Here is a 136,617-nt window from a genome sequence, read left to right as displayed (position 1 = left end):
AATGCAGGAATGAATGTGTCACATGGATTTATGTCTTTTTACATCAACTAATGAACTTGCCCATCAGACCATGTGGGGTCATCACAACAGAACCAGACCCTAATCACAGGACAATAACACACTCCTTATCTAAGAACTGGTCCAATATTTATGGACGTAACTGTTTATCACCCATGGTGATTCTGCTTCATGTCACCTGGCTTATCCATGTTTTTTTCCCCTCTCCCTTTTTTTTTTTTCTATACTATGTTGTGCATAAATATGTGATTCTTCAGAATTTGTTTTAGTCTTTGCCTGATGAAGAGACCTGTGTAGTCTCGAAAGCTTGCAATTTGTTACCATCTTTTCAGTTAGCCATTAAAAGATATCAACCACTGAGGACTCTCAATTCTACTGGCTAACACGGTACCAAGATATATATCTTTCCTGTATCATGATTTTTTTTTTGTTATCTTCCAAATGATCTATCGATCGATCTATCGACCTATCTACCACAGACAGAGAGATAGTGATATGGAAAAGACAAAAATAATATCATTATGCTTAATGTAATTTTTACTTTTTTAATAATTTTCTTTTTCTCCATACCACCATACAAAAAAACACAGGAAAAAGCATACCTAGAAATCTTGCCATTTTTTCACTGGCCACTAAAGCCTAATACTGGACTTCCTGTTCTGTACAGACATAGATGTGTGTATATATATATATATATATATATATATATATATGTGTGTATATGTATATATATATATATATATATATATATATATATATATATATATATATATATACAGGTCCTTCTCAAAAAGTTAGCATATAGTGTTAAATTTCATTATTTACCATAATGTAATGATTACAATTAAACTTTCATATATTATAGATTCATTATCCACCAACTGAAATTTGTCAGGTCTTTTATTGTTTTAATACTGATGATTTTGGCATACAACTCCTGATAATCCAAAAAACCTGTCTCAATAAATTAGCATATCAAGAAAAGGTTCTCTAAACGACCTATTACCCTAATCTTCTGAATCAACTAATTAACTATAAACACATGCAAAAGATACCTGAGGCTTTTAAAAACTCCCTGCCTGGTTCATTACTCAAAACCCCCATCATGGGTAAGACTAGCGACCTGACAGATGTCAAGAAGGCCATCATTGACACCCTCAAGCAAGAGGGTAAGACCCAAAAAGAAATTTCTCAACAAATAGGCTGTTCCCAGAGTGCTGTATCAAGGAACCTCAATGGTAAGTCTGTTGGAAGGAAACAATGTGGCAGAAAACGCTGTACAACGAGAAGAGGTGACCGGACCCTGAGGAAGATTGTGGAGAAGGACCGATTCCAGACCTTGGGGAACCTGAGGAAGCAGTGGACTGAGTCTGGTGTGGAAACATCCAGAGCCACCGTGCATTCCCCAGGTAAAGCCACTTTTGAACCATAAACAGCGGCAGAAGCGCCTGACCTGGGCTACAGAGAAGCAGCACTGGACTGTTGCTAAGTGGTCCCAAGTACTTTTTTCTGATGAAAGCAAATTTTGCATGTCATTCGGAAATCAAGGTGCCAGAGTCTGGAGGAAGACTGGGGAGAAGGAAATGCCAAAATGCCTGAAGTCCAGTGTCAAGTACCCACAGTCAGTGATGGTGTGGGGTGCCATGTCAGCTGCTGGTGTTGGTCCACTGTGTTTCATCAAGGGCAGGGTCAATGCAGCTAGCTATCAGGAGATTTTGGAGCACTTCATGCTTCCATCGGCTGAAATGCTTTATGGAGATGAAGATTTCATTTTTCAGCACGACCTGGCACCTGCTCACAGTGCCAAAACCACTGGTAAATGGTTTAATGACCATGGTATTACTGTGCTCAATTGGCCTGCCAACTCTCCTGACCTGAACCCCATAGAGAATCTGTGGGATATTGTGAAGAGAAAGTTGAGAGACGCAAGACCCAACACTCTGGATGAGCTTAAGGCCGCTATTGAAGCATCCTGGGCCTCCATAACATCTCAGCAGTGTCACAGGCTGATTGCCTCCATGCCACGCCGCATTGAAGCAGTCATTTCTGCCAAAGGATTCCCGACCAAGTATTGAGTGCATAACTGAACATTATTATTTGATGGTTTTTTTGTTTGTTATTAAAAAACACTTTTATTTGATTGGACGGGTGAAATATGCTAATTTATTGAGACAGGTTTTTTGGGTTATCAGGAGTTGTATGCCAAAATCATCAGTATTAAAACAATAAAAGACCTGACAAATTTCAGTTGGTGGATAATGAATCTATAATATATGAAAGTTTAAGTGTAATCATTACATTATGGTAAATAATGAAATTTAACACTATATGCTAATTTTTTGAGAAGGACCTGTATATATATATATATATATATATATATATATACGGACACTAGGTCTATTGGAAGGCACACACATCCTGTTTTGTGTAACGTTTGCCAGGTAAGCTCTGATTTGGGCAAGGGCCAATATGAAGGGAGGGGGAGAAGGTGGGCTGTGACATCGCCTATTGTGAAAGGTACCTCTTGTATTACCTATATAGCAATATTATCTGTAATTAGAATGATAATGAGACTGCTGAAAAGTGTCTGAACAGAACAGCGAGCATGAGTCCAGTATTAAGTTTAGTGGCCAGTGGAAAAAAAAAAAATGTCTGCGTTTGTTTGGTTTTATTATACTTGTGTTTTACTTTTCTTTTACAAACACAGTGGAACGGAAATAAAAAAAGAAATTGATCAAAAAGTAAAAAATACATTAAACATACAAGAGTAATTTAAACAAATGTGAACTTTCCCTTTGACAGTGCATTTGCATAGAAGAAGTAGGGAAACAAAATGGTTGGACTCGATGTCTCATTTGAAATCGAGTTTACATTTTCCTGCTGTGGAGCTCTGGTACTGCATGTCCGAGAGCCACGTGGTTTACAGCAAATTGCTGTGGTTTCGCGCCACTACAGGTGAAGCATATAAAATTATACTGTAGCAAAGCTAGGTAGGCTAGGGTTAAGTCCTAACTCTACAGGTTCTGATTAGATGACCTGGCTGGCCCTGCAAATAAACAGGCTAGGTGCTCTCCTTAGGTAGCTCAGGAAAACTGACCAGACTGGATGTGTATTGGAGCTGAAAAGAGACACAGGCCAGAATTCCTCTCCGAGAAGAATCTGCACAGGTCGTGTGCAGAGAACCTCAAGTATCAGTGGATGCTATGGACAACAGCTGTTTTGCTTAACCAAACTGGGGCTAGCTCAGCAGGATATGAGTAGCCAGGGCATGTTCTGGTTAGTTAGCTCCTGGATAAGGCTAGGGAATTATGTTTATGAGTTTGTTTTGGTGTTGTGAAAAACAATAAAAACTGCACATGTTTGGACCAAGACTGCATTGTCTGTGTGAACGCTACCTAAGCCCTAACGCCTACCCGAGAGAATGAACCCTTATAATATAATCAAACAATGGACACAAACAACACACGGTTTTGCCATGTGGTTCTCTGCTCAGGACTGTAATGTGTGACCCCAGCCTTGGGAATATAGGTGCTAGGGAATATCTAAGGGGTTGATAGATAATACATACATGAACTTGAATGGGCGTCTATAAGATACGGTAATAAAAAGTTATTCAATATTTTAAGTATTTTGTTTATCAAAATATTACAGATTTCTGCTTATTGTCAGCGAATAAAAACCTTTTTTGCAGATATTCATGTCATGCACACGTTTCCTAATCAAAGGCAAATATCCAAGCATGCAATAAGTAAGGGGACAACTTACTTGTTTTCTAAATGCCTCTACCACCCAAAAATAGCAAAAAAAAATCTACAGTCTGCGAGTCACAGTAATAAGCTCTAAAGCTACATCCCCACAATGGTTATTTGGCGAGTTGAGCTTTTTTGCATGCCTTTTTGATGTTTCGGCTTTTGTCTCTTTTTTTTGGTATATCATGCTTTAAATAAAGCGGCTTTGTTTTTGATATTTCCTGGTATTTGACAAAACTTTACAGTCATGTGTGGATTACATGCGGATTTTCTGCATATAATACAATTCAATGGGGAAATTCCGCACATAAAACGATGCATCTGAAGGAGAAATTGACATGTTGGGAATTTCAAACTCGCACTGCAGGTCAGTTTACGCTGCACAAAAAAAGCACAGTGGGCAGGAGATTTCTATAAATCCCATTCACTTGGGTGAAACTGTAAGACTCCAAGTTCTTTTGTACAGCGAAAATACACAGAAACAAAAACTCACCAAAAACTCATAGTGGGAACTTAACTTTAAAATTTCAATTCAGCCATTTTCTAAGTTACACCCATCCCAAGGAAAGCTGGGTCAGACCCAATATTACTAACGTTACAGAGCACACAGCTATCCTACATAAGGACCTTAATGGCGGATGTACTTGTTATCACCCAGCTTTCCCACAATAAGATATAACTAAGAAATGTGAAGGTTCAGCATAATGAGCCGGATCAGGATCAGTTGTTCCGTGCAGGGAGACTAGTCAGCCGGGGGGTCTTTCCTCAGTTTTCTTTTTGCATTTACAAGCATTTCTCGGGCAAACACCGGCTCCACCTATGAATATGAAAGTTCAGAAAATTCAGACTGGGGGCACATACGTGACCTGTCCCCATGTATACCCCATATTGTATACTCACATGAGCAGTTATTAACTTTTTGGAGCTCGGCGTTGACCCTGGATATTCCTCTCCAAAGCAGAGCTGAATCTGATACTGGGGTTCAGGACCTTTGTGATGGACGTACATCTGAATCTCTACGAGAGGTTAAACGGAGAAATCTCGTAAGCGAAAGACAGAACTCACATTATTCTAGTCCTGGGTAAGGAGGATCAGGGATTTGTTTTCGTCTCCTACTCCATGATAAATAAGGCAGAATGCATCTGGTATCCTGGTCTTCAGCCCTAGATTTCAGCTTCCATTGGGAAGTGTTGGTTAGGGGATATCCACATATGAGGACCCCTCTTTATCAGACCTAAAGCAGCTGTATCCGTGTTTCATCAGTGTGACACATACCGGCATCTGGGAAGCAGCGGTACTGTTCCAGCTATTCCCCGGCGCTGGGTGCTGAAGACCGCTCTCATCTCTGTCCCCTGCTCATGCTGCAATCAGCGCTGGCAGAGGACAATGTTGAGAGTTGTATTCAACTGGTAACAGCGAGAGCAAGCGGCGGATGGGACTACTACTGCTATCAGCCTACGCTTGCTGACGCTAATAGCAGAGAGAGAGACTATGCGGCATCTGATGGGAGTATTCGTCAGCTGGCGCCTTGCTGAAACCGATAGCTGTGGGTTGCAGCCTTCAGATGTTAGTTTGGCCTGGCTAGCTATTAAAAATACAGGGGAACCCATGTCATTTTTTTTTTTTTTAAATATTTATTTATTTATTTATAGCGCAGGCGGTGGCTGATGAATACTCCCATAAGCAGCCTCCTGCTCTCGCTGTTACCAGCTGAATACAACTCTCAACATTGTCCCTTGATAGCGCTGATGACAGCACGAGCAAGAGAGAATGATGAGAGCGGTCTTCAGCACCCGGTACCGGGGAACAGCGCGAACAGTACCACTGATTCCCAGGCACCGGTATGTGTGATACTGATGCGGTACACGGTTGTCACACTTATTAAACACACATATCTCCGGTACTGGTTTTTCCAGTACTGGAAATATCAGGAGGTGTGAGAGAGCCCCAAAGCAGCACGAAAAAGCAGCAAAAACACCACGTGTGAACAAGCCCTTACCATTCATGAAGTGTTCTATGTCCAACACTTTACAAGTCTTCTCTCTCTCCAGCTTGTTAGGCTGGTCAGTATTGGGAGCCAGGGGGCCACTCCAGTAGACGCGCACCTGGCATTGACGCTTTATGTAGACCCCATCAGGTGCCACCCACAGGAATACCCCTTTGTCCAGGTGCAGCAATAACTTCTTGGCGACTTTCTGCATTTCTGGGGATAGAATGTCAGGCAGTATCTGGGGTGGTGGAAGCAGAATATCCTCCAGATGGTGCGGCGAACCCATGTTATGTTCATGTTCGGGTGATGCCAGAGGGATAATGCGGCACCCCTCGACTGTCTGTGTGGTGACTTCAGTCACCAGTTTGCCCCGGTAGTAAAGGCGGACATGTAGCCAGTAATCTGCGGCAATAAAACAAGGTCAGTTTTAGGACGCCTCCTCCATCCATCCTGATCCTGACAAGGGGTCTATGTATAGAGGAGTAAACTAAATCTAGGCTGCATGAAGAATAGGTAACAAGTCTCTCACCTGCCATGTGCCATTTATATATTGGTGTCTTTTTATGTGACCATAGGTCCTTTGGGCTCTCAGGCAAAAAGGCTAAAGAAATTAGCTATTTCTGCAGCACCCATAGTTACACCCGTATCTATATATAGAAGGCGCATATGAAACCCATAAGATATATACTCCAATTATTGACATCAATGGCACATCTCACCTGATGAAGAAGGTGATGATGGGATGATAATGTCGTTTTCTGAAATATCTGCTACTTTATGATCAGTGTTTTGGGTCCTTAAGATGACTGGCGGAGGCAATCTCCCTGGGCAGGAAGGAAAGTAACGTACAAGTGACGACATTACTAATGGGTTAAAACCATTGTCATCTTTCAAGATGAACAGAAAACAGTTACCTTACTACCAAAACCTCTGTCCATATATCCTATAAAAGCATAAAGATGTTCAAGATTAGGGTCTCCCAGCTGCGAACCCTGCTCTATGAAGCAGAATGGGGTGCTGCTTTGGCAAAGCAAATCTGTCAGTGCCTTACATGGAAGGCCATTCATTTGGCTAATAAGGAGGATATGCATAATCAGATATGGTTTCCCTTGGCAATTTCAGGAAGTTGTTGATACCACAGCCTGATGGCTTCTATCTAAATGGGGGTTGTCTCACCTTCTTCCATTGGGGTGTTAAACGTTTCTAACGGCAGAACTTTGGAGGAACCATCAGGACCTTGCATCATTTGATTCTCCATCTATATATGAGACATATAAAAAAATAGATTTAAAAGAATGAAGAACAAGATCCAAAGCTAAAAACAGCAAAATGTAGGGAATAAACCCAAAATTGCAGAGAGTTAAAGGGCCGGTGTGATATATATTGCTTCTTTTAGTATTTTCGATATTTGGCCCTTAAGGTCCCAAGACATCCTTGTGCCCCCACCTCTTACCATCTCCACCCAAACCTCATATATTCTATTAGGCAGGGCAGTCAGTGATGAAGGTGAAGAACCTTGAAAGGTGGAGACTGGTGGTTATACATGATGGGTAGTAAGCTTTATTTACTTTGATAATGGGCATTCTTGGTGGTTCTTCTTTCAGTTTCTTGATGGCTTCTTTGGATCCCTCATCTGAAACACAATCAGTTCTACAAAGTTTAGATAACCAACTGTAATACCTGAATGACTACTTGTTATTTCAAGTTGACTAAACTTTAGAAATTGTTCAAGAGTTCCTAATCAAAAGCAGAGTCATCTCCGTAAAATATATGTCCAAAAAAGAAGACTTACAGTTTTTTTGTGGAGGATCTGACAGAATAGTATAGAGTTTGTAGGGTTCACCAAAGTCTTGGCCGCTATCCATGACTTCCTTAAAATCTGGGCTTTTGTTCAGGGCACATCGCAATCTTGTCTTCCAAACCGAAGGGTCTTCCTTGGCTCCTTCTCGAAACTTTCCCTTATGAATTGCCCAGGCCTGAAGAAGTAATGAAACCACTTTATATTATTTGGCACCAGAGATAATCAGGCAAGGTATTTAATTTACATACCTTCCGAATTATTCCAGACCATAATAGTATAGGAGCAAGCTCCTGAAGGTTGTACACTCCAGATTTGGTTCCTGTCTTACCCTGAATAAGGCTGCATCTTCTTCTTCTTTGTAGTTATGTTTGGCTGCGTGTTTCCATGGAATTTTGAACACTGTCTTCTCCTCATTTTCCCATCGAAGACCGGGATATTTTCCACTGTCTATCTGAAGTATGAGCCACTCTTTCAACCTCAAAGGAGTTCCTTTTTCACTCATCTCCTGGCCAAAATAATCAAAATCATCGAGTTCTCCTCTGTTCGGACCTAAGAACAAGTCAGCAAGAATTAAAATCATGGCTGTTTTCATCCAAGTACAGCATTAGCCCAGTCCATGGGTTGTGTGAGCTCTATAGAAGTGACTGTGTGTGACCTACAATGTCACACATAACCTGTGGACAGGGTGGGCACACTTTTTAGATGAAAGCAGTACCCCTGTTGTTTTTCTAATTTCTTATATACATTTTTATATGTAATAAATGACTGACAGATAATGGTTCCACCTTCAAGGACCAGCACCTATGCTCCAAACAGGGGTCTCCAGACCTATGTGCTGCCTGGTGAGACCGCTGGAGCGACTCCCCCCACACACATTCCTACCTAGACCTTTTATTGTGGAGGTTCATGATGAGTATGCATTACTACATTACTCCTAGCTCTCTTTTCTTAATTTCACATACTGATAATCTAGAACCAGGTGGACTTTTCTCTAGAAGCAAATAAAAACTGTATAGAAACCTTTCATTTTCTAAACTACCTCTTTTTTTAATTTCACTCAGCATTTCTATATATAACATCTCAACCTTTGCAAAAGAAGCTCCATCCAAGCTCTCCAGACTATAGTTTCCTCTTTCTAAACCTTCCTTGCATGACTTTCTTCTTTTCATGTCTTCCTTGCTTCCAGCAAGTTTCTTCCATACTCTCCTCATCTCATTATAACCTGTTTTTCCTCTCTAGAACTTTTATTGCCTGCTTTCTAATACCTTATATTTCTCCAAAGCCTTTCTTCACTTTACAACCTGCCTTCCATCTCCCCAAAATTTTCTATTATCTCCTTAAGTGTCTTGTGGATCCTCCCATTTATCTTCCCTGAACCTACTTATTTTTTTATCAATCATCCTCTTCTATTATCTAGAACATTTCTAACTTGTCTCAAGAACTTAATTTTCTTTATTGTCTCTTCGAAGCCTAAAGGTGACAATAATAATATTTATTATTATTAATAATAATAATAATAATACACATTAGCTAAAGATAGATTCATGGTTAACCAAGTTTTCCACTTTCCACAAAATGGACCCCTGGATCCTCTTCGTTTGTGGTTCGATACTGGGGAGGGAATTGCCTTGACCTGATCCGTTTGAGGCTTCCTGGATCTTCAGACTGATCATACCCGGATTGGTGAGATGACACACCCTATCTTTTGCACATTCCCAAGTTACTGCAATCGTGTAAAATAATAATGCCAGATATTGCTCACCTACCCTGGGTCCAGCGCTGACTTCCCATCACATTCTTTCAAACTGGCCAATTACACTGGGCATAATAAGAACAAACTTTCTGGCAATGTTCTTTCAGAAAGCTTTCTCATGAGCTAGGGTCAGAAAAAAATTCAAAACACAGTTAACTCAGTCCCAGACCATGATGGTCTTTCATCAGTTGGCTAAAAAACTCAATTTCTTTATCCATATCCTTCTTTTTACCATAGAACTGCCATTTCATTAACCATAAACTTTCCTTGACTCTTGAACCTGTTTTTTATCCTCGAGCTTTTAACCTTTTTTTTAAACATTCAAACTTCCATTAACAAAATTTCAACATCTTTATCCACAACCTTCCCATTTACCCTAGAGCCTTTATTTCTATTTTGCCAATTTTCGATTTACTATAGAACCCCCATGTCTTTATCCACCGCCTCCCATTTGCCCTAGAACACATTTCTTTATCCTCAACCTTCTATGTACCTTAATACTCCTTTATTCACAACCTTCCTTTACTCTAAAACCTCTGTGTCTTTATCCCCAACCTTCCCTTTGCCCTAGACACATTTATTTATCCCCAACCTTCTATTTAACCTAATACTCCTTTATCCACAACCTTCCCTTTACCCTAGAATCTCCATGTCTTCCTCCACAACCTTCCATTTTCCCCCAAACTTCCATTTCTTTAACAACAAGCTTCCATATAGCCTAGAACCTCCATTTCTACATCCACAAACGTTTCTTTACCATAGAACCTTCATTCCTTTACTCAAAACCTTCCCCTTGTCTTAGACCATGTTTCTTTATCCCCAACCTTCTTTTTACCCTAATATTCCTTTATCCACAACTGTTATTTTGCCCTAGAACATTTTTTTCTCCTTAACCTCCCATTGGCCCCAAACCTTCATTTCTTTATCAACAACCTTCCCTTTGCCCTAGAACTTATTTCTTCATCCCCAACCTTCTTTATATCTACTCCTTTTTTTCCACAATCTTCCCTTTACTTTACAACCTTTTCCTTCTCCACAACTTTCCATTTGCCCCCAAACCTCCATCTCTTTATCAACAACCTTCCCTTTCCCCTAGAACTTATTTCTTCATCCCCAACATTCTTTTTACCTACTCCTTTTTCCAGAATCTTTTCTTTACTCTACAACCTTTTCCTTCCCAACAACCTTCCATTTGCCTCCAAACCTCCATTTCTTTATCAACAACCTTCCCTTTGCCACGGAACATATTTCTTCATCCCCTTCTTTTTACCTTAATAATCCACAATATTCTCTTTACGACCTTTTCCTTCTCCTCAACCTCCCATTTGCCTCCAAATCTCCATTTCTTCATCAACAACCTTCTATGTAGCCTAGAACCTGAATTTCTACATCCACAAACTTCCCTTTGCCGTAGAACCTTCATGCCTTTATTCACAATTTTACTTTTACTCTAAAACCCCTATTTCTTTATCCACAATTTTCCTAACTTCTCTCCAGAACCTCATCTTCTCCATGCAATCTCACATTATGCTTCTCTAGAACAGCCCTCATTTTTGCTTAGAACTTCCTTTCCTTTTCTCTTGAACATCACCTGCTACTTTCTCTGTAGAAGCAATGTCCCCCCAGTATGACCATTACCCAGTATATTACCTACAGACCCCGTCTTCATGAGTTCCAGGAGATCTCACCTGCAGAGTGTCGTATTCTAACACGTTTCTTCCTTTTGTACCTTCACTCCAGATTCAGTTCTCACCAAATGAACGAAAAGTGAAACTGATGATCATTACTTTCAGTTTCCAACTTCGCAGTAGGTAGAACAAGAATCGCATCTGCCCTGACTTATTAATAGGAGACAGCCAGCAAATTGTAAACATGTTGCCCCCAAAGGAATTTTTTTACATACTGATTTAACCCTTCATACATTATCTATGACTATAGTAAAAAAAATAATTATATATCTGTATAGAATAAAGATTACAATAACAATAAATGCAAAAAAATGTCATGAAGGTGGAGTCTAAACAGGAAACAAGTCTGAGAACATGGGAAAAAAAAGAAGTGACTAACCCTCGGGGATTGGCCGCAGGAGACTTGTAGCTTTTGTGGTTTTGTGTAAACACGACTTGCCAAAAAGAATTTACAAGAAGCCACAAAGCTTATAATGTTTTATCTGAAGGATTGCAGAATCTAGAACAATATTTCTACTATGAAAGTTTATTGAGTAACTATAAATATACACTACTAAAATGTTACATAGCAGGGTTAATAAAATGCATTTTTAATTTTTTTTTTCCAGGACTAAGATTTTAATTATCTATTCTAAGATCAATGGGGGTCCGACAACTGACACCCACTTCGCTCTGCTGATACCTAGAACAATGGCAGCTGGAAATTCCCATTGGATGGACACCACAGCGCCATACCCTGTGTAGAGGACACTCCCAGTATTGCAACTCAGGTGGCATCCACGTCAATCATCGCTGAGCTGCAGTTCCCATGAATGGCCACTACACTGTGTATGGCGCTGTAGTGATTGGACGCTATATACTTGTAAACTTCTGGAATCAGCTGATTACGGGAGTTCTTGTGTTGGCTCAAAATCAACCCTAAGGATAGGTCATGAAAATCTTGGTCTCAGAAAAACCTTTGAATATTTAAAGGAATACTCTTTGTTTTCATAACATTGGGCATTTAACGGGTCAACTGACGAAAGGATGATCACAGAATGTCCCACTGCTTAGCCACCCATTCATCTCCAGGTAACCTGGCATGAAGAGTTTAACCCCTTAACCCCTGAAGCTTTTTTCAGTTTGCATTTTCGTTTTTCGCTCCCCTCCTTCCCAGAGCCATAACTTTTTTATTTTTCCGTCAATATGGCCATGTGAGGGCTTATTTTTTGCGGGACATGTTGTACTTTTGAACGACACCATTGGTTTTACCATGCTGTGTACTACAAAAAAAATTCCAAGTGCAGTGAAATTGCAAAAAAAGTGCAATCCCACACTTGTTTTTTGTTTGGCTTTTTTCCTAGGTTCACTACATGCTAAAACTGACCTGCCATTATGATTCTCCAGGTCACTACGAGTTCATAGACACCAAACATGTCTAGGTTACGTTTTATCTAACTGGTAAAAAAATTTCCAAACTTTGCTAGAAATTTTTTTTTTTTTAAATTGCGCAATTTTCCAATACCCGTAGCGTCTCCATTTTTCGTGATCTGGGGTCAGGTGAGGGCTTATTTTTTTGCGTGCTGAGCTGACGTTTTTAATGATACCATAATGGTGCAGATACGTTCTTTTGATCGCCCCCGTTATTACATTTTAATGCAATGTCACGGCGACCAAAAAAACGTAATTCTGGCGTTTCTAAGTTTTTTCTCGCTAGGCCATTTAGCGATCAGGGTAATCCTTTTTTTTATTGATAGATTGGGCTATTCTGAACGCGGCGATACCAAATATGTGTAGGTTTGATTTTTTTTTATTGTTTTATTTTGAATGGGGCGAAACTTTTGATTTCAACTTTTATTTATTTATTTATTTATTTTTTTATATTTTTTTAAACTTTTTTTTTTTTACTTTTGCCATGCTGGGAGGCTAGAAGCCTGATCGGCTCTGCTACATAGCAGCGATCATCAGTTCGCTCCTATGTAGCCGAATTGCAGGCTTGCTATGAGTGCCGACCACAGGGTGGCGCTCATAGCAATCCAGCATCAGCAACCATAGAGGTCTCAAGGAGACCTCTGGTTGCTATGCTGACTAGTGTTGAGCGATACTTTCCGATATCGGAAAGTATCGGTATCGGAAAGTATCGGCCGATACCGTCAAAATATCGGATCTAATCCGATACCGATACCCGATCCCAATGCAAGTCAATGGGACGAAAATATCGGAATTAAAATAAACCCTTTATAAACTTGTAGGTTCATTCTACATGAAGGAAAACAACTAAGAATAATGTAGGATGTATTGGGGGACGTGGCGGAGACATTAAAGGCACAGAGGTTTAGCCCAATGTAATAGAATAGCAGGATTTTGTTTTTTTTTATGACGTTCGGCGGTAGAAAGATTTTGACTATGTTAATTTTTTTTTTATTTTGTCAGATATTGATGTTTCACTACTTCCACGCCCTTCACCTTTTTTACTTCTCCCACACTTTCTTCTTCATTATCCTCATCATCAGCTTCTTTGACATCAACTTCTTCACCTTATTCATCTTCTTCTTCATCTTCTACCTATTATTTTTTTGGTTACATTGTTCATATTCTTTTTATTTTACTATTATCTTCATCATATTCTACTTCTTCATCATACTCTTATTTGTGACAGGCATTCCCGTAGTTGTTATCTATAAAAGTTTGAAGATTACACCTTCCGTTCTGCCTGTCACAAAAGAGTTACATTTGTCCGCGTTCAGTTTGGCCTGCATTATCAGGCTTTATCCAGGGGCACCACGAGGAGGAACGGACTCACCCCCATACACTGCTTAGTCTTCTTCTGCTTATAATTTAGATAATATTTTTTGCTCTGATATTTAGTGTTATGCTTAATGTTCTTCTGCTCTTTGTTCTGCAGCCTCTTGTTCTTCTGCTTCTCGGTCTTCCAGGTCGTCGTCGTCTCCAGGGTCGTCGTCTCCGGGGTCGTCGTAATCGGGGTGGTCTTCAGGGTCGTCGTCTCCGGGGTCGTCGTCATCGGGGTGGTCTTCAGGGTCATCGTCTCCAGGGTCGTCGTCATCACGGTGGTTGTCGTCTCTGGTGTCGTCGTCATCTTAGGGGTGGTCTTCCGGGTCATCGTGTTTAGTCTCTTGAACTTGGAAATGTAGCAGAAGGTACAAGAAGGCTGAGAAAATGCCGAGAACCAGCTGATGGAACTGGAACTCGGATGGCTACCCGAAGGTCCAAGAGCCAATGGAACTACCGAGGACCAGCTGACGTTACTGGAACCCGGTTACTAAGCAGGAGGTACCCGTGCCTGAAAGCACTACCAAGGACCACCTGACGTTGGTGGAACTCGGATACCCAGAGGGAGGCACCTAAGCCAAAGGCTCTGCCCGGAACCAGCTGACGGTACTAGAACCAGGATGGGGAGCAGAAGGTACAAGAGCAAAAGACACTGCCGAGAACCAGCTGACGGTGCTGGAACCCGGATGGGTAGCCGAAGGTCCAAGAGCCAATGGAACTACCGAAGACCAGCTGACGTTACTGGAACCCGGTTACTAAGCAGGAGGTACCCGTGCCTGAAAGCACTACCAAGGACCACCTGACGTTGGTGGAACTCGGATACCCAGAGGGAGGCACCTAAGCCAAAGGCTCTGCCCGGAACCAGCTGACGGTACTGGAACCAGGATGGGGAGCAGAAGGTACAAGAGCAAGTGTCTGCGTGGCTTTTGCAGGACACGATGCCGGCTGCACAGCAGGGGAACAGCTGGCGGTGCTGAACCCCACTGACACATTGGCTGGTGTTTTTCTCTGTGCAGCTAGCAGTACCGGGCCCCAACTGGCGGTGTTAGAGCCCGGGGTCAGCAGGAGGAGGAGATGGAGCAGAGTGTAGGCCGAAGCCTGCACTGGCGGCAGCTTTGGGTCTGTTGTGCCTGCGTGGCAGTTGCAGGACACGTTGCCGGCTGCACAGCAGGGGAACAGCTGGCGGTGCTGAACCCCACTGACACATTGGCTGGTGTTTGGCTCTGTGCAGCTAGCAGTACCGGGCCCCAACTGGCGGTGTTGGAGCCCGGGCTCTGCAGGGGGAGCAGAGTGTAGGCCGAAGCCTACTTGAACCAATTTCAAAGGTAACCTTTAACCCCCCCTCAGGGGTTACAAAGTAGAAGAGCCACAGCTTATGCAGCAGTAGTGCTGCACAAGTCAAAGGTTGCTCTTTTAATTTTGCTCCTTGCACACGCTGAATGAAACACGTATAACATTTAGCCCTTTATACAGTCAAACTGTGTTGGAGGCGCGAGTTCCCTTTGTAAAGAGACGCAGTACAGCTGGCAAAAATGCCACCTTGGTGCTTTGCGCGGCCTCCTGAGCATCGTTATTTGTTGCACAGGAGTCTGCGCTGTCGTGTTATCCCTTGGCCTTGCGCTGTTAGTGCTGCCCGTCCTCTGACATCATTTGATGTCGGCCGGTGCGGTTCGCGATGCCCATGAATCCCAGCCCCGCAATGTCTTGACATAGTTAAAACACTGCGGGGCTGGGATTCATGGCCTGTCGCAGTACATATGTTCGCCTCTCGCTTGGGTTCTTACACCTGCTTCAGACTATGTGGCGTCAGCTGATCCCTTATCGCATGCCGCGGCCATGAAGCCGCACAGTCTGAGGAAGGCGGAAGGAGATGAGGGACAGGCGAAGAAATGCACCGTTCATGCCCATCAATCACACCCTCGCAGTCCAAATAAATAAGACACCGAGGGGCGTTGTGTGGGGCAAGGCGGCCGCAGAGGCGCAGGCAGCCAAACAATGATATCAGAAGACGGGCAGCGCTACCAAGGAGCTTGTTGCGTGTCAATACAAAGGAAAATCACACCTGAGGGACGTTTTAATGGTCGCAGAGGACTTATTTTTAGACGTGTTCAATTCAACATGGGCAAGGAGATTAAGTTTCTGAGCCACCTTGCACACATGCAGCATTACTGTCGTACAAGGTGGCTGTAAAACGTAAAAACGCCTGGGGGAGGGGGGACAGGTTTCCTTCAATTTCAGTTCTTGTGTCTGCGTGGCAGTTGCAGGACACGTTGCCGGCTACACAGCAGGGGAACAGCTGGCGGTGCTGAACCCCACTGACACATTGGCTGGTGTTTGGCTCTGTGCAGCTAGCACATCTGGGCCCCAACTGGCGGTGTTAGAGCCCAGGGTCAGCAGGAGGAGGAGAGGGAGCAGAGTGTAGGCCGAAGCCTGCACTGGAGCAAGTTGAAAGGGAAACTTTAACCCCCCCCCCAGGCGTTTGTAGCTGATAGAGCCATCGTGTACAGCACTAATGCTGGAAAAGGTAAACTTAGCTCTTTTAATTATGGTCCTTGCACATGCTGAACCTAACACTTATAAAAAGTGTCCCCTCCTACCGTGATACCGTCCGGTAGGTGGAACTTTCCTTTGTGATGTGACGCAGCACAGCCGTCATTCTTACCCCCTTGGCGCCATGCGCCGCCTCCTCAGCGTTGTTTGAATCAGTCCCGGAGCCTGCGCTGTTAGGTTAGCCCTTGGCCATGCACACATTTTGCGCTGCCCGTCTTCTGACATCATTTGGTGTCAGGCTGGCTGCTCCTGTGCGGCCGCGCTGGCCGAGAGCCCGCCTCGTACTGTCTTCTGATTTAATCCCACTGGGGGCCTGAGATCCATGGACATGCGCAGTGCATATCTGAACCTCCACCTCTCACTCATCTCCCTACGGCTTCTTCTGACTGTGCGGTGTCACGGCCGTGGCATGCTATTAGGGACCAGCTGACACCGCACAGTTTGAAGAAGCCGTAGGGAGATGAGTGAGAGGTGGAGGTTCAGATATGCACTGCGCATGTCCATGGATCTCAGGCCCCCAGTGGGATTAAATCAGAAGACAGTACGAGGCGGGCTCTCGGCCAGCGCGGCCGCACAGGCGCAGCCAGCCTGACACCAAATGATGTCAGAAGACGGGCAGCGCAAAATGTGTGCATGGCCAAGGGCTAACCTAACAGCGCAGGCTCCGGGACTGATTCAAACAACGCTGAGGAGGCGGCGCACGGCGCCAAGGGGGTAAGAATGACGGCTGTGCTGCGTCACATCACAAAGGAAAGTTCCACCAACCGGACGGTATCACGGTAGGAGGGGACACTTTTCATAAGTGTTAGGATCAGCATGTGCAAGGAGCACCACGAAAAGAGGCACTTTTTCACTTTGCATCATTACTGCTGCACAAGGTGGCTCCTTCAGTAACAAACGCCTGGGGGGGGGGGGACAGGTTCCCTTAAATTTAACTTGTTGTGCCTGCGTGGCGGTCGCAGTACACGTTGCCGGCTGCACAGCAGGGGAACAGCTGGCGGTGCTGAACCCCACTAACACATTGGCGAGGTGTTTGGCTCTGTGCGGACAGCACTTCTGGACGGCAACTAGCGGTGTTGGAGCCCAGGGACAGGTGGAGGAGGAGGAGGTGGAGGAGGTAGGAGGGATTGCCACACACACAGCAGGGGAACAGCTGACGTTACTGAACCCCAATAACAGAGGAGCGACTGTTGGGACTGTGCGGACAGCACTTCTGGACGGCAACTAGCGGTGTTGGAGCCCAGGGACAGGTGGAGGAGGAGGAGGTAGGAGGAGGTAGGAGGGATTGCCACACACACAGCTGGGGAACAGCTGACGTTACTGAACCCCAATAACAGAGGAGGGACTGTTGGGACTGTGCGTACAGCACTACCAGGCAACAACTAGCGGTGTTGGAGCCCAGGGACAGGTGGAGGAGGAGGAGGTGGAGGAGGTAGGAGGGATTGCCACACACACAGCTGGGGAACAGCTGACGTTACTGAACCCCAATAACGGAGGAGGGACTGTTGGGACTGTGCGTACAGCACTACCAGGCAACAACTAGCGGTGTTGGAGCCCAGGGACAGGTGGAGGAGGAGGAGGTGGAGGAGGTAGGAGGGATTGCCACACACACAGCAGGGGAACAGCTGACGTTACTGAACCCCAATAACAGAGGAGGGACTGTTGGGACTGTGCGTACAGCACTACCACGCAACAACTAGCGGTGTTGGAGCCCAGGGACAGGTGGAGGAGGAGGAGGTGGAGGAGGTAGGAGGGATTGCCACACACACAGCTGGGGAACAGCTGACGTTACTGAACCCCAATAACAGAGGAGGGACTGTTGGGACTGTGCGTACAGCACTACCAGGCAACAACTAGCGGTGTTGGAGCCCAGGGACAGGTGGAGGAGGAGGAGGTGGAGGAGGTAGGAGGGATTGCCACACACACAGCTGGGGAACAGCTGACGTTACTGAACCCCAATAACAGAGGAGCGACTGTTGGGACTGTGCGGACAGCACTTCTGGACGGCAACTAGCGGTGTTGGAGCCCAGGGACAGGTGGAGGAGGAGGAGGTAGGAGGAGGTAGGAGGGATTGCCACACACACAGCTGGGGAACAGCTGACGTTACTGAACCCCAATAACAGAGGAGCGACTGTTGGGACTGTGCGGACAGCACTTCTGGACGGCAACTAGCGGTGTTGGAGCCCAGGGACAGGTGGAAAAGCAGAGGAACACAATGTAGGCCGAAGCCTGAGAAAGTCGAAAGGGAACCTTTAACCCCCCCCAAGGCGTTTGTAGCTGAAAGAGCCAGCTTGTGCAGCACAAAAGATGCAAAAGGAAAAGGTGGCTCTTTTCATCATGCTCCTTGCAAACACAGAACTAAACACTTATAAAATGTGTCCCCTGAAACCGTGAAACAGTCACGGAGGTGGGACTTTCCTTCGTAATATGACGCAGCACAGCCGTCATTCCTACCCCCCCGGCGCCGCGCCCCGGCTCCTCAGCGTAGTTTGATTCCGTCCCGGAGCCTGCGCTGTTATGTTATCCCTTGGCCAGGCACACTTAGCGCTGCCCATCTTCTGACATCATTTGGTGACAGGATGGCTGCGCCTGTGCGGCCGCGCTGGCCGAGAACCCGCCTCGCAGTGTCTTCTGATTTAATCCCACTGGGGGCCTGGGATCCATGGCCATGCGCAGTGCATATCCTCGCCTCTCACTCCCCTCCCTACGGCTTCTTAAGACTGTGCGGTGTCACAGCCGTGGCATGCTATTAGGGACCAGCTGACACCGAACAGTCTGAAGAAGCCATAGGGAGATGAGTGAGAGGTGGAGGTTCAGATATGCACTGCGCATCTCCATGGATCCCAGGCCCCCAGTGGGATTAAATCAGAAGACACTGCGAGGCGGGCTCTCGGCCAGCGCGGCCGCACAGGCGCAGCCATCCTGACACCAAATGATGCCAGAAGACGGGCAGCGCTAAGTGTGCCTGGCCACGGGATAAGATAACAGCGCAGGCTCCGTGACGGAATCAAACAACGCTGAGGAGCCGGGGCGCGGCGCTGGGGGGGGAGGAATGACGGCTGTGCTGCGTCATATTACGAAGGAAAGTCCCACCTCCGGGACGGTTTTACGGTATCAGTGGACACATTTTATAAGTGTTAAGTTCTGCGTGTGCAAGGAGCTAAACCAAAATAGCTACCTTTTCCTTGTGCAGCATTACTGCTGCACAAGGTGGCTCTTTCAGTAACAAACGCCTTGGGGGGGGGGGGGACAGATTCCCTTACATTTCAGTTGTTGTGTCAGCGTGGCGGTCGCATGACACATTGCCGGCTACACAGCTGGGGATCAGCTGATGTTACTGAAACCCAATAACACTGGGTCGTATGTTTTGACTGTGCAGACGGCACTTCTGAGCCTCAACTGGCGGTGTTGGAGCCCAGGAATTTAAGTTCAGGTGGTAGAAAGATGAACACAACAGGAGACCTGGATAACGTATACAGTGACCTAATTATTTAATCAGGAGGAGGAGTGGCAAATTCCTGCGAGATCCAGGCCTTGTTCATTTTCAGGAAAGTAAGCCGGTCAACGTTATCGGAGGATAGTCGCATGCGACGGTCAGTTAGTACACCACCTGCAGCACTAAAGACACGTTCCGATAATACACTGGCCGCAGGGCAAGACAGCACCTCCAATGCATACTGGCTTAGCTCTGGCCATGTATCCAGCTTTGAGACCCAAAACTTGAAAGGGGAAGAGCCGTCTGGGAGTACAGCAAGAGGGCAAGACATGTAGTCTGTCACCATCTGACGGAACCGTTGCCTCCTGCTGACTGGAGCCGTCTGTGATGGTGTAGACTTTTGTGGGGGGCACAGAAAACTGTGCCACAGTTGGGCCATACTGGTCTTGCCTTGGGCAGAGGCACTGCTTCTGCTCCCTCTTTGTGCAGAGCCTCCACCACTGCCTGGACGCACTGAGCTGCTTTGGAATGCACTAGCAGCACTTCTCTCAGTTGGAATGGAGAAGATGATGGAATTGACCAGTGTGTCTTGGTACTCCCGCATTTTTCGCTCCCGGTTCAACGGTGTGATGAGGCTTTCTACGTTGTCCCGGTAGCGAGGATCGAGGAGGGTGAACACCCAATAATCAGACATGTTGAGAATGTGGGCGATGCGGCGGTCGTTTCTCAGGCACTGCAGCATGTAATCCACCATGTGCTGCAGACTGCCAACTGCCCAAGAAACGCTGTCCCCTGCTGGAGGCGTCATCTCTGCCCGCTCGTCATCATCACCCCACCCTCGCTGTACACACTGAGTACTGGACAATTCGGTAACTCCCTCCTCTGGACGGATGTCTTCCTCCTCCATTGACTCCTCCTCATCCTCCTCACAAACTGTCCCCTGCCTACGCGTTTGTGAGGAACCACGTGGCGCTGACTGTCCAGAAGATGATGGAAATGGTGAATCCTCATCCTCCACCTCTTCCACAACATCATCCCTTAGCGCTTGCAGTGATTTTTCAAGCAGGCAGATAAGGGGGACAGTCATGCTGACTAGTGCATCATCTGCACTCGCCATCCGCGTGGAATAATCAAAGGGACGCAAAACCTGGCAGACGTCATTCATAGTGGCCCACTCTGTGGTTGTGAAGTCTGTACGGCGCTGAGTGCGACTTCTTTGCGCCTGAAGCAGCTGGTACTCCATTACAGCTTGCTGCTGCTCACACAACCGCTCCAACATATGTAACGTGGAATTCCACCTGGTAGGTAGGTCACATATGATGCGATGTTCCGGCAGGCGGTGTCGGCGCTGCAGAGCCGCAATGCGCGCTTTTGCCGTGCTGGAACGCCGCAAGTGAGCACACTCTAGGCGGACCTTGTGCAGCAGTGCATCAAGATCCGGATAGTCCCTCAAAAAGCTCTGCACGACCAAATTGAGCACATGTGCCAGACATGGGATGTGAGTGAGGTTGCCGAGGCCCAGAGCTGCCACCAGATTTCGGCCATTATCACACACTACCATGCCTGGCTGGAGATTCGCTGGCACAAACCACACATCGCTCTCCTGCTTGATGGCATTCCAGAGCTCCTGCGCTGTGTGGCTACGATTCCCCAAAAAAATTAATTTCAACACGGCCTGTTGACGTTTGGCCACGGCTGTGCTCATGTCGGTCGTAACAGGTAAACGTTCACGGGTCCATGTGGTGGTGGACTGTGACGGCTCCTGCAGCGATGATTCTGAGGAACTTGTGTATGAGGAGGAGTCAATGCGTACAGACTGGATTCCTGCAATCCTTGGAGTGGGCAGGACACGTCCTGCGCCACTCGCACGATCTGTACCTGGCTCAACAACATTAACCCAATGGGCAGTGAGGGAAAGTTATCGCCCCTGCCCATGGTGACTGGTCCACACATCGGTGGTGAGGTGGACCTTGCTACTGAGGGCGTTCAGTAGCGCGTGTTTTATGTGTCCCTCCACATGCTTGTGCAGGGCAGGGACGGCTTGCCTGCTGAAGTAAAAGCGGCTGGGCACATTGTACTGTGGGACTGCCAATGACATCAAGTCACGGAAGCTGTCAGTCTCCACCAGCCTGAATGACAGCATTTCCAGTGACAGAAGTTTGGCAATGCCTGCAGTCAGAGCCTGTGCTCGTGGGTGGTTTGACGAGAAAGGCCGCCTTTTCTCCCATGCCTGTACTACCGATGGCTGTAGACTGGGCTGGGAGTGTGTGGATGACTGGGAAAGTGGTGCTGCGGGTGGAATTACAGCGGGTCTCTGGACAACAGGGCCAGAGGTTCTTCCACGGCGATCCTGGGAGGAAGCCGAACCAGCTGCGTGTGAGCTAGAGGAAGAGGCAACACGAGCTGAAGAGGTGGTAGCTGCCGCTGTTGGTTGGCCTAGCTCTTCAGTGTGTTTTTCTAACTCCGCCGGGTGCCTGTTGCGCACATGTTTCCACATGTTGGAGGTATTGAGGTTGCTGACATTTCGACCTCTTTTGACTTTTTGATGACACACCTTGCATCTGACATAGCAAATGTCATCTGCAACTGTGTCAAAAAAGGACCAGGCACTGCAAGTCTTGGGAGCGCCCTTTTTGGCTTTTGGAAGAGACATGCTCCTAACGGGTGCCAAAGCGGAGGCTGCAGGATCCGCAGTCTTCCCCCTCCCTCTCCCTCTTTGGGCCGTACGGGGAATCTCTTCCTCAGAGCTGCTCCCACCACCTTCCTGTCCCTCACGCCAAGATGGGTCAAGGACCTCATCATCTACACTACCCTCTGCCCCCAACTGCTCCTCCTGGGTAGTCTCAGCAGCAGAGCACGCACCAGTAAGTGGCACCTGAGTGTCATCATCAGCTGATGCGGCCTGCGATGTGGTGACCGGAGCCACTGGCCCACCCGCCTCTTCAGAGGAAGAGAGAAAAAGCTGTTGGGCATCACTGCACCCTGCCTCTTCTTCCATTTCTCCAATGCTGCTTGGCTGGCCCCCTGTTTCCAAGCCAAGAGATTCAGAGAACAGAAGTAGAGACGGCTCCTGTCCTGGGCTCTCTGTCTGCCTGGGCAATTTGGCAGGTGGTGAAGAGACAGATGGCTGCTCTCCAGTGCTCTGTGTCTGAGAGGATGTGGCACTAATTGAAGTTGATGCATTAGCTGCCATCCATCCGACAACGGCTTCAATTTGTTCTTCACGCAGCAGCGGTGTACGGCGCTCTGACACAAAGCTGCGCATGAACGACTGTTGCCTGGTGAAAGTGGGTGCTGATGAGTCACCGGTGCCCGCAGCAGGCACAGAATCCCCACGTCCCCTCCCTGCTCCGCGCCCACGCCCACGTGCCTTACTCACTGCCTTCTTCATCTTGGTTGACGGATAAAGATAAGCAGAAAAGTACTAACGGCTTTGTGTGCTTATTCCTGAGCAACTCCTCCTAACAGGTATAAGAAACACTAATTTTCTAAAGTGTGGACTAGACTTTAATATGAGCTAATGTGGCCTACACAAATGTAAAGTGGTGTAACTGGTGTGTTTGGTGAACTTTATTATTTATTTATTTTTTGGGGGCTGAACTGACAACGGATAGAGCTGCAGTCACACAGAGACCGTGCAGACAGACGTAAACGGCGCTGCAAGGCCCAAAAACCCTCCTCTACGTTATCCTATGTAGTGTTTTTCCACAAATTAGCTGGAGACGGGTGGAAAGACACTAATAGGAATTTTTTGAAAAAATGTGCAGCAGCCTGCACTACTTAAAACAAAATGAAAATTGATTTGGCGGTATGACGCAGTGAACAACCCTGAGCTAGAGCCAACCAGGCTACGGCTGCTCACAGACTACAGGGCGAGCTGCAGTCACACGGAGACCGTGCAGACAGCCGTAAACGGCGCTGCAAGGCCCAAAAACCCTCCTCTACTTTATCCTATGTAGTGTTTTTCCACAAATTAGCTGGAGACGGGTGGAAAGACACTAATAGGATTTTTTTGAATAAATTAGCAGCAGACTACACTACTTGAAAAAAAAAAAAAAAAAGGAACAGTATGAGGCAATGAACCACCCTCCCTGAACTGAATACAACCAGCTATGGATGGCCTATGTGGCTGCACTCAGACTAGAGAGTGGGCTGCACTCACACACACACACACACACAGACCTTGCAGATCGCTGTGAAAACAGCGCTACAAGGCAAAAGCAAGGTGAATAGTAGGTGAACACAGCGGTTGCTAAATTAGCCTTTGGAAAGCACAAAGAAGCAAATCGCTATCTCTAAACTGTCCCTCAGTCAGCAAACAGCGTCCTGTCACTAACTGAATTCACAGCAGAGTGATCGCAAAATGGCGCCAGCGACTTTTAAACTGCATCATGACATCATTTCAGCAGCCAATCACAGCCTTGCCAGTAGTTTCATGCCCTCCATGCTAAACAGGATGTGCCCACACTTGGAATCATTCTCATTGGCTGAAGTTCTGCATTTTGAATCTTGGAACTTCCGATTCCGGTATCCGATACGCGGCAAGTATCGGAATCCCGGTATCGGAATTCCGATACCGCAAGTATCGGCCGATACCCGATACTTGCGGTATCGGAATGCTCAACACTAATGCTGACGCATCGCTGACCCCCGATCATGTGGCGGGGGTCGGCGATGCGATCATTTCCGGCCGCGCGGCCGAAAGCGCCGGTTAAATGTGCATTTGACAGCGGCATTTAACTAGTTAATAGCGGCGTGTGAATCGCGATTTCACCCGCCGCTATTGCGGGCTCTTCCCCGTTTATTGGCACAGCTCCGGTCCCGCGGTGCCATCTTGTGCCTGTAACCTCTGATTGGCTGGAAGTCAGAAGTTGCATCACAAGCTCTCAGTGCAAGTCTATGAGAGCCAGAATGAGGCCAGAACGAGGCCTTCATAGACTTGTATTGTAAAGTGACCTCCGCGCCACTCCATGAAGCACTGGAGCGGCCAGCAAGTAACTTTTCGCTGGAGACTGATGCTGTAAAACGATGAAGGCAGCGGCAGGCGAGTATGAGGCAGGGAATTTACATTTAAAGCACCACTCCAGCACTGCAAAAAAACAAACAAAAACCCCCCGATGTAGTGGTGACTTAATTTCCCTGCAGCACCCCCAGAGGTGAAATGGAGCATTGCAATGTTCCAATTGAAATCAATAGGGAGCCCATGTACTCTATGGTGTGCTGGGTCTAGAGATGAATTATTCAATCTGTTACAAATTCTCTCAAAAATTTGGATATGCCGGAATCTAAATATTAGGGGGGGAATTTGATTTTCAGGCTTTCAGCTGGCCGCCATTTTGCCAAATTCATTTGGAGATAGAAAGGGGTTAAAACTATTAACCGCCAAGAGCAAGCGACACTACTCTGTCCTCCTCCTCCTGGACCTATATTCTGCCTTCAACAATGTGGACCAGTCCCTCCTGTTACAGATTCTCTCATCCCTTGGCATCACAGACTTGGCCCTATCCTGGATCTCATCATATCTAACAGACCGGACATTCAGTGTCTCCCATTCACACACCACTTCCTCACCTCGACCCCTATCTGTTGGTGTTCACCAAGGCTCAGTTCTAGGACCCCTACTCTTCTCCATCTTCGGCCTGGGACAGCTCATAGAATCCCACGGTTTACAATATCATCTCTACGCTGATGACACACAGATCTATCTATCTGGACCCGACCTCACTTCCTTACTGACCAAAATCCCACAATGTCTGTCTGCTATTTCATCCTTTTCTGCTCGCTTTCTAAAACTGAACATGGACAAAACAGAATTCATCATCTTTCCCCCACCTCACTCTACCCCTCCACCAGACCTATCCATCAATGTCAATGGCTGCTCACTTTCCCCAGTCCCACACGCTCGGTGCCTCGGGGTGATCCTCAACTCTGCCCTCTCTTTCAGGCCACATATCCAATCCTTACCTCCTCCTGCCATCTCAAACTCAAAAATATTTTCCGGATCCGTGCATTCCTTGACCGTGACACCACAAAAATCCTAGTCCATGCCCTTATCATCTCCTGCCTCGACTACTGCAACCTACTCTCTGGCCTCCCCTCTTGCACTCTGGAACCTCTCCAATCCATCCTAAACTCTGCTGCCCGACTAATCTACCTGTCTCCCCGTTATTCCCCAGCCTCCCCTCTCTGTCAGGCCCTTCATTGGCTTCCTATTGTCCAGAGGCTACAGTTCAAAACCCTAAGGGTAAGTTCACACAGCGCGTTTTTGCTTTTTTTTCTGCAGCAAAACCTGATGTTCTTGGCAGGAAAGAAGCTGCGTCAAAAACGTTTTTGTTGCGTTTTTTTGGTGCTTTTTTTTTTTCTTTGTGCATGCTGATGTCCTTGAATTTTCAGCAGCAAAAACTCAGTAAATAATGATACCTGTGTTTTCGCAACACCCATTCAAGTCAATGGGTGAAAAATGCTGAAAGAAGTGACATGCTCTAGGTCCAAAAAAAGCAGCAAAGCACAAAATACTGATCACACAAAAAAAACAATGTGTGTGCATGAGATTTCTGAAATCTCATAGGCTTTGCTGGTACTGTAAAAAGCAGCTGAAAATTAGCATAAAAAAGCAGCAAAAAAAACGCAGCAGAAAAGTCCTGTGTGAACTTACCCTAAGGCCCCTTTCACAGATCAGTTTTTTGCTATCAGTCGCAATCCGTTGAATTTTGAAAAAAAACGGATCGGTGACTGATGCCGCTGGATCCGTTTTCTCATAGACTTGCACTAGCGCCGGATGACCTCACGTTTCATCCATCGTTCGCCGGATCCGTCTAAAAATTGTTTGTCCGGCGGCCGGAGACAACGGACATAGTAACGTTTTTTGTGTCCACTGAAAAAACGGACAGCGACGGATCTGTCGCCATCCATAGTTTGCTAGAATGGAAGCCTATGGGCGGCGGATCCGTCAAATTACGGAATCCGGCGGCAGATTCCGTTTTTTTTAACTGAGCATGCTCCAAATTTTTTAGGATCCAATTAGCTGGATCAGCTAGTCGGATCCAGCAAAAAAATGGATCCGTCGCATCAGTTTTTCGCAATCTGTGACCAATCTGTTTTTTTCAAAATTCGATGGATTGCGACTGATGGCAAAAAACTGATGTGTGAAAGGGGCCTAACCATGACATACAAAGCCATCTACAACCTGTCTCCTCCATGGAATAAATGGCGCTATAAAAATGTATAATAATAATAAAACGACGCTGAGGCCTGGGATCGACCCTCAAGTGGGAATTTGTGGGGTAAAGAGGGGAGACATCATGAGACATGTGCGGACCCCCGACGTGAGGCCAATCACAGGTTTCAGATGGACCTTAACATCAGAATGGAGGGAACTGAGTAATGGAGGAATGAGGAGCCGCAGCGGAGGCTTTGTAAGAACTTGTGCGTATAACGGGGGATTATTTAACCCTTCCGCTCCCCTCCCGGCATTTAGGGCAGCAGTGATTCCCGGCTGAATTGGAGCAGATCTGTCCGAATTGAACCTCAGGAGATTGTCTCCTCTCTGGTCGGGTCCTCCGGCTCCAGGGTCGTCCTGGTCGCTCTCTAATTGGGGGTCCCAGAGGGGAGGACCCCCTGTAATAACGGGTTTTCTGACCCAGACTGTCCCTGTAATAGCTAATAAATTATAAGTATTTGTGAAATGCCCCGATCACATCTGCGCCATAGCGGAGCCCCCAATGGTGCTCAGGGCCGGGGACCCCCCTTCCTGACTTATAAAGAGGTGCATGATGGGTAGAAAGGGGGTGGAGCCAAACTGCTGTTTCCACTGACAACCAGTAGAGTTCTGAAGAACCTAAAAACAAGTATAACTTTGTCTCAGTTATGGAGGGAACAGGATTACAACAATCACCACCATGGGCACATTATCATCATTTTATATAAACGACCCTCTGTCTATGAATACAAGTGCAGATGCTCCCAGCGTGTGCAGGGAGCGGTACGTGGTGTGTGCGGCCGCAGATGCTCCCAGTGTGCACAGGCGCGGACTACAGAACTACGCACTGCCCGCCACCAACACAATGTCTGCCACTGACGGGCGGCGACACATTTTCCGGGCAAAGCGCGCACTTCCTGTAGCGCAGGCACCTACACGTCACGTGTTCTTCTCCAGTCGTCATGGGAACAACTAAACCTCTGCTGCTGTGCTTTGCGTCTGTTTACAGTGTCGTGGTTGCGGTCAGCGCCAGCAGCCAGCAATGTCCAGAGGAAAGGTGAGTGCGGACAGGTGGGGCCTGCGGGGTCTCGGTGCTCCTACTATAGACGCTCCAGCACGATGTGTGTCCGCCGCTCCTGCTCACGTGACCATATGTTGGGTCTGGGGAGCGAATAATGGGATCAGCCATAGAATCCCCAGTAGTGGAGCGGATGTGATAGATAACAGTGTCACTGACAGTGCCCCCAAAACAGTGACATCCACAGTACCCACATAAGTGACAATCACAGCGCCCCACAACAATGACAGCTACAGAGCCCCCATAACAATGACAGCTACAGAGCCCCCATAACAATGACAGCTACAACGCCCCATAACAATGACAGCTACAGCGCCCCCATAACAATGACAGCTACAGAGCCCCCATAACAATGACAGCTACAGAGCCCCCATAACAATGACAGATACAACGCCCCATAACAATGACAGCTACAGAGCCCCCATAACAATGACAGCTACAGCGCCCCCATAACAATGACAGCTACAGCGCCCCCATAACAATGACAGCTACAGAGCCCCCATAACAATGACAGCTACTGCACCCCCATAACAATGACAGCTACAGCGCCCCATAACAATGACAGCTACTGCGCCCCCATAACAATGACAGCTACAGCGCCCCCATAACAATGACAGCTACTGCACCCCCATAACAATGACAGCTACTGCGCCCCCATAACAATGACAGCTACAGCGCCCCCATAACAATGACAGCTACAGCGCCCCCATAACATTGACAGCTACAGCGCCCCCATAACAATGACAGCTACAGCGCCCCCATAACAATGACAGCTACATCGCCCCCATAACAATGACAGCTACAGAGCCCCATAACAATGACAGCAACTGCACCCCATAACAATGACAGCTACAGCGCCCCATAACAATGACATACAGCGCCCCCATAACAATGACAGCTACAGTGCCCCATAACAATGACAGCTACTGCACCCCCATAACAATGACAGCTACAGCGCCCCCATAACAATGACAGCTACAGCGCCCCCATAACAATGACAGCTACATCGCCCCATAACAATGACAGCTACAGAGCCCCCATAACAATGACAGCTACAGCGTCCCATAACAATGACAGCTACATCGCCCCATAACAATGACAGCTACAGAGCCCCCATAACAATGACAGCTACAGCGCCCCATAACAATGACAGCTACATCGCCCCATAACAATGACAGCTACATCGCCCCATAACAATGACAGCTACAGAGCCCCCATAACAATGACAGCTACAGAGCCCCCATAACAATGACAGCTACAGCGCCCCATAACAATGACAGCTACAGCGCCCCCATAGCAATGACAGCTACTGCACCCCCATAACAATGACAGCTACAGCGCCCCCATAACAATGACAGCTACAGCGCCCCCATAACAATGACAGCTACAGCGCCCCCATAACAATGACAGCTACATCGCCCCATAACAATGACAGCTACAGTGCCCCATAACAATAACAGCTACTGCACCCCCATAACAATGACAGATACAGCGCCCCATAACAATGACAGATACAGCGCCCCCATAACAATGACAGCTACAGTGCCCCATAACCATGACAGCTACTGCACCCCCATAACAATGACAGCTACAGCGCCCCCATAACAATGACAGCTACAGCGCCCCCATAACAATGACAGCTACATCGCCCCATAACAATGACAGCTACAGAGCCCCCATAACAATGACAGCTACAGCGCCCCATAACAATGACAGCTACATCGCCCCATAACATTGACAGCTACAGTGCCCCATAACAATGACAGCTACTGCACCCCCATAACAATGACAGCTACAGCGCCCCCATAACAATGACAGCTACAGCGCCCCCATAACAATGACAGCTACATCGCCCCATAACAATGACAGCTACAGAGCCCCCATAACAAAACAATGACAGCTACTGCGCCCCCATAACAATGACAGCTACAGAGCCCCCATAACAATGACAGCTACAGCGCCCCCATAACAATGACAGCTACAGCGCCCCCATAACAATGACAGCTACAGAGCCCCCATAACAATGACAGCTACTGCACCCCCATAACAATGACAGCTACAGCGCCCCATAACAATGACAGCTACTGCGCCCCCATAACAATGACAGCTACAGCGCCCCCATAACAATGACAGCTACATCGCCCCCATAACAATGACAGCTACAGTGCCCCATAACAATGACAGCTACTGCACCCCCATAACAATGACAGCTACAGCGCCCCATAACAATGACAGATACAGCGCCCCCATAACAATGACAGCTACAGTGCCCCATAACAATGACAGCTACTGCACCCCCATAACAATGACAGCTACAGGGCCCCCATAACAATGACAGCTACAGCGCCCCATATCAATGACAGCTACATCGCCCCATAACAATGACAGCTACAGAGCCCCCATAACAATGACAGCTACAGCGCCCCATAACAATGACAGTTACATCGCCCCATAACAATGACAGCTACAGCGCCCCATAACAATGACAGCTACAGCGCCCCCATAACAATGACAGCTACAGCGCCCCCATAACAATGACAGCTACTGCACCCCTATAACAATGACAGCTACTGCCCCCCATACCAATGACAGCTACATCGCCCCATAACAATGACAGCCAAAGCGCCCCATAACAATGACAGCCACAGAGCCCCCATAACATTGATAACCACAGCGCTCCCACTTTCCTCCCTTCCCCCCACCATGTGCTACGGGTGGGAGGAGGAGCAAGCTACCTAGATGGGTCTATAAAATCTGTTTAGAATCCATGAGGCTCCAGGACCCGTTGAAGTGCTTGTACGCACGAAACGGCCGTTGTCCAGAGCTGCTTTCATCCCTCCCTGCAATCTGTTTTTAAGCATGTCCAAATAAAGTGAATTATTCTTGAACAGGGGTAAGTGCGTTCCCTTTTTTTCTTCTATTTTTTCTGGATGATCTGTAAATTTTTCTGGAATCGCACCCCCAGTTTCATTTAGGATACATGTGGCTTTTGTAACCAGTATAGTGTGAAGTGGTTGAACTGTTTATGGATCGCATCCGGCTGGCAGTGCGGATTTGTGGGTTTTTCCTCACCTTTGAACGCTCCCATAACAGTGACAGCCACTGAACCCATATAATGGTACTTGCAAAAGTGCCCCCATAACAGAATTATGTACACTACCCCATGACAAGCACAGCCCCATTACTCCCTTGACAGAGATAACCACAGTGCCCCCATAACAGAGCCCGAACAGAGAATGAAGGGCAGCAGCTTTCTTGTATATACTAATTCAGTTTTTCATCATTCTCAGATCTCTGCTTACTGTCAGTGAATAGGAACACACCTGTGAATAACTCTTCTGATCTAGTCCTTCCCTTACAGCTGATGGACTCGTTACAGTGTCTCAGGGTCCGGCGCAGCGTGGAGCCTGGCTTCCAGGAGAGGATTTGGGCTTGTGCTGCTGTGTTTAGCACAGACCTTTACCTTCTCTGATACACTGTATAAACCCCATCGCTCTGTTATCAGGACACCACAGAACGTCCTGCACACTGACAGCAAGCAGTGATCCTGACAATGGCGAAGAAATGATACAGAAAGTCTATGAAAAACCTTCTTTATACAATGGCTATGAGACCAAACCGGTTCTTTCTGACGTCCTTTTTCTGCTTTTCTTTTGCATCAGGTCACTACAAACAAGAATCAATATGGCTACCAGCGGCAGAAGGAGCGGTGAGGATGGAAAAATGCTGTAATCCTTCCATATCAGAGGGAGCACAACTCTCACCATCACATCAGTCCATATCAGAGGGAGCACAACTCTCACAATCACATCAGTCCATATCAGAGGGAGCACAACTCTCACCATCACATCAGTCCATATCAGAGGGAGCACAACTCTCACCATCACATCAGTCCATATCAGAGGGAGCACAACTCTCACCATCGCATCAGTCCATATCAGAGGGAGCACAACTCTCACCATCACATCAGTCCTTATCAGAGGGAGCACAACTCTCACCATCACATCAGTCCATATCAGAGGGAGCACAACTCTCACCATCACATCAGTCCTTATCAGAGGGAGCACAACTCTCACCATCACATCAGTCCATATCAGAGGGAGCACAACTCTCACCATCACGTCAGTCCATATCAGAGGGAGCACAACTCTCACCATCACATCAGTCCATATCAGAGGGAGTTCAACTCTCACCATCACATCAGTCCCTATCAGAGGGAGCACAACTCTCACCATCACATCAGTCCTTATCAGAGGGAGCACAACTCTCACCATCACATCAGTCCTTATCAGAGGGAGCACAACTCTCACCATCACATCAGTCCATATCAGAGGGAGCACAACTCTCACCATCACATCAGTCCATATCAGAGGGAGCACAACTCTCACCATCACATCAGTCCTTATCAGAGGGAGCACAACTCTCACCATCACATCAGTCCTTATCAGAGGGAGCACAACTCTCACCATCACATCAGTCCATATCAGAGGGAGCACAACTCTCACCATCACATCAGTCCATATCAGAGGGAGCACAACTCTCACCATCACATCAGTCCATATCAGAGGGAGCACAACTCTCACCATCACATCAGTCCATATCAGAGGGAGCACAACTCTCACCATCACATCAGCTTGCCCGTGTGACAACCTTGTAGGACGGCAGTTATATCTCTGTGATGCATCATGTAAAAGCTCCATATCTTCCCCTTCAGGCTGGAGCTGATGTACGAGGAAGACTGAATTCACACATCTATATTAAAGATCCGAGTTTCAGCCATAATTTCTGGCCCGGCTCAAGATTTCCTGGCCTATCAAGCTTTAGGCTACGGTCACACTATCAGTATATGATCAGTATTTTACCTCAGTACAGTATGTGTAAGCCAAAACCAGGAGTGGGTGATAAATACAGAAGTGGTGCATATGCTTCTATTATACTTTTCCTCTGGTTGTTCTCTCCTGGTTTTGGCTACAAATACTGAGGTAAAATACTGACCAAATACGGATAGTGTGAGCGTGGCATTAAGTTCAGCTTAGGAGACCAGCGATTGGGATGGAAACTGAGGCCCAAGCACCTGATAATACAGAGTTATGAATCTATAATAGGCGCCATTATAACTTCTTTAGTGGCGGAAACGGGACCCTCATCTCTTGGGCCCCTGGGTGGCTGCACCAATGATATGTCTGCCTCTTCCTAAGATGTATGGAGAGAACAGGTTACGGACTATAGGGGGAAAGGTGAATGAATCAGGCAGCAGATTGAAGGGGGTAAAAGTGTTAGGAGGTCGGCCACAGAGGAGGAAGTTGCAGTAATCTAGGCGGGAGATGATGAGGGCTTGCACAGGCAATTTTTGCAGAGTTGAGAAATGTTTTTAGGCAGCAGTAGGTGGTAAGGGTCTGGATGTGCATTCCCAGGTCACCCTGAACAACGGACTTGTGAAACTGGGAAAATGTGAAGCCATTTAAGGGGCTTTTCCCTTTTCAGAAAATCTCGATCCCAGTCAGTTAGCAGCTTATAACTAAGCTCAGCGACTCTGCCAGTGTACACAGAATGCCCCCATTATAGGCGATGGGCTCACTGATTGGCGGCCATGCTGTCTTCATGATGTCAGCACTGCAGCCAAATCCAGACATCAGGAGCAGTGGCAGAGACTCAGCGCAGAACATGGGGAGGGTGAGGAAGGCACTTTTTTATTTTTTTAGAACAAACTTCACACAGGGAACAAGATTTTTTCAAATTGTGATAGATAACTGGTGGAGTTTGAGTTAGATAGGGGAAAGATGCATTGTAACAAATCCTCAGCAGTGAGATAGAAGCAACACTGTTCCCTTTGAATGACAGCAAGCATAGATCTTGAAAAGTGTGAAGAATTGAGAAACATAGTGTAAATTTGCAGAACCTCCATTATACACCGATGACACTCTACAGAAAACTGGAACAACCCTTTAAGGTCCCAAAAATGTGTCTGTTTTTTCTGCAGAGAGCCCAGATCCTGCATCCGGTACAAGTGTGGCCTCATCAACACCATCGCGGATGTGCTGAGACAGAGGCCTGGATGGATGGAGGTGAAGGAGTAAGGTTTGGGTGTACTCTGCTGTAGTCTGTCATTGCTCACATTAGGCTTGTGTGAAGCCTTCAAAAAGCTCCATGTAGAGTGGCTAGTCTGGCATTGTCTTATGCTGAGTATGCTGGATTAACCCTTTACCAACATAGGACCAGTGCGGACTACTACTGCTGCTGGGTTTAGTACGAGATTGTCATTTTTACTTTGTGCAAAAATCCTGAAGTATTGTAGCACATAGAGCAAGCAATCGTAAGATCCCAGGCTCAAGTCCCCTAGGAGAACTAAAAAAAAAGCAACATAGAAATATCTGAATATATATGTGAAGAACATGGGGAATATAATTTCATGCCAATCGACTGCATCATATCTGGTCTGAGATTTTATAGACCTCCTTCAAAGTGTGAAGCTGAGACAAGACACCTGACTCAGCAAGTGGTCTAACTTCAAAAGCTCCAAGTGGAAAAGCTCACCCCCCCAGCAGACCAGCTGGTACTGAGGCCTTTCTGGCAGGACGAACCCCTGCTAGGAGCCCAAGCTGCTTAACTGCTTCAAAGACCCCCCATACATAAGGGAGCTGTAATTTCATAAGACATTATGGAGTTATCATACGTCCTAGTCATATACATGTTTTTTTTTAGCTCTCGGGAACAAGCCGAACGCCTGCCGGGGTCTCGACCCATTTTAGCACCCTGGGGTGGGGAGGTTTGTAGAACGGCTAGTAGAAGCCAGGTAGCAAAGTCATGTTTGGTGTCCAAACGTAAAGGGCGCCTGGATGGATCCTATGACCCGTTGAGAAGTTATGATCCATGATTGGTTTTGGAGTTTCAGCTACCAGACCTGAAGAGGAGGGAAACTAGGACCATCCAAGAGGCAGGAAAGGGAGTGACAGACCAAGGGGTTAATTGCGCATGGGAGGCTGTGGCCCTTGTCTCTTCTAAGGAAGGTCACGCCGTGTGTATCGTGTTGAAAGAAACCAGAAACCTTTGCCGCCCCACTCTTCCCAAGTGGCTGCTAGCACCAAGGCCTAACGTCCAACTGGTAACTGACCTTTGTATCATCTGCTTATACTTATTGTACTACCTCCTCTATTTGCTTTTCTTGACCACTGTATATCCGTAGTGTATATAGTGTATTGTCTCGTGTGCCCTTAAGGTGATTAAATATCCAATTTAACCTTGGGCTGCTCTTTTACATGGATTTACAAATCCACATGTCTGTGTTCTCGGTGTAACGCCACATGCTACCAGGGCGGGATTTTGGCCAGATATAATTCCGTTAACAGAGCAGGCTTATATCTAATGAGGAACTGGTGGCAGTCCTACCGGGTTGGCAAGGCTGTTTCACAGATGCTAGTGAAAGGGGTCTCTGAGCCTGTCAGGGTTGTGAACAAGTGTTGTGCCACATCGGTGGTTGCGTGGGCCACCTCCTCTCACTCCCCGTGCCTGTGTGGACAGGGTGTGTGTGTAAAACTGTGCCAAACTGACATTACATGTTCCCATGAAGTGCGGAACGTCATGTTGGTGAAAGTAGGGAGACCATACCGCATGACCCCCCGATGTATTAGTGACGCCAGGTGGAGCTGCGAGGTGTGGGTCTTCAATCAAAAATAAAGATATCTAAAGGGAACCTGTCAGCAGGATTGTGCACAGTATTCTACAGACAGTGGCAAGTCCGTTATACTGATTATAATGATAGCTTGGTGATTAAATCCATCTTGTGGTTGTTGTGTAATCTTTATTTTCAGTTTTGAGTTAATGATATGCTCGTGCTCCGGGGCGGCCTGTGGGGGGCTTTATGTGGTGATGAATATATGTACAGTGCCTACAAGTAGTATTCAACCCCCTGCAGATTTAGCAGGTTTACACATTTGGAATTAACTTGGCATTGTGACATTTGGACTGTTGATCAGCCTGGAAGTGTGAAATGCACTGCAGCAAAAAAGAATGTTATTTCTTTGTTTATTTTTCTTTAAAATTGTGAAAAGTTTTTTCAGAGGGTCATTTATTATTCAACCCCTCAACCCCCCAGAATTCTGTTTGGTTCCCCTAAAGTATTAAGAAGTAGTTCAGGCACAAAGAACAATGAGCTTCACATGTTTGGATTAATTATCTCTTTTTCCAGCCTTTTCTGACTATTTAAGACCCTCCCCAAACTTGTGAACAGCACTCATACATGGTCAACATGGGAAAGACAAAGGAGCATTCCAAGGCCATCAGAGACAAGATCGTGGAGGGTCTCAAGGCTGGCAAGGGGTACAAAACCCTTTCCAAGGAGTTGGGCCTACCTGTCTCCACTGTTGGGAGCATCATCTGGAAGTGGAAGGCTTATGGAACTACTGTTAGCCTTCCACGGCCTGGACAGCCTTTGAAAGTTTCCTCCCGTGCCGAGGCCAGGCTTGTCCGAAGAGTCAAGGCTAACCCAAGGACAACAAGGAAGGAGCTCCGGGAAGATCTCATGGCAGTGGGGACATTGGTTTCAGTCAATACCATAAGTAACGTACTCCACCGCAATGGTCTCCGTTCCAGACGAGCCCGTAAGGTACCTTTACTTTCAAAACGTCATGTCAAGGCTCGTCTACAGTTTGCTCATGATCACTTGGAGGACTCTGAGATTGACTGGTTCAAGGTTCTCTGGTCTGATGAGACCAAGATCGAGATCTTTGGTGCCAACCACACACGTGACGTTTGGAGACTGGATGGCACTGCATACGACCCCAAGAATACCATCCCTACAGTCAAGCATGGTGGTGGCAGCATCATGCTGTGGGGCTGTTTCTCAGCCAAGGGGCCTGGCCATCTGGTCCGCATCCATGGGAAGATGGATAGCATGGCCTACCTGGAGATTTTGGCCAAGAATCTCCACTCCTCCATCAAGGATCTTAAGATGGGTCGTCATTTCATCTTCCAACAAGACAACGACCCAAAGCACACAGCCAAGAAAACCAAGGCCTGGTTCAAGAGGCAAAAAATCAAGGTGTTGCAGTGGCCTAGTCAGTCTCCTGACCTTAACCCAATTGAAAACTTGTGGAAGGAGCTCAAGATTAAAGTCCACATGAGACACCCAAAGAACCTAGATAACTTGGAGAAGATCTGCATGGAGGAGTGGGCCAAGATAACTCCAGAGACCTGTGCCGGCCTGATCAGGTCTTATAAAAGACGATTATTAGCTGTAATTGCAAACAAAGGTTATTCCACAAAATATTAAACCTAGGGGTTGAATAATAATTGACCCACACTTTTATGTTTAAAATTTATAAAAATTTAACTGAGCAACAAAACGTTTTGGTTTGTAAGATTTATGCATCTGTTAATAAATCCTGATCTTGTTTGAAGTTTGAAGGCTCTAACTTATTTGCATCTTATTAAACCTGCTAAATCTGCAGGGGGTTGAATACTACTTGTAGGCACTATACACTAGCTGTTGCCAGCCAGCTAACGCTCGGCATGCTTATTGCTATCTAATTAACGCTGCTAGTGATTAAACTAAAGTAAATAATTACAACATTCAATAGCGCTTACGCAGGTGGTAAATTAACTTAAAATGAAGTTAATAACAATAATAATAATTAAAAATCAGAATAATACTAATACATTTTATTCACAGTGTAAAATCAAAGCAAAGTGGATTTGTGTGGTAATGTGTGGGGACAGAGCCTCGTGTGGGGACGCAGCCTCGTGTGGTAATGTGTGGGGACAGAGCCTCGTGTGGTAATGTGTGGGGACGCAGCCTCGTGTGGTAATGTGTGGGGACGCAGCCTCGTGTGGTAATGTGTGGGGACGCAGCCTCGTGTGGTAATGTGTGGGGATGCAGCCTCGTGTGGTAATGTGTGGGGACAGAGCCTCGTGTGGTAATGTGTGGGGACGCAGCCTCGTGTGGTAATGTGTGGGGACGCAGCCTCGTGTGGTAATGTGTGGGGACGCAACCTCGTGTGGTAATGTGTGGGGACGGAGCCTCGTGTGGTAATGTGGAGGGGCGCAGCCTCGTGTGGTAATGTGTGGGGACGGAGCCTCCTGTGGTAATGTGCGGGGACGGATCCTCGTGTGGTAATGTGGGGGGCGGGATAATGTGTGGTAATGTGGTGGGGGGCGAAATTATGTGTGGTAATGTGGTGGGGGGGTGGGATTATGTGTGGTAATGTGGTGGGGGGGCGGGATTGTGTGTGGTGATGGGGTGGGGGCGGAGCTACTGTGCAGGGGGCAGGATTATCTGTGGTAATGTAGTGGGGGGGCAGGATTGTGTGTGGTGATGTGGTGGGGGGTAGGATTATGTGTGGTGGGGGTGCGGGATTATGTGTGGTGATGTGGGATTATGTGTGGTGATGTGGGGGGCGGGATTATGTGTGGTGATGTGGGGGGCGAGATTATGTGGTGATGTGGTGGGGGGGCGGGATTATGTGGTAATGTGGTGGAGGGCGGGATTATGTGTAGTAATGTGGTGGGGGGCGGGATTGTGTGGTAATGTGGTGGGGGGGCGGGATTATCTGTGGTAATGTGGTTGGGGGGTGGGATTATGTGTGGTAATGTGGTGGGGGGCGGGATTAGGTGTGGTAATGTGGTGGGGGGGCGGGATTATGTGTGGTAATGTGGTGGGGGAGCAGGATTGTGTGGTAACGGGGTGGGGGGCGGAGCTACTGTGCAGGGGGCGGGATTATCTGTGGTAATGTGGTTGGGGGGTGGGATTGTGTGGTGATGTGGGGGGCAGGATTATGTGTGGTGGGATTATGTGTGGTGACGTGGTGGGGGGGCGGGATTATGTGTGGTGATGTGGTGGGGGGCGGGATTGTGTGTGGTGATGTGGTGGGGGGACGGGATTATGTGTGGTAATGTGGTGGGATTGTGTGGTAATGTGGTTAGGGGGCGGGATTATGTGTGGTAATGTGGTGGGGGGCGGGATTATGTGTGGTAATGTGGTGGGGGGATTATGGGTGGTAATGGGGTGGGGGGGCGGGATTGTGTGGTAATGGGGTGGGGGGGCGGGATTATGTGTGGTAATGTGGGGGGGCGGGATTATGTGTGGTAATGTGGTTAGGGGGCGGGATTATGTGTGGTAATGTGGTGGGGGGTGGCATTATGTGTGGTGATGTGGTGCGGATTGTGTGTGGTAATGTGGTGGGGGCGGGATTGGGTGTGGTGATGTGTGGGGGGCGGAGCTACTGTGCAGGGGGTGGGATTAGCGAGTAATCACGATGCTATATATATATATACTGCAAAAAATAAAACCCCTTCTGCAGGCAGGTGCCAGCCTTGGGACCTGCGCTGTAACAATCGCAGGTTTCATGTGCAGTTAATAAATGTGCTGGATGTTTTCCTGAGGAGTATATAATTTTTTTTTTTTTTTTTTAAATGGCGCCCGCCGCGCCTGCACACTAGCAGCTATCGGTGTGTAGAGGTGATCCGATAGCAATATCTCTGTATATCTCTCATTTTGCTGCACTTCACAATCCATTTTACAGCGATGGAGAGTGGGATTTCTACTGGTGTGATGTCGGTTGGCTGCGCGAGAACTTCGACCACATTTACATGGAGGAACACGTGCGCATCTGCCACTTCCGCAACCACTACGAGGTGACCGTTTGACTCTGCAGTGTCACAAATTTGCCCATGAGCACAACAGCCACCATATTCACATTCTGCCGTCTCTTCTATTAGCTGACCAGGAAGAACTTTATGGTGAAAAATCTCAAGCGCTTCCGGAAGCAGCTGGAGCGAGAATCCGGTCGCCTCGAGGCCTTAAAATGCGACTTCTTCCCCAAGACCTTTGAGCTTCCAGCAGAATATCATCTGTTTGTAGAAGAGTTTCGCAGAAACCCCGGAATCACGTGGATTATGAAGCCTGTAAGTGGGGCAGTAGAGTAAAGGGGTCCTCACACACAAACCCCACCCATTCAGATCCACAGGACAGTCTCAGAAATGTCTCCATAAACTGCTGCATGTAAATATTTCTTAAATGGAATCTCACCATCTTTTTGCCACCTAATCTGAGAGCAGCACAATACAGAGACCTTGATTCCAGCAATGTGTCGCTCACTGGGGTGCTTGCTGTAGTCTTGATAAAACGACAGAAGATTATTATTAGAAGACTAGTAAACCTGCTGCCATGTAGTCCAACCACACCCCCACCAGTGATTGGCAGTTTTCTGCCTATGCACAGTGTAAACAGAAAGCTGTTAATCAGTGGTTTGTGTTTTTTTTTAATCTTTTGCCCTGTGAGCATCCAGGTTTACATAGCTGAATGGGTGGTCCTATTCTTATCTGCTAAAACTACATTTCCCAGAAGCACCCTTCTTCTCCTCAGTGCTGCAGGCCCCTCCAAGTTTCCTGATAGAGATGGATCTCCACATGGGCATTTTTTTATTTATATGAATGAGGTGACCATTAAATAGATTAAGATCACCCTAAGTGGTAAGACTAGTGTTCGTGTCCTATCTGTGGACATATCTAAAGAGGTTCTCCACTTTGGACAATACCTACTGGTTAGAAAAGATTACCGGAGACCTTTAGTAATATACAGTATGTGGAAACCTGTGAATAAGTGGTAATTTCTGTACAGCTCCAGGGTATGAGGCTTTACACAGTGCCATTCAATCAGACTATCAGGGTAATGCGTGACAGACAAGGCTTCCAAGAGATGGACTGAACTGCTGACATTGGCCTACTGTCATATGAGACGCATGTATCATTGTCTTTTCCCATAGGTGGCCAGGTCACAGGGCAAGGGGATTTTCCTTTTCCGGAAGCTGAAGGACATCATAGACTGGAGGAAGGTGATTGTGGGATCCTGTAGACAGGGAATATGATAGATTTTTACTTAGTAAAATGAGATATCCGCTCATTTCTGTATTATTCAGGATGGCAGCCGCTCAGATGAGCAGAAGGACGAGCTTCCTGTAGAAAATTATGTGGCTCAGCGCTATATCGAGAATCCATATTTAATAGGAGGTGAGCTATGCTTCTGTTTGTAGCATGGACCCTTACTGCTCCCCACCATACCGGACGTGTGCCTACTTACCATTGGGGGCTTCCGCACATGCACGAGATCTTCTGCATACAGTCTACTGGAAAATACATAGGCTGTTGTACACACTACATATGTGTCTGCTTCATTTACAGGGAGAAAATTTGACCTGCGGGTATATGTCTTGGTGACATCGGTAAGATTTCTCCTAACTACTATCCAGAACATAGATGAAGAGCGATTTTCTGTAATATGGCGTCTCTTTCCCTGCAGTACATCCCCCTCCGGGCCTGGCTGTACCGTGACGGTTTCGCCCGATTCTCGAACACGCGCTTTACACTCAGCAGCATCGACGACCAGTGTATCCTTATACTGAGAGCGTCTTACCAGATTTATGTTCCATACCATGAGTTAGCTACTTGCCTTTATTAACTTTTTAACTACCTGATATAGATATTCACTTGACCAATGTGGCAATCCAGAAAACTGCTCCAGATTATGATCCAGAGAAGGTAAGAAAAGCTATTACCTACACACTTAAAGGGAATCGATCACCAGATTTGCCACCTAATCTGAGAGCATAATGTAGAAACAGACCCTGATTCCAGTGATGTATCACTTAATTGGCTGCTTAGTGTAGTTTTGATAAAATCACTGTTATCAGCAGGAAATCATTAGATGACTACTAAGCCTACTGCCAGGTAGTCGTCCATATTAATGAGCTCTGTATAGCACCGCCTCCAACACAGATTCTCAGCTTTCTGTGTACCCTGTACATAGGCAGTAAGCTGCCAATCAGTGGTGTGGGCAGGGTTATACAGAGTAAATTTAGATAAATGGTAGATAAGCAGCAGATAAAACAGGGATTTTATTAAAATGACAGCAAAAAGCCTAGTAAGTGATACAAGATATAAGAGCGTTCAGAGTTACATAAAGGAGTTTATTTTTTTTTTTTTTTTAAAAAAACCTTTCCAGACAGTTTAGTTTTTTTTTTTTAAGATTCTTTTTTTATTATTACTTTATTCACCCTCCCCGGGTCCAGTGCAGAGTCTCTGCTGCTATGCCCAGTGTCCGTTATTGACTGCCGCACTGATGTCACATTGATAGCGTTGCAGCCCATGTGGATGGCACAAGCCACTGAGATCACTGATTGGCTGCAGCGTTATCAGTGCCGCAGAGAATATCAGACATCAGGAGCAGCGCTGGACCCAGAGAGTGTTAGCATTTTTTTTTTTTAAAGAACAAACCAGGCCTGCGGACAGATGTTGCCCAGGCACGCCATACTCATAGGATAGGTTATCAATATCAGGCAGGGATTCCATGTGATCAGCTGTTATATACTGCCCGATGTAAACACTTTGGTGCAGGTCATGTTCAAAAGAAGAGAAACTGATCTGCAGTATGCGGCAGCTACTTTCAAAGTGTTTACATATGGAGCAAATAACAGCTGATCCGTGGGGTTGCCATATCACAGTATTCCTTTTAAGTTGCACTTTTTTGTTGCATGCTGAGACCTGTAGTTTCACAAGGAAGAGTGGGGTAATGATTGACGTATTACAGAAGCCATGACATATCCCTCTTAGGGCTGTAAATGGATGATACAGCAGCTGCGGCAGTACCTGACGGCCAAACACGGTCCTACAGCGGTGGAGACTCTCTTTCAGAGCATGGACAATATATTCATTAAGAGCCTACAGAGCGTCCAGAAAATCATCATCAACGACAAGCACTGCTTTGAATTGTATGGATACGACATTCTGCTGGACGAGGACCTGAAACCGTGAGTAACAGCTGCTTCTTCGGTGTGATGGTGTGTGTGCGTGATGGTGTGTGTGTGTAAAAAAAAAAAAAAATAAATTTATATAAAAAAAATATATCTCTATCAGTACAGACCAAAAGTTTGGACACACCTTCTCATTTAAAGATTTTTCTGTATTTTCATGACTATATATATATGGAGCTCGCTCTCCATACAGCGGATGCCAGCTGTATTATACCTGTATTATTCTCTAAGGCCACGCTCACACGTTCAGTATTTGGTCAGTATTTTACATCAGTATTTGTAGCCAAAACCAGGAGAGGAACAATCAGAGGAAAAGTGTAATAGAAACACGTCACCACTTCTGCATTTATCACCCACTCCTGGTTGTGGCTTACAAATACTGATGTAAAATACTGACCAAACTGATTGCTGCTTTTTAACCAATTAGATGCTACTGTCAATCTCTGAAGATTAAAAAAATAGGAATGGGTTCAAAACTAAGACACAGAAATGAAAAATAGCTGCATCCTTAAGGTGGAAGCAGCCATTATGTAAGGGAAGAAAAAGACAAGGCAGGACCCGCACGCCTACCCCAAATATAGTGCTGCGATAGGATACAAGGAGGGGCAGATCACTTTGTATGAGAAAACATATAGCTATATTGTCACATACATTATATTACATGTAAACATCCGTTCTGCGGTTCCCTTAGATGTAGTGACCGCACATACTGCTCTTGTATAGTGCTTCCTTCAGGTCCTGCTTCCCGCCATCTTCTCACGTTCTTCCTGTACTTTGCAGGTGGCTGCTGGAAGTTAATGCTTCTCCCTCTTTGACCGCCAGCAGTCAAGAAGATTATGACCTCAAATGTCGTCTCTTGGAAGACACCCTGCATGTGGTAGACATGGAAGGCAGGTAAAAAAGCAAGTCACAAAATATTCTGCACAGGAAAGATCTCTGCTTGCTGTCAGTGACTAAAAAAAACATTTTACAGGCTGAAAATCCATCTCTATGGCCTGCTCACACAGCAACTCTTTCTTACAATGTATCAGTAGAGAGCTGAACTTTAGCTGCAATGTTACACTGTAACAAACCCTGAGCTTGTGACAGCACTGGTTGTTCAAAAAGTTTTGGACAAGTTGAGAAATTCCCTACAACACTGTGGAAACTTATGAACTGACAAAATGAAAATAAATTATTTACTTCTGCGTTATTAACCCCTTAAGTGGGACCTATCAGAAGCTTCCACACACCCGAACCTATGTCTGTGTAGCCCTTTAAAAAGAAAAGCAAGTTGATCTCTTTATGGCCCCACAACGATGCTCCAGCATTGAGAAATCATTCTGAAGTTCTGTATATTCGTACATTCAAAACCATGATCCAGCAGTGAGAAATCATAAAGTAAAGTTCTGTGGTGTTATATCTGCCTGGAAGTGCACTGGGGCATGACGATGCACTTACAGCTCCTTGGCCTGCCTAGCGCCACTCTCCGGTGGCTAACTGACAGGTCGTTGGCTACGATCCTCTGCAAGAATACAGTATGAGGCCGAGGCGCTGTAAGTGCATCATCACACCCCAGTGCACTTCCAGGCAGATATAACACCACAGAACTTTACTTTGTGATTTCTCGCTGCTGGATCATGGTTTTGAGGTCATAAAGGGATCAACTTGCTTATCTTTTAAAAGGCTACACAATCATATGGTTTAGGGTACAGAAGTTTCCTTTGAAAAGAAAAAGTCTGCAGTGAATACTCTCTGGCCCCAAAAAGTCATGTGACTGCAAATATGCGATTTGCATACTTCCGACAAGACATGTGCAGCCTCGCTCGTCTAGTTGGCACATAACCGCACGTATGCAAATCGATTACTTGTGGTCACACACTCACCGCCAGCACCAGAGAATCCTCACAGCATGCAGGGTGCACACTGTGAGAATTCAGAAGTCTACAAATACAATGACTGCAGATTTGGAGCCTAACATTGGACAACCCTTTTAACGCCTTTCCGACACCAGGCATAATAATATGCCGATGTCGGACACCTTCCCTTTGATGTGGGCTCCAGTGTTGGGCCCACATCTTTCCGGCATATGTCAGCTGTTTCCAGTCGCCATCGCCAGAGCTGCCGCCTCACCAACCGCCAGAGCTGCCGCCTCACCAACCACCCGAGCTGCCGCACCCCCGACCTTCTGTCTCCTCCCCATTATCCCATAGAATGTAAGTCCGCAAGGACAGGGTCCTCTCCCCTCTGTACCAGTGTGTCATTGTAAATTTGTTTACTGTTAACGATATCTATAACTCTGTACATAACCCCTTTCTCATGTACAGCACCATGGAATTAATGGTGCTATATAAATATATAATAATAATAATAATAATAAACCAGCTGACATGTGCCGCAAGCAGCAGCGGGAGGAATTGCGATCCTCCCTCAGCTGTAAACTTGTTAAAAGATGCCGCCATCAAACTCTGACAGTAGCATTTAACACGCGCTTCCGGCAAGTGCGCCGGAAATCCGCCCATCGGTGAACCCAATCACGTGACCGCGGGTCACCGATGGGTTGGCATGACAACCAGAGGTCTCCTGCAGACCTCTATGGTTCTCACTGCCAGATTGCTATGTGTGCCGCCCGGTGGTCAGCACTCATAGCAAGTGAGGTATTCTGCTACATACAGGTGATCTGATCATTGCCTGTATGTAGCAGAGCCAATCGGGTTATGGCAGCTTCTAGTCTCCCATGGAGTCTATTGAAGCATGCCAAAAGTTTTTAAAAATCTAAAAATAAAAAATCTAAAAGTTCAAATCACCCCCTTTCGCCACATTAAAAAAAATAAAAATAAATAAAAAAATCAAACCTACACATATTTGGTATCACCGAGTTCAGAATCGCCCGATCTATCAGTAAAAAAAAGGATTAACCTGATCGCTAAACGGCGTAGCGAGAAAAAAAGTAAAAACAACAGAATGATGTTTTGTTTGGTCGCCACGCCATTGCATTAAAATGCAATACCAAAAGATCGTCTCTGCACCAAAATGGTATCATTAAAAAAATAAGCCCTCACCCAACCTGAGATCACGAAAAATGGCGGATTTTTTTTTTTTTTTTTACCACTCAGATAATAAAGAACCTAGACATGTTTTTCCATTTTCCAGTACATGATATGTTAAAACCAATGGGGTCGTTCCAAAGTACAACTCGTCCCACAAAAAACAAGCCCTCACATGGCCATATTGGGGGAAAAATAAAAAAAGTTATGGCTCTGGGAAGGAGAGCAAAAAAAAACTGCAAAACCGAAAATACCTGATCATGATGGGGTTAAGTATAAAAGTCCATTCCATACGAGGCAGATGCCAGCCAAAAAAATGATACCAATAAAAACTACAGCTCATGACACACAAAAAAAAAAACCAAGCCGTCATATAGAAATAGAAACTATACACGTTTAGCTGTAATTATACAGACCCGGAGAATCCAGATACGGCACAGCAAATTCCATATAAACAATACATAATGGTGGAATTGCATTATCTATTTATTTTTTTAACATTTCACCACACTTGGAATTTTTTCCCTGCTTGGCAGTACATTGTGGGGTCAAATAGGTTTAACATTACAACTCGTCTTACTAAAAACAAGCCCTCATATGGCGGTGTAGAAAATAAAATGGTTGCATTGTTAAAGGGAGATTCTCACGGTGTCTCTTGAGCAGTTCAATGCAATCTCAATACAAGTTCCTCATTTGATGGTTCCTAGCAGGATAGGCTCTCCTGCTCCTTGTGAATAGTAGAGCTGTAGTATAAGGCCGGAGACACACTGGTGCGAGAGACGGCCGAGTCTCGCTGGTTAAAAGCAAGCTGTGGCACCTGCATTCCGGAGCTGAGCGTGCAGCTCCATGTATTGCTATGGAGCCGCACGCTCCGCTCCGGAGTGCAGGTGCCACAGCTTGCTTTTAACCAGCGAGACTCGGCCGTCTCTCGCACCAGTGTGTCTCCGGCCTTAGTAGAACTATAAAGCTCAGCACAACCTGTGCAACCAGTGGTTCGTTTTAAGTCTACACTGTTTACACACAAGCATTTGAACAAGCACACCACTCAGACAGTGAGAGCAGTGATTAGGGGACCTGCTCTGAAAGCTGCCGACTGGTGATTTATAACTATATGTCTTCAGAAGAGGAGTAGATAACTGCTGCATAGAAATCGCCTGGAGAGAGGTGACTGGGAGACGTTAGTAGTTAACCTCTCTCCTTGACTACTGGGCACTCTTGGCCAGGGTCTGGAGGAGGTCGGGCTCCAAGGAAACGAGCTGTACAATATAAAAGCTCTCATTGCAGGAGAATGACGCTAGATAGAAAAAGCAAATCAATTGCAAACTTGCTGATTTTTATGCTAACTAAAGCAATTCAAGAACTTGAGAACACCCCTTGAAGGGGTTTATCACCTTTTAACTACGTCCCCCCCCCCCCATCCCTGGCATTCCACATCTTTTCATTCTGGTCTTCTGGCTTTGGGGCCAGTCCTACTAGCTGTGAGGTGTACCCACCCAACATACTTTGTAACACCCGGCATAACCCAATCACTCCATGACTAATAAACTTCCATGCAAAAATTCCCTAGCACAGCATGACTTTTCCGTATTCACACATGGATGACGTGTTCCCCTCTTGATGTCACGCACATGGCAGGTTCATTGTTTCGCTCAGATCTGGCGCCGGTTGTACGTCACATATATAGTGTCCCATTATCTCTTTTCTGTAGACTAACCGGGAAGGAGAAGCGGGTCGGCGGCTTCGACCTCATGTGGAACGACGGCCCTGTGTCCCGAGACGACAGCCAGCTAGACTGCATCAGCAATGGAAGCTTTATTGCAAACACACACTTAGGTAAGAGACTCCACTTGCTGCCATATATAAAAAGCCCACCACTCTGCTGCCCGCCCATGTTTAACTATTTATCTCCCCTTCAGGCTGCATCAACAACAGGAAGAAGAACTTGAGGCAGTTGATGAAAGTCTCCAGCAAGAAGTCTTCCACCACTCAATAAATTCCATAATTTACCTGCCCTGTGGTCTGTTGTATTTACAGAGCTGTGGCAAGTGGTGCTGCCCATGACGAGCAGATGCTATGGTCTGGTCGCCACGGGCAAGAGCCCTATATTTTTTTATATATACAAGAATTCAACCTATAATGACAGAATAACCCACGCTATAATTAGAAGCCATATGGCGCCATGATAACAAATGCGGCAAAGTAAGACTTTTATAAATCCTTATTCACTTACAAGACAGCTGCGTTCTTCTTTTACACTCATACATTCAATACTTTATTGATCGCCTTCATTTCATCCGGATCCAGAGGGGTCAGGTTAAAGCCTTTCAGCTCTGGTTTACCTGCGGGTACAAAAAAGGGACCACAAATGGCAGGTTGGAAAGCAGGGAAGACACAGATCCCCTGCGCCGTCGCCCTGTGTTTACCTTGCGCCTCATATAACTCGTTCACCTTAACTTTTAGCTGAGAGCGAAGATTTTGGATCTCTACGTCCAGCTGTTCCTGATCTGCAAGACAAGTAACACTCAGACGTTCCTGTAGGGACCGGCCGAGGGTCTCCAGACCCAAACTCAACAACCTTATAGGTATATCGGGAGACCAGCGGCCAGTCCGTACATCACACACCATGCACGGATGTCTGAACTAGGCCCTAGACTGGGATTATCATCCAATATTAGCCCTCTCAGCCCCCTCCCACTCACCTTTCTCGATCATCTGCTTGGTTTTATCTTTTGGAAGCTTAATAAACATGTTACCGAAACAAACGGTCACCGGCCCTGCGGGTACAGAACAAGGGAGAAGATGGCGGTGTCAGTTCACTTAGGAGCCGCGAGGCAGGTAATACCTCACTTATAGCAGCGCCACAAGATTTAAGGATCTGGCAACTGGAAGATTTGCTTATCTGCCTTGCTACAAAATTAGTTTCATGCTGGATTAGAAGTCATTTTCCCAGACCCTGGATTATCAGAGTTTTTACTTACAAAGTAACATTCACCGACCTGAATGAGAGGGGTCTCTGCCGAGCGCTCGAAGGGCCTCTCTATTCTGATTCCTTTTAAGATCGAGATCCACAATCTGAAAGATGAAGGATTAGACAATGTTCACCTTGTGCCCACCTCGGACCTCCTGGACAAGGGTCCTAACTGACAGAACACCAAGGATAAACCCTTAGAAGACTATTGGATCACTGATGAATCCATGAGGTTATCAAAGTGAATTGTTGGGTCACAACATGCGACTGCGACCCTGATGCTCAAGGCTTATGGATATGTCATCAAGAGCCATAATGAGGGAGCCTTACCAGCGATGGTCCCTGAATTCTGATCGTCTAAGGGATTCTGCAAACTTCTGTGGCTGCGCCTGTGAGACCATGGTGCCCAGCTCCTGACACCCTACGCTGTATCACAGGCACATGCCGCCGCTAACATTAGGTCACGCTCCATGCAGGGGGGCTACTTGATTTCTGATTTGGGGATATACTAACTGTCCTGCTATTATATCTCACAGTGCAGTTTGCTGTTGTCTATTTGCAAACTGGTATGATCCTGACTGGCACCAATATAATTTAGGGCGGTACATCGATGCTTTTATTGGTATTCAGGGGCATTCTGCTGGCGCTATAGGTATTTAGCGGGCACTCTGCTGGCGCTATAGGTATTTAGCGGGCACTTGGCTGGATTTATAGATATTTAGGGGGCCCTAGCCTTTAGCTATAGATGTTTAGGGGGCACTCTGCTGGCGCTATAGGTATTTAGGGGGCCCTAGCCTGGAGCTATAGATATTTAGGGGGCCCTAGCCTGGAGCTATGGATATTTAGGGGGCCCTAGCCTGGAGCTATGGATATTTAGGGGGCCCTAGCCTGGAGCTATGGATATTTAGGGGGCACTAGCCTGGAGCTATAGATGTTTAGGGGGCACTCTGCTGGAGCTATAGGTATTTAGGGGGCCCTAGCCTGGAGCTATGGATATTTAGGGGGCCCTAGCCTGGAGCTATGGATATTTAGGGGGCCCTAGCCTGGAGCTATAGATATTTAGGGGGCCCTAGCCTGGAGCTATAGGTATTTAGGGGGCCCTAGCCTGGAGCTATGGATATTTAGGGGGCCCTAGCCTGGAGCTATGGATATTTAGGGGGCCCTAGCCTGGAGCTATGGATATTTAGGGGGCCCTAGCCTGGAGCTATAGATATTTAGGGGGCCCTAGCCTGGAGCTATAGATATTTAGGGGGCCCTAGCCTGGAGCTATAGATATTTAGGGGGCCTTAGGCTGGAGCTATAGATATTTAGGGGGCACGCATGCCAGCAATGTTCTCATTAAGGGCTCATTTCCACATGCGAGGCACACGTCCGTATCTCGCATGTGGAAACCAAGCTGTGGAGCCGGCACTCAGGAGCGGAGCGTGCGGCCGCATAGGAACACATGGAGCTGCACAGCTCCGCTCCTGAGTGCCGGCGCCAGAGCTTGGTTTCCACATGCGCGATACGGACGTGTGCCTCGCATGTGGAAATGAGCCCTAAGAAGGGCACTGTGAAGCCCCAGTATTACCCCTATATGAAAACCCTTCTCTTTTCAGTCTGCAGCATGTCACTACTACCACAGCCGGTGCTGTCCGGGTTACCTGCCGCCTGTCCACCAACACATCTTCGGCTTTCTTCTCCACCTCCTGCAGATAAGCCAGCACTGCCTCCGGTTCCTCGTACTTCTCCATGTTTTCACCGGGCTTTTGGCACGCAGCAACGCAAAATATTTACGTCACATTCTAAGAGCAAACGAATTTCAATGTTACAAAAAACGTCAACAAAATGGCGATGGAGACAACTCATACAGTTCACTTGCGCCTCTTGTGACGAAAAAAAACCTTGTTTTTTTTTTAGGGAGACGTGCGCCCTCTAGCGGTCACTTGACACAATCTCCACACCACTAGGAATAATGTTGTTTCTTAGCAGGACGCGCCCTCTGGTGATGAGACGCAGTAATAACATGCGGGTAATCAGCACTGTGCCCGTTTTTCATTTGCTGGCAGCCTAAGCTGCATCTCTATTTGCGGAGTTTGGCTATACTATTCACATGATTTAGAACATCCAGTGTTCATTTTTGCAACGGCCTCTTAAAGGGAATATATACAGTACAGACCAAAAGTTTTGACACACCTTCTCATTTAAAGATTTTTCTGTATTTTCATGACTACGAAAATTGTACATTCACACTGAAGGCATCAAAACTATGAATTATCACATGTGGAATTATATACTCAGCAAAAAAGTGTGAAACAACTAAAAAAATGTCTTATATTCTAGGTTCTTCAAAGTAGATACCTTTTGCTTTGATGACTGCTTTGCACACTCTTGGCATTCTCTTGATGAGCTTCAAGAGGTAGTCACCGGGAATGGAGTTCCCAGAGATGCTTAGCACTTGTTGGCCCTTTTGCCTTCACTCTGCGGTCCAGCTCACCCCAAACCATCTCGACTGGGTTCAGGTCTGGTGACTGTGGAGGCCAGGTCATCTGGCATAGCACCACTTCGCTCTCCTTCTTGGTCAAATAGCCCTTACACAGCCTGGAGGTGTGTTTGGGGTCATTGTCCTGTTGAAAAATAAATGATCGGCGTGCCGCGTGTGGCTGGAAGCAGGGAGCACCGTATTCTTCGGTAATATGTATATTTTGGGTTTTCTTTGCCTAATATTTTGATATTGTTAGATGCATGCATTAGTCTTCATGACATCAGGGTCTGTTTTAGACTAGCAATTGGGCGTATTGCATACATGAACGTCTGTTTATCCTCGGCTGCACTATTGCAGTTGCAGTTCTGAGCATTTCTTTCGTATGCTCCATTGTTGAAATCAATGAGTTGAGTGGTTATATGGCTGTGTTCAGCATTTATTAAAAGGTGTATTTTTTTCATCTGCTCACTCTATTAATACAAGGATACTGGGCTTATCGCATGTAGCAAATATGACTGCGGTCTGTTAGTTAAATTGGTCGGCGTTTCTGATTAGGGGCTTTGCATAGCGTTATTTGAATTAACATTAAACATTGCATGCCTTATAGCCCCTGCCTTTCATTATTTGACTAGTATTCAGGTCTTGAGCATTTGTATAATAATATTTAAAACCAAAGGATAATAATAATTTTTTCATGTGCTAAATTTATCTTTATCAAGAGATGTTTTCTCAGCATGCTCTATTGTCAGGCTTAATTAATAAATGAAAGAATGTGTGTATTACCTGATGCTTTCCTGCTACCATTAGAATTCTTTCTACGCCTACCTGCCATTATATAATTGATATTTATGGTTTTGAGGCATTGTTTTATCTTTTGTATTGTTTGTGTCAATAAAGTTATAACTTTTTATCTAAAAAAATATAACACTTCTTGATTCAGCGTGCAGTTTAATAATTGCCTAGCGGATCAGTATGTTTAGTGATTGAATAGAGTGTTACCCATCCCTGAGTGTGTGGTAATGGGTCTGGGTTTTATGTTTACTAACTGCATAAAGTGTATGAGAACATGATACGAGGAACCTGATTATGTTTTTTTTTTGTTTGTTTTTTTTTAATGATAGGCCACACAGGGATCGTAAGGTTAATGCATTGAGGCGGTAGGCCAGTCTGAACAAATGCGTTTTTAGGGCACGCTTAAAACTGTGGGGATTGGGGATTAATCGTATTAACCTGGGTAGTGCATTCCAAAGAATTGGCGCAGCACGTGTAAAGTCTTGGAGACGGGAGTGGGAGGTTCTGATTATTGAGGATGCTAACCTGAGGTCATTAGCGGAGCGGAGGGCACGGGTAGGGTGGTAGACTGAGACCAGAGAGGAGATGTAGGGTGGTGCTGAGCCATGGAGTGCTTTGTGGATGAGGGTAGTAGTTTTGTACTGGATTCTGGAGTGGATGGGTAGCCAGTGTAATGACTGGCACAAGGTAGAGGCATCGGTGCAACGGTTGGTGAGGAATATGATCCTGGCTGCAGCATTCAGGACAGATTGGAGCGGGGAGAGTTAATTCCACAGCACTTTACAGACATTATCATCACTGTCCCCATTGGGGCTCATAATCTACATTCTCTATCAGTATGTCTTTGGAGAGTGGGAGGAAACCCACGGAGAACATACCAACTCCTTGCAGGTGTTCTCGGTGGGATTTGAACCCAGGACCCCAGTGATGTAATACTACAGTGCTATCCACTGAGCCACCGTGCGGCCCATCTTCTGCCATCTACATCAGTATAGCTGCATGTGAGGTTTTATATCATTATTAGCTGGTTTATAGCAGAGCTCAGCTCTCCTGCACACTTCCACAATGGAGCTAGAAATAATTAACCCCTTAATCCCATATGACGTACTATCCCGTCAAGGTGACCTGGGACTTAATTCCCAGTGACGGGATAGTACGTCATATGCGATCGGCAGCGCTCACGGGGGGAGCGCGGCCGATCGCGGCCGGGTGTCAGCTGACTCGCAGCTGACATCCGGCACTATGTGCCAGGAGCGGTCACGGACCGCCCCTGGCACATTAAAGGGACACTGTCACCTGAATTTGGAGGGAACAATCTTTAGCCATAGGGACGGGGTTTTCGGGTATTTGATTCACCCTTTCCTTAGCCGCTGGCTGCATGCTGGCTGCAATATGGGATTGAAGTTCTTTCTCTGTCCTCCGTAGTACATGCCTGCACAGTGCAAACTGTCAGATCAGCGATCTGTGATGTCCCCCCCCCCCCCCCCCCCCCCCGGGACAAAGTAAAAAAAAAAAAATTCCACATGTGTAAAAAATAAAATAAAAAAAATTCCTAAATAAAGAAAAAAAAAATATATTATTCCCATAAATACATTTCTTTATCTAAATTAAAAAAACAAACAATAAAAGTACACATATTTAGTATCGCCGCGTCCGTAACGACCTGACCTATAAAACTGTCCCACTAGTTAACCCCTTCAGTGAACACCGTAATAAAAAAAAAAAACGAGCCAAAAAACCGCTTTATTATCATACCGCTGCACAAAAAGTGGAATAACACGCGATCAAAAAGATGGATATAAATAACCATGGTACCGCTGAAAACGTCATCTTGTCCCGCAAAAAACGAGCTGCCATACAGCATCATAAGCAAAAATATAAAAAAGTTATAGTCCTCAGAATAAAGCGATGCCAAAATAATTATTTTTTTCTATAAAATAGCTTTTATCGTATAAAAGCGCCAAAACATAAAAAATGATATAAATGAGATATCGCTGTAATCGTACTGACCCGACGAATAAAACTGCTTTATCAATTTTACCAAACGTGGAACGGTATAAACGCCTCCCCCCCAAGAAATTCATGAATAGCTGGTTTTTGGTCATTCTGCCTCACAAAAATCGGAATAAAAAGCGATCAAAAAATGTCATGTGCCCGAAAATGTTACCAAAAAAAAGTCAACTCGTCCCTCAAAAAACAAGACCTCACATGACTCTGTGGACCAAAATATGGAAAAATTATAGGTCTCAAAATGTGGAGACGCAAAAACTTTTTTGCTATAAAAAGCGTCTTTTAGTGTGTGACAGCTGCCAATCATAAAAATCCGATATAAAAAAATGCTATAAAAGTAAATCAAACCCCCCTTCATCACCCCCTTAGTTAGGGAAAAATAATAAAATGTAAAAAATGTATTTATTTCCATTTTCCCATTAGGATTAGGGCTAGGGTTAGGGCTAGGGTTAGGGCTAGGGTTAGGGCTAGGGTTGGAGCTAAAGTTAGGGTTAGGGTTGGGGCTAAAGTTAGGGTTAGGGTTGGGGCTAAAGTTAGGGTTAGGGTTGGGGCTAAAGTTAGGGTTAAGGTTGGGGCTAAAGTTAGGGTTAGGGTTTGGATTACATTTACGGTTGGGATTAGGGTTAGGGGTGTGTCAGGGTTAGGGGTGTGGTTAGGGTTACCGTTGGGATTAGGGTTATGGGTGTGTTTAGATTAGGGTTTCAAGTAGAATTGGGGAGTTTCCACTGTTCAGGCACATCAGGGGCTCTCCAAACGTGACATGGCGTCCGATCTCAATTCCAGCCAATTCTGCGTTGAAAAAGTAAAACAGTGCTCCTTCCCTTCCGAGCTCTCCCGTGCGCCCAAACAGGGGTTTACCCCAACATATGGGGTATCAGCGTACTCGGGACAAATTGGACAACAACTTTTGGGGTCCAAGTTCTCTTGTTATCCTTGGGAAAATAAAAATTTGGGGGGGCTAAAAATCATGTTTGTGGGAAAAAAAAAGATTTTTTATTTTCACGGCTCAGCGTTGTAAACTGTAGTGAAACACTTGGGAGTTCAAAGTTCTCACAACATATCTAGATAAGTTCCTTGGGAGGTCTAGTTTCCAATATGGGGTCACTTGTGGGGGGTTTCTACTGTTTGGGTACATCAGGGGCTCTACAAATGCAACGTGATGCCTGCAGACCAATCCATCTAAGTCTGCATTCCAAATGGCGCTCCTTCCCTTCCGAGCTCTGCCATGCGCCCAAACAGTGGTTCCCCCCCACATATGGGGTATCAGCGTACTCAGGACAAATTGGACAACAACTTTTGGGGTCCAATTTATCCTGCTACCCTTGTGAAAATACAAAACAGGGGGCTAAAAAATAATTTTTGTGAAAAAAAAATAATTTTTATTTTCACGGCTCTGCGTTATAAACTGTAGTGAAACACTTGGGGGTTCAAATTTCTCACAACACATCTAGATAAGTTCCTTGGGAGGTCTAGTTTCCAATATGGGGTCACTTGTGGGGGGTTTGTACTGTTTGGGTACATCAGGGGCTCTGCAAATGCAACGTGACGCCTGCAGACCAATCCATCTAAGTCTGCATTCCAAATGGCGCTCCTTCCCTTCCGAGCTCTGCCATGCGCCCAAACAGTGGTTCCTCCCCACATACGGGGTATCAGCGTACTCAGGACAAATTGGACAACAACTTTTGGGGTTCAATTTCTCCTGTTACCCTTGGGAAAATACAAAACTGGGGGCTAATAAATCATTTTTGTGAAAAAAAAAAAGAATTTTTATATTCACGGCTCTGCATTATAAACTGTAGTGAAACACTTGGGGGATCAAAGCTCTCAAAACACATCTAGATAAGTTCCTTAGGGGGTCTACTTTCCAAAATGGTGTCACTTGTGGGGGGGGGTTTAATGTTTAGGCACATCAGGGGCTCTCCAAACGCAACATGGTGTCCCATCTCAATTCCAGTCAATTTTGCATTGAAAAGTCAAACGACGCTCCTTCCCTTCCGAGCTCTGCCATGCGCCCAAACAGTCGTTTACCCCCACATATGGGGTATCAGCGTACTCAGGACAAATTGTACAACAACTATTGGGGTCCAATTTCTTCTCTTACCCTTGGGAAAATAAAAAATTGGGGGCGAAAAGATCATTTTTGTGAAAAAATATGATTTTTTATTTTTACGGCTCTGCATTATAAACTTCTGTGAAGCACTTGTTGGGTCAAAGTGCTCACCACACATCTAGATAAGTTCCTTAAGGGGTCTACTTTCCAAAATAGTGTCACTTTTGGGGGGTTTCAATGTTTAGGCACATCAGGGGCTCTCCAAACGCAACATGGCGTCCCATCTCAATTCCAGTCAATTTTGCATTGAAAAGTCAAATGGTGCTCCTTCCCTTCCGAGCTCTGCCATGCGCCCAAACAATGGTTTACACCAATATATGGGGTATCAGCGTACTCAGGACAAATTGCACAACAATTTTTGGCGTCCAATTTCTTCTCTTACCCTTGGGAAAATAAAAAATTTGGGGCAGAAAGATCATTTTTGTGAAAAAATATGATTTTTTATTTTTAAGGCTCTGCATTATAAACTTCTGTGAAGCACTTGGTGGGTCAAAGTGCTCACCACACATCTAGATAAGTTTCTTAGGGGGTCTACTTTCCAAAATGGTGTCACTTGTGGGGGGTTTCAATGTTTACGCACATCAGGGGCTCTCCAAACGCAACATGGCGTCCCATCTCAATTCCAGTCAATTTTGCATTGAAAAGTAAAATGGCGCTCCTTTCCTTCCGAGCTCTGCCATGCGCCCAAACAGTGGTTTACCCCCACATATGGGGTATCAGCGTACTCAGGACAAATTGTACAACAACTTTTGGGGTCCATTTTCTCCTGTTACCCTTGGTAAAATAAGACAAATTGGAGCCGAAATAAATTTTGTGTGAAAAAAAGTTAAATGTTTATTTTTATTTAAACATTCCAAAAATTCCTGTGAAACACCTGAAGGGTTAATAAACTTCTTGAATGTAGTTTTGAGCACCTTGAGGGGTGCAGTTTTTAGAATGGTGTCACACTTGGGTATTTTCTATCATATAGACCCCTCAAAATGACTTCAAATGAGATGTGGTCCCTAAAACAAAATGATGTTGTAAAAATGAGAAATTGCTGGTCAACTTTTAACCCTTATAACTCCCTAACAAAAAAAAATTGTGCTGATGTAAAGTAGACATGTGGGAAATGTTACTTATTAAGTATTTTGCGTGACATATCTCTGTGATTTAAGGGCATAAAAATTCAAAGTTGGAAAATTGCAAAATTTTCAAAATTTTCGCCAAATTTCCATTTTTTTCACAAATAAACGCAAGTTATATCAAACAAATTTTACCACTATCATGAAGTACAATATGTCACGAGAAAACAATGTCAGAATCGCCAAGATCCGTTGAAGCGTTCCAGAGTTATAACCTCATAAAGGGACAGTGGTCTGAATTGTAAAAATTGGCCCGGTTATTAACGTGCAAACCACCCTCGGGGCTTAAGGTGTTAAGCAGTGCAGAGCCGAGACTCAAGCTTAGCTTTCTTTGCTGCAGAGAGATCAGTACTGTGAAAATGCAAATGCTCTGTTGATGCATATGCAAAACTGGAGGAAAGTGGATTAAAATCTGCACTGCCGGTGGCCCAATGATGAGCAGGACACAAGATCTGTGGAAATGCGGTTTTTGTCAACACGTTTCAAAGAGGTGCACTTCTTCATCAGGAGAGACCACAATCAGCAGCGAGCTTGTGGGACTGGGGAGAGTGGGTAGCCATTTACTGTAAGGGTACCGTCACACAGTGCAATTTTGATCGCTACGACGGCACGATCCGTGACGTCGCAGCGATCGTATGATTATCGCTCCAGCGTCGTAGACTGCGGTCACACGTTGCAATCACGGCGCTGGAGCGATGCCGAAGTCCCCGGGTAACCAGGGTAAACATCGGGTAACTAAGCGCAGGGCCGCGCTTAGTAACCCGATGTTTACCGTGGTTTCCAGCGTAAAAGTAAAAAAAAACAAACCGTACATGCTCACCATCTGATGTCCGTCCGGTCCCTTGCCGTCCGCTTCCTGCTCTGACAGATCCGGCCGTACAGTGAGAGCAGAGTGCAGCGGTGACGTCACCGCTGTGATCTGCTCTCACTTTCCGGCCGGCAGACAGTCAGAGCGGGAAGCGGACGGCAAGGGACCTGACGGACATCAGATGGTGAGCATGTACGGTTTGTTTTTTTTTACTTTTACGCTGGTAACCACGGTAAACATCGGGTTACTAAGCGCGGCCCTGCGCTTAGTTACCCAATGTTTACCCTGGTTACCAGCGAACGCATCGCTGGATCGCTGTCACACACAACGATCCAGCGATGTCAGCGGGTGATCAAGCGACGAAATAAAGTTCCATACGATCTGCTACGACGTACGATTCTCAGCAGGATCCCTGATCGCTGCTGCGTGTCAGACACTGCGATATCGTAACGATATCGCTAGAACGTCACGAATCGTACCGTCGTAGCGATCAAAATTGCACTGTGTGACGGTACCCTTATGGATAGGTTCGTTGGGGGGGTCGCGTGAGATGGGGGAAAGATGATGAATTCTGTTTTGTCCATATTAAGTTTTAGAAATATAGCGGAGAAGAAGGATGAAATAGCGGATAGAAATTGAGGGATTCTGGTTAGTAGGGTGGTGATATCTGGTCCAGAGTTATAGATCTGTGTGTCATCAGCATAGAGATGATACTGAAAACCGTGAGATTCTATGAGCTGTCCCAGGCCAAAAGTGTAAATGGAGAAGAGCAGGGGCCCTAGAACTGAACCTTGTGGGACTCCGACAGATAGGGGGCAAGGTGAGGAGGTGGTGTGTGAGTGGGAGATGCTGAATGTCCGGTCAGTTAGGTATGACGAGATCCAGGATAGGGCCAAGCCTGTGATGCCAAGGGATGAGAGGGTCTGTAATAATAGGGAATGGTCCACTGTGTCAAAGGCAGCTGACAGGTCGAGGAGGAGGTGAACAGAGTAGTGTCGCTTGCTCTTGGTGGTTAATAGGTCATTGGTGACCTTAGTTAGGGCAGGTATAGAAGAAGTACTTGTGAGGATCGGAGGTTGCGTGCAGGAAAGTACCGAGAGACGAGGTCACAGATGTATGGAGGAGACAGGTTGTGGATGGCTTTGTACGTCATGGTTAGGGGTTTTTGAACTGGAGTCTTTGGGTAATGGGGAACCAGTGCAGAGATTGACAGAGGGAGGAAGCCGGGAATAATGGGGGGACAGGTGGATTAGTCGGGCAGCAGAGTTTAGAATCAATTGGAGGGGTGCGAGAGTGTTAGAGGGGAGGCCACAGAACAGGAGGTTGCAGTAGTCGAGGCAGGAGATGATGAGGGTATGGACTAGGGTTTTTGCAGATTCTTGGTTGAGGAATGTGTGGATCCAGGAGATATTTTGGAGTTGGAGTCGGCAGGAAGTGGAACGGGCTTGGATATGTGGTTAGAAGGAGAGATGAGAGTCAAGCATTACCTCAAGGTAGTGAGCTTGCCTGACTGGGGTGAGTGGGCAGTGTATAGTTCTGTTAGTAGGGGTTGCGCTTATTGTCTTTCCAGTCCCTTTGTCTATCTCTATCTGTTGATGCATATGGCAGAGAATTATTTTCTGTCATATGCATCAAGAAAGCAGCAATTGAAGTTTCACATCACCAAACACAGCACAGACCTGCTTATGGCAGCTCTGCACAAGCTTAGTTATTACAAGTTCTGTTGTGCAGAGTTGAGTTGATATAAAACCACACAGTACCTATACTGGCAGAAGATAAAGTTGGTCAGAGAGCTGTATAAGAGCACACAGTGTAAGGAGGCATAGCGTGTATTGTAAAGGTAGATGCTATGCTGGTAGGATGGAAACTACACTGTGCATGACCAACCAGAAGCTGTAAAACTATGCTTAATTGGAGAGTGCTGTAGAATATGTTGGTGCTATATAAGTGAAAAAATAATTATCATTATACTTTCTTTCATCCAGGGCTAAGGTGCAGATCACAATTTTGGCCCAGTATCTAAATACCACGGCCAAGCACCCAATAGCTAGGGTACATTCTCCCCCCCATCATCCGAGCTATGCTATCTAGCTCTCTATCAGGTTGATGGTGGCATTTCTGATATGGCCCATACCCTGGAGCCATCTGTCAGTGACCAGTGCTCTCGTCATGAGAAATGTGGAGTGACAGAACTCAGGAATGGGGAAAGTGACAATATGGTAGAGGCAATCTGCGGATGGGGGAGGCTGTCAGTTTAATTGATGGCAGGGTTTGTATGTGAAATCATTTTACTAATGCAGCCGCTCGCCATACGGTTTCTCAGAAGATGGTCAACCAGTTTTTTTCAATTTAGTTTCAGCAATTCAAATCCACCGACTCATGTAGTTAACCAAATTTTATTAACTCTATGAAAAGGTGTGAAACAGATCAGTATGGTGACATAATACACAATATAAAGGAATATGATAGAGAAGTAACAGGTTTATCATCTGCTCATTGAAGGGAAACTGTCATCCCCAATTTTTTTTTTTCAACGATTGATAAAATGTAAAATAACGACCACACAGACTTCTGATGCGCTCTGCAGACGCAGCAGTAAAGCCTCATTCAGACGTCCCTGCACACAGACATGTGAATGAGGCGTTAGCAGAGCCGAGTCAGAGATCAGAACACAGCAGCAGGATGATTACACTGCGGTGCTCTGAACACTGCAGCGGTGAGTACAGGCCTGCTCTCATCGCTCAGAGAAGCCCTGCGGTGGTAACTTCTTCCAGTGATGAGAACAGCTCAATAGCCTGGGATTAAAAGTACAACACCAGGCTGGCGACCTGTGCTCACCACCGCTGCCCGACCTGTACTCGTAGGTTCTGCACCACTGTGCCCCGTCACCGAAGAATACTGTGTGCAGTGACAGGGGCACATCTCTGGACTACAAGAAAATGGTGCCCAACTCCTCCCACAGCTGTGACCTGGACAGCCCAGGGGGTGTGCCCATTTCACAGCTGAGGCAGCCACAATGTAGGAGATGGGGTCGAACACCGACCACAGTCGCCTATGTCCATGAGCTGCCATATTTGAGGTGGGTGCTCAGACACACACTAGCAAATTAAAATGGCAGCCCCCAGCAGCTGCAGAAAAACATTAATAATACATGTTAAAACAAGATATGCCATTTTGTTTGAGAGATAATTGATTATATAATCAACTAGATTGTGGCCCGATTCTAACGCATCAGGTATTCTAGAATATGCATGTCCCCGTAGTATATGGACAATGATGATTCCAGAATTCGCGGCAGACTGTGCCCGTCGCTGATTGGTCAAGGCAACCTTTATGACATCATCGTCGCCATGGCAACCATTATGACATCTACGTCGATACTGTGCCTGTCGCTGATTGGTCGAGGCGAATTCGCGGCAGACTGTGCCCGTCGCTGATTGGTCGAGGCAACCTTTATGACATCATCGTCACCATGCTGTGCCCGTCTCTGATTGGTCGAGGCCTGGCGGCCTCGACCAATCAGAGACGCGGGATTTCCAGGACAGACAGACAGACAGACGGAAAAACCCTTAGACAATTATATATATAGATAATTATTAATACAATAAAAAAAATTGCATCACATTCCCTTTAAGGCTACGTGCATGTTGGCAGGAAAAATGCTGACAAAAATAAACGTGTTTTTAATGTGATTTTTTTTTACATGTTTTTAATTGCGTCTTTTGCCCATTCATTTGATTAGGTGAAAAACACTGAAAGAACTGACCTGCTGCAGAGCTGAAAACAGCTGGGATGGTGTAAATCCATAAAGAAAAAATAAGCATCATGTTCAGATTTCAGAAATCTCATTCACTTTGCTGGTAATGTAAAACGCTGAGATTTTTATGCTTCAAAAACGAGGAAAAAAACTCACTGATTGAAGAAGCCCTTACTGAAATAGTGGATATCTATTGCTCTCTGTTATCAGCCATTTCTGAGTGTTAGCAGTGACATATACAAGTGCTTCTCACTAAATTAGGATATCATCCAAAAAGTTAATTTATTTCAGTTCTTCAATACAAAAAGTGAAACTCTTATATTATTTAGAGCCATTACAGAGTGATCTATTTCAAGTGTTAATTTCTGTTAATGTTGATGATTATGGCTTACAGCCAATGAAAACCCAAAAGTCATTATCTCAGTAAATTAGAATACTTTATAATACCAGCTTAAAAAAAAAAGATGTTAAAATCCAAAATGTTGGCCTACTGAAATGTATGTTCAGTAAATGCACTCAATACTTGGTCGGGGCTCCTTTTGCATCAATTACTGCATCAATGTGGCGTGGCATGGAGGCGATCAGCCTGTGACACTGCTGAGGGGTTATGGAAGCCCAGGTTTCTTTGATAGCAGCCTTCAGCTGGTCTGCATTGTTGGGTCCGGTGTCTCTCATCTTCCTCTTGCCAATACCCCATAGATTCTCTATGGGGTTAAGGTCAGGCGAGTTTTCTGGCCAATCAAGCACAGTGATACTGTTGTTTATAAACCAGGTATTGGTACTTTTGATAGTGTGGACAGGTGCCAAGTCCATAATCATCAACATTAACAGAAATAAACACTTGAAATAGATCACTCTGTTTGTAATGACTCTATATAATATACTAAATGGTGGCCCGATTCTAGCTCATCGGGTATTCTAGAATATATATGTAGTATAAATTCCGTGCCAATATCGCTGATTGGTCGCGCCCAGCCGGCCGAGACCAATCAGCGAAGCGTGGTTCAAATCCCACGCCAATTCGTGGCCGGACTACGCCTGTCGCTGATTGGTCGTGGGCGGCTGGCGCGACCAATCAGCGACGCGGGATTTCCGTTACAGATAAACAGACAGAATTAGACGATTATATAGTAGACTAGATGGTGGCCCGATTCTAACGCATCGGGTATTCTAGAATATGTATGTATGTATGTATGTACGTCGCGCTTAGCACAGCCACGTAGTATATAGCACTGCCACGTAGTATATAACACAGCCACATAGCATATAGCACAGCCACATATTATATAGCACAGCCACGTAGTATATAGCAGCCACATAGTATATAGCACAGCCCACGTAACACAGACACCCACGTAGTATATAGCACAGCCACATAGTATATAGCAGCCACGTAGTATATAACACAGCCCACGTAATATATGGCACAGCCCTGCAGTATATAGCACAGGCCACGTAGTATATAACACTGCCCACGCAGTATATAACACAGCCCACGCAGAATATAACACAGGCCACGTAGTATATAGCACAGCCCACGCAGTATATAACACAGGCCACGTTGTATAGTTGTGGCCAAAAGTATTGACACCCCTGCAATTCTGTCAGATAATACTCAGTTTCTTCCTGAAAATGATTGCAAACACAAATTCTTTGGTATTATTATCTTCATTTAATTTGTCTTAGGCTACTTTCACACTAGCGTCGGGCTCGGCCCGTCGCAGTGCGTCAGGTCGAGGTTACCGACGCTAGCGTTCTCTGCGCCGCACAACGGGGGCAGCGGATGCATTTTTCCAGCGCATCCGCCGCCCCATTGTGAGGTGCGGGGAAGTGCGGGGAGAAGTTCCGGCCGCGCATGCGCGGTCGGAAAAAGCGGACCGTCGGCGGCAAAAAACGTTACATGTAGCGTTTTTTTGTGCCGACGGTCCGCCACAACATGGCGCAACCGTCGCACGACGGTTGCGACGTGTCAATCCGTCGCAGTACGTCGCTTAATGTTAGTCTATGGGAAAAAAACGCATCCTGCAAGCACTTTTGCAGGATGCGTGTTTTCGGCCAAACGACGCATTGCGACGGATTGCAAAAAACGCTAGTGTGAAAGTAGCCTTAAATGAAAAAAACACAAAAGAGAATAAAGCAAAAAGCAAAACATTGATCATTTCACACAAAAATCCCAAAATGGGCCAGACAAAAGTATTGGCACCCTCAGCCTAATACTTGGTTGCACAACCTTTAGCCAAAATAACTGCGACCAACCGCTTCCGGTAACCATCAATGAGTTTCTTACAATGCTCTGCTGGAATTTTAGACCATTGTTCTTTGGCAAACTGCTCCATGTCCCTGATATTTGAAGGGTACCTTCTCCAAACTGCCATTTTTAGATCTCCCCACAGGTGTTCTATGGGATTCAGGTCTGGACTCATTGCTGGCCACCTTAGAAGTCTCCAGTGCTTTCTCTCAAACCATTTTCTAGTACTTTTTGAAGTGTGTTTTGGGTCATTGTCCTGCTGGAAGACCCATGACCTCTGAGGGAGACACAGTTTTCTCACACTAGGCCCTACATTAAAAAGCTCTACTTTTGTCTCATCTGACCAGGGAACATTCTTCCAAATGTTTTAGGCTTTTTCAGGTAAGTTTTGGCAAACTCCAGCCTGGCTTTTTTATGTCTCGGGGTAAGAAGTGGGGTCTTCCTGGGTCTCCTACCATACAGTCCCTTTTCATTCAGACGCCGACGGATAGTGCGGGTTGACACTGTTGTACCCTTGGACTGCAGGGCAGCTTGAACTTGTTTGGATGTTAGTCGAGGTTCTTTATCCAACATCCGCACAATCTTGCGTTGAAATCTCTTGTCAATTTTTCTTTTCCGTCCACATCTAGGGAGGTTAGCCACAGTGCCATGGGCTTTAAACTTCTTGATGACACTGCGCAGGGTAGACACAGGAACATTCAGGTCTTTGGAGATGGACTCGTAGCCTTGAGATTGCTCATGCTTCCTCACAATTTGGTTTTTCATGTCCTCAGACAGTTCTTTGGTCTTCTTTCTTTTCTCCATGCTCAATGTGGTACACACAAGGACACAGGACAGAGGTTAAGTCAACTTTAATCCATGTCAACTGGCTGCAAGTGTGATTTAGTTATTGCCAACACCTGTTAGGTGCCACAGGTAAGTTACAGGTGCTGTTAATTACACAAATTAGAGAAGCATCACATGATTTTTCGAACAGTGCCAATACTTTTGTCCACCCCTTTTTATGTTTGGTGTGGAATTATATCCAATTTGGCTTTAGGACAATTCTTTTTGTGTTTTTTCATTTAAGACAAATTAAATGAAGATAATAATACCAAAGAATTTGTGTTTGCAATCATTTTCAGGAAGAAACTGAGTATTATCTGACAGAATTGCAGGGGTGTCAATACTTTTGGCCACAACTGTATATAGCACAGCCACGTAGTATATAGCAGCCACGTAGTATATAGCAGCCACGTTGTATATAACACAGCTCATGTAATATATAGCACAGCCTACGCAGTATATAACACAGCCCACGTAATATATAGCACAGCCCACGCAGTATATAACACAGCCTATGTAGTATATAACACAGCCCACGTAGTATATAGCACAGCCCATGCAGTATATAACCCAGCCCACGCAGTATATAACACAGCCCACATAGTATATAGCAGTGTGGGCACCATATCCCTGTAAAAAAAAAAAAAAAATTAAAAATAGTTATATACTCACCCTCCGGCGTCCAGCAAAGCTGTGCCGATGCGCGCGATGCTGCCGCCAGCTTCCGTTCCCAGTGATGCATTGCGAAATTACCCAGATGACTTAGCGGTCTCGCGAGACCGCTAAGTCATCTGGGTAATTTCGCAATGCACCTCTGGGAACAGAAGCTGCCGGCTGTATCGGGAGGAGCGGGAAAGCTGCGGAGGCGACGGAAGGTGAGAATAGAATGATTTTTTATTTTTTTTATTATTTTTAACATTATATCTTTTTACTATTGATGCTGCATAGGCAGCATCAATAGTAAAAAGTTGGTCCGGGATGGGGCGACACACTGGCACTGACTGGAGGAAAGTAGGGAGGGGCCAATTCGTGGCCGGACTAAGCCTGTCGCAATCAGCGACGCAGGATTTCTGTTAGGGAAGTTGCAGACAGACAGACAAACAAATGGAAGTACCCCTTAGATAATTATATATATATATATAGATGAGTCTCACTGTTTGTACTGAAGAACTGAAATAAATTTAGTGAGAAGCACCTGTATGTGTGAATGACAGTAGCAGCTCACCTTATTACCCTGCTAGTGCTAGAAGTCGGTGAGCCTCCCTCATCCTGAAATGGCTGATAAAAGGGAGCAGTAGAATGTATTAAGCTGTACATAACACGTTCACTCCAGACCTTCCCCTGACAGCCTCTCGCCTCCATAATGAGGGCTTGTGTGACATCACAGGAATATCAGGGAAGGAGCAGTAATTCGGTAATTGGCCTGTGTGTGTGGCTCCCTGCAACCCCAGCACAATGACTGTAATTATCATCTTACTCCCTCCATTGTGTTGTGAGGAAAAGCAGACTAGTAATAATGAGGAGCCAGACAAAGCAATGGGCCACATGCTCCAATATTACTGTCAGCGTCTCCCCCATATTAGTGTATAACCAGTGTGTCCCCCGATATTACTGTACAAGCACTGTCCACCCCAACATTGACGTAAATGTGCCCCCCTTATGTTTCTGTATAATATGCCCCCCTATGTTACTGTACAGTCAGTGTGCCCCTCAATATTACTGTACAGTCAACATTTCCCACTATATTACAGTGTCTCCCCCTATGTGAGATATGGGAAAATGATATCTAATTAATATCATTTTGATATCTGATGAAATTCCCTGTCAGATGCAGTGGGCCAAAGATACTCACTCCAAACTCAGCCCCGACCTTTGGCATTCCCCCAGGCCGTAAGGGAAGTCAAATACACCTTATTCAATGGGACCTCATTATCCAGCAAAGGCACTTCCTTGGACAGTGAAGACCAATGTTTTTCTTTAATTAGCCCATGCAAATAGGCCTTTGAAGCTCTATCCGGGGGGAGCCCAGACCAGCACAGGGCTCTAAGGGTACCGTCACACAGTGCAATTTTGATCGCTACAACGGCACGATTCGTGACGTTCCAGCGATGCATTTACGATATCGCTGTGTCTGACAGGCTACTGCGATCCGGATCCCCGCTGAGAATCGTACGTTGTAGCAGATCGTTTGAAACTTTCTTTCGTCGTCTAGTGTCCCGCTGTGGCGGCATGATTGCATTGTGTGACACAGGTTGTATACGATGTGCGCACAGTAACCAACGGCTTCTACATCGCAAATACGTCATGAAATTATCGCTCCAGCGCTGTGTATTGCAACGTGTGACCGCAGTATACGACGCTGGAGCGATACTTATACGACGCTGCAACGTCACGAATCGTGCCGTCGTAGCGATGAAAATGGCACTGTGTGACGGTACCCTAAGATGTTGAATCTGGAAAATGACCTATAATAACAGCATGCAATACCTCTGAGCCAAGCCGAGCACATAATCGGGATCGGCAATCCTTCCCCCACACGCCCGTATCCTGCAGCCACCGGTAGAACGCTGCGTTATTGAATTATAAAGCATTGCTACCAGAAATTACATACAGTAAGCATATTTGGTCACCCTGTACAGATAAAATCCAGCAGAACCCAGTGGTGCTGCCACTGTCTTAGTTAGACCCTCAGGTGGAAAGTTATGAGCATCCACGGTTCTGGACAGAAAACCATACTCTCAGATATGTGGAGAGAGGCAGCACAAGCCCAGGGGTGGGTGCGAATGTGGGAGGGGGCAGTCTAAGGGATAATAGGCAGCTCCTCATTTTGGACTCAGTCTTTCTACTGGCAGGAGGCCCATTAGCTGACACGGCCAGAGCATCACGTGACAAAGATTTGGACCTGTGATCCATCAGCGCCTACCTTAGGTCACATATCTCATAACAGGGTAATTGCAATCTATCTGTACTCTACCCTTGTACTACATGCCTGACTGTATACCTGTATATCTGCTTTTGTAAATATATACCTGTATCTTTCTAGTGCGCCTTAAATATAAAATTAACCTTGGGCTGCTATTTTATCTCGATTCATGAATCCTCACATCCGCACGCTCCGTTGGTTATTATACGCTACCCGGGTTGGTTTCTGACCCGATATAAGCCTACTGTCGGACGGGGCTTATATCGAACGAGGAACTGGTGACAGCATACCGTACTGTGTTAGTGAGGAGCCCACTGATGGCCGGGAGGTTTATATATATCCCCAGCCTGGTGATGTATATCCCCCCTCACTGGGAGTGCCTCGATAACTTGTACCTATAAGGGAAGCCTTTCTGTCGACTTTTTGCCCTCAGTTCAGTTTCCTGACTGACCTGGGGCAAGTGGTGGCACCAGAGAGCCGATCCCTGCTGGGTCCTTCTCTCCCCTTCCCAGAGGTGAGTGAAGTTGACACATCCCTTCTCCTGTGCGATCCGTCACACCCTATAATCAGTGTTTCCCCCAACAATACTGTACAGTGAGTGCCCCAACATTACTGTACAAGCATTGTCCCAACATAACTGTAAAATGTGTCCCCATTGTTACTGTATATTGTGCCCCCTATATTACTGTATAATGTGCCCCCTATATTATTGTAATGTGCCCCCTATATTACTGTATGTGCCCCCTATATTATTGTATAATGTGCCCCCTATATTACTGTATATTGTGCCCCCTATATTATTGTACAATGTGCCCCCTATATTACTGTATAATGTGCCCCTATATTATTGCACAATGTGCCCCCTATATTATTATATAATGTGCCCCCTATATTATTGTATAATGTGCCCCCTATATTACAGTATATTGTGCCCCTATATGACTGTATATTGTGTCACCTATATTGTATAATGTGTCCCCTATATTACTGTATAATGTGCCCCCTCTATTACTGTATATTATATCCCCTCTATTACTGTATAACGTGCGCCCTATATTATTGTATAATGTGCTCCAATATTACTGTATATTGTGCCCCTATATTGTATAATGTGCCCCCTATATTACTGTATAATGTGCCCACTCTATTACAGTATATTGTGCCCCCTATATTATTGTATAATGTGCCCCTATATTACAGTATATTGTGCCCCTATATTGTATAATGTGCCCCCTATATTACTGTATATTGTGCCCCTATAGTGTATAATGTGCCCACTCTAATACTGTATATTGTGCCCCCTATATTACAGTATATTGTGCCCCCTATATTACGGTATATTGTGCCCCCTATATTACGGTATATTGTGCCCCCTATATTACTGTATATTGTGCCCCTATATTAGTGTATAATGTGCCCCTATATTACAGTATATTTTGCCCCCATATTAGTGTATATTGTGCCCCCATATTACTGTATAATGCCCCCCCCTTGCTATTACTGTATATTTTGCCCCCATATTACTGTATATTTTGCCCCCATATTACTGTATAATGCCCCCCCCTTGCTATTACTGTATATTTTGCCCCCATATTACTGTATAATGCCCTCTCGATATTACTGTATAATGTGCCCCTATATTACTGTATATTGTGCCCCTATATTAGTGTATATTTTGCCCCCATATTACTGTATATTCTGCCCCTATATTACTGTATAGTCTGCCCCATATTACTATATATATTGTGCCCCTATATTAGTGTATAATGTGCCCCCATATTACTGTATATTTTGCCCCCATATTACTGTATAATGCCCCCTTGCTATTACTGTATATTTTGCCCCCATATTACTGTATATTTTGCCCCCATATTACTGTATAATGCCCCCCCTTGCTATTACTGTATATTTTGCCCCCATATTACTGTATATTTTGCCCCCATATTACTGTATAATGCCCCCCTTGCTATTACTGTATATTTTGCCCCCATATTACTGTATATTTTGCCCCCATATTACTGTATAATGCCCCCCTTGCTATTACTGTATATTTTGCCCCCATATTACTGTATATTTTGCCCCCATATTACTGTATAATGCCCCCCTTGCTATTACTGTATATTTTGCCCCCATATTACTGTATATTTTGCCCCCATATTACTGTATAATGCCCCCCTTGCTATTACTGTATATTTTGCCCCCATATTACTGTATATTTTGCCCCCATATTACTGTATAATGCCCCCCCTTGCTATTACTGTATATTTTGCCCCCATATTACCGTAGTCACTGAACCCCCTATGTCCCCGGCACGTGTGGTATTGGGGGCAGTGCATGGAGGGTCCGCCATGGCTCAGCACTGAGCTCAGCACCGCGGACAGCGGCTCGGTCCGCACGTTACCCGGGGTGATGAGGGGGCTGGGCGGCAGTGCGGGCAGATTACCACATGTGGGCGCCACCTACGGAACACAAGGACGGCGGGGTTATAACTGGGTGGAGGGCTGCAGGGGGTTAATGCCGGGGGCGGGGCCACAGACAGATACATTGTGATACATTGTTGCAATTCTCGGATTCCGTGTAACGGTCACATGACGGCGGCTGCCCCTACACCGGCGCCCCCCGAGGAGCCCGCGCGTCCTGCACTGGGAAGCATTGGCTGCCGGCCGCAGTGCCCGGTTGGTGGCCGGTGGTGATGCCCCCTCCTCCGGTGGATGGATGTGTCGCCCTCCGGTAGAGGTTTAGTCAGCTCCGGGTGTGTCCCCGGAAGTCGGCTCTTCCCATCATGGCGGCAGAGTCGGACGGTACCCGGGTGGCTCCTCGGTGCCCCCGTTACTCTCTCCGGGACGGGCTGTGGGTGGTGGCCGCCCTGCTCGTCTTCTTCTCGGACGGAGCATCGGACCTGTGGCTGGCGGCGGATTACCTGCAGCGGCACCGGCTCAACTGCTTCTGGCCCACGGTGCTGCTGGTGCTGCTGCCCTCCCTGCTCACCCAGAGCCTGAGCTTCAGCTGGGCGGTCACCGACAGGGGCTCCTCACCGGCCGCCGCCCGCCCCTGCTGCCGCCTCTGCGCCTGGTTCGTGCAGGGCTCCATCCACCTGCTGCAGCTCGGACAGGTGTGGAGGTGAGAGGGTTACTGGGGTCACCACACCACAGGTCATACTGGAGTCATACTGGGATCGTCACTAGTCACACTGGGGTCACCACAGGTCATACTGGAGCTCACTGGAGTCATACTGGGATCGTCACTGCTCACACTGGGGTCATCATTGGTCATACTGGAGTCATACTGGGATCGTCACTAGTCACACTGGGGTCATCATTGGTCATACTGGAGTCATACTGGGATCGTCACTAGTCACACTGGGGTCATCATTGGTCATACTGGAGTCATACTGGGATCGTCACTAGTCACACTGGGGTCATCATTGGTCATACTGGAGTCATACTGGGATCGTCACTAGTCACACTGGGGTCATCATTGGTCATACTGGAGTCATACTGGGATCGTCACTAGTCACACTGGGGTCATCATTGGTCATACTGGAGTCATACTGGGATCGTCACTAGTCACACTGGAGCTCACTGGAGTCATACTGGGATCGTCACTGCTCACACTGGGGTCATCATTGGTCATACTGGAGTCATACTGGGATCGTCACTAGTCACACTGGGGTCATACTGGAGCTCACTGGAGTCATACTGGGATCGTCACTAGTCACACTGGGGTCATACTGGAGCTCACTGGAGCTCACTGGAGTCATACTGGGATCGTCACTGCTCATACTGGAGTCATACTGGGATCGTCACTAGTCACACTGGGGTCATCATTGGTCATACTGGAGTCATACTGGGATCGTCACTAGTCACACTGGGGTCATCATTGGTCATACTGGAGTCATACTGGGATCGTCACTAGTCACACTGGGGTCATCATTGGTCATACTGGAGTCATACTGGGATCGTCACTAGTCACACTGGGGTCACCACAGGTCATACTGGAGTCATACTGGGATCGTCACTAGTCACACTGGGGTCATCAATGGTCACACTGGAGCTCACTGGAGTCATACTGGGATCGTCACTGCTCACACTGGGGTCATCATTGGTCATACTGGAGTCATACTGGGATCGTCACTAGTCACACTGGGGTCATACTGGAGCTCACTGGAGCTCACTGGAGTCATACTGGGATCGTCACTGCTCACACTGGGGTCATCATTGGTCATACTGGAGTCATACTGGGATCGTCACTAGTCACACTGGGGTCATCATTGGTCATACTGGGGTCATACTGGGATCGTCACTAGTCACACTGGGGTCATCATTGGTCACACTGGGATCAACACTGGTCATACTGGGAATCACTTGTCATACTGGGAGAACTACTGGTCATATTGAGTGTCACTGGTGTCCTCATTGGTCATACTGCCAGAATTACTGGTTCCACTAGGGGCATTACTGGTCACACTGGGAGAATTACTCATCACACTCGGGTCATCACTGGTCACACTGGGGATATACTGGTCTCATGAAGATCATCACTGGGGGAATTACTGGTCTCACGAGGGTCATCCCTGTGAGTATCACTGGTTACAATCAAAACCATTGGTTATTCTGGATACAGATCATAACTGGGATGACCAGTCACTAGTGGGTGCAAGTACCGTATTACTGGTTACACTGGGCTGCACTGGTCAGATTGGATACCACTGGTCTCACTGGGAATATCCAGTCATTGTGGGGATTTCTGATGATGGAGATAACTGGGTGCATGAGGCATTTACCGTATATTGGTTGTTACTTGTACACTGATCATCACTGGTCACATACTGGTTATACTGGGTGCTGTCGCTGGTCTCTTATACTGGTTGTTACTGGTGACTTGTCTGATTACAACATGTCCATTATTATTGGGTTCATTATGTTTTTTCTGGAACTGCAAATATGAGCGTAATAATGATTGCTGGTTGCTATGGATAATTGATATTCACAATGCTCCGTATGCTGCTACAACACACAACCCACTCTGCTACATCACCATCTGGTGCAATATACAGGTCACTGTGTGCCATCAGTATATACCACATGTACTATACAATCACTGTATTATATACCACGTGTAATATACAGGTGACTGTACTATTAGTATCTACCACATATAATATACAGGTCACTGTGTATTATTAGTATATATCACACATAATATACAGTCACTGTGTATTATTGGTATATACCACATGTAATATAGAGGTCACTGTATTATTAGTATATACCGCATGTAGTATACAGTTACTGTGTACTATTAGTATATATCACATGTAATATACAGTCAATGTGTAGTGTTAGTATATACCATATGTGATATACAGTCACTGTGTACTGTTAGTATATACCATATGTAATAAACAGTTACTGTCTACTTTTAGTATATACCACATGTAATATACAGGTCACTGTACTATTGGTATGTACCACATATAATATAGAGTCACTTTGTACTGTTAGTATATATCACATGTAATATACAGTCACTGTGTATTGTTAGTATATACCAAATGTAATACACAGTCACTGCGTACTATTAGTATATTCCACATGTATTGCACACTCATTGTGCACCTTTAGCTTATACCATATGTAATGTACAGTCACTGTGTACTATTAGTATATCACATGTAATATACAGTCACTGTGTACTGTTAGTATATACCACATCTAATATACAGGTCATTGTGTACTATTAGTATATACCGCATGTAATATACAGGTCACTGTGCACTATTAGTATATACCACATGTAATACACACACTGCTTACTAGTAGTATATTCCACGTGTATTACACAGTCATTGTGCACCGTTAGCTTATACCATATGTAGTGTACAGTCACTGTGTACTATTAGTATATATCACATGTGATTATATATAGTCACTGTACTGTTAGTATATACCACATGTACTATACAGTCACTGTGTACTATTAGTATATGTTGCATGTAATATACAGTCTTTGTGTACTATTAGTATATACCACATGTAATATACAGTCACTGTGTACTATTGGTATATACCACATGTAATACACAGGTGACTGTACTATTAGTATATACCTCATGTAATTTGCAGGTCATTGTGTACTATTTGTATAGATCACATGTAATATACAGTTACTGTGTACTGTTAGTATATACCACATGTAATATACAGTCATTGTGTACTGTTGGTATATACCACATGTAATACACAGGTGACTGTACTGTTAGTATATACCACATGTAATTTGCAGGGCACTGGGTACTATTTGTATATGTCACATGTAATATACAGTCACTGTGTACTATTTCTATAGATCACATGTAATATACAGGTGACGGTACTATTAGTATATATACCATATGTAATACACAGTTACTGTGTACTGTTAGTATATGCCTCATGAAATATACTGTCACTGTGTACTGTTAGTATATTCCACATGTAATATACAGTCACTGTGTACTATTAGTATATTCCACATGTAATAGTCATTGTGCACTGTTAGCTTATACCATATATATTGTACAGTCACTGTGTACTATTGGTATATATCACATGTAATATAGGGGTGACTGTACTATTAGTATATGCCACATGTAATATACAGGTCACTGGGTACTATTAGTATATATCACATGTAATGTACAGTCACTGTGTACTCTTTGTATATACCACATGCAATATGCAGGTCACTGTGTACTATTGGTATAGATCACATGTAATATACAGGTGACTACTATTAGTATATACCACATGTAATATACAGTCACTGTGTACGGTTAGTATATACCATATGTAATATCAGACAAAAATAGGAGAAAAAGGAGCAAACTGATTACATCCGGTAAAATTAGTCATATAACTTTATTAATTTGTAGAAAAGATAAAACATCTCAACAGTACATAAAGAGCCATAAACAATGCAGATTGCTATATACCCCACCACCTCACATTGCACATGAGTCCCTGAAAAAATAACAAAGGTCCAAAGACCATAACCCTGAGGGAGCAGTGCATCCAAAAGTGAACACCTGGAGGTCAGCATGCATCCATAAAGTGACTAAGGATAAAGTAACACCTGTCTATCTTTCATATAAAGTGCGGAAGTAACTAGCAAAAGGTGCAATGCTTACCAGCAGATGAGTGGGAACAAGGGGGGTCGGATGGAGGGTCCCGACGCACGTTTCGCGGCTACTTGGGGCCGCTTTCTTAAAAGAGTAGTTACTTCCGCACTTTATATGAAAGATAGACAGGTGTTACTTTATCCTTAGTCACTTTATGGATGCATGCTGACCTCCAGGTGTCCACTTTTGGATGCACTGCTCCCTCAGGATTATGGTCTTTGGACCTTTATGTTATTTTTTCAGGGACTTATGTGCAATGTGAGGTGGTGATAGGTGGGGGGTGGGGTATATAGCAATCTGCATTGTTTATGGCTCTTTATGTACTGTTGAGATGTTTTATCTTTTCTACGAATTAATAAAGTTATATGACTACTAGCTATTGAACCCGTTCTATGCCCGGGTGGCGAGCATTTATATTGGTATATGGTCTCCATCCTGGTATGTGCTGCTCCCATCTTGCTCTCCCATCCTGTCATGTGCTGCTTCATCCCGCGCCCCCATCCTGTCATGTGCTGCTCCATCCTGCATCCCCATCCTGTCATGTGCTGCTCCGCCCTGCATCCCCATCCTGTCATGTGCTGTTCCATCCTGCGCCCCCATCCTATTATGTGCTGCTCCATCCTGAGTCCCCATCCTGTCATGTGCTCCCATCCTGCGCCCCCATCCTGTCATATGCTGCACCATCCTACACCCCCATCCTGTCGTGTGTGCCTCCATTCTGTCATCTGCTGCTCCCATCCTGTGCCCCCATTCTGTCATGTGCTGCTCCCATCCTGTCATGTGCTCCCATCCTGCGCCCCATCCTGTCATGTGCTCCCATCCTGCACCCCCATCCTGTCATGTGTGCGCCCCCATTCTGTCATGTGCTGCTCCCATCCTGTGCCCCCATTCTGTTGTAATGTGCTGCACCCATTCTGCCTATTCCTGTTTCCATTCTGCCATATGTTGCTCCGATCTGTCTCTCTCCGGCTCTACTGCCCGAGTGCGGCGGTGCTGAGTGCAGGCGGCTGTGCGTGGCGGTGCTGAGTGCGGGCGGCTGTGCGTGGCGGTGCTGAGTGCGGGCGGCTGTGCGTGGCGGTGCTGAGTGCGGGCGGCTGTGCGTGGCGGTGCTGAGTGCGGGCGGCTGTGCGTGGCGGTGCTGAGTGCGGGCGGCTGTGCGTGGCGGTGCTGAGTGCGGGCGGCTGTGCGTGGCGGTGCTGAGTGCGGGCGGCTGTGCGTGGCGGTGCTGAGTGCGGGCGGCTGTGCGTGGCGGTGCTGAGTGCGGGCGGCTGTGCGTGGCGGTGCTGAGTGCGGGCGGCTGTGCGTGGCGGTGCTGAGTGCGGGCGGCTGTGCGTGGCGGTGCTGAGTGCGGGCGGCTGTGCGTGGCGGTGCTGAGAGTGCGGGCGGCTGTGCGTGGCGGTGCTGAGAGTGCGGGCGGCTGTGCGTGGCGGTGCTGAGAGTGCGGGCGGCTGTGCGTGGCGGTGCTGAGAGTGCGGGCGGCTGTGCGTGGCGGTGCTGAGAGTGCGGGCGGCTGTGCGTGGCGGTGCTGAGAGTGCGGGCGGCTGTGCGTGGCGGTGCTGAGAGTGCGGGCGGCTGTGCGTGGCGCCGAGTGCTGGGGGCCTGAGCAGGCGGGGACACCGGCGCGCTGTGGGGGTCAGGTGCTGGAGTCGCCGCTAGCTCAGGCCCCCGGCACTTGCTATAGTTACCTGTCCCCCGTTCCACTGCTGCGTGCCGCTCCTTCTTCCGGGTCCTCTGGCTGTGACTGTTCAGTCAGAGGGCAGCGCGCATTAAGCGCGTCATCGCGCCCTCTGAACTGAACGTCACAGGCAGAGGATGGAGCTGCTCGCATCGGTGGAACGGGACAGGTAAATATTGCATACTCACCCTCCTGGCTCGTCCCTGCTTCTCCGTTGGAGATCGCGGTGTGCGTTCAGTGCTTACGCACACCGCGATCTCCTGGGAGCGTCACTCTGTGGGGTCCAGACTGCGCCTGCGCTTGCGCAGTCTATAAAGGCTTCGGACAGAGTGACGCTCCCAGCTTTAAATTATAGATTTTTACCGGATGTAATCAGTTTGCTCCTTTTTCTCCTATTTTTGTCTGATGTTTATTGGAGCTGAGGTTGTTTGAACAGGGGTTGCGGACAATTTGTGTCGCTACCCCTGTTTCTGAAATATGTATATGGGATTTCTGTTGCTACCATATGTAATATACAGTCACTGTGTACTGTTGGTATATACCGTATGTAATATACAATCACTGTGTACTATTAATATATACCACATGTCATTTACAATTACTGTGTACTATTAGTATATTCCACATGTAATACACAGTCATTGTGCACTGTTAGTAGCTGTATATTACATATGGTGTACAGTACTGTGTACTGTTAGTATATACCATATGTAATATACAGTTGCTGTGTACTGTTAGTATATACTATATGTAATATACAGTTGCTGTGTACTGTTTGTATATACCGTAAGTAACATACAATAACTGTGTACTATTATATACCACTTGTGATTTACAGTTACTGTGTACTGTTAGTATATTCCACATGTAATATACAGTCAATGTGTACTATTAGTGTATATCACATGTAGTATACAGGTCACTGTGTACTATTTGCATAGATCACATGTAATATACAGTTACTGTGTACTGTTAGTATATACCACATGTAATATACAGTCATTGTGTACTGTTGGTATATACCACATGTAATACACAGGTGACTGTACTGTTAGCATATACCACATGTAAATTGCAGGTCACTGGGTACTATTTGTATATATCACATGTAATATACAGTCACTGTGTACTATTTCTATAGATCACATGTAATATACAGGTGACGGTACTATTCGTATATACCATATGTAATACACAGTTACTGTGTACTGTTAGTATATGCCTCATGAAATATACTGTCACTGTGTACTGTTAGCATATACCATATGTAATATAGTTGTGTACTGTTAGTACGGTATATTCCACATGTAATATACAATCAGTGTACTATTATATACCACATGTGATTTACAGTTACTGTGTACTGTTAGTATATTCCACATGTAATATACAGTCAATGTGTACTATTAGTATATATCACATATAATATACAGTCAATGTGTACTATTAGTGTATATCACATATAATATACAGTCAATGTGTACTATTAGTGTATATCACATATAATATACAGTCAGTGTGTCCTATTAGTGTATATCACATGTAGTATACAGGTCACTGTGTCCCTTTTCTCTTGTTAGGTACCTGCGAGCTCTGTATCTGGGCCTGCAGAGCCGCTGGCATTCGGAGCAGCAGAGCCGCCATTTCTACTGGCGGATGATGTTTGAGAGTGCTGATATCAGCATGCTGCGCCTGCTGGAGACATTTCTAAAGAGCGCCCCCCAGCTGGTGCTGCAGCTCTGCATCATGGTGCAGCAAGGCCATGTGGAGCCTTTACAGGGTGAGCGCGGTTTTCTTATCTACTGTCCTCTAGAACATGCTCCGTGCAGTTGGAGCGCCCCCACACCGCCGCAGGGCCGAGGGGTACCCGGAGCCGGGTCTCTAGGTCTCAGTCCTGGGGTTGTCACGGTGGCTAGACCCGGTCCGTGGCCCTGTCCGTCAGTGGGGGACGTCCGGTGAAATAGGTGGTAGTAATGGTAGCGATGTAACGGTGCGGTTGTGGGGTGTAAGTCGCGGTAAATAACGAGGACACCAGTTTGCAGTCTCTTTACCTCTTTACTGGAGATCTCTGAGTCCTCAGTCCAGAATACGGTTCACCAGGCTGCGCAAGTCCGGCCGGTCCAATGGCACCTCCAGAGTTCTCCTCTCAGGTGGAAATCTGTGCCTTCCTTCTAGCGCTATGTGTTGTAGTCCTTCCCTGCTGTGCTTACGGAAAGTAACCCCACAACGGTTGTGTCTGTTTCTTAAGTTCCCTCACAACTCGATTTGATGTTCCTCTGTAATCCACCCCTTCCCTGTATTCAGGTTGGAATGGCACCCGTTTGTCAGGTAGGCCTGGAGTTCTTCCGGGACCCTAGAGACGCCCCTCTCCCGCAATTGCCCCCCAAGACTTCATAGGTGATATGTGGTAGACAGCCCGCCTGAGACCGACTGTCCTGCCGCTGTTTGGAGTATGGCTTGAAGCTGTATTCTAATCCACTCCCTCGGCGTTCCGGCCACCGGTATTGCGCCTCAGCAAGGTGCTGCCTCTTTCAGCACAACCCCTGCTGGTATTCTCCTTCTGCTTGATCTCGTTTCTCACTCAGCACAATCTGTCTCGCTTCTAGTCCTTTCCTTGAGTCCCGCCGCTTCCAGGAGCCTGCGCGGACCCGTTACGTTCTTTCAATGCCAAGCCTCTGCCAGGATCCCACCCCTGGCAGAGACCCTACAGTCTCTCCCTTCACAACACCCCCTGCCACAGGGTGTTGCTCCGTTCAATCCCGTCAGCGTTCTCTCTAACTTTCTGCCTGACCCCCAGTTTACCCACTATGGTGGGGAGTGGCCTAATGAATAGCACCCTTAGCTCCCCCCGGAGGCCCAGCTGTGAAACATATTGGTGTCTGTGATACCTGATTGGAGGAACTCCTTCGGTGCCATCGAACGTACCATGGCTCCCCTTAGCGGCGAAGCCACAGTACTGCAACGACCAGAACTCTGGGGCGCTGCACAGTCACCTCGGTGTAATGTGTAGGGATATTTATGCACTTGCCCCTAACGCATGACTTATGCACTTATCCATCTGCTGAGCCTTGTAGTTCTCTTAGCAATTAAGTGAGAATTTTCCGGAGAAGATCCTGACTGATTGTGCAGCGGATTCAGATATGAGCAATGGCAGCGGTAGACGGGCGCTGATCTCTTACATAACTGACCTTTTATTGTCTGGGAATCAATAATTCACTGCAGCCAGTTGGAGGTGCAGCTATGGAGGTGGTGGTGAGGGGAGTGAGACTCTATCTTCTCAGGAAGTCCTCTGCCGCTCAATGACCCCTCCTCACTGTGACCTATTTGTTCTCCATGGGTTGTCACTTGGTCCTGATGTTTGTTTCTTGTATAAATTTGTGGAATTAATAAATAATGCATGAAAGATTGATCACTGACCTACAGTACATGGCCAAAAGTGCGTGATCCCTGAACATTACTGGAGCATGAGCTTTCCTAAACAATGGGCTTAAATTATGAAGACTAGCATCAGCAGATTATTGTTCCTCCACCACTGGACTCTATACTTGGCCTCACTCATTGGGGTAGGTGATGTCCTTTTGAAATCTGCCAAATCCAGAATATTCCACCAGACTACTACATGGTGAAATGTAATTCATGTCCCCAGTGAATGTTACACTTTTCCAAAGACTATTTGTGGTGGCTTTACATTTCCCCAGCAAACACCTGGCATTGAGCACTCAAGCCTATGTTCAACTGCTGTGATGAAGAAACCGCAATCTAAAAGGATCTAAATGAGCAGTCCTTGTGCTCGCATTTCTTCCAGATGTTTAGAACCCTATAATAAGTTCTGCAACTAAAGGAGGCAATATTTAGGCTACATTCACACATCCGAGTGACATGTCCTAGTTCTGTTGTTTTTTTCTTTGCCACCACATGGATCCATTGAGTACCATTCATCCACACACGCAGTTGTTTTAGAAGAGGTCCGTGTCTGTATGAAGGGGTTTTCCACTTCCTAGACATGACCTTTTTAAATAAAATTGACCCCCTTAAAAACATAAAAAAAAAAGAATTCTTACCTCCTGTACCGTTGTCGTTGCAGCTAAGTCTGCGTCGGGTCTCTCGGGACTCACATTAGATTGTTATGCCACATGAGCTCTTCAACCAATCAACAGCCACTGTTTCGCTGTCACTACTTTCCAATGTTCGGACAAAGGAAGGGAACACTCGGTATACCAGACAATGATTGTCTGCAGGGTACACGTGAGAATCGGCCTGGTCCAATGATTACTTAATTTTTAGGGTATGTGCACACGTTGCGGATTTTCTGCAGATCCGCAGCGTTTTTTGTGGCGCAGAAACGCTGCAGATTCGCAATTGATTTACAGTACAATGTAAATCAATGAGAAAAAAAAAACGCTGTGCTAATGGTGCGGAAAATTCGCTGTGGAAACGCTGCGGTTTAAAAGAAGTAGCATGTCACTACTTTTTTGCGAATCTGCAACGTTTTTGTACCCATTCTATTATAGAAATCCGCAGGGGTAAAAAACACAGCAAATCCGCAACAAAAACGCACAAAAAACGCGACAAATCCGCAGCTGTTTTTTCTGCCAGGAGAGGCAGAATCCGCACCAGAAATTGCTAAGGCTAATCCGCAACGTGTGCACATAGCCTTAAAGGTTTTTCCAGGTGGGTGACAACCTCTTTCACGTCTGAGGATTCGTGTAAAATGGATGAAACTAGGAAAACAGACTTTGCACTTCGGTGTTTCATCCATTTTTAACTCATACTTTGCTAACCGTCAGTGGATAAAAAAGTTCAGACAGCCTACCTGCTACAGTGAAAATGAAGGGATGAGAAAAAAGGATGCAAATAGGATGACAACTGGGAAAAAAAATTCAGTTCCTCTTGGATGGTAACATTGATGCAATTATCATATCATCAGTGGTCATAAACTTAAGATAATCATTATAACCAATATTAATGTTAATATATGAAGATTTTATGGTCCTACGTCATATGCTAAATTTATTTACTTTCTCAAGGCGTGTAACCTAAATGGCCAACCGTACTGCTTAGAAGACAGGATCATATATTTTTGACGGTGGGTTTTAGAACTTTAAGATAAGCCTTTCTCTTTAAAAAATGCTACAATTTCCCTGGCACTGTGTACCTGCAGGGTGGTTGGGGCCATATGTTTTATTGGAACCATCTGCATGGAACTTGTATGTTCTCCCCGTGTTCACATATTCTTACTCCTACAACCTGAAAGCTGCTTGCTTACCCAGCAGTGGGAAAGAGAGCGAGTACTAGTAGAGTAAGTCACTTTCAGGGTTCTGAAAAGGTTTAGTGGCGACTTATTGGTTGTCATCCATCCTTCCCAGAAGTTTGTTTGCTTACATTTGTATTATGGACAATGTTGGTGTTCTTCTATATTTCGATTATGTCTTCTCTTCTCATTCCTCTCTGTTGTTTTCCATTGTCTCTCTCTTTTCTCAGGTCTTTCTGCCACTGCTTCTCTCCTTTCTCTTGCCTGGATGATTGCCTCTTACCAAAAGGTCCTAAGAGATTCCCGGGACGATAAGATGCCCATGTCCTACAAAGGGGCCGTGGTGCAGATACTGTGGCATCTCTTCACCATTGCTGCCCGAGCCTTGGCCTTCTCCCTGTTTGCTTCTGTCTTCCACTTATACTTTGGTATCTTCATTGTCACTCACTGGTGTCTCATGACTTTTTGGATTATCCAAGGGGAGACAGACTTCTGCATGTCTCGCTGGGAGGAGATCATCTACAACATGGTCCTCGGGATCATCTACATCTTCTGCTGGTTCAATGTTCGTGAGGGTCGGACTCGCTGTAGAATGACCACCTACTATATCATTGTGCTGTCTGAGAACGCAGTCCTCACTGCTCTGTGGTATTATTATCGGCCAGATTATATGCTCAGTGACTTCTACGCTCTACTTATTGTTTGCTCGGTCCTCTGCAGCTTTGCTCTTGGTGTCTTCTTCATGCTTATATACTACAGTCTTCTGCATCCCAATGGTCCAATGTTTGGCCCTTCAAGTAGTAGTTGTGTGTTCACAGAAGGTCCTGAGACTTCTAGGGTACCTGAATTGGAAGGTACGGAGAGCCTTCCTCGTACTCTGCCACGGACTACAGAGCAAGAACGGGACATGGTGCCTGGTGACAGGGATAGTTGTGTTCCTGTGTTCCAAGTCCGTTCTAGTGTCCCACCAACCCCTGTGACACGTGTTCCCCGAGCGCAAGGGCCTGTCATACGTATTGATCTTCCACGAAAGAAATATCCTGCCTGGGATGCCCATTTTATTGACCGCCGCTTGCGGAAGACTATTCTGGCCTTGGAATATACTTCTCCAGCTACACCGCGTGTCCAGTACCGAACTTTAGGGACCTCACAGGAAGTTATGGAGTATGAAACCACAGTGTGATCCTCTTCTCAAGATGTAGGGTGAAGGAGAGACTGAGGGATCACCTGATGTTGGGGAGATGCTCTTCAAAGTCTTGGAGGGTGAGGAAAATAGAGACACTGGCATGGGTCCGGTGGCAGAAGTGTTGGCCTTAAGTGCAGACCACTAGTGGCTATGGTTGGCAGCCTGCAATATTCTAGGTCACACCGTGAAATGTTTGGTGTCGTATTGAAGGTTTACGTGCACACAGTGAGCAGAAGACACTCTCTGGTGTATTGTATGTATGTTGTAAGAAGAGAATCTGGAGCAGAAATAGGCAAATGAAGGCTCTCCCTAGAAGTCTGGGCAGGAACTTGCCAGTCAACAATTTCTTAAGAGCAAGCAGTTGACTGGCAAGACCCCTAGGTGGCTTTCAAGTCCATAGCAGATGCCATATCACAGGTTTCCAAATCTGCTCTAAGGTCTGAAGTGTATGGCTGATGTTTGAGGTAAAAAAATAAAAGAAGCTGGCCTGTGCGTAGATCCTGATCAGGACATGGGAGATGGGTGGAGGTAAGACTGGGCAGAGGTGGTACCTTGGATGGTTCTGTAGGACTTGATGTCATATGGAAAGACCTCTGTTCTGTAAAAAAAATAAATAAAAAGATCACGCTGGCCGAGTTTGAGTAACACCTACTATGAGCACATGACTGCCTGTATTGTATATAATGGTGGTGGCGTGTATGGTGGTGTTTCTATAATGGTGCAAAAGCCTGTATATCGTGAGCTGGACTTCCAGATTGTTCAGTATGGGGAGCCTTACCTATCTACAACTACAATGCACAGGGGCATTATCAGCCCGTAAACCCAATGGTTTGCAACTTCTGGTGCTTCAGCTGTTTTGAAACTACAACTCTCATTAGGCTTTTTGTCGGAATTGTAGTTTATTACTAGATGAACTGTTTAATATCTCATAATCGGCATTGAAAGTATAGCACAGTCACAGGCACCATGTACTCCACATTAGTCCCTAATGTATTCACACCCTCACACATCACACATGGTATATCGATGTATACGGTATAGTAGCATCATATGCTGGCACATCTCACACCGGTGTATGGGATCACATGGCAGCAGATTGGTAAATATTAGTCTCAGTGGGAAAACAGTGTAATGGGGTTTTCAAATGCCGCCATGTTGTTGTGTTTGCAGCAGAAGTAAAGTGTGTGATGATGGACTTCTCATATCATATCCCACAAAGGAGGCAAATAATGGAATTTATGGACTATAGCTGGACAATACGGGTATACTAGTTCTACAGCTTCTCTGCTTCATATCATACAATTCCCCAGCGTACGGGAAGTAGCTCTGGTGGGTGCAGGGGTAGCAGTAGCAAATGATCCTTGGTGCCTAAAGGGTCCAAAATCCCCCCCAGGACATAAGGAGATGCCAATATCATAATGGCACATGGTAGATGTGGGTCTCTGTTACAAATCTTGACTTGGCTTCACATTACAACTCTGCCCAGTGCCATCTCTGCTACTGGCTAATAATCCCCAGATTTTGTGTATAGCTCACAATGGGATCATGGTTATCTACATCACATTCATATACTGCAATATACAGTATGTTGTAAACTTTATATAATGTTGCTCACACATGATCCCATGTCCACAGTGACTTTAAATAAAATCTCACAATATTCTATATAAATTCATGTCCAAGGTACTTTGTAAATACATTATATTACTGATCCTGTACTGATCCTGAGCTACACCCTGTATTATACTCCAGAGCTGCACTCACTATTCTGCTGGTGGAGTCACTGTGTACATACATTACCTATCCTGTACTGAACCTGATTACATCCTGTATTATACTCCAGAGCTGCACTCACTATTCTGCTGATGGGATCACTGTGTACATACATTACTGATCCTGAGTTACATCCTGTATTATACTCCAGAGCCCCACTCACTATTCTGCTGGTGGGATCACTGTGTACATACATTACATTACTTATCCTGTACTGATTCTATATTATTTTGCTCCAGAGCTTCACTCACTATTTCTCAGTTTATTACAAGCAGTCTGCAAGCTTTTGAGAAGTTGCACTCCTAACTGCTTCACTGTAATGCACAGGGCGTAAGTAATGTAATGTTTGTGTACAGTAACTCCACCAGCAGAATAGTGAGTGCAGCTTTGAAATATAATAAAGGATGTGACTGAAGCGAATAAGTAATGTTATTAATGTTTGGACACACTGACTCCACCAGGAGAATAGTGAGTGCAGCTCTGGAGTATATGTTATGTAACCCAGACTCCGTACAGGATAAGTAATGTATGTACTCAGTGACTCCACCAGAAAAATAGTGCGTTCAGCTCTGGAGTATAATACAATATGTAGCTGAGTATTGGTGAAGGATAAGTAGCGTAATGTATGTACAGAGTGACTTCACCAGCAGAATAGTGAGTGGAGCTCTGGAGTATAATACAGGATGTAACTCAGGATCAGTACAGGGTAAGTAATGTATGTACACAGTGACTCCACCAGCAGAATAGTGAGTGCAGCTCTGGAGTATAATACAGGATGTAACTCCGGATCAGTACAGGATAACTAATGTATTGTATGTAAACAGTGACTCCAACAGGAGAATAGTGAGCGCAGCTCTGGAGTATAATACGTTATGTAACCCAGACTCAGTACATGATAAGTAATGTATGTACTCAGTGACTCCACCAGAAGAATAGGGAGTTCTGCTCTGGAGTATAATACTAGATGTAACTGAGGATCAGTACAGGATAAGTAATGTATGTACACAGTGACTCCACCAGAAGAATAGGGAGTGCAGCTCTGGAGTATAATACAGGCTATAACTCAGGATCAGTACAGGATAAGTAATGTATGCACTCAGTGATTCCACCAGAAAAATAGGGAGTGCAGCTCTGGAGTATAATACTAGATGTAACTGAGGATCGATACAGGATAAGTATTGCAATTTATTTAGATCTTTTTCCTATACAAAAAATGTAAAATAGCATTAAATATTGAACACATGCTTTCATTTATTCTGGCTAGTAGGCTGCATAGCCAAGAACATGTTGACAGCCTCATGTGCATGAATCATAGTTGTTTTCCTTATGGGAAGTCTAGACAGATTTGTACAGTTGACAACAGAAACCCTTAGAAGTAAAGATTTTTGCTGTGGAAGGAGCCTGATTCCATAGCTGTGTCTATGATATAGTGACATCATCATCCTCCTCCATTCTGAATTGTATTCCCATTAGTTGTACTTATCATTTGGCTCACCATCTTCAGACACTTACTCATGTTAAGCAGTGGCGTCTTCATTGCTTTTCTCATATGTTGCTGGTAACAACCAGGCAGCCATTTTGTTGTAGTCCTATTAAGTAATGTGTATAGTTGTCCTGTAAATACCCCTCAGCAGATATGACGTGGTGGCCATTTCAGTGCTGTGTAATATGCTGTTGTTTTGCTCACGACTGGACCACACATGATTGTGAGGCACGGACTGGATCCTTGTGTATCATATCTATAAACTAAAAAAGCCTATATATTGGGAGAGGTGGACTGTTCATAGTCTGTGTCAATTTATTCAGCGTAATCATCATTTTATATACTTTGGCCTTGAACAGGAAAGGGGGGCAGTGTCAATAATCTTCTTAAATAACGTATACTATTTCTACGGGAATTCTGTCGATCTGATGCAATGTTTTGAAGGGAGACGTCATTCGGAGCGACACTCTGCAGGTAGGAACTTGTGCTTTGTGTGTTAGTAGATCAGCAATAAGGAAAAGCAATACCCAAGTGGCTAAAGAAAAACAAAAACATTTGCGTAATATTTTAGGGCTGTTAACTAAGGGTCTAGGCCAAAGATACATTTCATAGATCAACAACCCAAATCTATAGCTCCAACTAATCACTTCACAACACCAGTCAGTAGATCTCATTATGTATAGGAATCTATAGGTTCCCTTCAAACATGCACTCTTACTAGCCATGTTTGCCTACCCTGTCTCTAAAAATGTTAAACACCCTATTTGGACCTGCGTGGTTAATGACCCCAAAATTAAGTTCACGATTCACCTGGACATAGGAGTCACTGACGTTTTCAACAGATCTGGGACCTTCTCCATTTGTAGTCTATTATCTGAGGTGGCTTCAAGCCTTTTTACTTGTCTACAGGCATCTACTTTGGTTACCCAGTTCATTATTAATTTAATGGAACAGGAGATCCTCTCTCATGTCTTCTTCTTATGGAAGGTTGCAGTGGAATCACACATGGGATTTCCCATCTTAACCTTCCACATCTAATCATCTATCAATTGGTTGCCATGTTGCTTGTGCTGCTCCAGCATCCCCAAATGTGCCAATATGGGTGGACATCATCTTGTGGAGGTCTCCTTCCCTATCAGTTGAGGTACCTGCAGCTCCTCAGTAGACATAGGACTATGCCAGTCTACAGGTTAGCCAAACATGTCATAACTTTAAAGCCCACAACTTTTTATGGTCAATGTCAACTTTCCTCAGAGCAATAACCATCGTACGTGCTACCAATTGTGATCATTTACAGCTAGCAACTGTTATAAGAACCTCCACATCATCGCTCTTCGTCATTAGTAAGGTGCCAGATACTTGGCTGCTCATTATCTTGATGTTTACCCTCATACAATTAAAATAACTTAGAAAAACATGGCTGCTTTGTTTCAGAAACAGTGCTGCTTCATTAAAGTAAGGGGAGCTTAACTGAAATGCCACATACAACCTGCGAGTAGATGTGGTGCTGTTTCCGGAACAAAGTATCCTTGTCATTACAGAATATACAGAACATTGAACATTTCAGTTGCCGATCTGGACATCCAGAAGAAGACTTTCGAGGTTAATGTTGGTTTCCTTACCCTACGCATGACCGCTTAGTTGGCATTCCAGTAATGTATGGGGTTCTGTCCTGCCAGATTAAGTCTGTGTGTAATGTGGGTGGGAAAGTATTGCCATTGGCACATACTATGGTCCTTGTCATGGATGGCAGCACACATTGGTTTAGTTGGGTGTATACCCTATTGCCCAACATCATTTGTGTCTTAGTCCTGGAGTTGGGGCGCATGTTCACTTTTCCATAGGAACAGTCTCTGAGGGACTGCTGAATCTCCAGCTGATCTGTGCGTTAGTCAAGTTTGCTAATGTAATGGACGCTTCATATATAATAATCATTGACTCTTTCCCATCTCCTGTGTCTGATCTATTCATATGAATCTTATGTGTATATATGGTGAGTTCTAACGGTGCTTACAATTGATGAGTCTTAATATAATGATGTAATTTTGAAGTGAATGACCCTATTAGAAATGGTGGCAGATATCCAGAGTCTCCCTTAATTTCTATGACATATAAAAGTGACCTGGCTGCAGTTTTGTGCCTTTGTCTTGAAATCTCTTGGCGACTGTTAATAACCGTAAAGGGCACTTCCAGTCGGCTTTGATACAAACATGATTTAATTTTCATTGGTAGGAGATTCATCCTTTTGTGCATTGTTACCCAGCAATGAGTAACCAGACAGCTGCTAAAAGTGGTTGTCACTTTATATGTCCACTTTTAGCCATTGTCCTGACAAACTGAGCTCTTCTACACCAGCATTGAAGAGGTGTACTCTTTCTTCAGGAGCGCACTGTTCCTCTTCCTCCTGGCTTCTTGCTTGCAGAGGGGGAAGGTGTGCTCCTTATGATTAACAGTTTGAGATGGCGGCACAGCTGAGCCGCTGGCCCAAACCGAGCATTCTTTGATACTGCAAACCGAGGCAGCTTTGTTTCTGCAGAATCAAAGGAGCTCTGGAACCCTATCTTATCTTGAGAGAACCCCCTTAAGTAATGTAATCTGTTCTTTCTATGAACAAATGTATAACTATTATAATACCGCCAGTGATGTACGACAATATAACTACCATAAGACTGCAACTATTGTAATACTGCCCTCTGTGCAGATACATAGAATTTTTATAGCACTGCCCCCTTGTACAAGCATGTAACTACTGTAATACTGCCCCTATGGACAAGAATATAACTATTATAATACTGTCCCCTATGTACAAGGATATAGCTACTTTGTAAAAGAATGTAACTGCTATAATACTGCCCTATGTTCAAGAATATAAATACTATAATACTGCCACCTATGTACAAGAATATAACTACTACAATACTGCCCCTATGTACGAGAATATAGCTACTATAGTACTGCCCCTATATACAAGCATATAACTACTATAATACTGCCCCTATGTACGAGAATATAGCTACTATAGTACTGCCCCTATATACAAGCATATAACTACAATAATACTTCCCTATACACAAGAATGTAACTACTATAATACTGCTCCCTATGTACGAGAATATAACTACTATAATACTGCCCCCTATGTACAAAGAATATAACTACTATAATACTGCACCCAATGTACAAGAATATAACTACTATAATACTGCCCCTATGTACAAGAATATAACTACTATAATACTGCCACCTATGTACAAGAATAAAACTACTATAATACTGCTCCCCATGTACAATAATATAACTACTATAATACTGCACCTATGTACAAGAATATAACTACTATAATACTGCCACCTATGTACAAGAATAAAACTACTATAATACTGCTCCCCATGTACAATAATATAATTATAATACTGCCCTTAATATACAAGAATATCGGGGTAAGTAGGTAAAAAAACAATTTTGTATCTGACTGGAATAGCCCTTTAACTATTGGTTGCCATGTACATTGATGCCCCTACTACTCGGGCAGTAGTTTTTTTGTAGAGATTATTTGGGATCTGCCCTGGGTGTTGCTTCTGCTGATTGTATGCACATTGCAGATAAGCACATTGATATCATAGAGTGTAACTGGAGATTTCAGACTGTTTATTACCCAGAGATGGAGGGTGTATAGTTGTAATATCCCTGGTGTGTTAAGCAATGGACATAGCCTGAACTCCTCTTTACATGGAGCACCTCATCGATGTATCCTCTCATTTATGACTCTGAAGTACAATGAAGCTCCCTGTACTGACAAATGCCACCTTTACGTAGGCCTGTGATTGGTTGGCTCGCTGATTGGGGTGCACGTCATTTACTATAAGCTGCTGATTGTATGTCCTGTGTTTATTCCAGTGCCTGGAGTCCTGTATCTCACAGACTTGTCACAGATCCACCCCCAACGTGCACAAAATCCCTTTCATTGGGGGAAAAAAATCAGGATTCTAGGAATCTTTTTTTGTAAACACCAATTTTTGTATATTTTTCATTTGGTGCTACATGAAATAAACGTAATTTCAGTAACTTGTCTACTGTTTTTAATTACATAAGAATGGAAACCTATTCATATAGAAAGGTGAGTGAATCCTTCCAGTGGTCCAGCCTGGGGTGGGAGGCAGCCATAGCAATATCATAATGCTGCCCAGTCTAATTCATTTACAGATTGGCCACGAACAATCAACGTAAGTCATATATATATATATATATATATATATATATATATATATATATATATACATAATAGAACAAACGCGGCAGCACTCACCAATCCTGCAGTTCAAGTGTCCTTTATTGAAATACACGGAAAAACATCTTCACGGCTCGGGGGAGTGAAACAAACAAGGAGTGCGAAGGATGAGACGACGGCCGTTTCACGCTACAGAGATCGCTTCTATGGGTCCATGTCAGAGAGGAAGTGACGCCTGGATAAGTAGGTGAGTAACCACAAACTCCTCCTGCTTCAACCTCCAATCGGACAATAGAAAGGTGCACTGTGCATATTAAAAACAACTTAAAAACAAATGCGAAAACACGTTGCATACATGGACAAACAAGGAATCATAATATACAATCCTGAATTCCTGTAGACAAAACACAGATCACAGTACGATATGTCACAAAAGGGGCATTTAAGATAAACGGCACCAAACCCCGCCTATCATATCGTGTGGAAAGAGAACATCCATCAGGGAAACCTGCAGAGAAAAATATACTAGGGAAAAAGGAAACGCAACATCATAAATATAGACAGGCAAAATCAAGGAAAAGTATAACAGGAATATCCCTGCAAGGCTAATTTTGTTTGTCCATGTATGCAACGTGTTTTCGCATTTGTTTTTAAGTTGTTTTTAATATGCACAGTGCACCTTTCCCAATCCCAAGTCGCTGACTGGTCGCGTCAAAATGGCCACGACCAATCAGCGACTGGCACAGTCCGGCGGTGAAATGGCCGCTCCCTACTCCACTGCAGTCAGCGCCCGCTCTATACTCCCCTCCAGTCAGTGCTCACACAGGGTTAACGGCTGCGTTATGCCGCGGTGTAACGCACTCCGTTAACGCTGCTATTAACCCTGTGTGACCAACTTTTTACTATTGATGCTGCCTATGCAGCATCAATAGTAAAAATATCTAATGTTAAAAATAATATAAAAAATCATATAGTCACCCTCCATCGGCCCCCCCCCCCCCCCCGGATGCAGCACAGGCCTTTCCCGCTCCTCGTGACACTCCGGTGACCGGTCCATGCATTGCGGTCATCATCTTGCGAGACCGCAATGCACTCTTGGGACCAGAGCATCGCGAGGATCATCGGTAAACGCCTGGGCTGAATCCGGGGGGCCGACGGATGGTGAGTATATAACTATTTTTCATTTAAAATCTTTTTTTTAACAGGGATATGGTGCCCACATTGCTATATACTACGTGGGCTGTGTTAGATACTACATCTCTGTGCTATATACTTTATGGGCTGTGCTATATACTACGTGGCTGTGGTATATATTACGTGGCTGGGCAATATACTGCATGGGCAGTGTTATATACTATGTGGCTGGGCAATATACTATGTGGCTGGGCAATATACTATGTGGCTGGGCAATATACTATGTGGCTGGGCAATATACTATGTGGCTGGGCAATATACTATGTGGCTGGGCAATACGCTACTTGGCTATGCTATATTTCTCTGCTGTATCTGTGCATCATGAATCGTGGTATGTGTTAAAGAGGGGGGCCCACTGAGACTCTTTCGCCCGGGGCCCTCAAAAACCTGGAGCCGGCCCTGGCTTCACTGATTGTTCGCGCCCGGGCGTGACCAATCAGCGACAGGCGCAGTCCGCCCGCAAATTGGCGCGGAATTTGAACCACGCTTTGCTAAGTGGTCGCGGCCGGCCGAATCCTGTGTATAAATTGCATTATTCTGAAAACTTCATAAATAAACTACATACATATTCTAGAATACCCGATGCGTTAGAATTGGGCCACCATCTAAAATAAATAATAATAAAAAAAAAAAAAAAATATATATATATATATATATATATATATACACACACACACACACACACACACACACACACACACACACACACACACACACTCATGGCCAAAAGTATTGACACCCCTGCAATTCTGTCAGATAATACTCAGTTTCTTCCTGAAAATGATTGCAAACACAAATTCTTTGGTATTATTATCTTCATTTAATTTGTCTTAAATGAAAAAACACAAAAAGAATTGTCCTAAAGCAAAAATGGATATAATTCCACACCAAACATAAAAAAGGGGGTGGACAAAAGTATTGGCACTGTTCGAAAAGTCATGTGATGCTTCTCTAATTTGTGTAATTAACAGCACCTGTAACTTACCTGTGGCACCTAACAGGTGTTGGCAATAACTAAATCACACTTGCAGCCAGTTGACAAGGGTTAAAGTTGACTCAACCTCTGTCCTGTGTCCTTGTGTGTACCACATTGAGCATGGAGAAAAGAAAGAAGACCAAAGAACTGTCTGAGGACTTGAGAAACCAAATTGTGAGGAAGCATGAGCAATCTCAAGGCTACGAGTCCATCTCCAAAGACATGAATGTTCCTGTGTCTATCGTGCGCAGTGTCATCAAGAAGTTTAAAGCCCATGGCACTGTGGCTAACCTCCCTAGATGTGGACAGAAAAGAAAAATTGACTAGAGATTTCAACGCAAGATTGTGCGGATGTTGGATAAAGAACCTCGACTAACATCCAAACAAGTTCAAGCTGCCCTGCAGTCCGAGGGTACAACAGTGTCGACCCGTACTATCCGTCGGCGTCTGAATGAAAAGGGACTATATGGTAGGAGACCCAGGAAGACCCCACTTCTTACCCCGAGACATAAAAAAGCCAGGCTGGAGTTTCCCAAAACTTACCTGAAAAAGCCTAAAACGTTTTGGAAGAATGTTCTCTGGTCAGAAGAGACAAAAGTAGAGCTTTTTGGGCAAAGGCATCAACATAGAGTTTACAGGAGAAAAAAAGAGGCATTCAAAGAAAAGAACACGGTCCCTACAGTCTAACATGGCGGATGTTCCGTGATGTTTTGGGGTTGCTTTGCTGCCTCTGGCACTGGACTGCTTGACCGTGTGCATGGCATTATGAAGTCTGAAGACTACCAACAAATTTTGCAGCATAATGTAGGGCCCAGTCTGAGAAAGCTGGGTCTCCCTCAAAGGTCATGGGTCTTCCAGCAGGACAGTGACCCAAAACACACTTCAAAAAGCACTAGAAAATGGTTTGAGAGAAAGCACTGGAGACTTCTAAGGTGGCCAGCAATGAGTCCAGACCTGAATCCCATAGAACACCTGTGGAGAGACCTAAAAATGGCAGTTTGGAGAAGGCACCCTTCAAATATCAGTGACCTGGAGCAGTTTGCCAAAGAAGAATGGTCTAAAATTCCAGCAGAGCATTGTAAGAAACTCATTGATGGTTACCGGAAGCGGTTGGTCGCAGTTATTTTGGCTAAAGGTTGTGCAACCAAGTATTAGGCTGAGGGTACCAATACTTTTGTCTGGACCATTTTTGGAGTTTTGTGTGAAATGATCAATGTTTTGCTTTTTGCTTCATTCTCTTTTGTGTTTTTTCATTTAAGACAAAATTAAATGAAGATAATAATACCAAAGAATTTGTGTTTGCAATCATTTTCAGGAAGAAACTGAGTATTATCTGACAGAATTGTAGGGGTGTCAATACTTTTGGCCATAACTGTATATATATTTGTATTTAGTCAGCCACCAATTGTACAAGTTCTCCCACTTAAAAAGAGAAGAGAGGCCCGTAATTGACATCATAGGGAGACCACGTCTGTGAAAGTTAATATTGAGAAAACAAATCCAGAAAATCACCTTGTCTGATTTGGCAAGATTTATTTTTCAAATTATGGTGGAAAATAACCAAAGAATACCATGTTCTTTGGTCACTGTTCGAGATGAGCAAGCACTAAAATGCTCGTTACTCAAACTGAGCAATTCCTAATGCTCATTTCGAGTAACGAGTATAATGGGAGTCAATAGGAAAGCTGAGCATTTTTCCGGTAGACCCTACAAGGAGTGAAAATGTTGAAATGGATGATGTCACTATTGTGTCAGAAGGATCACCACTAGCATCAATGTGACATTCCGCACCCCCTGGAGACACGTAAAGCGACCTTGGTACAGTTATACACAGACACCCCCCTTCCACACAGGACCAGGGAGGCACAGTGAGTGAGAGGAGGTGGCCCACGCAGTCGCTGACATGACACCACACTCGCTCACAACTGACAGGCTGTGAGGCCCCTTTCACTATAACCAGTGAAACAGAGCGACGCCAGCATGGGGTAGGACGGCACCAGTTCCTCATTAGATATAAGCTTGGTCCGTTAACTGGATGATATCTGGTGAAAAACTAGCCACAGAAACATTCAGGCTATGTGCACATGTTGCGGATTTTCCCGTGGATCCACAGCGCTTTTGACGCTGCGGATCTGCAGCAGTTTTCCATACGTTTAACAGTACCATGTTAACCTATGGAGAACCAAATCCGCTGTGCATATGCTGCGGAAAAAAATGCGCGGGAACGCAGCATTGTTTTTTTCCGCATCATGTCAATTCTTTTTGCGGATCTGCAGCGTTTCTGCACCCATAGACTTTCATTGAGTCAGGCACATCCGCAGCAAAACCGCAGATGTAAAAACGATGTGTTTTAGCTGCGGGGGAAATACTGCAGATCGGGAGGAGTGAAGTGTGTGGGCGGTGACTGTGTACGGGCAGGGTCTGCGGGCTGTCCGTGGGTCTGCCAGGGCTACTGCGGGCTTTCAGGGTGCGTGCGGGGCTGTCCGGGGGTGTGTTTGCGCAGGCATCGTCCCATCAGGCTATGCCTGCTACAGTGACAGTGATTGACACATTAGCCAATGATGGGACACTAGTAGTACCATCATCCGGCTAATGTGTCGAATGTAAGAAAAAAACAAAATGCATACATACAGTACAACATACAGTATATACAACATATGACTTACAGAACATACTACTTACAACAGAACATACAACATATGACATACAGAACATACAACATACAGTACATACAACATACAGTACATACAACATATGACATACAGTACATACAACATACTACTTACAACAGTACATAGACATACAGTACATATAAACACATACAGTACATACAACATGGAGTACATACTCCTAATCACCTTGATCCCCGAAGCCATTGCTCACCTGTAAAAAAATATTAAAATAATAAACAAACAATATACTCCCTATGTCCGCAGATATCCAATTAATACGACTGTCCCACGACAATCTCCCGTGGAGAGCAGCCATATCAGCTGATGCAACCGCTCTCCAGGGGCTCCGGGATACAGTGAGGGAAGTTATCCTTCCGCACTGTATCCCTCCGCTGCTGTGAGAAATAGTTCCTACTCTCACTTGTGGCACTACTGTGTGGGAAAATTCCCACGCAGCTTTGCCATAAAGTGAGAGCCTGATCTAAAGTAACCTCAGTAATGCACTGCAGGAGCCATTGTCTCCTGTCAGTGTGTCGCTGGAAGCCTATAGAGCAGTGACATCACCCGATGTCACTGTTCTATAGGGGAGATCATCTTGGGACATTTGTTATTAATTGGACTATGGCGGAAAGTAAGTATACGGTTGGTTTATTATTTTTAATTTTTTGAAGTCGATCGAGTATGGTGAAATTCAGAATATTAAAATACTTTTTTCTGGCTGTGTGTTTATTTTATTTTAACTCTTTCACTACTGTATCTATATCTATCTATAGATATATTTATAGATAGATAGATCTATCCATATATCTATGTGTCTATAGATATATCTATCTACATCTATCCATAGATATATCTATCCATCTTGAACTGTCCTCCCATCTCTCTTCCTGATCCCTCTTCGACCACTTACAATCTGGCTTCCGGTCACACCACTCCACTGAAACTGCCCTAACTAAGGTCACCAATGACCTATTAACCGCCAAGAGCAAGCGACGCTACTCTGTCCTCCTCCTGGACCTCTCCTCTGCCTTTGACACAGTGGACCATTCCCTATTACTACAGACCCTCTCATCCCTTGGCATCACAGACTTGGCCCTATCCGGGATCTCTTCATACCTAACAGACCGGACATTAGGCGTCTCCGACTCACACACCCCTCCTCACCTCGCCCCCTATCTGTCCGAGTCCCGCAGGGTTCAGTTCTAGGGCCCCTGCTCTTCTCCATTTACACCTTTGGCCTGGGACAGCTCATAGAATCTCACGGTTTCCAGTATCATCTCTGTGCTGATGACACGCAGATCTACATCTCTGGACCAGATATCACCACCCTACCAACCAGAATACATCAATGTCTGTCCACTATTTCATCCTTCTTCTCCGCTAGATTTCTAAAACTTAACATGGACAAAACAGAATTCATTGTCTTTCCCCCATGTCACGCGACATCCCCAACAAACCTATCCTATTACAGTAAACGGCTGCCCACTCTCCCCAGTCCCACAAGCTCACTGTCTTGGGGTAACCCTTGACCCTGATCTCTCCTTCAAAACACATATCCAAGCCCTTTCCACTTCCTGCCGCCTTCAACTCAAAAATTTTTCACGGATCTGTACATTTCTAAAACAAGAATCTGCAAAAACCCTAGTCCATGCCCTCATCATCTCCCGCCTCGACTACTGTAACCTCCTGAACTCTGTGGCCTCCCCTCTAACACTCTCGCACTCCTCCAATCTATTCTAAACTCTGCTGCCCGACTAATCCACCTGTCCCCCCACTATTCCCTGGCCTCTTCCCTCTGTCAATCCCTTCACTGGCTCCCCATTACCCAGAGACTCCAGTGCAAAACCCTAACCATGACATACAAAGCCATCCACAACCTGTCTCCTCCATACATCTGTGACCTCGTCTCCCGCTATTTTCCTGCATGCAACCTCCGATCCTCACAAGATCTCCTTCTCTACACCCCTCTCATCTCCTCTTCCCACAATTGCATACAAGATTTCTCTCGCGCATCACCCCTACTCTGGAACTCTCTACCACAACATATCAGACTCTCGCCTACCATCGAACCCTTCAAAAAGAACCTGAAGACCCACCTCTTCCGACAAGCCTACAACTGTCAGTAACCACCGATTCACCAAACCGCTACACGACCGCTATCCTCACCTACTGTGTCCTCACCCATCCCTTGTAGATTGTGAGCCCTCACGGGCAGGGTCCTCTCTCCTCCTGTACCAGTTGTGACTTGTATTGTTCAAGATTATTGTACTTGGTTTTTATTATGTATACCCCTCCTCACATGTAAAGCACCATGGAATAAATGGCGCTATAATAATAAATAATAATAATATGAATAGATAGATCTAGGTATCTATAGATCTATCTATATATCTATGTATCTCATTCCCTCTATCTATCGATAGATATGGGATAGATAGTAGTGATGAGCGAATATACTCGTTACTCAAGATTTCCCGAGCATGCTTGGGGTCCTCCGAGTATTTGTAAGTACTTGCCATTGGATCCGGCCAGGCCCCTGCTATGCGTTGAGACCAAACACAGCTTTGCTACCTGGCTACTACTAGCCATTCTACGCATCTCGCCATCATGTGGTTCTACAACGGATTGAAACCCTGGAAGGCATTCAGTCCGTTCCAGAGATAGCTAAAATGTAATCAGTGTGTGACCAGGACTTACGATTATTCTGTATTCTCCTTATGAAATCATGGCTAACTAAACAAAGAAGTTAGATCTCATGGTATCTACAGAGATTCTTCGTGTAGGAGCTTGATGCTAGCTAGCTGGTGTGGGTGTAAATTTCTTCTCTGAAGCTGAGAAGACTGCCCCCTTCCCTGCTGAGCCAGGTATTCCTACCGTCAGTACAAAGTGTTTCCAGGAGCTGCGGAGAGCGGCCATCGGGCCAACCGAATCCACAGCCACCCTCCTAAAAAAGCTCTTCTATAATGGGCAGAGTTACCAGTGGGACTTTGGGGCGCCGCCTTGCTTTCCCCAACCACTGACCGGTGTCGCACAAATGGCAGTAGACAGCCACATTGGCACCCATCCTGGGCCACTACACATGGGCTAGTCTGGCCTTTGTCTTAGTGATCCCTAGATGTCCAACTATTGGAATCTCATGTGCTATCCGGAACAGATACGGAACCACTAACTGTCAGTCCCTAGGCCACGCCTCCAGGTAACCCTTCTGGAAAGTTACCAGGTACAGCCGTCCTTGGTCCCAGACCACTCGCTTGAGGTCTGAGTCCAAGGAAGACTGTCAGTTTCTAATGCCGTCTGAAACCTTTGACTGGACTTGGCCAGAATAGATGAGACCGCCACATTGTCCGTTGCCTGGGACCTGTCTCCTGGCCCCCGGCTGATCCAGCAGTCACTTGATGGGAATGGGAAAGCTATTGGAACCCTTACGGCCTTTGGGGCCCTGGCACTTCCACTTTGCATGACAGCGGCCACAGCCTCTACAACCGCAGGTAGTGCCCGCTTCTCTGCTTCCGACCAAGTTGCTTGTCCAGACTGAAAAACCTGGCCCTCTGACATTACAGTTGTGGAACAACCCTGCAATGCGGCCTTAGGCATCTTTCACATTTCCGTTTTTTACAATCAGTCACAATCTGTCAAAATGTTGAAAAGATGGATCCTGTGCAGATTGTAAAAAACATGCACTGGATCCGTTTTTTTGACGGATCCGTAGCGTGTCATCCCAAAGGGGAATCATCAGGGGACAGGGCAGTCAGATAGTGGCCTTAAATATCCGTAGTACTGCCCACTTGAGACGCCATTAGGAATCCATTTATGATAGGCTCTATGTGAATACTTATGATGGCGAAGTACCCTATCATCAAGGCCACTGTCTGAGTGCCCTGTCCCCTGATGATTCCCCTTTGGGATGAAACGCGTAGGGAGGTGGTCCTGAACAGGAACGGTCTATGGAGTCGTGTATTGATCCATTGGATTTCTGACTAACTGAACAGGAGGGTGCATCCTTTATGTGGTATCTCCATCATTTGGTGAGATTGTTGCATATCATTTTATTATGAACCCTCATTCATTTTTGCAAGCATACTATGGGTGATCATCAGTGGTACTGATTTGCTTCACGTATTTGAGTATAAGTATGCTGGCATGGACAATAGCATTAGTATCTGTTTAGATTTGTGCGTTTGGTTTCTCTGCTGAGCCTTCGGTTTATTAGTTGAATAATTGTTTTGGAAGTATAAGAAACCAATCTGTCCTAAACACTATTGTTTGATCTCTTGATTAATAATCAACCAATTGTCTGATTAAAGATTGGTTAATGCACATGTTTGGCTTTTATGTGCTGTGTCTTGTCATTTTAATGGATGTAATAAATGTTATGTTTTAGGTTCCCTTTTTGCTATTTACTTAATTTACTGAGAAAATTACTTTTGTGTTTTGATTGGCTGTAAGCCATAATCATGAACAATCATAGAAATAAACACTTGAAATAGATCACTCTATTTGTAATGACTCTATATAGTATGAGTTTTGCTTTTTGTATTGAAGAACTGAAATAAATTAACTTTTTGATGATATTCTAATTTTGTGAGAAGCACCTGTATGTGACAATAGTACATTTTTTTTTAACAAAAATATTTTGTGAACTGTACCAGGCTAAGCAGTTTTTTAAAATTTTAACCCACCGTAATTTTACACAAAGCAAAATAAACTGTATGGATGACTAATTGTATCCATAAGATTTTGAACTTTTTTTTTTAGTTTTATATACCACTGTAATGTAACAATAACTGCGTTAAACTGAATGGATGATTAATTTAATCCATAGTTTTTTTTCTTTGAGTTTTTTTTTGTTTTATATACCACCACAATGTAATAATAACCACATTAAACTGTAGGGTTGAATAATTGCAAAGCCAGGAAAAAATTATAAGGAGGGTAAGATAGTAATCATCTTCAGGTGTCCGCTTTTTCTTCAGCTTCCTCGTTAAGCTGGGGGTCTGCCTCCTCCTGCTTTCTGGAGCCCGATTTCCCATGTGCCTGGGCTGTAAGTGTCTTGGTTTGGGATAGTGCTAGAACCCCTGTCATAGGAGGTGGGGAACCCCAAGGATGGTATTATCTCTCGGGGTTGGTAGCTCCATCTCGAGCTGCCTCGATGAGCCTCTTCCAGACATGTTCGTTTCACGAGAAGGGTTCATCCTGCTCCCATCCTTCTCAGATCACAGCCGCTGCATACCAGCAATGTTGCCCCTCCATTTTGAGGAATGTGACCATAGTTGCAGTTGTCAGCTCTTAATGCCTTAGTCTCTACTGCCTGCTGGCTGAATGAGATGTGATGATAGGTACCAAACTCTTCTATGGACCCCATCTCCGCTGCTGGTTGTATGTAATGACCTCCCCCTGGCATGCCAACTGTCGTTACCTTGTGGTTAGTGGGTGTGCTAGCATGTCTCCAGCAATGGGCCTGGCTCACCTCCTTCTTTCTTCCGACCAGCCTAGGCCTCACCGATTTCTGGATCTTGACACTCCCGTCTGTAGTCCACAAGAACCCCAGCGGTGACGACTGCAGCCTGGGTTCGGGCATTGGTGGTTCTGGGAGAATTGACGATTCTAGACCACAGGTTCCTGCCACCTTCGCTGTCGTGCCAGCTTGGTCTGGCTCCAATATTCCTCTGGTCGCTATCTCAGGAGTCTCGCAGGATTCTGCCATGCTTGTTGCCCACTAAGTACGTTACAATGTATGGATTAGTAAATGAAACCAGAAAAAAATGTAAATGGAGTGTTATATACCACTGAAAGTTATCACAAAGCACGTAATACTCTATGGATGAGTAATTGAATCAGGAATAAATTATCAATGCTTTTTTTGGAGTGTTATATGCCACTGAAATGTAACATAAAGCATGTAATACTATATGTATGACTAATTGAATTCAGACAAATTTTCCAACAAAAACCCTAGTTTTACATTCCACCCTAATGTAACAGAAAGGCCCCAATACTCTATGGATGACTAATTGAATCCAGACAAATTTTTCAACTTTTTTTGGAGTGTTATATACCACCAAAATGTAACACAAAGCACAAAATACTGTATGGATGAGTAATTGAATCCAGACAAATTTGTAAACACTTTTTTGGAGTGTTACATACCAACATAATGTAAGAATAACCACATTAAACTGTATGGAAGACCTAATTGAATCTAGAAAAAAAAATAATGTAAATATTTTGAACATTTAGTTGATGTACTCCTACGCTCATAAAGAGTTGCAGAATGTGCCCTGAAAGGTAACAACTGTTGGACCTCATTCAAATATTTTTAAAGTGTAATTGCTGTACTTCTATACTCAGAAAGGCTTGGCACAAAGTGAAAAGCCAGAAAAAAATTATAAGGAGGGTAATACTGTAATCCTCTTCAGGTGTCTTATTCTTCTCCTTCCTTTGGAGCCTGGGGGACTGCCTCTATCTGCTTCCTGGAGCCCGATTCCCAGGTGTCTGGGCTGTAAGTGACCCGGCTTCGGGTAATGCTGAAGCCCCCTGACATGTAGAAATGGGCGACAGACACCTGTGTTAACTGTACCATCGCCTGCTCCCACATACGATGTGCGGAACCCCAAGGACAGTACAGATCTCTTGGTAGGTGGGGGAGTAATTGAATCCAGAAAAATTTTACAACACTTTTTTGAAGTTTTATATACCACAGAAATGTACTACAGAGCATTTAATACTGTTCGGATTAGTAATTGATTCCAGTAAAAAATGTAAACTTTTTTGGAGTGTTATATACCACCGAAATGTACTACAGAGAACGTATTACTCTATTGGTGAGTAATTGAATCCAGAAAAAAATTCAATGCTTTTTTGGAGTGTTATATACCTCCAAAATGTACCACAAAGCACATAATATGCTATGGATGCGTAATTGAAACAAGTATTTTTTTATCAATGCTTTTTTGGAGTGTTATATAGCACCGAATTGTACCACAGGGCATATATATAATACTCTATGGATGAGTATTGGAATTCATAAAAAAAAAAAGTACCACAAAGAACGTAATACTCTATTTGTGAGTAATTAAATCCAGAAAAAAATGTTATGCTTTTTTTTAAATACCATACAAATTTACCACAAAGCACGTACTACTCTATGGGTGAGTAACTTAATACAGACAATTTTTTCAATGCTTTTTTGTAGTGTTATATACCACCGAAAATGTACCACAGGACGTAATTCTCCATGGGTGAGAAATTGAATCCAGAAAAAATTCCAATGCTTTTTTGGAGTATTATATACCACAGAAATGTACCACAAAGAACGTAATAATACTCTATGGATGAGTAACTGAATTCAGAAAAACATTTCAATGCTATTTTTGAGTATTATATACCACCGAAATGTACAACAGAGCACATAATACTGTAAGGATGAGTAATTGAATACAGGGATTTACAGGCAATCTCCACATGCTTATTGGCAGAGTAACAGGTACCAGATATGTGGGGCAGGGACTCAAGTTTCAAATTCGAACATCGACTAATGCTTGCTTAGTGCCGAGCACCCAGATACTCAAGTGATATCCGAGTATCACTGAGCACATTCACTCATCCCTAGTCCCTATCTATATTGCTGAAGGATGTGGAGCACATATTGGACCAACCTTCAGCTCTGTTGCCCCCTGTAGGGGAAAACAGATTCTGGCCCTAATCCCTTATATGAAATCTTCATCACTGCAGATCATACTGGCTATGTGGATAGGTACATAGGTCCTCCTAATGCTCTTAAAGAAAATAAGACTCCAAATCAGACAACTAAAAATAATTTCTTCATAGCCAAACAATGCAGAAATGACAATGTGCAGTCCTGATGCTGTATATTACGGAGGTGCCAAGTAGGAATGTGCTGAGGCGTTCAACCATATGGCTGCACATGGGGGATCCAGGCCCCAGAGAGGAGCATATGGCTGGTACCACATTGTATTCTGTGCTGTGAAGCTGCAGTAAATATCCATAGGAATGCAGCTTTATGTAAAATTTAAAGGAGTTGTACAAGATATATAAAAAAAAAGAATGGGCGATAGAGACCCAGAAGGTGAAATATAAAATCAATTTTTATTTAGCATACCAATAAAGTCATGCATAGAAAAAACTAATAAAAAAGCAGAGTGCCCAGAAAGGGGAAGTGTTTACCATAAATAATATATAAAGGATGGAGGTATGGCTGTGCTCAGAATGTAAGGAATAAGAAATACCTTGTACTTAACCAAATCAAAATGCCTGCTCATATATTAGTCTGAATCGGGAGTAATTATGGCCTTAATTTGTTATAGAAAGAGTCTATGCTGAGGAATCCTCTGTATATAATGCAATAATTTAAGGATATAAGCCCTAAAGTATGAGGGCACAAATAAAACAAGAAACCAGATCAATTATAAGAACCACATTGGTGAAGAGCATATAGATATACAAAGCTGGTATATAACTTCGTCAGGGACAGGAGCACAGGTACAGATGGCTGTCACTTCACCCTCACCCCAACGCACGTTTCGCCGTCGCTTCTTCATCGGCTATGGTTATGTAAGTCAGAATTTGGGTTTATATGTTATGGTATGGAGTGCCAGCTTTTTTATAAACGGACAATATTTGATGATTTAAAAAACCATGGTTACTTTCTTCTGGAAGCAGGTCCACAAATTGCGCCTGGCATTGCAGCTTAGCTCCATGGGGTAACCTTTCTCCTTATGGAGAGTGACATGCTAGAAGACTTGTAGGTTGTGCAATGCCCCTCTACGAAATAACATATATAAATGTTTTCTTCAGAGAGGAAGAGGATTTGAACTCTAGTGCCCCCTATTGGATGTAGCAATCCTAGAAGTTGACCCTTTAATGAATCTTGCCATGACTTAGGATAAAAGCCAAGCCAGAATCTCAATTCACAGACACGTTTTAGGGTTTTGCCCCTCCTCAGTGCAAACCATGAGATCTTTTTTTGGGTGTATGAGAGGCCTCTTCCTCTCTGAAGAAACAATTTGAATATTTAAATTCCCAGGAGCATTGCATGGCCTATAAGTCTCCATACACTGGCATGTTACTCTCCATAAGGAGAAACATTAGCCCTTAGACCCCGGTCAGAGGACTATCATACAGCCAAATCATATCTCTATGCTTTGTACTGAGAAGGGGTAAAAACCCAAAATACGTGTCTGTAAATTGAGATTCTGGTTTGGCTTTGATCCTAAATCATGTGGCAAGTCCTGTTAAAGAGTTGATGTTGATTTCTAAGATTGCTACTTCCTAAAAGTGGCACTAGGGTTCAACTCAAGTCCACATCCTCTCTAAAGAGGCAATTTTCATATTTAAGTTCCCAAAGGGGCATTGCATGACTCATAAGTCTCCTTACTCCAGCAAGTAAGGCATGTCCCTTTCCACAAGGAGAAACATTATCCCTTAGACCCCAGTCACAGGCCTCTCAAACAGCCAAATCAGATCTCTACTTTGCACTGAGGAGGGGCAAAACCCCGAAACACATGTCTGTAAATTGAGTTTCTGGGTTTTCTTTTATCCTAAGTCATTTGACAAGGCTTGTTTGAAGGGTTGATATTGATTTCTAGGATCTCTACTTCCAATATGTGGTGCTGTAGATTTCTTTTCTCCTCGGGACAATTTGAAAGCTTGGCTTCAGTTTGACTGCAATGTCACATATCACCTGTTTACTTGTACATTCCCTTTAAACTTGCAAGTGCACAAGTACTGATTGATATTCATTTTATATGAAGATGCGGCAGAGCCGAGCTTGTCATTGATGCCATCATTTGGTGTCCAATTTATAAGAGTGCAGATAAAGCTTCTACATTATCACAAGGAGTTACAAGACCCTTTTGGCTCTGCTGCATCACATAGTGTTGTGTTCTTCCACCTCGAAGCAGTCCAAGAAATTGCATTGCACTTTTGCTGTCTACAGTGGCATGTAAAAGTCTGGGCACCCCTGGTCAAAATTACCTTTATTGTGATCAGTTAAGCAAGAAGAAGATTAAATGATCTTTACAAGGGGGAAAGTTAAAGATGACAAATTTCCTTTGTATTTTCAGAAAAAGAAAAAAAAAATCGCCTTTTTTTTACATTTTACAAATTACAAAATGGGCTGATGCAAATGTTTGGGCACTCTTGGAGATTTGTGTGCTCTGTTAACTTTGACCAAGGTTTCAGACCTTAATTAGCCTGTAAGGCTATGTTCACACAGTGTATTATTGCTGCGTCCAAATGCTGCGTTCTATTGAACTCAGGTAAATCCATATATGTTCACTGAATCATGCGGATTTACTGCATTCAATACATTCTATGGGTGAAATTTCTGTTGCGGAGACTAGCATCTCAGGATTGACATGCTGCAGTCCTGAAAGATGTGCTGCATGTCAGTTTCCACGGGTGGTCTGCAGGCACACATACACGCATAGTGGACATGGGCTTTCTAGAAATACCATCCATTATGCTGTAACATCTGGCCCTTGTGGTTTTGATGCTGGATAAATACGCAGTGTCAAAGCCACAGCAGTTGCTGATCGTGGGCATGTACTCTTAGGATTATGGCTTGTTCACTATCATAGTTAGGAAAGACCAGGTGATGCAGATGTCCCAGCTTTATAAAAACCCATCCTCCTCTAACCTTGTGCCAAAGAAACAGCAGCCATGGGTTCTTCAAAGCAGCTGCCTAGCACTCTGAAAATGTTGGGGGCCCATAAAGCATGAGAAGGCTTTAAGAAGAAAGCAAAGCATTTTGAAGTTGCCCTTTCCTCAGTTTGAAATGTAATTAAGAAATGGCATTTAACAGGAACAGTGGAGGTCAAGATAAGGTCTGGAAGATCAAGCAAAATTTCAGTGGGAGCTGCTTGTAGGATTGCTGGAGAGGCAAATCATAACCTCCGCTTGACTGCAAAAGATCTTCAGAAAGATTTAGACTCTGGTGTTGTGGTACCTAGACAAATAAGGCCTTCTTGGAAGAGTAATCGGAAGAAACCCTCTCTCTCGTCCTCACCATAAAATTCAGCAACAGAAGTATGCAAAAGAACATCTAATCAAGCCTGATGCATTTTGGGAGCAAGTCCTGTGGACTGATGAGGTTAAAATAGAACTCTTTGGCCACAACGATCAAAAGTATATGTAGAGAAAAAGGGCACAGAATTTCAGGAAAAGAAAAATCTCGCTAACCATTAAGCATGGGGGTGGATCAATCATACTTTGGGATTGTGTTGCAGCCAATGGCACGGGAAACATTTCACGGGTAGAGGGAAGAGTGAATTCAATTAAATTTAAACATTCTTTATGAAAACATAGCACCACATGTAAAAAAGCTGAAGTTGAAAAGAGGATAGCTTCTACAAATAGATAATGATCCTATACACACGTCAAAATCCATAATAGACCTCAAAAGGCACAAGCTGAATGTTTTACAATGGCCCTGATCTGAATATCATTGAAAATCTGTGGCCTCAAAATATCAGTGTATGCAAGAAGACCCAGGAATCTTACAGAACTGGAAGAATTTTCCAGCGAAGAAAGGATAAAAATTCCTCAAACAAGAACTGAAAGACTCTTGGCTGACTGCAAAAAGCATATGCAAGCTGTGATACTTGCCAAAGGGGTGATACAAGTTATTAATCATGCAGGGTGCACAAACTTTTGCATCAGTACATTTTCCTTTTTGCAATTTTTTAAAATGTAAAAATTTACAATATATTTTTTTTTGCCTAAAATACAAAGGAAATGTGTAATCTTTAACTTGAACCCTTTGAGAGAATTATTTCATATTCAACTTGCCTAATTGTTCAAAATAAGTCATTTTGACCAGGGGTGCCCAAACTTTTACATGTCACTGTATATCTGCCCTTATCACATTGGACAGAAGCAGGAACTAACTCGGTCCCTGAATCTGGTGGAGTTTCCTCTGTAGGAAAATAACAATGGGGAGGAAGAGGAGGCAGAGCCAGTTATACAGAGACCAGGGAGGACAGGAATACTCATGAAGTCTGGTAGGACGCAGATATACCCTTGAAGTATTGGGTGACTGGTGGAGTCATCTGAAAGACAGCAGCATGGAGCAACATACCAAGAAGGGAAAGAAGGTACCAAGGTGTAACGTTGCTGTGTATCTGTGTGGTAAGGTTCATCCCAGCTGTTGTATCATCACAGGACCTGTCGCCCATCTCTGTCTCCCTTATACCAGGCCCTGGTTTCACCCATCAAACGATTAGTGTCACTTAAATCTGCCCGTCGGTCAGCAGTGAGGAATAGCAGCTACCGCCGACCCCTCCACTCTGTGCCTGTCATGCCCCCTGATTTCTTGTTGGATCCCCAAATTCTTCTGCATGACTATGTGGAGAAGGAAGTAAAGGTAAGGAAATACTTGGGGAGTCAAGACATTAATAGGCAGAAAAGTTGCTTGATAGATACTTATTGCAGCCCCAATGGTGCTCATCTGTTAGGAGGACAAGCCAGGACCTCGCTGCTATAGCTCATCTCATTCAGGAGATCCCAAGTGGGGAATAAGGTAAAAAAAAATGTCTTACAGTAAATATCTTCTTCACAGTTCTTGGGTCATCTGACATGGGTTGTGGCCTCACTAAATCCATCAAGTCGAGATGAAATCTTGCAGCTTCTGGATACAGCGAGGGTAAGAAACCCTCTTGTCATAAGGAAGCACATGATAAAAAGAAAAAAAATACTGGTACATCCTGAGGCATGATGGGACAACAAAGACTTCTTATTTTCTTTGTCCCTGGAGGGGCTTGCTATATGATTACTTCATAGGCTATATTATACGACTGTTCCTTATGGACAAAAAATATAATAACTTAAAATTCAGCCCCCTATGTAAAAGAATATAACTGCTATAATACTGCCGCTATGTACAGAATATAACTACTATAATACTGCTCCCTATGTACAAGATTATAACTAATATAATACTACACCCTGTGTACAAGAATATAACTACTGTAATACTGCCCCCTGTGTACAAGAATATAACTACTATAATACTGTTTCCTATGTACAGAATATAACTACTATAATACTGCCCCCTATGTATAAGATTATAACTACTATAACACTGCCTCTATGTACAAAAATATAACCACTATAATACTGCTCCTATGTACAAGAATATAATGCTGCCCCTACATGGAAGAATAACTACTATAATGCTGCCAATATGTACAAGAATATAACTACTTTAATGCTGCTCCCTATGTATAAACATATAATTAATACTGACTCTATGTACAAGGATATAACTACTATTTATGTATTTATTTTATTTTACTCACTTATATGAATAAATAATGTAAATTTAAATAAATATAAATAATTTAAATACATTTAATAAATAAATTAACTACTAGAATACTGGTCCTATGTGCAAGAATATAACCAATTTCTAAATTAATTCATCATTATCTTTGTTACTGTATATGTGGAATTTGGGAATTTGACATTTTGTTTTCTTTCTGCAGCATCTCAAGGAGCTCCCTCTCCACTGCACCCCGGAGCAGGACAGTATCCTCAGTTTATCAGCTCGGAGCCTCTTACTGACCTGGAGAGACAACGAGGAGCTCATTCTACGGATTCCTACACATGAGATTGCTGCAGCTTCCTATGTTAGGGATGATGCTCTTCATTTGTTGGTCCTCAAGACAGGTGTGATGAGCAGGTTGTCTTTCCTGCACTGAGTGTTCTCATGTATAGTGAATGTTAATAGGTCTTGTATCATAGTTGGAGTTGTCTAAGTCTTATTGTCTTTCTTTTAGGTCTCGGATTAGATCCTGTTCCAGCCTCTGGTAGCTTGGAAAGAAAACCTCCTGTTGGAAAAGCTGACAGGATTCCAGGAGCAGGTGGAGCTGGTCCTAAACAAATAGGGGGTGCTATGGAAAGGCGCCATACTATCTGCAGCTTGGACTGGAAGATGGCCCATAAATCTTCAGATGGACGACCCAAGAACGGAAGTAGTTTGGAGAGGAGTGGAGAAAAGCAAGAGACTGGAAGCTGGGAGAAGAGCCGTAGAGGCCAGGCGTGCAATAATTGGGAGCGAAGGATGACATTCAGTGGCAGCTGGGAGCGACGACAACCTTGTGGGGGCAGCTGGGAAAAAAGACAACCCTGTGGGGGCAGCTGGGAGAGAAAACAACCTCGCGGGGGCAGCTGGGAAAAACGACAAACTTGTGGAGGCAGCTGGGAAAGACGACAACCTTGTGGGGGAAGCTGGGAGAGATGTCAGCCATGTGGGGGCAGCTGGGAGAGAAGACCAGGAGGACAGAATCCTTTAGATCCCAAGGAGCCAAGTCCAGATGCCTACTGCAACTTGATCATCTTGGCTGTAGAGAACAGAGTGAGTTGATTGTTGAGTTGCTTTACTCTCCCAGTTACTGATCTTCATTCACGTATTGTCATACACTCTGGTTGCAACCACAACTGCATTCATAGCCCTACCAGAGACAGTTCCCATAATGTTCTGCAGCTAATTAACATTTTTGCACTTTTTTTACAGGATGCTGCAGAAGAATCATGTGCGCTCATCTGCCAAGTTTTCCAAATCATCTATGGGGATCAGAGCATTGAATGTGTGGACCGGGCCGGCTATCATTATACGTCTCCTCCAGAGAGGCCGTGGCTATCACGTTGTAAGATGAGGACCTCATGGTGCTAGTGGTGACACCCCTGCGAGCACTATGCCTCAATTACGGCATTGTAGCAAGCCTTGGTTATTGACTTGTACTTGAGTAGTTACCAGGATTGCCAACTTGATTTTTTTCTGGCCAATATTTTTCTGCCACTGCAGACACTGGGCAAAATAGGGAATAGTTCCAAAATATCCACATCATAATAGTACAATAATGCTCCCAAACAGTACCACATCCAAATAACCGCATCCCAAATATATTGCCAAAATCTTAACAGCATACCATGCTCCAACTATTATGCCATGTGTGCCCAAATATCTCCATAACTTATTCTAATACCAGATTCCAAAAAAGAGTAGCTAAATAACCCCACCACAATAATACCTGTGCACAACCGCTAAATAAGTGTCATACGCATTATACTGAAATCTAAGGGGAAATGTTTCTCCTTGTGTAGAATGACAATGTAAGGAGACTTATAGGCCATGCAATTGTTCTCTGTGAAATTAAATATGCAATAGTGGCACCTACCGGAAGTAGCAATCCTAATTGTCAATATGACCCCTTTAACAAGCCTTGCCACAAGACTTGGGATCTCATACTTTGCACTGACAAGGGGGCAACAGCCAGAAACAGAAGTCTGAAATTTGAGATTCTGCATTTTCTTTTATCCTAAGTCATATGGCAAGGCTCATTAAAAGGTCGATATTGACGTTTAGGATCGCTACTTCCAGTAGTTGGGACTAGAGTTCAAGTCCTCTTCCTCCCTGAAGAAGCAATTTTGCATATTACACTGAAGTACTACTGCGATATTGTGTCTAAATAATACTACCTTAGGATGGTTTCACACATCACATGTCCAGGTAGGCCGCAAATCTCCTGACAGGACATTTGAAGATCAAGATATCTGTGGTTGGTGTGGACATCAAAGTTCATACTCGGTTCGTGAATATTGGACATGTGATACCGGCCCCACTGTTCTCAATCAGGTGCCATATGGTGTTGAGATTTTCAGCCAAGCTGGAGTTCTGATGGTGAGCACAGTCTCTGCCACATGCTGTGTGCTCCGAGTAGAGTCCTGTCCCATTAACCTTGGCCCTCCTACATTCTGAAGCCATTTATGGTGCCTATTGGGTGTTTTTGATGGCATAGCCACTTATGACCGGGCTATGGACAGTCTTTCATTCTCTTCTCGTCTTTTTGCAGGTGACAGTTCACACACAGACGGGACATTTTCATACGATGCTGACTTTAGCTGCTGCAGCTCCTTGTAAGTAATAAATACACCGGAAGAGATGTAGATATACAGTGGGTACGGAAAGTATTCAGGCCCCTTTACATTTTTCACTCTTTGTTTCATTGCAGCCATTTGGTAAATTAAAAAAAGTTAATTTTCTTCTCATTAATGTGCACTCTGTACCTCATCTTGACTGAAAAAAAACAGAAATGTATACATTTTCAAGTATTCAGATCCTTTGCTCAGTATTGAGTAGAAGCCCCCTTTTGCGCTAATACATCCATGAGTCTTCTTGGGAATGATGCAACAAGTTTTTCACACCTGGATTTGAGGATCGTCTGCCATTCTTCCTTGCAGATCATCTCCAGTTCCGTCAGGTTGGATGGTGGACAGCCATTTTCAGGTCTCTCCAGAGATGCTCAATTGGGTTTAGGTCAGGGCTCTGGCTGGGCCAATCAAGAATGGTCACAGAGTTGTTCCGAAGCCACTCCTTTGTTATTTCAGCTGTGTGCTTAGGGTCATTGTCTTGTTGGAAAGTGAATCTTCGGCCAAGTCTGAGGTCCAGAGCACTCCGGAAGAGGTTTTCATCCAGGATATCTCTGTATTTGGCTGCATTCATGTTTCCTTCAATGGCAACCAGTCGTCCTGTCCCTGCAGCTAAAAAACACCCCCATATGCATGATGCTGCCACCACGTTTCACTGTTGGGATTGTATTGGGCAGGTGATGAGCAGTGCCTGGTTTTCTCTACACATACCACATAGAATTATCACTAAAAAGGTCTATCTTCGTCTCATCAGACCAGAGAATCTTATTTCTCATAGTATGGGAGACCTTCATGTGTTTTTTTTTTTAGCAAACTATGCGGGCTTTCATATGACTTGCACTGAGGAAAGGCTTCCATCGGATCACTCTGCCATAAAGGCCCAACTGGTGGAGGGCTGCAGTGATAGTTGACTTTGTAGAACTTTCTCCCATCTCCCTACTGCATCTCTGGAGTTCAGCCACAGTGATCTTGGGGTTCTTCTTTACTTCTCTCACCAAGGCTCTTCTCCCACGATTGCTCAGTTTGGCTGGATGGCCAGGTCTAGGAAGACTTCTGGTGGTCCGAAACTTCTTCCATTTATGGAGGCCACTGTGCTCTTAGGAACCTTGAGTACTGCAGAAATTCTTTTGTAACCTTGGCCAGATCTGTGCCTTGCCACAATTCTGTCTCTGAGCTCCTTGGCCAGTTCCTTTGACCTCATGATTCTCATTTGGTCTGACATGCACTGTGAGGTCTTATATAGACAGGTGTGTGCCTTTCCAAATCAAGTCCTATCAGTTTAATTAAACACAGCTGGACTCCAATGAAGGAGTAGAACCATCTCAGGGAAAATCACAAGGAAATGGACAGCATGTGACTTAAATATGAGTGTCTGAACAAAGAGTCTGAATACTTATGGCCATGTAATATTTCAGGGTTTTTTTAAATAAAATTTGCAAAAATTTCTACAATTTTTGGGGGTTTTTTTCAGGCAAGATGGGGTGTAGAGTGTAAATTAATGTGAAAAAATTAACTTTTTTGTATTTGCCAAATGGCTGCAATGAAATAAAGAGTGAAAAATTTAAAGCGGTCTGAATACTTTCTGTACCCACTGTATATCCTTAGAGGGGAACTCCAACCAAACGTCTTATATTCGTCTACAACTTTTTCTTTTTCCCAGCAATGGTTCCCATGATACATTCGAGGTGCGTTACAGCGGGGAATCCTCTCCCTCATTCACTGTATCTGAGCAGAGCCTGGCGTCCGGAGCCAGTGATGGCGACCAGAATGGTGTCGCCCTGGAACAGCTGCAGGACTACATGATAACTGTACGTAAGCGGGCGGCTAGGTCTGTGCTGATGTATTCTGTGACTCTCCAGTTGCTGGGGAACTACAAATCTCAGCATTCTATGGTCCCCATAGTCCGTGTAGCATACTCTGAGTGACATATTATAGTAACTTTGGATCATATATGACTTTTATATCTCATATTTATTCTCCAGTCACACCCAGAGCTGCATCCAAAAATGTGTTCTCTGTTAACCATACTAGCTGCAATAAGATCATGAATATTTTTTATAATTTTCCATTATATGAGGCGAAAACAGTATGGCCGGTATGCAATCTCCATCTCCCTCAGTGCAATACAGCAGAGTGCTTACTATAAAATATGGTCTAGCCTGGTGATGGGGAGACGTGAAGGCTTGCAACCTGGAGCAGAATTGGAAATGCTGCTTTAGATGTGACTGGATGATACATTTAAGATCATTCTCCATAATGGTTGTTTTTTCTAGCTGAGGAACAAGCTGGCCCCCATGGAGATTTACCGGTTTGCCTGTCTCTTACGTGAATATCGTCTTGGGATGGATGTGAAGGAATACTGCAGAGAGCTGCTCCAATTGTATGGAGAAAATAGGAAATTCCTTTTACTTGGTAAGAACAGTGGGAGACTAGTGGTCAGGGATTTTTTTTTCAGACACAGACACCAAATTCCCTGCATAGAAAGTTACACATTAAAGGGAATCTGTTAACAGTTTTTCCTATATAATCTCAGAGCAGCATGATGTAGGGGTAGAGACTCTTATTCCAGCAAAGTATCACTTTCTGAGCTGATTGCTGAAGTTGTGATTAAATCCTTTTTATCCGCTGCAGATTTACCAGTCCACTGATTGGCAGCTTTCTGTGTGCACTGTGCATAGGCAGTAAGCTACCAATTACTGATGGGGGGCAGGTTTATACAGAGCTCATGAATATGGAGAACTACCTAGCAGCAGGTTTACTAGTCCTCTAGTGATAATCTCCTGCTTATAAAACAGCAATTTTATCAAAACTACAGCAAGGAGCCTAGTAAGGGTCTCTATTAGTGATGAGCTAGTATACTCGTTGCTCAGGTTTTCCTGAGCACACTCAGGTGATCGCCGAGTATTTGTGACTGCTCGGAGATTTATTTTTTGTTGATGCAGCTGCATGATTTACGGCTGCTAGCCAGCCTGAGTACATGTGGGGGTTGCCTGGTTGCTAGGGAATCCCCATATGTATTCAAGCTGTCTATCAGCTGTAAATCATGCAGCTGAGGCAATGAAAATTAAATCTCTGAGCAGTCACAAATACTCGGAGATCACCCGAGTGTGCTCGGGAAAACCCGAGCAACGAGTACACTCTCTATATTATGTTGTTCTCAAACTAGGTGGCAAATTCGCTTTAAACTTATTTCTGACTGCAGCTACCACTAGGGGGAGCTCACTGCATAGTTTAATTTATCTGTTGTATGAAGCTCTCTCTGGTGGTGACTGCAGACAATCAGAATTTTACTTTGTCTTTGCAGGAATTTTTTTTAGATCTGGGTAAGAAAAACAATATAATAATTCCTTTTATGACATCTCGGGTTTGTTCTTGTTTCCTTTGTCAGGACTGAGGCCATTTATCCCTGATATGGATATTGGATACTTTGAAGGATTCCTAGAGAGCATTGGAATTCGTGACGGGGGAATTCTGACCGACAGTTTTGGAAGGATCAAGCGCAGCATGAGTAATACGTCAGCCTCTGCCGTGCGCAATTACGACAGCTGCTCACCAGGGTCCAACCGCTTCAACCGCATTATCACAGACATCACACACAATATAGAGGCACTGGCGAGGGACGATGACGACTCTGAGGATGATGACTTCCTGTGACAATTCAACCATGAAGGGAAAAATTGCATTTTAAAGGCCCATTTTGGGCCATGTCCTTAGGAGACAGAGGTAAAGCTGAACCAAGTAGCAACACCACACACAAGTTCTGTCATGGCTGCCATTAAAAATGTCCCTTTGCGTTATGGACTCCTTTGGGAGAATTTTTTTTTTTTTACTAGCAAAAACTGTTTTAGCCAAAAATTTTACTTTGTAATAGGATTTTATTAGACATGTTTGACTGCTTAGCTTCTACATCCTGTGTGTATCACAGTACATAACGACTTCATTACTATTGAATCACTAAGCTTATTCTTACAGCCATGTCTGTAACATTATTCTTTTTTTGTGATTATCTTCTAAGCTGATCTGAACGTTCAGCTGGTAAGAAATCAACTGTGAGGAGAGATAAAAGTTACAAAATGTGCCATTAGAATGAGTTCAAAGATAGATCCACCATTAGCTCATTTCACAGTCTGTTATGTACTATGTTACATACAGGATGTAGAAGCAGAACAGTTCAACATTTTTTATGAACCCATTCTCATAAAAAAAATGATTTTTATCCAAAAATGCATTCAGTTACTAAGGTGAAAAAATTACATGTCGATCAAGTTCACCTAAAGGATAAAAGGAATGGGTTAAGTACAATCATAAGGCATGAACCATTTTGCCTTCGATTTTTTTTTCCCTCCTGATCAAGTGTCAATCGACTGGATCAACATTCAGAACAAGAATATTATAGATTTACATAAATATTTTTTCTTCTAAACCATTTTTTGAAACCATCATTTATTCTCACCGTGACCAGCTCCTGTGGTCACCTGTTCCACAGATTAAGGTCATGTTCACACGGTCAGAACTTCACATCAGAATTTGTAAGGCACAACCAGGAGTGGGTGATAAATAGAGTTGGAAGGGACCTCCTGGGTCATCTGGTCCAATTCCCTGCTCAAAGCAGGATTCACTAAATCATCCCAGACAGATGTCTGTCCAGCCTCTGTTTGAAAACTTCCATGGAAGGAGAACTCACCACCTCTCGTGGCATCCTGTTCCACTCATTGATCACCCTCACTGTCAAAAATTTTTTTTTCTAATATCTAATCCAGTGATGGGCAACCTTTTGAGCTCGGTGTGTCAAAATTCGCCAAAAAACCGAGCATAACTTGGGTGGTGTGTCACCTTGATAAAAAAACATAATTTTGCGACATGTATAGTTTAAATAACAAATATGTATAATTAGAATTAACTTACCTGCTTAGTGACTTCTTTGTTCATCTGTCAGTTGGTTTCTTTTGTTGGTCTTGCTATTATTTAACTTGTGTGGGGTGCCGTGAACTAAGATAAGTGAGGGGGAGGGGGAATTCTTCCAGTGATGGCGAACCTGTGGCACTCCAGCTGTTGCAAAACTACAATTCCCATCATGTCTTCACAGCCAAAGCCTTTGCTTTGAATGGCCAGCCATGATGGGAATTGTAGTTTTGCAACAGCTGGACTGCCACAGGTTCGCCATCACTGATGCCTCCCTCTCACTTATCTCAGTAATGGCCAATGACACCCCACAGTTCACTGGATGATGGTTGCTGTAGTAGTCACAGGGCCTCCAGACAGCAATCACAGGGCCTGAGTCCAGACAGCACACAGGGCCTGAGTCCAGACAGCAATCACAGGGCCTGAGTCCAGACAGCAATCACAGGGCCTGAGTCCAGACAGCAATCACAGGGCCTGAGTCCAGACAGCAATCACAGGGCCTGAGTCCAGACAGCAATCACAGGGCCTGAGTCCAGACAGCAATCACAGGGCCTGAGTCCAGACAGCAATCACAGGGCCTGAGTCCAGACAGCAATCACAGGGCCTGAGTCCAGACAGCTATCACAGGGCCTGAGTCCAGACAGCTATCACAGGGCCTGAGTCCAGACAGCTATCACAGGGCCTGAGTCCAGACAGCTATCACAGGGCCTGAGTCCAGACAGCTATCACAGGGCCTGAGTCCAGACAGCTATCACAGGGCCTGAGTCCAGACAGCTATCACAGGGCCTGAGTCCAGACAGCTATCACAGGGCCTGAGTCCAGACAGCTATCACAGGGCCTGAGTCCAGACAGCTATCACAGGGCCTGAGTCCAGACAGCTATCACAGGGCCTGAGTCCAGACAGCTATCACAGGGCCTCCAGACAGCTATCTCCTCAGGCCTCAGAAGTGCAGCCTGGGACTTCTGGTCGGTGCAGCCTGGGACTTCTGGTCGGCGCAGCAGGGAGCAGCGCAATGTCGTCCAAACAACACAGATCCGACGCAGAGGCCTGGGACTTCCGGGAGCTGCGCCTGGCCTACCGGAAGTCCCAGGCCTAGACGCTCTGCACCGGAGCTCTGTTGTTTGGACCCACAGACCTCCTGCATGGCATCCGATCCGATAACAAATCGGATCGGATGCCATTGTTTAGCATTCCGATACCGCAAGTATCGGGTATCGGCCGATATTTGCTGTATCGGAATTCCGATACCGAGATCCGATACTTTTGTGGTATCGGGTATCGGTATCGAAACAACATTAATGTGTGTAAAATAAAGAATTAAAATAAAAAATATTGCTATACTCACCTCTCCGACGCAGCCTGGACATCCGCGAGGGAACCGGCAGCGTTGTTTGCTTAAAAATCGCGGTTTTCCTTCCTTACTTGAAGTCCCGGCTTGTGATTGGTTGCGTGCCGCCCATGTGACCGAGACGCGACCAATCACAGCAAGCCGTGACGTAATTTTAGGTCCTTCAGGATTTTAAAATTACGTTCCGGCGTTGTGATTGGTTGCGTGCGGTCACATGGGCGACGCAACCAATCACAACGCCGGAACGTAATTTTAAAATCCTGAAGGACCTAAAATTACGTCACGGCTTGCTGTGATTGGTCGCGTCTCGGTCACATGGGCGGCACGCAACCAATCACAAGCCGGGACTTCAAGTAAGGAAGGAAAACCGCGATTTTTAAGCAAACAACGCTGCCGGTTCCCTCGCGGACGTCCAGGCTGCGTCGGAGAGGTGAGTATAGCAATATTTTTTATTTTAATTCTTTATTTTACATATTAATATGGTTCCCAGGGCCTGAAGGAGAGTTTCCTCTCCTTCAGACCCTGGGAAAGAAGCAATTTCTATGGGGCCGCGGCCGGCGTGTCACTGAAAATGACTACGCGTGTCAGCACTGACACGCGTGTCATAGGTTCGCCATCACTGATCTAATCTGTGTCCCATTCAGTTTCATCCCATTGCTTCTAGTCTTTCCTTGTGCAAATGAGAATAAAGATGATCCTTCTACAATGTGACAGCCCTTGAGATATTTGTAGACAGCTATTGTCGCCTCTCAGTTCTGTCGTCTTTTTTGCAAACTAAACATTCCGAAATCCTGTAACCATTCCTCATAGGACATGGCTTGCTCCAGTTTGTTGTCTTTTTTAAAAATGTGGTGCCCAAAACTGGACACAGTATTCCAGATGAGGTATGACCAAAGAGGAGTAGAGGGCAATGATGACTTCACGTGATCTAGACTGTATGCTTCTGTTAATACATCCCAGAATTGCATTTGCCTCTTCTGCTGCTGCATCACACTGTTGACTCATGTTCAGTTTATGATCTATTAGTATAACCAAGTCTTTCTCTATCCCCATGATGGCACCACGGAGAGAGGGGTCCGCCCCCAGGGACAGGAAACCTACAGGTGAAAAAGGGCGTACCTCTCTCCCACATCAGTTGGTTTCCTGTCCCTGACGGGGAACCTACAGCACGTACCTGAAGGATTCTTCGTGGGATTCCAGGGGCTGGTCCAGTCGGTTCTTGATAGGGGGCGCCCTGTCACGGCTGGGTCGAGCGGGTTTTCTCTCCCCTTTTCTCCCTTCCCTGAAGCACCACCGCGGGGGTTGGCGGACCTCATGGGTGAGTGTGGGGGGGAAGGCAGTGAAAAGGATCAAGTCTGCCTTCCCCACGGAAAAAAAAAAAAAAAGGGTAGGAAGGAGCTGGTGGAGGCGGTCACCAAAATAGCCCTGTACCACGGTATGGAGGTAGCGGCGGCTACCTTTCCAGACAAAACTGGGAGGCAGGACCGGGTGTCGCAGGGGACCGCCGACGCCATTTCCGCCTGGACCGGGGCAGACGCCAGCAAACGGAACGCTAGGGCGCGCGCGCGGGTGTCCCCATTTATATCTTCCCCTATGTGGGGCCGGCAATCCGGGAAAACCGGAAGTTAGGCGGGCGCATGCGCAGATCGCCACTTCCGGCGTCAGCGGCACAGCAGATTAAAAAGAACGCTCACAGGCGGGAGAATGTGGTAAATTCAAATCTCCGGTGCACCAAACAAGTGCGGAGGCCACTATGAGCGAAAACGAGCAGCAGGATGCGCAGGAAGTCGTTCAGCTATCCCCTGAGCAAGCGCAGGTACAGCGGCGCCAGCACTCACAACATCAGCGCAAGGGGAACTCTTGCTCTCTACAGCGCAGCAGCAGCGGACGCTCAGAGTCACAACGCAGCCGGGGTTCTGCAAAGACCACACGACCAGTGACGAATCCAGTAGTGGACACAGTCCCCAGGCCTGAGACGGTATCTCTTATCCACAGGGGGTGAGTGATCTACATGAAAGTGCTGATTTTAATACGGGGTTACTCTTTTCCTAGGGAAGGAAATGTACAGGCAAAACAAAGCACAGAGTATGTACTATATGTTCAGAGGAGCTGCCTTCCTCCTGGGAGAAGAAGCTGTGCAGCACTTGCATAGAGAAGACGATTCAGGAGGAATCCCCAGCATTTGCCTCAGACCTTAAAACATTAATAAGAAGTCAGGTGGAGAGTGCCCTTAAAAGCATTAAAACCACAAAGAAAAAACACAAAACAAGTCACGGGTTCCCTGAATCTAGCACGGACGAGTCAGAAAGCGAGCTATCTGACTCTAGTGGTTCATCAGCCTCTGATACCTCTTCGTTATCCTCAGAAGGGGGACGCAGTTGCTTCCCTATCGAGGAGACAGACGCCTTAGTAAAAGCCGTCAGAACGACAATGGGTCTGGTAGATGAACGGCCTAAAAGAACAGCACAGGACATAATGTTCAGTGGGTTGGAACAAAAGAAAAGAAGAGCATTCCCAATAAATGAGAAAATTCACTCTCTAATTAAGAGAGAATGGAAAAAGCCAGACAAAAAAGTTCTCCTGACTCCCAAAAGGAAGTACCCTTTCGATGACCCAGCCTGCTCATCCTGGAGTAAGGCACCAAAATTAGATGTGGCCATAGCAAAGGCCTCTAAAAAGTTCGCCATGCCCTTTGAGGACATGGGTACCTTAAAAGACCCAATGGACAAAAAAGCTGAGACTTTCTTGAAAAACTCCTGGGAAGCGGCAGGGGGTGGACTAAAACCAGCCATCGCGGCCACCTGCACGGCCCGCACCCTAATGGTATGGCTCGAGCACTTGGATTCTCAATTAAAGGGGAAGTCTCGAGAGACAATTCAAAAATCAGTGTCTATAATGAAAGGTGCAGCAGCCTTTTTGGCTGACGCATCAGTGGATTCAGTTAGACTAGCAGCCAGGTCAGCCTCCTTCTCAAACGCCGCAAGACGTGCCCTGTGGCTAAAATGCTGGCCAGGGGATTTGCAAACGAAAACGAGACTTTGCTCAATACCTTGCGAAGGCGAATTCTTATTTGGATCAACGTTAGACGATATCCTCGACAAAGCCGGGGATAAGAAAAAAATCTTTTCCCGGATTCCCCAACCAGTCTTACAGGCGTCCCTTTCAGAATAGAAAGTTCATGCGGAGGAGACCTCCAAAAGGGAACAAAGAGGCATGGGAAGACAAGAGAAATAAGAACAGGGGATTTTTGTTCAACAAAGCCACTCCCGATAATAAGAAAACACAATGAAGGTATTCCCCGGGTCGGGGGGAGACTAGCCGGTTTTCTTCCAGCCTGGGAAAAAATTTCAGACAGTCCCTGGATATTAGGCATAATACGAGAAGGTCTCAAACTAAAATTCCGCGTTCCCCCCAACAATTCCTTCATGGTTACACCGCAGAGACAATCACAAGAACAGTCAGCTCTCCAGGAAGAAATTTGGAGCTTAATCCAGAAGGGGGTCTTACAGGAAGTCCCACACCAGGAAAGAGGCATGGGCTTCTACTCCCCCCTCTTCCTTAGAAGGAAACCAGACGGATCGTACAGGACGATCATAAATCTCAAAAAATTAAACAGTTTCCTCGAAATTCCACACTTCAAAATGGAAACAATAAAATCTTGCGTGAAAATACTCTTTCCCTTGTGTTTCATGACTGTTCTAGACTTACGAGATGCATATTACCATGTGTCGACCCACAGGGATCATCAAAAGTATCTCAGACTAGCAGTGAATATCCAGGGGGAAGTGAAACACTACCAATTTCGGGCCCTCCCCTTCGGATTAGCTATTGCACCTCAGGTGTTCACGAAGATAATGTCAGAAGTGATGGCTCACATACGGGAACAGAATATCCTGATAGTTCCCTATCTGGACGACCTCCTTGTAGCAGGGACCTCATTCCATCACTGCAAACAACAGTTGGATTTGGTCATGGCTTCTCTGTCGAGGCTGGGTTGGCTACTAAACCTTCCCAAATCCAGAGTAGTCCCTTCTCAGGTACAGGAGTACTTAGGGATAGTCCTGGACTCGACCACACAAATGTGCTACCTTCCTCAGGGGAAGATTCAAAAAATGACACAGGCTGTGTTACAGTTATCGACATCTCCAGTCACCACTCTCAGAAAAGCTATGTCCCTGCTGGGCTCCATGACAGCCTGCATCCCAGCCGTACAGTGGGCACAGTGTCATACCCGGGACCTACAATGGGAGACTTTAAATTCAAGCCTATATCTGGGCGGAAATTTAGATGGGCAAATAAGTATATCATCAACTACGATACACTCCCTAGAATGGTGGGCGGACCCAGTAAATTTTACCAAGGGGGTCCCTTGGGCACTACCGACGGAAAAAGTCCTAACGACGGATGCAAGCCCCTGGGGGTGGGGAGCACATGTAGACGATCAAGTGGCACAAGGGAATTGGAGCAAAAGTCAAGAGTTAGTCTCATCAAACATGAAAGAACTGTTAGCGGTAAAGCTCGCCCTAACACACTTTCTAAAACTCCTTCGCTCTCACCACGTAAAAATCTTCTCAGACAACCAGGTGGTGGTAGCATATCTAAACCACCAAGGGGGCACCAGGTCACGAGCACTGATGGAGGAAACTCAATCCATCTTTCACATGGCAGAGCACAATCTGAACTCATTAACAGCTCTCTACATAAAAGGCTCGGAAAACCAAACCGCAGACTTCCTCAGCAGGACTCGCTTAAAACAGGGGGAGTGGGAGCTAAAACAATCGGTATTCAACCAGATAGTAAAACGTTGGGGAAAGCCAGAAATAGACCTATTTGCGGACAGTCAAAACCGGAAAGTAAAAAGGTTCTGCTCAATCGATCCCCGGGGGGGCCCAGTAGCTCTGGACGCCCTTACAATCCCCTGGGACTATCGTCTTGCCTATGCGTTCCCTCCAATATCCCTTATCCCCCTAGTCCTGAGGAAAATTCGGGAGGAGGGAGCAACAGTGATAGTAATAGCTCCATTCTGGCCTCGCAGAATATGGTTCTCTTGGCTAAGAAAAATGTCCATAGAAAGCCCGTGGGTTGTACCGGACACTCAGAATCTGTTATCCCAGGGTCCAGTGTTTCACCCCAGTGTAAAAAGCCTACACATGACAGCTTGGCTTTTGAAAGGAAGCTACTAAGTGATAAAGGTTTCTCACCCAATCTAGTGTCCACGTTATTACAGAGTAGAAAACTCGTAACCACCAGAATATATGGGAAAGTGTGGAAAAAATGTATGTCGGTATCGGGCGCAGACCCATCTGGGGAAATCCCAATAGGGAAAATTCTTGAGTTCCTGCAGAAGGGATTGGAAAAAGGTTTAGCTATGAGTACTCTAAAGGTTCAGGTAGCAGCCTTGGGAGCTTTGTATAATCATGATCTAGCGAGAAACCGATGGATCATGAGATTCATTAAAGCTTCGGGTAGATCAAGGCCTATCCCTCTCCATAATACCCCTCCATGGGACCTAAACCTTGTTTTAAACACTCTAACTAAACCTCCCTTTGAACCCCTGGCAGACGCGCCCCTAAAGATCCTATCTCTAATAACCACACTCCTAGTGGCCCTAACCTCGGCCCGTCGTGTCAGCGACATAGAAGCATTATCCGCATGTCCTCCCTTTACTCAAATCCTCGACGATAGTCATTCTTAAAACTGACCCGGCCTACCTCCCTAAAATCGCATCACAATTTCATAGGACACAAGAGATCTCTCTGCCCTCATTTTGTCCCAACCCTAAAAATGAGGGAGAAAAAACACTGCATACCCTAGATGTAAAAAGATGCCTAGTCCAATATCTGTCAGCCACTAGGGAGTGCAGGAAGGATAGGGCTGTTTGTCTGCTTCCAGGGTCCACGGAAGGGGCAGAAAGCATCGAAAGCCACGTTAGCAAGGTGGATAAGAGATGCCATCGCTCTAACCTACTCATCCAGTGGGACGGCCATCCCGGAGAATATAAAGGCTCACTCAACCAGAGCAGTGGCATCATCCCGGGCGGAGAGAGCTGGCGCTTCGATACAACAGATATGTAGAGCGGCCACTTGGTCTTCCCAGTCCACATTTTTCAAACATTACCGTTTAGACTTGACCTCCTCTGATCTCACCTTTGGGCGAAGGGTTCTAGAGGCAGTGGTCCCTCCCTAAGAATTACAATCTATGCAAATCTCTCCGTGGTGCCATCAAGGGGATAGAGAAAATTATAGTTACTTACCGATAACGGTATTTCTCTGATCCCATGATGGCACCCGTATATTCCCTCCCTTTTCATACACAGGTGTGCACATTATAATGTACTAATAAATAGTTTGTCACGGTGCCTCTGTTAAGTTAAATTTGTTAAGCTTAATTCGTGTAAATATTAAGTTGCAGCTGAAGTTCTGTATAAAGGCTCTGTAAACCAACTGATGTGGGAGAGAGGTACGCCCTTTTTCACCTGTAGGTTTCCTGTCCCTGGGGGCGGACCCCTCTCTCCGTGGTGCCATCATGGGATCAGAGAAATACCGTTATCGGTAAGTAACTATAATTTTTTCACATGTGCTGTTGCTTAGCCCTATTCCTCCCATTCTGTAAATGCTTTTTCATTTTTATTGCGCAGATGTAGTACTTTGCATTTTTCCTTGTTAAAAACCATTCTGTTAGTTGCTGCCCACTGCTCCAGTTTAATTATATCTTTTTGAATCCTCTCTCTTCTCTAGTACTAGCTATCCTTCCTAGCTTTGGGTCATCAGCAAATTTAATCCGTGTACCCTCAATTCATTCATCTAAATCATTGATAAAGATGTTTAGATCTTTAGATATGCCTCCCTCTTTCCATTTGATAAACATTTCTTTCTTCCTTTTTAGCATGTGTTTAGGTTCTGTGTTCATCCATCCTGGTTTAAATCATTGATAAAGATGTTGAACAATACAGGGCCCAGGACAGAACCCTGTGGTACCCCACTTGAGACATTCTTCTAACTGGATGTGCAGCCATTTACGACCACTCTTTGGGTCCGATCACTAAGCCAATTATGAAACAACCTAACAGTTGCCTTGTCCATTCCATATTTAGTCATTTTTTCAATAAGGATGGTGTGAGATACTTTGTCAAATGCTTTGCTGAAGTCAAGATACACTATATCTACAGCATTTCCCTGATCCACCCAGACAGTGATTCTGTCATAGAAGGAAATTAAGTTAGTCTGACATGACTTATTAGTTACAAACCCATGCTGACTCTGGTTAATCACTTCATTCTTATCCAGGTACTTACATACATGTTGTTTAATAATTTGTTCAAAGATCTTTCCTGGTATAGAAGTCTGACTCACCGGCCTATAGTTCCCTGGGTTCACCACCTTCCCCTTTTTGAAGATAGGAACATTTGCTCTTCTCTAGTCTTCTGGGACTTCTGTTCTCCAAGAATTTTCAAAGATTATGGAGAGTGGTTCAAAAATTTCTGCTATCTCCTTCAGTACTCTGGGGTGTAATTCATCTGGAACTGGAGACGTGAATTCATTTATGTTAGCTAAGTGTTTCCACACTATCTTTCTGTTTATAGATATCCTGAATTCTTCTTTTCCTTTAATAGGACAGTGAAAATCAGTTGATGTTACATTTCCTTTCTGAGAGAAAACAGATGCAAAATAGGAATTTAAAAGTTCGGCCTTATCAATATCCTTTCTAACCATTTCATCATTTTCATCCTGTAAAAATCCTATTGCATCTTTGACTTTTCTTTTGACATATCTCCAAAATCCTTTGTTATTGCTTTTGACGTCTCTTGCAAGCCTTACTTCATTGTCCACTTTAGATAAATCTGATTCGTGCCCTGCAGGTTCTGCAGACAGCATTATTTTCTTCTTTAGATATGACTCCCTCTTTCCATTTGATCAACATTTCTTTCTTCCTTTTTAGCATGTGTTTAAGTTCTGTGTACATCCATCCTGGTTTCCTTAAATGCTTTGTATTCATCCCTCTTTTTGGAATTGTTAATGATTGTGCTTTGAGAATCTCATTTTTCAAGATTTCCCATCCTTCCTGGACATTTTTGTCCTTAAGAATATCCAGCCATTGGATTGCTCAGATTCTCTGCCTGAGTCCATTAAAATCTGCCTTTCTGAAATCTAACCTTGAAGTCTGAGTCTTTATAGGTCTTCCTCCTCTAGTTATCCAAAATTCTAAAATAGCATGGTCGCTACCTCCTAGAATCCCAGCCACGCTTACCTTCTCAACCATTTCCTCCCTGTTTATAAGGATTAGATCCAAATAGCAGATCCCTTTGCTTTCTCCCCTACCTTTTGGAAGATAAAGTTGTCAGCAAGAGAGGGTAAGAATTTGCTTGACCTGTTAGTTTTGCTTGAGAGATTCCCAACAATGTGCAGATATATGCTTTTATAACATACAATGCAGCACTCCTCACTTATCTAGTCTGTTTCTTGCAAATAAGTTGTATCCTTCTAGCCTTGTATTCCAATCATGTGTATCTTCCCACCAAGTTTCAGTGATTCCAATGACGTCATATTTCTTCTCCTGTTAGTAGTTCCAATTCTCCTTGCTTGTTGCCCATGCTTTGTGCATTTGTATAGAAATATTTTAGTTTGTGATTGGTTTCTCTTCCGACAATATTTTTATTATTTAGATTTTTTTTTTCTTTGTTCTTTTTTTCCACTTCTAGTAGCAGAGTTCTCAATAGTATTTGTCATGTGTGTGGCTTTTTCTGGCCTTTTGCTTCCCTTTCCACATTGTTCTAGTTTAAAGCTCTCCTGATGAGTGTAGCAAGGCGACTTCCAAATACATGTTTTCCAGTCTTCGTAAAGTGCACCCCATCTCTAGCAAGCAGTCCATCGTATAGGTAAATCACTCCGTGATTCAGAAATCCAAATCCTCGCTGATGGCACCATCAACGTAGCCAGTTGTTCACCTGCAGAATCTTATTCCACCTCGTTGTTCCATGGCCATCCACTGGGAGGATGGAAGAGAAGACCACCAGCGCTCCAAGTTCTTTCACTTTCTTACCCAAATTTTAAAAGTCACTGCAGATGGTTTCCAGGTCCTTTCTTGCGGTGTCATTTGTCCCCACATGTATTAGCAGGAATGGGTGGTCGTCTGTAGGTCTGAAGGAGTCCTGATATCCTGTCAGACATCTTCAGTTTTTGCACCTGGAAGACAGCACATTTCTCTTGAGGTTATATCTGGTCTGCAGATAGCAGCCTCTGTTCCTCTCAACAGGGAATCCCCCATGACAACTCGCCGTTTCTTCTTCACAACATTTTTCTTTCTCCAGCCAGGAGGACTCTGGGGGCGTACAAGTTTGTTCTTTGAGTAAAGTCTTATCTTGATGTATTTCTTCATCATTCTTCTGCGTGAGAGCCTGGTACTGGTTCCTGAGCAGTATGGGTGCTGACTGCCTCCTGATATTCCTGCTTCTCTGTGTCACATGCTTACATTTCTGTTTCTTCAGGTGCACTTTGAATTTCTTCTCTTTCTGTAACATGAAGAGATAATTCTGCTCTGTCTAAGAACTCTTCACCTTCCTTAATGGTTTTCAATGTAGCTAACCTCTCTTCTAGATTTTGCAACTTTTCCTCCAACAAGGACACAAGCTTGCATTTCTGGCATGTAAAGTTTGGCTTTTCCACTGGTAAGTCTGTGAACATGTAGCAAGAAATGCAGCTCACCAAATGGCTCCTGGCCTCTTCTATGTTCATACTGTAAAAGAGATATTAAAGCTGTGAAAAACGTGTCAAAACTTGCACGCCGGCAGGCGCGCGGTTTACCGATGTCCTCCTCTTAGCTGCAACGGCCAAAATCCAGCGTTTCTATTATACTTTTCCTCTGAATATTCCTCTCCTGGTTTTGGCTTACAAATACGGAGGTAAAATACTAACCAAATTCTGAACGTGTCCTAATAGTTCTCATGGTAAAGAATCCATGCCTCCTATGGAGATTGATCCTTTTTCCTCCATATGGAGGGAGTGCCCCCTTGTCGTTTAGTGGGGTTTTACATGAAGCAGCTTTTGACAACACATTTTGTATGGGACATTTATGTACTTGTTTCAAATTATTATTATTTATATAGCAGCATTGATTCCATGGTGCTGTACATGAGAAGGGGTTACATACAAATTACATAATTATATCACAGTAAGCAAACTAACAATTCCAGACTGATACAGCCCTTGCAGGCTTACATTCTCCAGGATGGTGGGGAAGGAGACAATAGGTTGAGGTTTGTAGGAGCTCCAATGTTGGTAAGGCGGTAGCGGTGAGGAGGCAGCAGGGTCAGTGCAGGCTGTAGGCTTTCCTGAAGAGGTGGGTTTTCAGGTTCCGTCTGAAGGATCCGAATGTGGTTGATAGTCGGATGTGTTGGGGCAAAGAATTCCAGAGGATAGGGGATATTCTGAAGAAGTCTTGGAGGCAGTTGGGTGAGGAGCAGATAAGTGTGGAGGAGAGAAGGAGGTCTTGGGAGGAGCGGAGATTACGTGAGGGAAGATATCGGGAGATTAGTTCAGAGATATATGGAGGACACAGGTTATGGATGGCTTTGTGGGTCAGTATTAGTAATTTGAACTATATACGCTGAGGGAATGGGAGCCAGTGAAGAGATTTGCAGAGGGGGAAGCGGAGGAGTAGCAAGGAGAGAGATGAATTAGGCAGCAGAGTTAAGAATGGACTGGAGAGGTGCAAGGGTGTTAGCAGGGAGGCCACAGAGGAGGGTGTTGTAGTAGTCAAGGCAGGAGATGATTAAGGCATGCACAAGCATTTTAGTAGATTGACGGTTGAGGAAAGGACGGATTCTGGAGATATTTTTGAGCTGGAGGCAACAGGAGGTTGAAAGAGCTTGGATGTGCGGTTTGAAGGACAGGGCAGTCAAGGGTTACTCCAAGGTAGCGGAGTTCCAGTACGGGGGAAAGCGTGATGTTGTTAATTGCGATAGATAGGTCAGGTATGGAGGAAAGATGATGAGTTCAGATTTGTCCACATTGAGTTTTAGGAAGCGAGAGAAGAAGGATATGGCTGATAGACACTCCGGGATTCTGGACAGCAGAGAGGTGACGTCTGGGCCAGAAAGGTAGATCTGAGTGTCACCAGCATAAAGGTGGTACTGGAATCCATGGGGCTTTATGAGTTGTCCCAGGCCAAGTGTATAGATTGAGAAGAGTAGGGGGTCCTAGAACAGAGCCTTGGGGGACTCCAACAGAGAGAGGGTAGGATGAGGAGGTAGTGTGGGAGTGGGAGGCGCTGAATGTGCGGTTGGAAAGGTACGAGGAGATCCAGGATAGGGCGAGGTCTTTGCTGCCAAAGGAGGAGAGGATCTGTAGTAGGAGGCAATGGTCAACTGTGTCAAAAGCATCACTTATGCACAAAAACAAGGCTTAGGTAGTGGCGCTTCCCACAACAATACACAATCCAATCCGAAAAAACGGAAGCAGATACCAATATAAAATTTTTTAAACACTTTATTAGGAACAATTCAGTAAAAGGGTACAAATAAGTTTAAAAATGAAGAGACTAGTGCACAATACAGCCGCCCAACTGGGTAGTACACCCCTATGTATCCTAACAATGTCACCATAAGTTACCACCCATTAGGTTGAACACCACATATAGACTAAGGGCTCCTATAAGTACATATAATGCCCCACTATATACGTTCCTCTTGTTCAGGGTGGCCCATGCAGGCCTACAACCCTCCCATGAGCATTTTCCCAAGAGGGTATACGATTGATTCAACTGTCAAGGACTATCAAAGACACAAAGCTATATGTGATGCCTATAATATACGTAGGTAACTGCTTATCAAGAAATTGCAAGCACTATGCACTTTATCTTATGGAATCAGTTTGCAATTTCATGATAAGCAGTTACCTACGTATATTATAGGCATCACATATAGCTTTGTGTCTTTGATAGTCCTTGACAGTTGAATCAATCGTATACCCTCTTGGGAACATGCTCATGGGAGGGTTGTAGGCCTGGATGGGCCACCCTGAACCAGAGGAACGTATATAGTGGGGCATTATATGTACTTATAGGAGCCCTTAGTCTATATGTGGTGTTCAACCTAATGGGTGGTAACTTATGGTGACATTGTTAGGATACATAGGGGAGTACTACCCAATTGGGTGGCTGTATTGTGCACTAGTATCTTCATTTTTTAAACTTATTTGTACCCTTTTACTGAATTGTTTCTAATAAAGTGTTTAAAATTTTTTATATTGGCATCTGTTTCCGTTTTTTCGGATTGGATTGTGTGTCAAAAGCAGAGGACAGGTCCAGAAGGAGGAGTACAGAATATTGTCCGTTAGCTTTGGCTGTAAGTAGGTCATGAGTGATTTTGGTCAGGGTTGTCTCAGTTGAGTGATGGGGGCAGAAACCAGATTGCAGATTGTCAAAAAGCAAGTTAGATGAGAGGTGGGAGGAAAGTTCAGCGTGGACGTGCTGCTCCAGGATTTTGGAAGTGAATGGAAGCAGCGATATTGGGCGATAGCTGTTGGGTCGAGGGTTGGCTTTTTAAGGATAGGCGTGATTGTGGCATGTTTGAAAGCAGAAGGGAAGGTGCCAGAAGTTAGTTATAGGTTGAAGAGGTGGGTTAGGGATGGGATAAGTGTGGTTAGGAGGTGGGATGGGGTCAAGCGCACAGGTGGTGATGTGCGATTTGGAGAGGAGACAATTAAGCCGCCCTTCAGTGATCTTGGAGAGGGAGGTTATGGGGTTTGTGCATTGGTCTGGTATACAAAGGAGTTGTGGTGGTTGAACAATGAAGACTTGCCTTGTTTGGTCGATCTTATTTTTAAAGTGTGTGGCAAAGTCCTCAGCAGAGATGAGGGAGGTTGGAGGGGGCAGTGGGGGGCGGAGGAGGGAGGTAAAGGTTTTGAATAACTGTTTGGGGTTGTAGGATAGGGAAGATATGAGGGTTGTGAAGTAGGCCTGTTTAGCAGAGGTGAGAGCAGATTTAAAAGCGAGTGTTGCCTGTTTGAATGCAGTGAAGTGGTCTTGCGAATGTGTTTTCCTCCAGTGCCGCTCTGCAACCCTGGACAGTTGCCAGAGCTTTTTACTGGTGTTATTGTGCCAGGGTTGTCTATTGATACGTCGCACTCTGCCATGAATGAGGGGTGACCGTGTCAATAGCTGATGCGAGAGTGACATTGTAGAAAGCAGTGGCACTGTGTGTCGTGGAGTGAGGATATGGATGCCAGTGGTCGGATAGAGTCAGAGTGTGTGGGAGTCTAGGTGTGCAAGATTTCTGCGGGGGTGCGCATGTTGCTGGACCTGGGTGACCGGTGAGGACAGGGATGAGAAAGTGAGCAGATGGTGGTCGGATAGAGGGAGAGGGGAGGTGGTGAAGTTAGAGTGCAGAGATGGGTGAAGACCAGGTCCAGTGTATGTCCGTCTGTGTGGGTGGCTGCGGAGGACCACTGAGTAAGTCCAAAAGATGAAGTAAGGGACAGAAGTTTGGGGGCTGTTGACTGAGGGGTATCAGTGGGGATGTTGATGTCACCCATGATGATGGTGGGAATGTCAACAGAGAGAAAGTGAAGAAGCCAGGTGGAGAATTGGTCAATAAAGGCAGTAGCCGGGCCCGAAGGTTGGTATATGATGGCCACTTGGAGGTTGGAAGGAGAGTAGATGCGGACAGAGTGGACTTCAAAAGAGGGGAGGATAAAGGTGGGATTGGGTTAAAGGTGCAGTTAGAAGAAAGGAGAAGACCCACTCCTCCACCATGTCTGTTGCCTGGACAAGGGGTGTGGGTGAAGTGGAGGTGCCGTAACACAGCGCAGCATGGGAGGCGGTGTTAGCCATGTTTCTGTGAGGCCAAGGAAGGCAAGACTGTGAGAGAGAAAAAGGTCATGAATCACATGAAGCTTATTGCAGATTGAGCGGGCATTCCAGAGTGCTCCAGAGAGAAGCAGGGGGGTGGGAGTCAGAGGCACGGGTTTTGTTGGAAAGATTGCAGTAGTTCGTATAAGATAGGGAGAGATAGGAGGGGTAGTCATGGGAGGTATGAGCTGTGGGGGTCCAGGGTTGGGAGATATGTCGCTAGCAGAGAAAGGGAGAGCAGGTAGGAGAGTGGGTGATTTGTTTTATTAGGACAGATGTGAGGTTGAGGAGCAGGTCATACATACATACATACAGACCAGACCAAAAGTTTGGACACACCTTCTCATTTAAAGATTTTTCTGTATTTTCATGACTGAAAATTGTACATTTACACTGAAGGCATCAAAGCTATGAATTAACACATGTGGAATTATATACTTAACAAAAAAGTGTGAAACAACTGAAATTGTCTTATATTCTAAGTAGCCACCTTTTGCTTTCATGACTGCTTTGCACACTCTTGGCATTCTCTTGATGAGCTTCAAGAGGTAGTCTCCGGGAATGGTCTTCCAATAATCTTGAAGGAGTTCCCAAAGATGCTTAGCACTTGTTGGCCCTTTTGCTTTCACTCTGCGGTCCAGCTCACCCCAAACCATCTCGATTGGGTTCAGGTCTGGTGACTGTGGAGGCCAGGTCATCTGGCATAGCACCCCATCACTCTTCTTCTTGGTCAAATAGCCTTTACACAGCCTGGAGGTGTGTTTGGGGTCATTGTCCTGTTGAAAAATAAATGATGGTCCAACTAAACGCAAACCAGATGTAATAGCATGCCGCTGCAAGATGCTGTGGTAGCCATGCAGGTTCTGTATGCCTTCAATTTTGAATAAATCCCCAACAGTGTCACCAGCAAAGCACCCCCACACCTCCTCCATGCTTCACGGTGGGAACCAGGCATGTAGAGTCCATCCGTTCACCTTTTCTGTGTCGAACAAAGACACAGTCTTTGGAACCAAAGATCTCAAATTTGGACTCAGACCAAAGCACAGATTTCCACTGGTCTAATGTCCATTCCTTGTGTTCTTTAGCCCAAACAAGTCTCTTCTGCTTGTTGCCTGTCCTGAGTAGTGGTTTCCTAGCAGCTATTTTACTGCTGCACAAAGTCTCCTCTTAAGGGCTCCTTCTCACTTGCGAGAAATACGTGCGAGTCTCGCATGTTAAGACCAAGCTCTGGCGCTGGCACTCCAGAGCGGAAGCGTGCGGCTGCATAGCAATACATGGAGCTGCATGCTCTGCTCTGGAGTGCCGGCGCCAGAGCTTGGTTTTAACATGCGAGACTCGCATGTATTTCTCACAAGTGAAAATGAGCCCTAACAGTTGTTGTAGAGATGTGTCTGCTGCTAGAATTCTATGTGGCATTGACCTGCTCTCTAATCTGAGCTGCTGTCAACCTGCGATTTCTGAGGCTGGTGCCTAGGATAAAGTTATCCTCAGAAGCAGAGGTGACTCTTGGTTTTCCTTTCCCGGGGCGGTCCTCATGTGAGCCAGTTTCTTTGCAGCGCTTCATGGTTTTTGCCACTGCACTCGGGTCACTTTCAGTTTTCCAAATTTTTCAGACTGACTGACCTTCATTTCGTAAAGTAATGATGGCCACTCGTTTTTCTAACAGTCTATTCAGTAGGACTATCAGCTGTGTATCCACCAGACTTCTGCACAAAACTGATGGTCCCAACCCCATTTATAAGGCAAGAAATCCCACTTATTAAACCTGACAGGGCACACCTGTGAAGTGAAAACCATTCCCGGTGACTACCTCTTGAAGCTCATCAAGAGAATGCCAAGAGTGTGCAAAGCAGTCATCAAAGCAAAAGGTGGCTATATTGAAGAACCTAGAATAAGACATCATTTCAGTTGTTTCACACTTTTTTGTTAAGTATATACCGTATTTTCCGGCATATAAGACGACTTTTTAACCCCTGAAAATCTTCTTAAAAGTCGGGGGTCGTCTTATACGCCGGGTATCGCCTTGTACGCCAGGTGTATATGGTGGGGGGGGGGGGGGGGAGTGGTCCTGATGACGACGAGGGGGCGTCTCACAGGAAAGTGGGTATCCCCCATTACCTCATCATAGCGCTGCAGCGTGGGGTCTGTGCTGTGGGGCGGCGGCTGCTGTGTTGTGGGGCGGCGGCTCCTCTTCTGCAGTGTGGGGCCTCTGGTGCTGTGGGGCGGCGGCGTATCTTCATGCAGTCGGGGTTCCTCCGGCATCTCCGTAAAGCTCAGAGGCCCCGCTGGCAGCTCCATCGGTACAATGCGGTGGCCTCCGGGAAAATGGCCGCTGCTCAGTTTCAGATCTCGTGTCCCGAGATCTCGGGACGAGATCTGAATCTGAGCATGCGCCGCCCTCAGCGGCCATTTTCCCGGAGGCCACCGCATCGCACCTATTGAGCTGCCTCCGGGAAAATGGCCGCTGCTCAGATTCAGATCTCGGGACGAGATCTGAATCTGAGCAGTGGACATTTTCCCGGAGGCCACCGCATTGTACCGATGGAGCTGCCATCGGGGCCTGCGGGCTTTACGGAGATGCCGGAGGAGCCCCGACTGCATGAAGATACGCCGCCGCCCCACAGCACCAGAGGCCCCACACTGCAGAAGAGGAGCCGCCGCTCCCAGCACAGAGACCCCACGCTGCAGCGCTACGATGAGGTAATGGGGGATACTCACTTTCCTGTGAGACGCCCCCTCGCCGTCATCAGGACCACTCCTCCCCCCCAAAAGGCACATATTCACCGGCCCTATAAGACGACATAGGGTGTATAAGACCACCCCCGACTTTTAAGAAGATTTTATATTTTAACTGGTAAAGTTGGGGGGTCGTCTTATACGCCCAGTCGTCTTATACGCCGGAAAATACGGTAATTCCACATGTGTTATTTCATAGTTTTGATGCCTTCAGTGTGAATGTACAATTTTCATCGTCATGAAAATACAGAAAAATCTTTAATTTGAGAAGGCGTGTCCAAACTTTTGGTCTACTGTATGTCACATAAAATAGTTAGTAAATAACATTTCCCACATGTCTACTTTACATAAGCACAATTTTGGAAACAACATTTTTTGTTAGGAAGTTATAAGGGTTAAAAGAGGACCAGCGATTTCTCATTTTTACAACAAAATTTACAAAACCATTTTTTTTTAAGGGACCATCTCACATTTAAAGTCACTTAGAGGGGTGTACATGACAGAAAATACCCAAACTTGACACCATTCTAAAAACTACAGCCCTCAAGGTGCTCAAAACCACATTCAAGAAGTTTATTAACCCTTGACATGCTTCACAGCAACTGAAACAATGTGGAAGGAAAAAAAAAAACATTTAACTTATTTTTGCAAACATTTTACTTCAGAACCAACTTTATTTTCACAAGGGTAAAAAGAGAAAATGAAGAATGAAAAGAAAATTTATTGTGCAATTTCTCCTGAACACGCCGATTCCCCATATGTGGGGGTGAACCACTGTTTGGGCGCACCGCTGAGCTTGGAAGAGGAGTGCCGTTTGACTTTTTCAATGCAGAATTGGCTGGAATTGAGATGGAATGGTCTGCGGGCGTCAGGTTTCATTTGCAGAGCTCCTGATGTACCTAAATAGTAGAAAACCCCCACAAGTGACCCCATTTTGGAAACTAGACTCCCCAAAGAGCTTATCTAGGTGTGTGGTGAGCATTATGAACCCCCAACTGCTTCACAGAAGTTTATAATGTAGAGCCATGAAAATAAAAATGATCTTTTCACCCCCAGATTTTTACTTTCACAAGGGTAACAGGGGAAATTGGACCCCAAAATGTATTGTGCAATTTATCCTGAGTACGCTGATACCTCATATGTGGGGGGGACCACTGTTTGGGCGCATGGCAGAGCTCGGAAGGGAAGGCGCGCCGTTTTGGAATGCAGACTTTGATAGAATGGTCTGCGGACATTACGTGGCGTTTGCAGAGCCCGATGTACCTAAACAGTAGAAACCCCCCACAAGTTACCCCATTTTGGAAACTAGACCCCCCAAGGAACTTATCTAGATATGTGGTGAGCATTTTGAACGCTCAAGTGCTTCACAGAAGTTTGACGCAGCCGTAAAAATAAAAAATCATTTTTTCCCCACAAAAATGATTTTTTAGCCCCCAATTTTTTTTATTTTTGCAAGGGTAACAGGAGAAACTGGACCCCAAAAGTTGTTGCCCAATCAGTCCTGAGTACGCCGATACCCCATATGTGGGGGTAAACCACTGTTTGGGCGCACAGCAGAGCTCAGAAGGGTGGGAGCACCAATTGAATTTTGAACCCAAAATTGGCTGTCGCATTTGGAGACCCCCTGATGTACTTTAACTCCAACCGTAATCCCAACCCAACCCATAAACCTAATCTAAACCCAAAACATCCCTAACCATAACCCTAATCACAACCCTAACGCCAAAACACCCCTAACCCTAATCAATCTCAACCCTAACCTCAAACCTAACCCTAAAAGTAACCCTAATGCCAACCTTAACCCTAATACCAACCCTAACCCAAACCCTAATACCAACCCTAACCTTAATCCCAACTCTAACCCTAACTTTAGCCCCAACTCTAACCTTAGCACCAACCCTGGCCCTAACCCTAACTTTAGCATCAACCCTGGCCCTAATTGGAACATAGGGAAAAAATGCTAAAATTAAATTTTTTTATGTATTTTCTAACTAAGGGGGTGATAAAGGGGGCATTATTTACTTTTTTTTTTATTTTGATCACTGTGATAGGATCTCACAGTGACCAAAATAAAACAAGAGGAAGAATCTTCCTCTGCCGGCTGGCACATCACGGCGGGCACACTGCACCCGCCATTTTCTTCCTGGAGGAAGAAGCCGGTGGCCAGGAGGAGACGCAGGAGGACCCAGGGACACCGGTAAGTAGGATAGGGTCCCCCGAATCCCCCTATTTCTCTGTCCTCTGATGTGCTATCACATCAGAGGACAGAATGACAGGCCGCTTTTTTTTTTCGTTCGCTGGTAAACGGTTTATTACCGGCGATCGCAAAACAGGGGTCGGTAAAAATCAACCCC

The 136,617-nt window shown here is 45.1% G+C and overlaps 5 protein-coding genes across 17 annotated transcripts; 3 read left to right on the top strand and 2 right to left on the bottom strand.

The window, feature by feature from the left end:
* Nucleotides 1-2,386: 2,386 nt before the first annotated feature.
* LOC143765892 (interferon regulatory factor 4-like) lies at nucleotides 2,387-11,085 on the bottom strand. Of its 7 annotated transcripts, none has more exons than XM_077253062.1 (10): nucleotides 11,000-11,064; nucleotides 9,325-9,434; nucleotides 7,887-8,107; nucleotides 7,550-7,733; nucleotides 7,326-7,390; nucleotides 6,934-7,015; nucleotides 6,477-6,581; nucleotides 5,767-6,159; nucleotides 4,668-4,783; nucleotides 2,388-4,584 (listed from the first exon to the last, which is right to left on the bottom strand). In XM_077253062.1, exons 2-10 carry the CDS (start codon nucleotides 9,347-9,349, stop codon nucleotides 4,510-4,512), a joined length of 1,266 nt encoding a protein of 421 aa, XP_077109177.1. In that variant the 5' UTR covers nucleotides 9,350-9,434; nucleotides 11,000-11,064; the 3' UTR covers nucleotides 2,388-4,509. The 7 variants fall into 7 exon arrangements, with proteins under 7 accessions (XP_077109183.1, XP_077109177.1, XP_077109182.1 ...); XM_077253067.1 differs by having other exon boundaries at nucleotides 9,321-9,434; nucleotides 10,962-11,052; XM_077253063.1 differs by having other exon boundaries at nucleotides 10,962-11,052.
* Nucleotides 11,086-27,617: 16,532 nt separating this feature from the next.
* On the top strand, nucleotides 27,618-48,087 carry TTLL9 (tubulin tyrosine ligase like 9). Of its 3 annotated transcripts, none has more exons than XM_077253057.1 (14): nucleotides 27,618-28,009; nucleotides 31,693-31,739; nucleotides 34,011-34,103; nucleotides 39,547-39,658; nucleotides 39,743-39,928; nucleotides 40,789-40,857; nucleotides 40,942-41,032; nucleotides 41,204-41,244; nucleotides 41,322-41,409; nucleotides 41,502-41,560; nucleotides 42,632-42,828; nucleotides 43,612-43,725; nucleotides 47,566-47,690; nucleotides 47,774-48,087. In XM_077253057.1, exons 1-14 carry the CDS (start codon nucleotides 27,995-27,997, stop codon nucleotides 47,848-47,850), a joined length of 1,314 nt encoding a protein of 437 aa, XP_077109172.1. In that variant the 5' UTR covers nucleotides 27,618-27,994; the 3' UTR covers nucleotides 47,851-48,087. The 3 variants fall into 3 exon arrangements, with proteins under 3 accessions (XP_077109172.1, XP_077109173.1, XP_077109174.1); XM_077253058.1 differs by having other exon boundaries at nucleotides 34,011-34,108; XM_077253059.1 differs by lacking the exon at nucleotides 27,618-28,009 and having other exon boundaries at nucleotides 31,698-31,739; nucleotides 34,011-34,095; nucleotides 47,774-48,076.
* Nucleotides 43,446-70,925, bottom strand: PDRG1 (p53 and DNA damage regulated 1). Of its 2 annotated transcripts, XM_077253061.1 has the most exons (7): nucleotides 70,807-70,925; nucleotides 50,469-50,609; nucleotides 48,854-48,929; nucleotides 48,557-48,631; nucleotides 48,281-48,361; nucleotides 48,088-48,196; nucleotides 43,446-43,699 (listed from the first exon to the last, which is right to left on the bottom strand). In XM_077253061.1, exons 2-6 carry the CDS (start codon nucleotides 50,556-50,558, stop codon nucleotides 48,114-48,116), a joined length of 405 nt encoding a protein of 134 aa, XP_077109176.1. In that variant the 5' UTR covers nucleotides 50,559-50,609; nucleotides 70,807-70,925; the 3' UTR covers nucleotides 43,446-43,699; nucleotides 48,088-48,113. The 2 variants fall into 2 exon arrangements, with proteins under 2 accessions (XP_077109176.1, XP_077109175.1); XM_077253060.1 differs by lacking the exon at nucleotides 70,807-70,925 and having other exon boundaries at nucleotides 50,469-50,682.
* XKR7 (XK related 7) lies at nucleotides 70,262-90,478 on the top strand. 2 transcript variants are annotated; one of them, XR_013213474.1, is made up of 4 exons: nucleotides 70,262-71,006; nucleotides 78,301-78,500; nucleotides 82,202-88,015; nucleotides 90,311-90,478. XR_013213474.1 is itself a non-coding variant. In XM_077253055.1 (3 exons), the coding sequence occupies exons 1-3, from the start codon at nucleotides 70,669-70,671 to the stop codon at nucleotides 83,152-83,154; spliced, it is 1,491 nt and encodes a 496-aa protein (XP_077109170.1). In that variant the 5' UTR covers nucleotides 70,262-70,668; the 3' UTR covers nucleotides 83,155-90,478. The 2 variants fall into 2 exon arrangements, 1 of the variants encoding a protein (XP_077109170.1); XM_077253055.1 differs by having other exon boundaries at nucleotides 82,202-90,478.
* Nucleotides 78,372-116,564, top strand: CCM2L (CCM2 like scaffold protein). 3 transcript variants are annotated; one of them, XM_077253053.1, is made up of 10 exons: nucleotides 78,372-78,500; nucleotides 107,698-107,865; nucleotides 108,061-108,144; nucleotides 108,986-109,169; nucleotides 109,280-109,857; nucleotides 110,017-110,149; nucleotides 111,356-111,419; nucleotides 113,092-113,239; nucleotides 113,705-113,843; nucleotides 114,820-116,564. In XM_077253053.1, exons 1-10 carry the CDS (start codon nucleotides 78,483-78,485, stop codon nucleotides 115,083-115,085), a joined length of 1,782 nt encoding a protein of 593 aa, XP_077109168.1. In that variant the 5' UTR covers nucleotides 78,372-78,482; the 3' UTR covers nucleotides 115,086-116,564. The 3 variants fall into 3 exon arrangements, with proteins under 3 accessions (XP_077109168.1, XP_077109169.1, XP_077109167.1); XM_077253052.1 differs by lacking the exon at nucleotides 78,372-78,500 and adding an exon at nucleotides 104,687-107,596; XM_077253054.1 differs by lacking the exons at nucleotides 78,372-78,500; nucleotides 108,061-108,144 and adding an exon at nucleotides 104,686-107,596.
* The last annotated feature ends 20,053 nt before the right edge of the window (nucleotides 116,565-136,617 follow it).

Source organism: Ranitomeya variabilis, chromosome 4 (assembly GCF_051348905.1).
Source record: "Ranitomeya variabilis isolate aRanVar5 chromosome 4, aRanVar5.hap1, whole genome shotgun sequence".
Taxonomy (NCBI): domain Eukaryota; kingdom Metazoa; phylum Chordata; class Amphibia; order Anura; family Dendrobatidae; genus Ranitomeya; species Ranitomeya variabilis.
Note: the sequence above shows the minus strand (reverse complement) of the source record. Positions and strands in the feature narration are given on the sequence as shown.

Bases quoted from the DNA above. Each gene is read 5' to 3' on its own strand.
- TTLL9 (XM_077253057.1), top strand. The intron at 34,104-39,546 runs GTAAGGTTTGGG...TCCATTTTACAG, and splicing joins GGATGGATGGAGGTGAAGGA to CGATGGAGAGTGGGATTTCT. The intron at 39,929-40,788 runs GTAAGTGGGGCA...CTTTTCCCATAG, and splicing joins TCACGTGGATTATGAAGCCT to GTGGCCAGGTCACAGGGCAA.
- LOC143765892 (XM_077253062.1), bottom strand. From the start codon at position 9,349: ATGGGAAGTCAGCGCTGGACCCAGG. The intron at 6,160-6,476 runs GTGAGATGTGCC...TTATTGCCGCAG, and splicing joins ATCATCACCTTCTTCATCAG to ATTACTGGCTACATGTCCGC. The intron at 4,585-4,667 runs GTGAGTATACAA...TCATATTCATAG, and splicing joins AAAAGTTAATAACTGCTCAT to GTGGAGCCGGTGTTTGCCCG.
- XKR7 (XM_077253055.1), top strand. From the start codon at position 70,669: ATGGCGGCAGAGTCGGACGGTACCCGGGTGGCTCCTCGGTGCCCCCGT. The intron at 71,007-78,300 runs GTGAGAGGGTTA...TTCTCTTGTTAG, and splicing joins CAGCTCGGACAGGTGTGGAG to GTACCTGCGAGCTCTGTATC. The intron at 78,501-82,201 runs GTGAGCGCGGTT...CTCTTTTCTCAG, and splicing joins CCATGTGGAGCCTTTACAGG to GTCTTTCTGCCACTGCTTCT.
- CCM2L (XM_077253052.1), top strand. From the start codon at position 107,567: ATGGAGCAACATACCAAGAAGGGAAAGAAG. The intron at 107,866-108,060 runs GTAAGGAAATAC...TCTTCTTCACAG, and splicing joins ATGTGGAGAAGGAAGTAAAG to TTCTTGGGTCATCTGACATG. The intron at 113,844-114,819 runs GTAAGAACAGTG...TTCCTTTGTCAG, and splicing joins TAGGAAATTCCTTTTACTTG to GACTGAGGCCATTTATCCCT.
- PDRG1 (XM_077253061.1), bottom strand. From the start codon at position 50,558: ATGGAGAAGTACGAGGAACCGGAGGCAGTGCTGGCTTATCTGCAGGAG. The intron at 48,632-48,853 runs GTCGGTGAATGT...CTGTACCCGCAG, and splicing joins CAGAGACCCCTCTCATTCAG to GGCCGGTGACCGTTTGTTTC. The intron at 48,197-48,280 runs GTAAACACAGGG...TTGTACCCGCAG, and splicing joins CGAGTTATATGAGGCGCAAG to GTAAACCAGAGCTGAAAGGC.